Source organism: Carassius carassius, chromosome 47 (assembly GCF_963082965.1).
Source record: "Carassius carassius chromosome 47, fCarCar2.1, whole genome shotgun sequence".
Taxonomy (NCBI): Eukaryota; Metazoa; Chordata; class Actinopteri; order Cypriniformes; family Cyprinidae; genus Carassius; species Carassius carassius.
In genome coordinates, this window is record NC_081801.1 from 7,287,596 (window position 1) to 7,431,774 (window position 144,179).

The 144,179-nt window shown below is 38.0% G+C and overlaps 1 protein-coding gene across 2 annotated transcripts; it reads right to left on the bottom strand.

Moving 5' to 3' along the window:
- Positions 1 to 1,687: 1,687 nt before the first annotated feature.
- On the bottom strand, positions 1,688 to 89,978 carry LOC132130319 (splicing factor, suppressor of white-apricot homolog). Of its 2 annotated transcripts, none has more exons than XM_059542003.1 (18): positions 89,598 to 89,978; positions 87,745 to 87,908; positions 81,592 to 81,723; positions 77,861 to 77,940; positions 75,754 to 75,979; positions 74,960 to 75,072; positions 72,111 to 72,261; positions 66,662 to 66,935; positions 66,395 to 66,568; positions 66,175 to 66,268; positions 48,938 to 49,019; positions 48,354 to 48,590; positions 41,433 to 41,617; positions 24,663 to 24,967; positions 20,337 to 20,483; positions 11,406 to 11,564; positions 10,611 to 10,683; positions 1,688 to 2,353 (listed from the first exon to the last, which is right to left on the bottom strand). In XM_059542003.1, exons 1-18 carry the CDS (start codon positions 89,789 to 89,791, stop codon positions 2,288 to 2,290), a joined length of 2,856 nt encoding a protein of 951 aa, XP_059397986.1. In that variant the 5' UTR covers positions 89,792 to 89,978; the 3' UTR covers positions 1,688 to 2,287. The 2 variants fall into 2 exon arrangements, with proteins under 2 accessions (XP_059397986.1, XP_059397987.1); XM_059542004.1 differs by having other exon boundaries at positions 88,398 to 89,741.
- Between the last annotated feature and the right edge of the window lie 54,201 nt (positions 89,979 to 144,179).

Genomic DNA, 144,179 nt, shown 5'->3' on the forward strand with positions numbered 1-144,179 from the left:
ACAAAGCCCAAACATGGATATTTTAGGCAATATAGAAATCCTGGCCAGGACGTCTATATCTGACTCATAGCAAAAGGGAAATAAAACTCAAGAACAGGCCATGAAACATAGTCTATACCCAACCTAAGGTCATTTGACTTTAGATGATGCATGTACTTTTCCATTCTTTTTGTAATACACAAAAACTCAGACAGCTCGAGTGGGCGAAACCTTGAATGCAGCCTTTCGGAATCAAATCGATGTTATGAGCTGCATTTAATTGCATATAAATCCATTATTAAATGCTATACGAGGCAATCCAGTTATTGGAGGGAATATTGCGGCTATTAAAAGCCTGGAATGAGTGAATGTGTTTACTCGCCTTGGCTGAGCAGATTGCTGGTGTGCAGTAATGAACACAGACTCTAGGATGAGAAAGAAAAAAAGATGTCCTGGCCTGCAAGGAGCCTCATTCACGACCCATCTTCTGTGTACTGGCTCTGACAGCAGGTCAATGTCGATGCCAAAAACAACCCCCAGAGATGGTACCTTCGTTTTGAATCCAGCTAATACGGTTTCATTTAATTATTATAATTAGTTAATTGCCTATAAAGACTTGGCCTGAAAATTGGCCTTAACAACCAACAAATTCGCAATGAAATATTGTACGCAGCAAACAAAACTGCAACTCTAGCAAAGCCTTTTATTTCTAAGACTCAGTATGTAGTGAATTTGACAAAAGGACAAAAATAACAAACAGAATAATGGACAGAAGGCCATCAGGAATAGACATTCAGGTCTGTTTCAAAGTGAATGGCTCACTTAAAACAGGTTCAGTTCACAACAAAGCCTTCGTAAAGCTTGAAAAATAACTGAAAGCAAAAAAAAAAAAAAAAAACCTCTAAGATTCAAACAACTCCGCAATGAGAATTGTTACAACTCGAACATAAGTGTAATAAAAATGCAGGGTCTATTATTAAGTCTAGTTCAAAGCTGCCCTTTTCAAAAGCACATAACATTATGATTATTGTGATTGGTTCAATAACAAAACATTAAGCATCAATTTACAAACAAGAATTTATTTTTTGATATAATGCAAATCACAAATGACTTCAGTGAATTAAGTGCCTTGATTAAATTGTGCAGGTTTAGATGAACATACAGGACAGTGTACAATGAAACCCAGGGGGTCAATAAAAAAGCATGTCAGATGGACATTTTAAATGAATTTTTGGCAAAAAACACTTCCTTTGTGCCCTTTTCTAGGATAACCCCACTTAAATTGACTTAACATAATCTGAACATGGGAAAGCGTTAAGTTTCCCATGTCAAGAGTTTGTAGTGAGTATAAATATGGGTTTGGATGTGACTAACCTGTTCCAGGGATCTCAAACCAGTCCATTTTGCTCTCTTGCAGGACCAAATGAGAGTCCGTGCATTGCTTCTGCGGGCTGAATGGCCACAAGATTAAAGGCTAACTTAAAATGGACCATGATTCCCACTGTTCGCTCACACTCAAACCCTCTCGTGAACCTCACTCATATGGACCCTTCAGCAGAACATGGGGCTTTATCATGTAGAGTGCATGCTGGGATGCACTGACATTCGAAAGGCCAGAGCACGCAGGTGCAGGAAATGAAAAACAGACAGAGCAAGAGGCGAAGATGACAAGATTTCACTTGCGGAAAGTAAGGCAACCACACTCATGTTCCATAATTCAAACTTTATTGATGGTTTTCCAAAGTAGCTCCAAAATTAGGCCTGTACAAACTTAGAAATCAAAAACTGAAGGCCACATATTCAAAAAAAAAACCCAAAAAAAAAAAACCCGAGAATGCAGACCATTTCATGTCAAAAGGAGCTCAGAGACAGAGGAAAAAAGGAGACAGGAGAGAACTAACCAGCATTATCCTTCACAGAAGGATATAACATGTCCTTCTGGTAGACAACATTACAAAAGGAAAGAACATTTTCAGTTGCATCCAAGGAATTACACCTTTAATACTTTCTTCTTATTGGTCTACAGCTAAAACACACAGCAGGACTGAGGCTCCACCATCTGCTGTTGGTTTCGTTCTTTCTACACCTGCACCTTCGAAATAAAGCAGATCTCCATGCCTAATGCTAATCTGGAGGCAAAATACAAACATTTAACGGCAGATCCAAACAGGCACTCATAAAGGGATAAAAGGGCCCAGCATTGTGCAGCTTGTCAGGTGAACAGCGGTCCAGTAGTTAGCCAGAAGCCTGTTGCTGCCTTGCGAGATGTAGCTGGAGACTGATCCTGTCTGGATGTGGTGGAACTCTCTCAGGAGGCATTTGGCTGAAGGCCTTTGGAGGCAGCAAGCATTGCTCGCACTTTCGCCATGAGGTCCTACAAATGAGAAGAAATGTAGAAAAAGTTATATACTACAGTTTTCGTAAGGGAGCAGAGCTGGAGGAGATTGTGAGAGACTAATCATAGTATAAACACAACAGGAAAACCAAAACCATACGCTTGCAGACAACTTTAACCATTTGAAATTCAGATTGGCTTCTGGCCTTGTATGTATGAGAATCCAACGTGCTAAATATGCATAAGGATGTCTAGTGGCATCCTATAGAAGAGAAGGCCATCGGCAAATAGCTGGATTCCTGCTCTTCAAATGCCTCCCCTCATTCTATGTGGCTCAGGTTACCTTACCCAAGGCCAGTTGCATGCTAAGAGCCCATGGGGAGAATGTGTCACCAGAGAACTCACAGCTTGGCACTTGAATAAATATTTGCTTAATGAATATACACTTAATTGGTCACACTGATTTCATAGAAATGGAATTTGCATAAAGGACCCAAAAAAAAAAAAATCTTAATGAAATAGGGTGTTAGGTAGAAGTTAAGCTCTATAATATTGATTATATAAAAAAAAATCCAATAATATATAATATTACTTTAAAATACTAATAAAATGTGCCAATGTACATGTCAGTTAAGCTACAGTTAAGATACATTTCGGCCTGTTCCCTTATTATGTTGCCTTTCTTTGCCACCAGCATATACTATGGAAGTAAAATAATGACTTATGTCTTTGAAACAAAAAAGGATGCTGAATAGCACTAACTGAAAAATAATGCATTGCATTAACAGTACTTGCATTTTAATGCCTTGAATTTCCAGGGCTTGCATTGTTAGGTCCTGAAATTTTATATAGTTGTTCATTTAAGCTGTGAATATTTCAATTCAAAATATTTCACACACTTTTTCATAATTAAAAAATCAATAATTCATATTCACGTTCCAGAATTCACTTCCAAAATATTAAATCGGTTAAAAAATACGATGTATAATATTCGACAGGCAAATTTCGGTCCATTTTATTTCACTTTCCAAATTCGCTTCCACAAATTCAGTGGTTATAATTCGGCAGATAATTCGCCCTTTCACATCCGGGAGCTGCAGGAATAGCAGTAGAGCACAGAGGCATGATCACCATCTGCTGTCAGTCGCTCACCAGCAGGTGGTGCAAGCGGCTGTTAAATAAGGCCAAAGCAACAGGTGGATTAAGTAATACAGTTACAAAAACTGATCTGCAGAAATTAAGCAAGCGCTAAGTAGAAGTTTTGATTATCGGGGCATGTGGAAAAGCTGATTGTGCGTATGTTTATTTCATAATCTTTGCTGTTACCAAGTAAGCAGCATTCAAAGGAGATTATAATGGTGTTTTACCCAACGCTGAAGTACAGAACTAACATTACATCTAAGGAGGACATATATTGCTTTCGGTTGTTTAGTTTCCATAACTTTGTGTCATGGCTTGTGCGTCGCTGTGCTGTAATACTGGGGATCCCCTCACGTCACACTCCAGGATTCCCCAATGACGAGTAACGCTTCTCAATCAATTAATACTGTGATATAAGACCTCAGATCTCAGAATACACTTTATTGATGATTATGCAAACTATATACAGGCAAGCAAATGGGGTCAAAAAAAATCCAATGCGCTGCATTTTCTTTATAATTGATTTCCATTACCACTGATCTATAAAGTCGACACTCCCACAAAGTTATCAATACCATGATTAGTTTTAACAATATGCAACCAATTTATATTAACATAAAAAAATGAGTTAAAAACAATCTAGGTATATTAATTCTTAAAATTTAAACTAAAGAAATTATTGACGTGCTACCGCACCCAAGGGACCGTCTGACAATTCCACAGACTGGGTTAAAAGGTCAAATGTGTTTTAATTACAATTTTAAATAACACACTGTCAAATTCTTAATCTTGTATTTCTCATAGTGATTTTCTACAGATGAGATTTTGCCAATACCTCCCTTCATATATTTACAGTATACAATTATTTACATATTTAAGATCCCTGGAAAGGGTTTTCATGTTCCAACAGTTTTAGTACACTGCTAGATACAAGACTGACTTACTGACATTCCGGCAGCCATATCACCCTGGAGCCCAAGACCGGTTTCCCACTGAAGCTAAGCAGGGCTGAGCCTGGTCAGTACCTGGATGGGAGACCTCCTGAGAAAACTAGATTGCTGCTGGAAGAGGTGCTAGTGAGGCCAGTAGGGGGTGCTCACCCTGTGGTCTGTGTGGGTCCTAGCGCCCCAGTGTAGTGATGGGGACACTATACTGTCAACAAGCACAGTCCTTCGAATGTCCAATATCTCCCTTACATTACGTACAGTACAAACATTTCTTAAAAAAAAAAAACAAAAAAAAAAAAAACAAATTTACCCAAAAGGAATTTTTCATGTTTCTCAGGTTGTACTAGTATGTTGTTAGTTACGTAGTTCATGTAAATTGCTAATATCTGCCTTAGTGTATGTGCCATTCACAATTATTTAAAACAAAACAAAATCTGTAAGACCTTGGTTTTCGTTTTACAAAAAAAAAAAAAGTTAAATTTGGTGAAACTTTGTGGTTTGTGAGGCTCATCTGCTTAAATATACAGTAATATATTGTATTAATTAGATGCCGAATTTAATAATAATATCGAGGCAATAAAAGACGTTAATGTTTGTAACTGTCTGTATATAGTTTGCATCATCAGTAAGATGTGAGTTTTGTCTTTTAATCGCTGTCACTGTTAGTGCGCTGAGCCACGTAATGTGTTTTCTTTTCTTTAACAGATTTCTGAGGAAAACCGCGTGAAACCTTGTGCGTTCGTTCATATTTTACATCTGCTTAACTGTCTATATAGTTTGCATAATCATCAATAAAATATATTCTGAGATCTGAGGTCTTATTTCACAGTATTAATGATTGAGAAGCGTTACTCGTCATTGGGGAATCCTTGAGTGTGACGTGAAGGGATCACAGCGACGCACAAGCCATGACACAAAGTTACGGAAACTAAACAACCGAAAGCAATATATGTCTTCCTTAGATGTAATGTTAGTTCTGTAATTCAGCGTTGGGTAAAACACCATTATAATCTCTGAATGCTGCTTACTTGGTAACAGCAAAGATTTTGAAATCAACATACGCACAATCAGCTTTTCCACATGCCCCGATAATCAAAACTTCTACTTAGCGCTTGCTTAATTTCTGCAGATCAGTTTTTGTAACTGTATTACTTAATCCACCTGTTGCTTTGGCCTTATTTAACAGCCGCTTGCACCACCTGCTGGTGAGCGACTGACAGCAGATGGTGATCATGCCTCTGTGCTCTACTGCTATTCCTGCAGCTCCCGGATGTGAAAGGGCGAATTATCTGCCGAATTTTAACCACTGAATTTGTGGAAGCGAATTTGGAAAGTGAAATAAAATGGACCGAAATTTGCCTGTCGAACATTATACATCGTATTTTTTAACCGATTTAATATTTTGGAAGTGAATTCTGGAACGTGAATATGAATTATTGATTTTTTAATTATGAAAAAGTGTGTGAAATATTTTTAATTGAATTATTCACAGCTTAAACGAAAAACTATATTAAATTTCAGGACCTAAAGATGCAAGCACTGGAAATACAAGGCATTAAAATGCAAGTACTGTTAATGCAATGCATTATTATTTCAGATAGTGCTATTCAGCATGCTTTTTTGTTTCAAAGACATAAGTCATTATTTTACTTCCATAATATACTCAGTTCAAGGTTCTTTACTGCTTTCAAATTTGAAAGCAGCTCAACTTGGCATTACATATCAAATCAGTAAAATAATCTTTCGAAACAGGTGGCTGAATTGCACGGTTGTCATAGGAGCTAGGAGCAAGGTTTGCTCATTGACGTTTGCAGAATTCAAGTCACAGCTGCTTTCCACCCCCTCGTCCAGTCGAAGGAAATTTATTAACCCTGAATTTCCAATAAAACCCCTGCAGAATGAATCACTAAACAAACAAGTGGTCAAGAAAAGCACAAACACCACAGGCAAGGACCAGTGTGCCTCTAGAGAGAAGGGTCTGCTGGTGTACTTCATAAGGTGAAATCATCATGAAAGTCATTCTAGGGAAGTGAAACCACAAAATTACATGGATGGCATTAAATAGTGTACAGAGACTGTGACTAAAACAGACTAAATCAGGGTCTGGGTTGAGGAATCTTGCACATCACCTCCCACCAGGTTTGTGTGCCATCCAGAATAAACCTAATAATGGATGGATGGATAAAATTCCTATTCTTGTCAATTCACTTTCAAATTCCACATCAACTTTCTGTATTGTGTGACTAATTCAATTAAAATTCCCACACGTATAACACTCGAACACATGTACACTGCTAAAAGACGAAGAACCAATGAGAATGTCTCTCTGATCATAGTGTGTTGATCTAGTACATTAGAGTGGCAGCCCTAAGCTGGGATAAAGGGCTCTCTATGCTTCCAGCTGACCTGAGCAGATTACTGTAATGAAAGGAGGATATCTTCAGTGTGCTTAGAGTTCATTATGAGACCACAGCTGGCTGAAGTCTGAGGACATCTGAAAATGTGGCCACCTAACTCTACTCTTGTTCGATTGAACCCTAAGTGTTGCATTCTGACATCAAATGACCAAACAAGAGCTAGTCGTAATTGGGACTGAGGACTGCTTTTTGTAGTTGGCTGCTTTCCCTGTAGCTACTTGGATCCAGACCTTTGTACCCACATTTTCAGAGTTCACAGGATCACCCCACTTTCAGTTCGAGGAGGTTGCACTTCAATCATAGGCCCATGCCATTTAAAAGCAATTTTGAAATCTCACATCCAATATCACTGTGAACTCACCCCACGTTAAAAAAATAAATAAAATAAAATACATTCTGACACTGTCATTTAGTCATCTTCTTCATGGCCCTTTACTGCTGTCTGTTTTAGGCCAGCTTCAGAATGGTGTCCCAGGTGTGGTTTAGGGTCTTCCATTCAGCTTCCACTGTTCAGTGACAGGTGTTTTTTGGTCTTTCTCCCTTTCATTTTCCCTCTGGTGTCCAAAAAATATGGAGCCAGATTAGCCTCACAATTTACAGCACAAAAGCACAGCACAATTTACAAAACAATTCATAAAGACACCCGTTAAAAGCATAAATATTCCCATTTACATTTAAAATCACATTTATGAATGATGTTACATCGTCAAACCTGCATTTGCAAATAGTCATGCATGCGTCGACTGCTTTGAATTTATGTGCAGTATTTTTGAGACCTTCCTGACAGGTTAAGATACATACATATATATATATATATATATATATATATATTTTTTTTTTAGAGGATCTTCCATTCAGCCAATCGCTGTGAACTTTTAATCCACCAATCAAAATGCTCCTTACTAAACCAACTCAAGAAGCTCAACGCTGCACTTGAACTGTGAATTGTTCCGTGATCGGGTTGATGTAAAGACATTTTAATGGGTACCATCAGATAAAAAAAATTACTTTACAGATTCATTGAATCCGGTTTTCATCCTCTATGCTAAATCATTTACTGTGCAAATGCACAGTACAAGCGCAGCGTTTAGCTTCTTGATTCTTTAAAGTAAGGAGCGCTCTGATTGGTGGAGCAAAAGCTTACCTGACTGAATGTAACGTCCTCCCAAATAATATGTGTTTAATAATCTTAACCTGTCAGGAAGGTCTCAAAAATACCGCACACAAATGAAGCAGTCCACACGTGTGACGATTTGCAAATTTAGACTCAACGATCCATAAATACATGTAACATCATTTATAAATTCAAGATTTCATGTATACCATATGTGTGTAAACATTTTACATTTATTTAGTTAAGATGCATTTAATTGAGCATTTGGGGAAATATTTATGCTTTTATCTGTGTATTTATGAATTGTGTTTTGAATTTCCTAATCGTAATTAAATGTATTATTTTGAGGCTGATCTGGCTCCATACACAAGGCCAATCCAAGTGATGTCTTCTCGTCTACAATCACCTGATGGTGTTCATACTTTCTTGCTAGCACTGCATGAGTAGTTGTTGGTTAGAGATGGTTTTGGGCTAGGAGATTTCCAGGATTCTTCAAAGTTTCCTTGTGTGGAAAGCTCACAAGTTGGTAAGATTGCGCTTTAATTCATATGCACCCTGCACTTTTTGCATGATGCATTTAATAAAGTAAGACTTTTTCAGCTTGTACTGGATTCAGTGTAAGGTTGCTCCAACATTCAGAGCTCTAAGGTTAGGTAGGAAAGACGCATCTCCGATATGGTCTCATTTTAGTGTTGTTACTATAACGTGAGGACCTCCACATGTTGATCACATCAGTTAGTACAAGAGATTTCTTTTCACCCAAAGTCACAGTAGGGGGTACTCGAGAATGCTATGCTTTTCAGCTTCTTATCTTGCACACAACAGTAATGCTCTCATAACTTGCCAGGGTGTATTTTGCATCCCATAAACCCCTCCTAATCAAACCATCAGTCACCTACCACACTTTACACAAAGCCCAAGCTAAACAGTGGCAAATAAGAAGGGAACACCAACATTTTAAATATGGGGAGGACAGCACAGTGCACTAGAAAAGAAAAAGAGACTATTGGGTTCCTTAGGGAGAATCATAAACCAGCCTCCCTTGTTTGTCTGACAGGAAGATAGAAGGTTCGTAAAATCCCAGGGGAGTAGTGTTAAGATCGAGAACACGCTTCCCCAGCCTTTAATGTTACATTCCCCAGCCTTTATTATTTGCCAGTTGTAATAAACCCTGTCAGTCTCTACCGGAGCGCCTCATGAGAGCACTTCTTCCTCTATCAATAGTCGGGATGTGCATGTCTGCGCTGGAACACTCTCCTCTGGAAGATCCAATATAGTTGCAAGATGTAGAGCTATGGGCAAAGGATCAAACTGAGCCAAGCTGAAACCTGCTTCTCTACCGGCAGGATCTACGGGTGGTCCGTGTATCCCAGAGCTTTCGTTGCCTGGGCTAAAGGGGGTAACTTGGGACGAAGGAACTTCCTCACGCAACTGCAATGCAAGCATGCACAGGCCTGCAGAAGTTCCTGCCGGTAGTTATTTGTCAAGGTGAACCGTGCTTCTATTGATTCAAGCAGCAGTTGCTGGTTTTAATAAGAGCCAACACGTTTTTGCTAGATGTTGCCCCCTGGAAGTCCTGCCCCAGTTCTGAGGTGTCAGAATTGCTTTCATGCACCTGGAGAAAAGGGAAGTGAATAAGGTTTCCAAAAGATCTGAAATTATGTCAAGACTGTAGACCTTTTTAGTACAGAGGGGGCGAATAAAAAGGCTGTTATCCTGCTGACTTCTCTTTTTGTTGAAGACCAGATGGCTGCAAGTGAAACACAGAATGGTGTACACTGTTTATTTTCTTACATTATGCATTACTCACATCCTCTTCCCTCTGACACAACTGCATTTTTTTTTAAAATAAACATAGTAACTACCTTTCGTCTGCTGTAACAATAAGCAAATGGAAGGAAAGCAAGCGCACTCTGCATTTCATCTTCGCTGCACAAGGCCAGAGATTATAACAGAGCTGCAGGGACTGACAGCTGCATTGAATCAGCATCTCTTTCTTTCCGTTTAAAGTGAAAGTGAAGTGAAGTGAAAGTGACATTCAGCCAAGTTATCCATAAACATACATTACCCATAAACATACACACACCTACATACCCACCCCCGGCGACAGGGTCATGCAACCAAATCACTATATTTCTTAATTTCAGCACGTAAGGCTCGGCTAACACAAACCACTGAGACAGTCTGATTCTAAATTACATATATTAAAGCCTTATTAAGCATCTAAGGGTCTCATCAATTCTGCTACACAATTTTGGTCTGTTTTTCCCTTAGCCACTGAATTGAGACAGGAGAGGTAGGGAAAGTTTCGTGTTTTTTAGCTTCTTACAGTTTTTGCAAGGCAGCACTGTATTGATATTTCGGATGCATTCTGTTTAGAGGTTTATAGTGAAACTGCTTAATGTACAAAACACAATCAAATCTACAGTTGAAGACATCAGTCCAAGGGAGCATTTGCATGGAACATTGCATTAAAACGCCAAAGAATGGAAAAGAACACAGGGTGTCAAGATACTTTCTAGAGACATTTCTCTGCAAATATATATGTATATAATTGTGATTAAATGTAATTAAACGGCACAATGAAAATAATTAATTTACACATTTTAATCTAGTCAAAGTCCGAGTTTACACAAAAACTTTGTTGCTATATGGAAGTTAATTTCTTAATGGCATACCTGAGTGATTTTGCTTTGCACTGAAGAGACAATAGTGGAGGAAACTTGCTTGTCTTTCTCCTGAGAGCCATCCCTGTTTAATAAACGAAAGGAAAGAGAAAGTGAGACAGTGACAGAGAGACAGAGGCCTGCCAATTGGCATGGCTTGTGAAAAAACACCTTAATTCAGTATTCATGACGATTGGTGAGTGCGTAATCACCGCAGACATCTCATGCTAAAACTGAGCGACCAGAAGAAGGTCATTAAATATTAACCCAATGCCGGAAGAGACACAACAACTGCACAAATAAAAACAAAGTCTAGAGAGAGGCACACGATGGGAGGTAAAGAACAGTAACAAAAACATCTGAAGGCTGAGGGAGTTTAGAGCAACTTTGATGGAACTTGAAAAAGTTGTTTAAAAAAAGTTAGTCCCCCTTTGCAGTGTTGTGTTTTAGCAGGTTTTTAAATTAAAACCTCTATAAACTTTTTTTCTAAAATTTCTTGTACAGTTCATTCATATTATGCTGTCAAACCATTTTATCAAAATGTCATCATTGCTGAAGTTGTCAAATCATACCAAAAACCATTATAACTTCCAAATTAAAAAGCTACAGCGCAGACTGTCTTTGTGTCTCACAGGCAGTGCTCTTGGCAGAGCTTAAATTAATATTGCAACAAAGAAGGGAAAACTATGCTTGAAATCTATGATTCTGACTGAAGCAGACTGAACTTCAGACAGAGGGTGGGTGGCTCTCACGAGGTTCATGCTCACTGATCATTCAGTAATGGGACCAGAGCGAGATGCCCTTTACCTGGACCTCCCCAAGCTGGAGGCGGGGCTTGTGGCAGGGGAGGGGCTTGCAGAAACTCTGGCCATCGCTATGCCTCTTTCAGGGGATGCTGAGGGCGAACAGGAGGAACCCTTTAACTGGTGCGATGACTTTGAACCCTTCTTCTTTTCATGAGGTGATCTGAAAAAATACAAAAAAAAAAAAAGTTAATCAAATAGATAATAATCACTCTGTTGCATTATGTTTGGGTACAATAAACAATGCCATTCATTTTTATTTAAATCAAATCTGGTGTTATGCATCAGACAAACAAGATTTTAGAGGGGAACATTTTAGGTTATTAACAGCACGTTTATTTTTATTTTGTTAATTAATTTATTATTTTCTTCAATTACCTTATGCATTTATTAATTATTTATTTGAACCATTTTATGTTTACGATTTAAAAAATAAAATAAAATAATGTGCAGTACTTTGAATTACCACTGTGGATAAAATGTACTATATAAATACAATTTCCTTGACTTGTATCTCACACTAAGTTATTGCATAGATTTGGATTGCACACATATTGGGAGTATTGCACTTTTCTGATGCTTTTTTTATTTTATTTTGGATTTTTGGTCACTACATGTTTTAAGGTCACTACATGGTTTAAAGTCACTATGCTTTTGTTGCATTGGAAAAGTTCATTGACATTAACAAAATTCTTCCTTCTTTGCTCCATATGAGATGGAAAGTCATAAGGTTAGAACAGCAATATATAAATAATGCAAAATGTCACTTTTCATGAGCTATCATAGGAGTTGGAAAAGCCTGCATTCTTGCGGCTCTGTGGACAAAGCAGTGGAGTGAGAGTTACTGTTTGACAGGAGGTAATACTGTGAACACGTCCCTTCAGCAAGACCCCCGATCCAGCACTGCATCAGCGAGGGGACTGGAATAGACCATTCGCACATATATAAAAGTCTCAGCGCGTGCTCTATCTCCAGAGAAAAAGCACACACAGTCCATATCAAGGGGCCTTTATCTCCCAGACGGCCCTTTATGAATATTTTATTTGAATACCTTAGGCATGTCCTCTAGTTGGAAAAATAAATTTTTAAAGGAGCACCCAACTTCAGTTAATGGGCATAGTGACCTCTAATTACCTGTGGCACTGTAGCAAAATGACAAGACATGTTTGTAGAGTGGATCAAAGCAGTCCTAGGAGGTGAGGTTAAAAATGTGCTGCTGCAGATATGTCAAGAATTCCACTTGAGGCATAAACTATTGTGACTAATTGAATCAGTACAGTTGTGGCCAAAAGTTTTGGGAGTGACAAATTTTGTGTTTTGCAAACCTTGCTGCTTAAGCTGTTGTGTTCGTTTAAATTGTTTCTAGATTATGGTGTAGAGTGATCAGATGCATTTGAAATAATTGCTAAAATCTTCACTGGTCAAAAAAAGTTTGTTTTTTCAGAAAAGTTTTTTGATCGTGACACAAAATGACCAGCTAACTTTAACTGACTATAATCATATCAGGAGCACATGTGAAAGTGTGAATGAGTACTAGTCAGTCATTGTGTTCTTGTAAGCAATGGTTACCTCCTAAAAACGTGCAGCCATCATCGCTTTGCATCAAAATGGCCCCACATGCAAGAATCGCTACAAAGAATATTGCACCTGAAAGAAACATTTACAGGATCATCAAGAACTTCAAAGAGAGGTTCAATTGCAGTGAATAAGTTTGCAGGACGTGTCCAGCAGTGTCCAGCAAGCACCAGGACCGTCTTCTCCTGAGGACTACGCGAAGGAATCATGTCTCCAGCAGTGCAGAGCTTGCTCAGGAATGGCAGCAGGTTGGTGTGAGAGCATCTGCACGCACAGTGAGGCCAAGACTCTGCAAAGAAGCCACTTGTCTCCAAGAAAAACATTAAGGACAGACTGAAATTCTGCAAGAAGTACAAGGATTAGACAGCAGAAGACTGGTGCAAAGTTTTTTTTTTCTGATGAAGCTCCCTTCCGACTGTTTGGAACATCTGGAAAATCGATTGTTTGGTAGAAAAGGTGAAGAATACCATGAGTCCTGTGTTGTGCCAACAGTGAAGCATCCCGAGACCATCCATGTGTGGGGTTGCTTTTCAACCAAGGGAGTGGACTCTTTCATAATTCTACTCAAAAATACAGCCATTAATAAAGAATGGTATAAAAACTTCCTGTAAGGGCGATTTCTTCCAAAGATCCATGAGCAATTTGGTGATGATCTCTGCATGATGGAGCACCATGTCACAAAGCAAGAGTGATAAAGAAGTGGCTCGGAGATCATTACATTGAATTTTGGATCTGTGGCCAGAAAACTATCCCGGATCTCAGTCCCATAGAGAACCTGTGGTCAGTCCTCAAAAGGCGAGTTGACAAGCATAAGCCTACAAATTGTGATCAACTCAGAGAACTAATAAGGCATGAATGGATCGCCATCAGTCAGGATTTGGCCCAGAAGCTAATATCCAATAGGCCAGAGTGAATTGCAGAGGTTATGAAGAACGAGGGACAACACTGTAAATATTGACTCATTTTTTGCCAATTAAATCCTTTAAAACTTAGGATATACTTACCATTACTTTGTAGTTTACCATAGAAACATGTGGAAAAATTATCTACAAACACTGAAGCAGCAAACTTGGTAAAACACTAAATGTATGTCACTCCCAAAACCTTTGGCCACAACAGTACAGGAAAAATCAAGCTAAGTTAATGGAAAAAAGATAAACACATAAAAAGCCTCTCACCTACCCTATCTGATTGGCATGATTAAGATTATCTTATAGCTTATTGAACAGGACAGCAGTATTGAGTTAAACAGTGACTTCCGAATGTATTTTCCTCCATTAATTTTCTCAAAAGAGTTAAAAAATAAATTTAATAAAAGTTCTAAGCAATGAACAAAGCCAATCAGCTCTGAGATTAATCAAAACAGCAGAAACTTTGATTTTAAGCCAAAAATAAAAATCATAAAAAAGGCAAGGTTTAAAGCAGGGTTATTCAAATCTATTACTTTACTAATAATTATAAATGACAAATTTGATAAAAATGATAAATTTTATATACAGAAAAGCTGTGTCTGCTTGCGTGTATATATATATATATATATATATATATATATATATATATATATATATATATATATATATATATATATATATATATATATATATATATATATATATATATATATATATATATATATATATATATATGATTAAGAGTTTAAAAATGTAACAATTACAAATACTAAATCATTTTAAAGTATGATTTTCAAATGAATATACAAATACAAAGGATTACATCACAATTTTCTGAATAATGAATCTCTCTTCAGAATAATAGTGTAGTTATTTACAAAGAAGTATGCTATACAAATATTTATTTTTTAAAATATAAAGCAGTGACTCACTGTGACTTACAGAATGGTTTTTACAGAAGCATACCATCACTTAACCTCAGAGCTCATGGCTTTTCGGTATTGAAAGATTTACATATTTTGTTAAAACATATTTTCCTATGGAGAGAACAAATATTTTACTTCCGTAACAGATGCTAATATATATATATATATATACTTTTGCTATATTTCCAAGACAACAGCTGCTGCCTGGTCCAAGACAGGCACTCAATCTTCCTCTGTTCACATATAAGCGAGGTTCTGCATCTGAGACGCTTCTATCATCACTCTGACAAACCAAACCACACTAAAACCCTGTAAGTGATCTAACCATCTATCTCTCGCTCTCAATTTTTTCCTCGGTTCAAACCAGAAAGAGTCGAGGGTGTAAAGAAAGATACCAAACTTTTTTTTTCATTTGTAGGAGATGTGTAAAAAGCTTGCTTTTGCTTTCTGCAACCTCCTCTGCAGCAGAATATGGAGACGCATCTCAGCTAAGCTTTAAAGAGTACTGGAGAGAATGGGCCGCTCAGATAAAAACTAATGACATAAAAGGTGGGTGAGATCTGAGAAGTCACAATGACCACCTCTTTCTGTGGTACTTTAGCACCTTATAGGTGTTGGTAAGAAAATAATGGGAAGGTAGAGGAAATGAGAGAGAGTGAAGGGTGATGATAGCTGTGTCATGGATTGGAGTCTTACATGACTTCAATAGAAGGATTACAGTGAAGGAAAAAAATCATGCTTGGTACAGACTCTGGGGAAACACCAGGTAAACACTTTTTACCCACTGTGAACAGCAGCATGCATGCTGACAATCAGCTCCTTGTGATGATATACAGCCAGAGGGTTTAAAATGAGGCCATATCACAGCTGCTGTTAATACAAATACATGTTCATCCAGCTGTCGTTATATATATATATATATATATATATATATATATATATATATTAGGGGTGTAACGGTATGTGTATTCGTACTGGACCGTTTTGGTACAGGGCTTTCGGTACGGTGCATGTGTGTACCGAATGACCGAATGCAATATTTTGTGTGCGGAACATAGGTACATTTTCATGTTTCCAAACGAACATATTAAGTGGTGGAAGTCTCCGCGTTCAGCGCAAATCCTGCCCTGCAGCTGATTCTAAGGCCGGTGACACACTGGCTGCGTGACGGCTGCTTCGAGTTTTCTGTGTCTTTACACACCAGAATCAAGCCTGACGCGGCGCTGGCGTGCTGCTGCTACTGTAGGTGACATAGAGGGAGGCCTCCGAGGCGCCGACAGACCAGGGTCTTGTCATCACGACAACAGTGTCTATACTTCATGTTGAGCATAAATATAAAGCCTACTGATAAAGGACACCGTCAACAGTATTGACGGCAAAATTTGACTATGTTTGACAGGTGCAATATGCCAGTGTGTCACCCGCAAAGGTTTTCAAAAGGCATCACGTGGGTGTGAACATCACTACAACTAGGAAAAAAACGATTGTAATTCAAACGCAGCTCCCGTAGGCATTTAAACAGACCTTTGCTCTTAATTCCGATCAATCCAACGCAATAACGAAATCTGAGCAGGTCTAAAAACTGAAACTGTTGATGCTGCACTTTACACTTTGGAAAAGTTTTATATATTTTTTAAATATGAGCAGGCCTACAAGCTGGGATTGGTAATGCTGCACTGTAATCATAGTTATTTATATTTTTCCATTATATTTTATTATATGATATTGGTTTGAGACAGAGTATTTTATTTAGTGGAGAACTTTGCAGCAGTATTTTATTTCTTATTCTTTTTTTATTTTATATATATTTTATTAAAAAGTATTTTATAAAAGTGTAAACCAATTGTAAAAAAAAAGTTTATTCATCAATTAATCGAGTAATCGGATAAATGTGTTTTTGCTTAATTAAAGTGCAATATTAATTATGCAAGAGAAAATAGGACTCCTGGGTCTCTTGAAATTAACAACTAAGTTTCCTTTTTTAGAAAAAAAAATATTTTTACTTTTTAAATGCATAGAATGCAATGCATACATCAAAAATAAAAATTTAAGTCTGTACTTGAACTGTGAACAATGACAATAAAGTTGACAGATGAATTAAGAGCATTTAAGTGTCATTCAGTTGGGATTTTAAATAAAGCATTTTCTGAGATGCACATTAAACACATAAAACATTAATTTATCTTAATTATTGAAAATTAACAACTTTTTGGTAAACAAAGGGGATTTACTATTAAATATAAAAAAATGGAAGAAATGTTGTGTGGATTAAACCTTAAAAAAATAATGTTGGATTTTTTTCTTAGTAGTAGGCTATGTACATTCTGCTGAACAACAGTCTTTAACAGGACTTTTATTTTGACAGGTTTGCATACCTTTACAGTTCTGTGTACGTGATGTGACGCTAGTTTTACTCAAATCAAATGGTCAAATGCTCATGAAGTGACCGTCAGCGCAGTTCTGGATATGTTGTTCATGTGTTCACGTCTTATTTAGTGAGACAGCAGATGCTGAAATCACCGGAGCGTCAAGCACGCTTCAGTGTGTGTTAATAAAGGAAGGAACTTCAGCGCCATTCATTAACAGAGACACGCAGAACATGCAGGATTCATATTTAAATAGACTGTTCCGGCTTAATATTAACAGATATTAGTCCATATAGTGATTTGATGTAAGTGCAATGACCTATTTGATTAATTCATTTTGAAATTCCGTGCCATTCCGCGTTAAACTGTAAATTCCGTTTTTATGATTGGATTCCGCGATTCCCTCTGCGTTTTCTGCATCGCAGAAATCATAGGGCCCTAGTTGTGGTATGCCAGCTCTATCTTGCATTGGACACACGCCACGACGTTCTCTTTACGTTTGCCCACACCCACAAATCAAAACACTACTGACTTCTTGCAGTATGCGATCTCAGCGCAGCGCTTGTCTCCTTCCGCTTTGTGGGTGATGTAAACGACGTTGTGTCACATTAAAAAAATCATTGCGAAAGAACCTGACGTGAGATTTAAAATAAATTAAAAGAGGCTTAGAGGCAGAGGAATTTGCCTCGATCATTTTTTGTAATCGAGTTACTCGAGGAATCGTTTCAGCCCTAACCTGCAGTTTAATGTTTGCATTTCTTTCCCTTACTGTACCGAAAATGAACCGAACCGTGACTTTAAAACCGAGGTACGTACCGAACCGTGATTTTTGCGTACCGTTACACCCCTAATATATATATATATATATATATATATATATATATATATATATATATATATATATATATATATATATATATATATATATATATATATATATATATATATATATATATATATGCCCTTCACTAATACCCTTGGTCAATATGAGCAAAGAAGATTCTAACCTATCATTGAAGTAAAACAACTGAAAGTGGGGGGAAAATCTCATTATGAAATAAATGTTTTTATCTAGTTCACATTGGCACCCATTATTGCAACCTAATTATTTCCAAGATGACAGCTCGGAGTTTTTTTCTTATAAATATACGATTTCTAACAGACAGTCAGGTGTTGACTTTTTTATCTGTTGGTATTTGATAGAATCCACGATGCCATGTATCTGAACAAGATGTCCAGGACCTCTAGCACAAGTCAGGAGATGAATACAAAAAGGCTTCATCAATGCCTTTAGAATCACAGTGAATTCTATTATTAAGAAGTGGAAGGTATTTGGTACAACACAGACCTCCCTGGATCAGGACGTTTCTCCAAACTAGATGAAAGAGCCAGGTGGAAACTGGTCAGAGAAGGTACTCGAGAGGCCTACAACAACTCTGAACCAGTTGCAGGAATTTATGACAAAGAGTGGTCATTGTGCGCATCTGACAATATCAAAAATTCTCCACAAATGTAGCTTGTATGGGAGGGTTGAAGAAAAAAGCCACTCCTCAAGAAAGGCCACAACTGAGCTTTGCAAAAACAAACATTGAAGATTCAGGGGCAGATGAGACGAAAATGGAATTATTTGGCCTCAACACCAAACGATGTCTAACGGAAATCCAATACAGCTCTCCATCCAAGTAACAGCATTCCTCCAGTAAAACATGGAGGTGGTAATATCCTGTTATGGGGCTGTTTCTCTGCAGCAGGGACTGGAGCACTTGTAAGAATAAAAGGAACAATGAATGGGGCAAAATACAGTGAAATTCTTGAGGAAAATCTGCTGCCCTCTGCCAGAAAGTTGTCAATGGGAAGAAGGTTTGCCTCCCAACATGACAATGACCCAAAGCACACAGCAAAACTGAGCATGCAGTGGTTGCATGGCCTGATCAGAGCCCAGACTTAAACCCGAATGAAAATCTGTGGAATTACTCGAAGACTGCGGTCCACAAATGCTCACCATCAAATTTAACTGAACTCGAGCAGTTTTGCAAAGAAGAGTGGGCAAATATCAAAAGTCTAGATGTGCAAAGTTAGTAGATATACATCCCAACAGACTAAAGGCTGTAATTAAAGCAAAATGTAGATCAACAAAACACTGACACAAGGAGGTGATCCTTTTTCCAACTCAGTGATTCCGTTTTTTATTTTTATTTCTGACATGTTGGTGTTCTATCTTTCACTTGGCTGTTATAAGCTGCACAAAGTAAATACAGCTGAATAAAACAAGAACTGTGTCCATCTTCCTTTCAGGCCGCAAAGCAACAAAATGGGGAGTGATTCTTTTCTATTCCCACTGTATATAAAAAAATATTTTGGAAAGATTTTGTATATGTACACTACTGTTCAAAAGTTTGGGACTGATACTTGTTTTTTTAAATAATGTATTTCAATCTCCTATGCTAACAAAAGCTGCTTATATTCGACCAAAAACAGTAAAAACAGGAGTACTGTTAAATATTAGTACAATATAGGGCTGCACAATTAACCAAATTTCTAATTGCAATTACAATTGTGAATGCCACAATTACGCAATCGTTCAAAGCAGCAATTGATCGTTCAAAGTCCCACTTATGTTATTCTGTGTGCTTAAGATGTGTTTTTTAATTTCTACATGTTATCTTAAGGGTTTTCCCATTATTTTAATTTTAGTATAACATTATAATAGCATTCATATTTTTACATTTTTATCATTTAAAGAAGAAACCAAACTGATGTATAGTTAACACTTGAGGCTTAATACTATAGAAAAGAAAGTTTTTCAGCTTGTTTATTTTCATATAAAAATGCAGTTGCATCAAACAATGGTATAAACATCATTCAATGTAAATTGTGATGATCGTAATTAATCATCGCAATTACAGTTTCAAGGGAATAATCGACAATTATGATTTTTGTCAATCGTGCAGACCTAGTATAATCTAATGTAACGTTTCAATTTAATGCATCTTTGCTAAAGTATTAATTTCTTACTGAATAAAAAAAAAAATTAAACTTAAAACACAGTGTATAAAATACATTTAGAAAATAAATTTTGATTACAATATTTAGCTTTTTTTTGTCACAAAGCAAGAAAAATCCACAACAAGCCCTGATAGCCTAAGTGCCACCCCACCTTGATCTGGAGCGCTTCCTGCCAAGCACTGGGTTGCTGCCAAAGCGGTAGGTGCTTGGACCATAGCTCTCCTTCTCCCTCTCATCACGCTTTCTGTCTGAAGGGCGAGCTTGTCTGTCTCTGCGGCTGGGGGAACGAGACTCAGACCTGAGAGAGGAGAGAGAAAAAGAGATTGAAAAGAAAGAAGCATGGTCAACTTAGCACTAGAAATTAAACCCACAGGAGACTTCTTGATGCTGTTAAATTAACTGTCAGCTGATGATGGTCCTTTGCTCTTTGCTCTCCATTACCTCTTCAATACTTTTTTGACCGATAGAGAAAGTTCTAAAAAAGCAGTTGAGCTCTTGAACCTTGAGGAAAGGCAATTATTGTAAACAATTTAAAATGTTACTTTATGAAATAGTTTCTATTTAATAATAAAAAAATACCTAGAAGTGTGGATTACATTAATACCAGGAAAAAAAAATTATATTAGTTAATGCTTTGCGCTTTTATTGTTAAATTGATGATAATTAAACACGCTGCAACTTTTAATAATTTTTGGTGAATAAAAACAGAACAAAGTATCATGCCAGTATCTGGCATAAATCACTGAAATAGCTGTCATGAGGAATCATATTTTTTTTGATAGTCCTAGACTTATATGCCATACTCAGCAGACATTACTGTAAACATTGCAAAGACCTTGAAGAAATGTCATGGAGCTCAAAAATTTGGGCGAATCAGTGATCACTGTTCTCCAGTGCAGGCCGTCTGGGAATGACACTAGACCTGAGTGGATCTCAAACAGCGAATCATAAATGTCAAGAGTGACAGTAGTTACAGTTGTAAATGAAGCAGCAACTGGCACATTTATAGGTTTCTCTGACAGCAAGCACTGCAGTATATGACGGTGCAAATTTGACAAATAAAATTCTGAGTAAAAAAAACCAAACCTTGTGCTGCACAACTTTATTTTTTAAAATAATTTACACTTCATTGTAATAAGAGTTATGCGTTTAATTCAATACAGGCCACGACTACATTACACTTTTAATGTTCAATAACAGTACATATGAGCCTCAGTGAAGCCTGGAAATTGCTTGTAATGTAGACGAACATATTCCAGTAACAAAATGGATGGGCTGTTATTAAGAGTTGAAATGTAATCTTACATACGTGTATATACAGACACAAAAGGATAATGTGAATTAAAATCTCTTGTATGCACACACACACACACACACACACACACACACACACACACACTTCAAACAAGTAGAGAAGTGAAAAGGTGAGGGGTCAGGAACAGGCAGAGTTAGAAAAATATATATATTTATACAGACAGGAAGAAGAAAGAAAAATAGATATTAAATCTAATCAGTAATAATCTGCTGCAGGGCTGTCAAAGTTATTATTTGATGAACAGTAAAGTATTTTTTCCCCACCATAATACATTTGCATCCATTTATTAGAATTGTGTCCAGTGTAAATTTCATTTTTTCTTTCGGTCTTTTTTCTTCTACATTGGACAGATACTCTCATTAAAAGTAAATGTGTGGCTTGGTCCCTGGTGTTGAAGAGATGTCAGGTGTCAGGAGACAGCAAATAAAAATGAGTGAGTAGGTTTAAATTCTGACACCGGCATTATTAGCGGTAACAAAAATTACAGGCACAACACTGGTCATGTTTGATGTCAATGCAGGTGCTTTATAGTCACTTCTGGCCCTAGGATTACTAATTTAATGTTCACTGTCGGACTCACAGACTGAGATATGGGCTTGTTATTAATGAAGGCTATAATAAAAACCAACAGGCTCAGGATTATGGCGAAGTTTGATTAATACAACTTACTAATGTTCCTTTATAAAGTTACCTAGTTGTTTCTTGATCACAAAATCAGCATATTAGAATGATTTCTGAAGAACCGTGTTACAGTGAAGACATTTTAAAACATACTCAATTAGAAAACAGCGGTTTTAAATTGTAATATTACTGTAATATCGTAATATTACTGATTTCACTGCAACAACCTAGAAGGAGATTCAGTATGCAAATTATTTTGGTGAGATTTGAAATGTTAAATATTTGATCAATTTAAGTCAAGTCAAAGTTAAGTCAAAAGGTTTGAATTGAGTCTGTAGATTGAGTGCTTTGGCCTGAAGTGGCTGAAAATATAATACCTATAAGCTTATAAGTACAAACAGATCTAAAATCTAAAAACTCTAAATCCTGCTTCCTAGTATTTGAAAACTTGGCATGTACTTTACCTCTATTTTCTTTAGAATACATTACAAATACTTTATTAAATTCCTCTCAAAATCAGCTCGCTAAGAACAGCAATTACTAGGGGAGAGTACAAAAGGTGAAAGCTGAACACTTTAACATGCATTTCCTCTATTGAAGTGACAATACTCAGACACACTTGACCAGGATTCGGTCCAAACATGAGCTGACTTGCTGGAAAACAAACACTGGTGGTCTAAAGGCCCTCCTCCACTCGACAGCAATCAGGAAACAAGGTCAAAACCACAGGGGCACATGTCTGGCTAGAGAAACGTACGTGTCCATGTCTACTAAGGGCATGGTTGTGGAAGGGGAAGACAGACAGGGTGTGTGAACAAAGGTGTAGTGACACTTCAGGCACTCATTAACTCAGGTCACCTGAGAACTAATGGGAAAGGGCAACACTGGAAAGGCCATGATGGGGCTGTACCCGATGAGAAATTAACTTGGAGGTGAGACATCTGGATTAGACGAAGATGGGATTGGCATCTTAATGCAGACACTGCAGTCTGCGCAGCAGTGCAAAAAGCCTATGAAATAAGCGGATGAACTGCAGTTCAATAACAGAGGAATAAGAAAACCACCAGGGATAGATGGAGAACATGGCTAAAGCCAAGGCGGTATCTACAGAGTATCAGCCAAACTAGATTAGTAGTAGTATAAGAAGAGCTTCTGCCCAAAACTCATCTCAATCTTTCTCTTGCACAGACATAAGATTATTCTACAGTTTGTCAGATTTATATATATATATATATATATATATATATATATATATATATATATATATATATATATATATATATATATATATATATATATAATTTTTTTTTTTTGTTTTTTTTTTTTAGAGGAAGCAATTTTACTCCTCCCGATATTTCACCTAGACAGACTTTTTGCCCTTGTTTGGCAAGTTTGCCAAGGAGGGAGGGAGAGAGAGAGAGAGAAGAAAGAGGGGCCTTTTACATGCTGTAAGTGATTTAAATGCTGCCACCAAAATGATTTAATCTCCAGAAATTATATTAGGGCGTGTCAGGGTGGGCATGATGAGGGGACTGTAATTACTGGAACTTCAACAGCCGATAATGACAAATAATCCTTGACTTCCAATAAATAGGATAAATTAAAAAACAAGGGTGGCGGAGGGGTGAACAAAAGTTTAGAGGTGGGGTATTGCATCTTTGCCTCAATTTCTGGGAACAAAACGTTTGACAAGCTACCCTCCCCAGATGTACAGTAGGATAAAGTAAGTTAACCTTTGGACTACTGCTATTGATTTCTGCATATACTAATCATTAAAAGTATTTCTTCAACTAAGTCACTACTACCTGATTTTCCTATCTGAGCTGCAATTACAGGAATCAATTGGTGCACACAGACCCTAAATTTAAAGAGTTCAAAGAAATTGAATTGTCCAACCCTAATATTGTTCCAAACCTGTATGATTTTAGTTTTTCTGAGGAACCTAAAATATATATATATTTTTGTCCATATAATGAAAGTCAATGCTCGGTTATCAACATTTAAAAAAAAATATTTTGTGCAGAAGAAAAATGTCAAACAGACTTGAGGGAGGAGCAAGTGAGAAATTTTTTTGGTGAACTGTCCCTTTAAATGGAATGTTTCACATGCTCTTTCCAGCCTGCACTGAATGTTTACACTGTGTGTTCAATAAAAACTACTTACTGTTTGTGTTTCATTTGTGTAAGCACGTCTGTGGCACAGTTGAAGATCAGATCACATTTTGGCCAATTTATACGGAAATTCAAAGTAAACCCCAGGGTTCACATACTTTTACCTGCAACTGTATTTCTAAGTTTAAGAAGTGAAATGTTCAAATGATTAATTCCAACTTTTGAGCCCTAAAACCACTTTTTACATTTAACTCAAAAGGCCACTTAGATTAACACATTTTTGGATGGATAAAAAGGTGGAAAAGGCAGTTTTAAAACATAATTACATTTCAGTAAATGTAGCCCTAGGTACATGCCATTAGCAATTAACAAACTCTTTATAACAGCTTAAATCCTTGGTAGTTGTAACACATTTCCAGCAAGCCATTACCTGGATCTCCTGAAGGTGCGATAGGCACTGGGCAAAGAGTGCTTGGATTTGGATTTGGATCTGGAGCGGGACCTGGACCGAGACCTCCTCTTGTGTTTCTTCTTCCTCTTGTCTCGTTCCCGATCCCGATCCCTATCCCGTTCCCTTTCAGACACACGGGAGGAAGACGAGGAAGAAGTGGTCACATGAGATGCAGGGGCATTTGCACTCCTTGTTAGTGCACTTTCAAAGGGCTGGTAGTCAAATCCTGGTATACGAGACGTGTGTTTAGGGATGCCGCTCATGGGAAGGGTGGACACCAATAGCTGTAGAGACACAACAAAGGAACAGGGATTAGACACGTGAGACCTGAAGCACAACTCAGATGGGTACATGAAAGAAAACTGCCATTTTAATGAGCAAAATCCAATCGGGATGCTTACTTCAGACAAAATTACATCACATTTGAGATGAAAGTTGGTCCCGGTGGCTTTCGAAATTTGCGCATCTGCTCCAATCAATAGAGCCGCAACTGGCTTCGAATGGTCTCAAGGACCGTATCCAATTTAGAAAGGTTTTCGCCATCAGTGTTATGTCTCCTTGTGAAAGGAAGCACTGATACGATGTATGTGGACGGCACCCCAGAGCAGTGCCTTTGTCTTTTCTATCCCTGGTCCTAATAGCTCCTCTTCACTCCTTCCACCCCAGAAATAGCGGCAATAAAAAATGCTGGTTGTTTCGCAGCAAAATATGGGTCTGGCAGAAGTATAATTGGCCATTCTCTTCTGTCGTAATCACTTCAATACGTGTCTGTCTTGTTAAATGAGATCCCCTCTGCTGTTGGATTGCCATCAGAAATGATATTTCGTCAATCAACGTTGCAGCTCACGCCTTTGAAACCACATCTGCGGGCCTCAGTTCATCACACTCAATGAAATAAAAAGTCTATTTTATCATTAGACAGAAAATGCGACAGACTCAAAAGTCAGGCTCAAAATCTAAGGGCTATAGGTCATGTAATACAGCTCTGGAGAGCTTAAACTGAACCAGGACGCAATATCATCCTAAAGTATTTTTAACCTTGTCCCAATTAATCTAGAAAGTGTTTTTTTCTCTCTATCTATCATGGGAACGTCTCTTATGTAAAAGATAGTGCTGCTCAAGGCAAGAAAGGTGCTGTAGATGGAAGATAAGCAAATGTATTCAATTTGATAACTCTCTAGCTGGAGTTACATAATTGACGCAGGGTTGAGTTTGATTTTTCAGGGGCTTTGGGTTAACATTTGGCTAGATAAACCCCAAAGGAGAGTGTGGACGACTGTCCAGTCTCTCTCTTCTGTTTTCGAAAGATAGGAACAAAGTGCCCTCTAAAATATCAAGCCTGCTAGAGCCACATAATCGGGCATGTTTATAGTTTTAAATTTTCTGGAAGAGCATTGCTATGGGGTTTCTAGGGTGTTGCTTAAAGGTCCAAGTCAAACGAGGACAGCATCAAGTCTATGATGTTTTGGTTACAAGATATGGCTTGGGTGCCACCTTTAACATGAATTTACAGTTATATTATATAACATGCTTAAAATTTCTTAAAGTAATAGCACAGCATGCCACGATTTGAGCACATACTTCATAGTATAAACTGTGCATAAACCAATGTATGAGCAATAGTGATGCTTTTCCTTTTAAGTACTACTAAGTACACCCTTATGGAGAGGAGCTGAGAATGCCAGGTCAGCAAAGTTAAAGAGCTTAGTCATTTGCACATGTTAATAAGGAGAAAGTTTGCATCTAAATCCCCACAGCATAAAACCTGCTGCTGTTCCACTCTTGGAACTCTATTAAGAAGTCCAAGTGAAAGGTAGAGAGCGAGGAAAATTGAGTGTGAGTGAAAGGTGGGAGTGCTAGTAGGAGACAAACGGCAAGGTCTAACCTTTCACTTATTTCGCAAACATTTTTATTGGGTCCTTACACACACACGGCAAAGATTACAAATTGAGGATTGCATTTATCAGCTATTGATCTATAGGGGTTCTCCGATCACGATCGGCCGATCGTTAATGCGCATCTCGTCAGTAAAGCCATTTATCTAATCAGCGGTTAATTCCATCAGGTGCGTGATTTCACAGAGCAGCTGTTACTACACGGAGCCATCGTTAACTGAGAAGCTGCGCAAATCCACGTTCATTTTCAGCATTTATTTGCACATCTTCTCAGTTAACAACGGCTCTGTGTAGTAATAGCTAGGGCTGCTCCGATCACGATCGGCTGATCGTTAATGCGCATCTTGTCAGTAAAGCCGGTTCTCTAATCAGCGGTAAATTCCCTCAGGTGCGCGATTTCACATAGAGCAGCTGTTACTATGAGCTGCTCTATGTGAAATCACGCACCTGATGGAATTTACCGCTGATTAGAGAACCGGCTTTACTGACGAGATGCGCATTAACGATCGGCCGATCGTGATCGGAGAAGCCCATGTAACAGCTGCTCTATGTGAAATCTAGAGACACTGCCAGAAACGTAAGTTTTCACCACAGAAAGAGTTTGGACTGACAGTTTAGAGGAAAAAAGTCATGGTGGAGGTGCCTTAGGTGGAAGTGATTTACAGCCAGCAGCCTTTTCTTTGTATATATTCTTCACAGTATATATGCACTCCAGGTCACAAAGGGAGGGAAAGCATTAGAGGTGAGTCAGTAGATCAGTCTTCCTCAGCTTTTGACACGATCACCTCAATCTCCTCAGATTTTCCCCAAACACTGACTGCACAAGCCAGATTCAGTATGTTATGAGAGCCATTTAAATGCATGAGCAGCAGCACAACACTCTGGATAGTCAATGTCTCTCCTATAGCCAGAAAAAGCACAGACTGCCTTTTTCATTCAAATGATGACACCTGAGTCTTTGATCTTCACCACAGTTTACCTCACTCTCCTGGGATTCTGGGACACTGAGGTGCAACGACTCTGGCACAGCCTACGAGTCGAGACTCAGCACTGTGCTAATTAGCTTGGGTTTTTCTGGAATGAACCATTATTTATGATTCCCTTTAGCTTCTCTAAACGAAAGGCTATCGTTTCCCTAATTCTGAAGGAGCATCTGGAGAGCCTGGAGTTTAGGACAATCGTTCCAAAGGCACTTCAGGGAAACAGAAGTTGAATTTATTTATGATTTCTCTACACACACAATATGTCACATCTAATGGGAGTCTAAAAAGCTATTATCTTCGTAATTACAGAGGAATGGACTTCATATTAACTTGCCAAAAGAAAAAATGTGTTCCTCTAAAAAAACAAATACAACACCACACATTTGATCTCCAAATCATGGTCTGAAGCATTTTTCAAGCTCCATTAAAAGGAGCGCTGTAGTGGTTTTGGGGACCACAGGGAAGCTTTAATCTCACCCGACATTCGTATGGAACATTAGGACACTTTTCTCCCACAGGATCTCTGACTGAGTTCGAGGGGATTTTAGAGAGTCTGAAAGCTGCTCACTATATCTGTACACATGGTCGTTTACCTGCCGAATCGCCTTGGTGTCTGCTGAAAATGCAGAACTAACTAAGTGTTGTGGGGTGAAGAACGATTTGATTACTGAGAGTAAGAAGGGGAAAGTAGTAGTAACCAACTGAAAGAAAGCAGTAAAGCGAATGCATGATGCCGGATGGCAACTGAGGGATTATGGGGGGAAGAAAAATTGACGGAGGCTTGTTTAGAGTAAATTCTCTAAGACCATGCAAACAACGCAAGCTGGTCACAAATTTTCTGTCAATTATCTAAATCATCAAAATTATGTGAACCCTTTCAATTTAACTATTTCTTATCAATTTTGATCTGACCTTCAACAGTCTGTTGAAAAATTACACACAGAGACACATTTTCTTGTGTCTAATGAACATGGTGTGAAAAAACTCACACTGCAGGGAGGAAAAAGTATGTGAACACCTAGGCTAATGACTACTCATGTAATCTTGAGTTCAACTAACCTTGAGTTCAGTCAGTGAGGCGAGATTGGTGGTGTTGTTCAGCGCTACCCTAAAACTCTGGGTTTGCTAAATCACAAAAAGCATTGCCTGATGTGTACCAAACCTCAAGCAAAAGAATTCTTTGAACATCTGAGATTGAGAACTGTTGGTCTGCCGAAAACTGAAAGGGGTCTCTAAAAGCCTTGTAGGGACACTTATATAAAAGAAAAAAAAGAGCATAGCAGAGGAGGGGCCATCATGGATTTGGGCTGCTTTTATGACTCCGGGCCTGAATCCCTTGCTATCGTCAAAGGAAAAGAGAATTCCAAAGTTTTCAGGACCAGGGAGGGATTTACCTCTTATCGTAAAATAGGCAAAACATTTTTGGAAAACATGGAAATCGTTTGTAATTTTTTTTACACTATTGTTTGTTATATTTAATTGCTTTATCCATTATGGGGTTTTAGCTCATTTAATGTTGTAGGTAGCCCATAGCATAACAAAAATCCATTTCTCTTCATTGTGTTTTGGCCTCCCTGGACGAGCGAGCGTAGGAACATGCCTAGAATGCCTATGCATAAATCCGGCCCTGATCAGGACATAAGAGAACGCAAGGTCATCTGACTGTCAACTGAAGGACAGTCACACAAAGCACAAGAGTAAACCAACAACAGGAAGACTTCAACAGAAGAGTCCTGACCTCAAACTGATTGAGATGCTTTAGCACGACCTCAAGAGGTTCATTTATACAATATATTCTAAGAATTTTTTAAACCGTAAAGTCTGTTAAAGGAAAAAATGGTAATTACTTTTAAAGTTATTAAATCTAAGTGTTTGCATTTTTCCAACCCTGCACTGTAAAATGTTCAGTAAAGACATAGAATGTGTTTGTCTTTTAAATTGAATTCATGCAGAAATCAAGATAAATATAAAGGGTGCACATACTTTTCCCCCAGTAACTGTATGACATCAAGTCTTCATCCTATAAAAGCCTTTAATTAAAAAGTCTTAAAACTGATTACAAGCCACTAATCCCCATCAAATAGGAATATTTTCAATCTGTGGTTTAAATGGAAATGGCTGAATTTCAACCAGTCAAGATGGCCGAATTCAGTCCTCTCTTCTGCTTAGTACTGATGAATGAGCAGTGAGTGATGGAAGTGTTCACATTAATCAAGCCAACAATGAATAATCTAAAAACTGGCTATTCATTATGAACAATCCATGAATGTTTCAATGCTGGTGGAGCTCTCATCTTCAGAGGGGTAGAAAGAATGTTTTTAAGTCAAAAATAATTAGCTTGTTTTTACTGCAGTATGCCAATATGATGAATGGACATCTGTCAGGAGGTGCCTGGCAAAGTAACCGCAACACAAGGGGTTCTTACTAACGTTCTGGAAAGTTCCCACCAGGGAAGTGAACTATAAAAGAAACGCACTGATTTTTTAACTGTCTGGCAATCATAAAGGTAACTATTCTAACAATGGCTTTACTGAACAGCAAATTTGCTCGAAAAAAAATGACCTGCCAATTTATTGTGATTCAAAAACTGTAAAGTGCAATTACATTAAATTATAATGGAAGAAAACAAAATGATCAGCCATTCTTAATTGAGTCAAACAAACTAACATAAAATGAGTTTATAAAGGGACAGTTGGTGGTGATAATTATATTAATTCACTTATGTTGTTCCAAAAAATGTTTTATTTTTATTTATTTTTTTTATAAACAATCCCTCATATTCTGCCATTGGTCAGAAACAAACAGTTAGCCCCACCCCAAAATCACACAATTGGTTGACTCACAACCTTTACAATTTTCTTCATGTCAAATAGGCAGACTGTTCAACAACAGCTTCAGAAATCTCCATCCCAGTCATGATACACTCCAGTCGCTTCAGTGACACCACCAATCCCTGCATTCTCGTTTAACACGGACAAAAGAGAAGTGCAAAGGCACAGAGTCTCACCTCCGCACCCCTGCTTTTGTCACTAATCAGGAGCGTGTTCCCTCCTGTGAGCAGAATTTCTTGTCAAAGCAGTACCTGCTGGAAACACAGCTCTCATGAGATCTGCTTTTTAAAAGAGCAGCTCGCATACAAAGTGCCCAATCAATTAAATGGTAAATCACACATCAGAGGAAGAGAAATGCCACAGCCCTGGGGCAAGAGTGTGTGCAACTGGGAGCATGAACACGCTCCAGTACACATAAGCACACTTTGGGCACAGCAAACAGGTCCCGACAGCCATCATAAAAACTCTAACACACAAAAGAATGTAAAGGGAGACCTTAGTCTTCGCATCAGATGTCTGCTGCCCGTATACTCACGGTCTAATAAATACTGCTTAAATAACAGAGAAAAGTGCTTTATCCACTTGGCCACCAGGCTCTATTAAGAACAACAGACTCACATCAAGCACATGACTGGCTTTTTTAAAAAGAAAATGCAGCAATGCTGAAAATAAACTAAACTGGAATCTTAAAATAAAGACAGACAGGAAATACAAGAATAAGGGAGGTGGGAACTGGCCTGGCTTCTATTTCAGCCGTTGTGAGATCTGCAGTGGCTTTTGGGTAGTTCTTTGACTGTTTGCAGTTGACCTGAACAATGATCACAGTCCGAAGCAAAAACACGAAATCAAAAGTGAAGCACAAGGTGGTCATACAGTCACATCTGATATTCAAAAGAACGGCAATGAGTAGGTGTCCTGTGAGCTCCAGTATTCCTGTGTGTTCCACTTAATAATGAAAGGTCAATTTTAAGAAACAGGCTTAAAGTAAAAGACATAGCAATAAAGCAGTGAATCTAAGACGTTGCTGGAGAGTCGGCAGTCCACTGTGAACAATTTACAGTGCATTCAAACGAAAGACTGCAGAACGACCAGCTGGCACAAAGATTTTCCGCAGTCCGGAACATTTGCTAATTATTCTGAATACACTCAAGGTGAAAAATATGGCTTTAATGATTACATGCCGCCTGTTTATTTAGCACCCAGAATAATTCTCGACAACATGTCGAGTTAAAGTCTGAGATGCATCTTAATTTTCCTGGCTGGTGAACCATGAGGTGGAAATATACAAATAATTGCCATTTTGAAGATGCATACAGTTTTCCTGATAAACACATACAAAAGCAATGACAGCAAACACAAATGCAGACATTCCGATATTGCTGTCAGAACCCGCGTTTCCACTGAAACTACCCAGAACAATTGTACCAGGAACTTTTATTCCCATTTCAACATATTAATAGATTAATTTAATAAAGACCAAAGATGAAATTTTATGTACTTTTATGTATATTTCACTTTTTTTTCCATAACGCATCCATTAATATGCATCGGACTCAGTGTGCAAGGTCTCTGTGCATGACGAATTTTTCGGATCACAAATGCAAAAATTTTGGAATCAGTGTGCAATGACCTTTACTCATTGGAAATCTCACTTCAAACAGTCATGGTCACAATTCACTTTTATTCTATGGAAAAAAGCAGATTAAACATTGTACTATACTCTGAAAAATTAAGGTTCCAAAATGGGAGTTTTTGCAGCGATACCACTGAGTTCCCTAAAAAAAAGCTTTCACAGGTTTTCAGTATTTTTTGTGTAAAAACAATTTAATAATCTTTTTCCACTATAAAGAACCTTTTGTGCAATGGAAAGATTCTGTTGATGTTTAAAGTTCTTCACGAGAGTTTTATTTTTAAGAGTGTATAACTTGTTTCAAAACAGGTTTCAAAAAGACATGAGGGGGGGATACATGACTTTTCATTTATGGGTGAACTAACCCATTTAAGAACCTGTTTCTGTCTTCTGAATGACATTTGGGATTTGTGACAAATGGTCCACCAGTGAAAAAGCAATCTTTGTTGAGGTAAAAAATAATTTTCGCTGAGAGCTAATCCGTAGCCAATTTACTCCTTTTAGGTCAGGATAAAAGTTATAGTAGGCTCTTAAATCTTTGCCATGGATTTATGTATAAAATAATTAGAGTGAGCACAGACACAGTGGCAGGGAGCATCAACAGTTTCAGATCGCCTCATTTCCTCAGGGGCCATCGATTCCATTCCCCTTTTTAATTCTGTCTTGTGACTATGAGAAGGAAAAAAGGACAGCTCCAGCAAAATATTGCCTTAACCGAAAACAAGCCCTCCATTTGATGTTTTTTTTTTGTTCTCATCAGTCGTCGGCCTATAATAAAGATTGACTTCTCAAAAGCGTCACATAAAACAAAAACAAAAAAAGGCCAAGTTAGTTTTAAGTATGCGGCAAGGCAACTATAGTTATTTATAGGAAATATATAATATCAAACTCAAACCAACACAGCTATACAAGTGAACCATTAAGCCACAGGTTCAACAGTAATCACAGTGATTTAAACAAGATTTTCAAATAATCCATATGGATGTATGGCAACAGCCCGTTACGATTTACTTCAGATGAAATCTGGAGAGCTGTGATGAATGTTGGTCAAGTTCTAGTAAGAATAGCATTAAAACTAATCTGTCTGTGCCCATCAATCAATGCTAAGAGGGCGTTTGGCTGTGAGTGTTAAGTGGAGGACTACACTGTGAGAAAACTTTGTTTGAAGGAAAAATCTTGAAGGAGACAATGCACACGGATACTACAGAAAGTGAGTACAGGATAAGCTGTCCTGATACCATCTCACAGTGACAGACAGATCCATAAGCACAAATCCAATACGGTTTTGAGGTGTGCTTGATCGGCTGCTTTGTTTTGCCAGTAAACATGCCGATATCTTACAGTGGAACAGTGGTCAGAGGACACTTACTCCAGACCATGTCTTGGCAAGCTGGTCCTCCCGAAGCTGTACTGCTATTGGCAGAACATCCAATGGCAATGAAGCACAGAAAACCACTGCACTGATTTAGTGCTAATTGGGAGTATTTTGTTCTTGTCTGAAGGAACACACAAATCGACTGATTTTTGGACTACACCACACAGAAACTGTTGAATAGGATTATTATAACAATAATAATAAAAAATAATTCACTAAATCCCGCCAAAGATTTGGACAAACTGAGAAACAGTCGCATATTAACTGCACTTTGGCAGATGTTCTTCAACTAAGGTAACTGATTTTTAATTAATCGATTTTAATTTCCATTATGTAATATAGATGCTTTCTTAATATTATGAAATTAAACAATTAAAATAAAATACATTGGAATAAAGTAAATGAGATGCATGGCAAGCTCACTTTGTTTAAATTTTTTAACCCTCCGGATGTGCAAACTTACAAAAAGCAGGAAAAAAAATTGATTTTCTTGTCGCACAGAAGGTGCATTTCTATAATACTGCAAATAGCAGCGTTGAAAAATGCAGACACTGACAAAGGTGTTTTCTTTGTCTACCCCAAGTCTTCCGAGGCATGCCATGCTCTTTATGAAGATGCAAGCTGACTCACAGGTTCTGTCTTTAGTCTCATTTTAGATTTTGAACACAGAATTGTTAATATCGTAATTCTTTCATGATGACAGTGCTTGAAGATTCAAATTCGAGTTGCATGTCAAAAAAATTAGTTCAGTGAACTAATGAATGCATTCCTTCAGAAATGCCATTGAATCCTAGCTCCCATTTTCGAAAAGTGGTCCGTCATTTCAATTCAGCAGTACAGAAGCTGAAACATTATCTATCACTTCACTCAACCAGATGCAAAAACACAGTAGACTATGACAAAACCGATGACATTAGGAGAAAACAGTGTTTCAAATCACAGCTTGTCTGAAGCCGTGAACAAAATAACAATGATCATGAACAAACATGAATAAATACTGACTTCCATCACAACATTATGCTGGTCACAGTAAAACCAAAAATGCATGTCGAGCAGTGGTAGAGTTTCACGGAAACTTATGGTATGGCATACATACAACGACAACACTCCTGAACGATAAACCCACATTACCAAAACAAAGTGCATGATGCAATAATAAATAAAATTCACAGTGTTTAAAATATAACAGCATTAAATATAAAAAAAAATTATCTTATTTGTGCAGTTTTTACTGCATAAGTTGCTGGGAGCTAATCAAAAAGACGCGTGATAATTGAAGCAAGTTAGGATACAAGTATGTGGATGTGTTACAGCTTCCTCTTAAATCTCGTCTTTTTCTCCTTTTTTCACCTCTCCAATCCTATTCTGCTCACAGGGGATTGGCGATAAATGGATAGTGCGTGCTTTATAGCCATTTGCTGATTTTTGTAAAATATCTTCAGTTTGTGCTTGTCAAATAAAAGAGTTGTTTCAGTTTAATATGTTGTAGTTGAATTTTTGGTAGTAAATAATTTATAAATAATCAAACAACATTGGGCTTGTTTTTAAAGCTGCGGTTGGTTATATGTCTTGCGAGAGTTGGAAATAGTGCATGAATTGTCACTATTAGGAGCATCGACCTAGAAATGTTCAGGTCTGTTCTCCTAAAAATATCTGGCATGATGTTCTGATGACTCTGAATGCTAGGGTATGGAAACTGCAATGGGTGCCATATGCAAAAGCCTCCCCTGATGTCGAGCTTGAGGCACTCATGAAGGAAATGCATGTTTCACATGTCCTGATCTAATTTCCTCTCATTCTCCCATCCCACAATCAATAAATGTGTCTTTGGCTGCTTCGTTCTCAAATTTGCTGCTCTTAATGCTTTAAACTAATTGCAGAAAATGCTGAAACTGGACAACTGTATCCCTGAATCAGCTTTTATTGATTCAGATACACATATTTACACTAAATCCTACAAAAGCATTTGACAGACGACAGTCGCATAAACGGAGCTTTGACAGATGTTCTTTGTCTATTATTTCAACTTATCTAACTTATGTTTCTAATTAATCAATTTTCATTTCCGTTATATATTATACTTGCTTATTTTATGATGTAGTGTAATAAACTATTTTATTTTTCAATTCAAGATCCAAAAGGACCACAGAAACTGATAGCAGAAAAGTGTATGCAAGAGAGAGAAAGAATAATTAAGAGTACTGGAAAGTGATGTCAAGTCAAAAGGTTGCAGTTAAAACAGTAGTTTTTATTATTATAATTTAAAAATAAAATAAGTCATAATTATAGTAAATAATACGTTTACTACTAATACAGCTTATTTGTTTTAATGAATCATTATTTTCAATTAAGTATTATACTTGCCTTGATTTAATAATAATAAATAAAAAAAAGAATAAAGTAAAAAAAAAAAAAAAGAAATTGGAATTAGCTGGATAAGAAACTAAAACAATAAAAAAGGTGAATTTTCCATAAATACATAAAAAAAGACAAAACAATGAGATCAACAATTCAAGCAAAAGAGCTAAAAACCATTGAGAAATATGGAAAGAGAGACTTTGCTGGGCTTCGCTGCAAAGTGCCACCTGGCTGCACAGATGACTGTCCATATTTCCCATTTCAAGCTTGGCTTTTTCTGAGAGAGACCTGCCAAACAGCATTTAGCGTGACGGAAGGTTGTAGCTAAACATCAAACAATTAGCCGGGTCTTATTTCCACTTTAAAGTGCTCCTGTCTGTCACACCATATCTATCTATCTTTCTAAGCCCAGCAACAGCAGTGCAGTGCAGATCAAGGCTATTTTATTTTCTCCCTGTGATCTTGTGGCACAATCATGCACTCCAGCAAACGAGAGCTGAAATCCTACAAATACGAGCTCTGCGAGTAGCACTCTATGCTATCTTCAGAAGAAACGGAAAACTCTTATTGAACAAACAGGGCTGCAGTCACGGCCGGCTGTGATGGAACGAGATGACTATTGGTTCAACATGGCTAAAATGTACGACCACCCTGGCCTCTGTAGAGTTCTCTGTAAAACAGCTATTAAATGAATCTATAGACACTGAAGCAATCCTGGGTTTGGTAAAAGCTAGGAAACATGACCTGATGCATGCTGAATTGGCTAGATTTGATTTTTGTTGCCATAGCAATCAGTAAAGCGCCAAAGGCTGCATATCTGGATGGAGGGAGCTGCAAACAAAAAAAATGCTGTGCTGTTTTCTCACCTGCATAAAGATCTAGAAAGGAAATAAGGGTCTGAAAACTTGTTTATATTTTGCAGAATTTATCTTTTTTTTAATAATCTATTCAGTGGAATGCTTGAACTAATCAGTTTACAAGAAGCCTTATCACTACACTGGTTCTAGTTCACATTATCCAGATGCGACACATTTGTGGTTTTAGAAACTTTTTTTTTTTTTTATACAAAAACAAGAATTTATAAATTTTACAAACCATTTGCATATTTTTTTCCAATCAAACAAGCATTTTCAATTTTCAACCCAGTGCCTAGAATTTTCAGTTTCTGCTTTTCACTTTGGTGCATCACTAATTCTAAAAAAAGGCTAAGGAAGCTAAGATCAATGATGGCAGCTCCATCAGAGATCACAGCTGGCATTAAGCTTAAATTGACTGAAATCATTACCACTACTGAGTCACCGGAAAAAGACAGAAAAAGATAATGGCTAGGCAAGGCAAAGGAAACAGACAGAAAATACAGAAACAGAGTGTTCATATAGCTCTGTTGTTTGTGTTTCAACAGCCTAAAATAAGTAGTTTCAAACTGCATTGTTTAAAAACGTATGATGTGATGTGTGCACACATGCTGTTATTCTTGCTTCTGCCTGTAACCACGTGTAATGCGTGTAAGACTGCCGTCATTCAAATCATAAGAAAGTAGGGATGGGACGATAACCGGTTTTATCGATAACCGTGATAAAATGTGCTGAAGGTTAGTAATATCGTTTAAAAATGAATTATTATTAAAACCGTGTTTGATTATCGCGGTTTTAATAACTCGCTATTAAATCATGTCCAGCCAGCAACAGTCTGACGCAAGCGCAGCGCACAATGTTTTTTTGTTTTTTTTCGAAAAGGAATGGCAAAAGTCAGTGACTTTTCTATGCTTCTACACTTTTCATTGTAAGGAAGGAAATGCCACAGAATTTAATCTTTCTTTAAATTAAGTGCATAGAGTTGCTTGTTTTATTAGTTGTTTGTTGATTATTAAATATAAAACTTGCTGAAATGTTTTCAGTGTGAGCATCAACTATTTTTGAACACTTTCATCTCGTTTCAACAAAACCGTGATAATATTGATAATCGTGATAATTTTAGTCACTATAATCGTGATATTAAATTTTCATACCATCCCATCCCTATAAGAAAGTATTGCAGTAAACAATGCTTTTTGCTGCACCACGAAATAAACGATAGAACATAATATGAAACAATAGACTTAATTTTATCCATCCGATATGTATTGTCATATCACCTAGCCCTACCAAGAGCTATGCAAAGTTCCCAGCAAGAAATAATTTGCCTATTCACACTAAATGTGAAACTCTTGTGCAAGACCAAATAATAATCACAAGCCAATCAGAAGATAATTCATGTTTAACATGTGATGAACAATAGTTTGGACCAATGAGATTTCATAATGAGCTGGGCTACGAGAAATAAAAACCAAGCGATCAACAAAAACTTTTGGCCAGATTTACTAAACGGCAGATTAGCTAATGCTCAAACAAACAAAAAAAATAAATAAATAATTCTGAGAAAAACAAATAAATGATTGAGACTAAGATACCTCAGGAAAATCCTAATCAGAATTAAAATATTTACAAAATAAAAATGGCATTTTGTGTTGTTCTATATCCTGATTAGTCTGCAAAAAAACATGACATCGATTCAAACAGATTTGGACAAAAAATATGACTTTTGTTGCCTGTCAGAATTAAAAAATATCCTGTTAAACGCTGTGGACAGAGCTAGTTAGGACAAAAATGATATGCAAGAGAAAGATTTAGCGCACATCACTTGTGTAGCCACACTATTTTTGCTTCTTTCCTGAGGGTGAAAGACAGAACTGCCGTAAGCTGTTGGAAGTTGAATCTGAAATCAGGCCTTGGGTAAAGTAAGAAGTTGGAAACTAAATAAGGCATCCCTCTCAAGTAATTGGGTGTCCAAGAATAAGAAGCAGGAAGGACATCCATAATGGATTAGTTGGTTGGGAACGTACAGGAGTAGTGTTGTGTATATGTGAGCGAGAGACTCAGGTAAAAGCCCAGAGGAAGCAGTCCTGCATCCACCAGCTGCTTCTTCTGATTTCACGCTTCATTGGCCTCATTAATGTGGAGCTGAACCGCACACCAGTGGAGACAAATGGCGAGATTAGTCTCCACTACTCACCTATTTCTACTCTCTCTCGCTTTTCCTAATGGCGTCTCTCAATCTCACACTTCTGCCTTTCTCGCTCTCCCTCCATGAACACCATGGAGCAAAAATTCTGGAGAAGAAACAGTGTTTGCAGCCTGCGGAGTAGATCAGGGGAAATATGAGCTGCACACGGGCAGAGTTGGCCATTATAGTGAGAGTAGGAGGAAGATCATGGATACGATCTCAAAAACACCTGCTGAGAAACCACTCTAAGCAGACACCATACACAATATTAAGCCATAGAGAAATGTAGAAAACCTTTAAAAACCAAACTATGTCCTTAAAGGAATGGGTGTCTCTACAAACTCCTATGACTTTCTTCTGTAGATGAAAATATATATATAAAAAAAAGTGTTCATGCTGCTTACTATAAAAATATTGGCTAGGTAGCTATCAAGATGAAAAAAAGTACCATAAAAGTGGTCCATATGACTTGAAAATATGACTGAAAATCATGTTTTATGGTGCTATTATGGTGCTTTTGAAAAAAAAAAAGGAATTAAGTTAATTAAGTAAATGACAATTTTCAATTTTGGCTTCTGTTTAAAAGTTTTGGGTCTGTAAGATTTTTAATTAAAATTTTTGAAAAAGTCTGTTATGCTCATCAAGGTTGAATTTATTTGATCAAAAACGCAGTAAAAAAATATGACTGAAAATCATGTTTTATGGTGCTATTATGGTGCTTTTGAAAAAAAAAAGGAATTAAGTTAAGTAAATGACAATTTTCAATTTTGGCTTCTGTTTAAAAGTTTTGGGTCTGTAAGATTTTTAATTAAAATTTTTGAAAAAGTCTGTTATGCTCATCAAGGTTGCATTTATTTGATCAAAAACGCAGTAAAACAGTAATACTGTGCAATATTACACGTTTAAAAAGCTGTTATATTTGTACATTTGTTTTTGTGGAAACCATGATGCATTTACTTCTGAAGTAATTTAGTGCATTTAGTTCAAAATAACAGCATTTAATGGAAAGAGATTTTTATTTTATTTTCTTTGGTAACATTATAAATGTCTTTACTGTCACTTTTGACAATTCACCAATCAGTTTAATGCATAATTGCTAAATAAATGTATTAATAATTGTTTTATTAATTTGTAAAAAACAAAAACTAAATCTTAATGGTCCCAAAAATTTTAATTGTAGTGCATGAAATTGGTGAGGTATTAATTGGAGATATTTTGACATTTTCATTCAAAGATTCAGTGGATTTAGAAATCATCAGGGCTGCTTTGATGGCTATAAACACTGAAACAAGATAAACAAATCCAAATAAACTCACAAGTAGTGTTGCTTTCATCAACAAAAAATGACTGAATATCGTCGTCAATGAACCTTTATCATCTGATGAAAACGAGACGCAACGTAAATGCTGGTCATGTGACAATGACTATAATTAAATGTATAATGCAATATTGTTGACGAATAAAAACGAAACTAAATGTGGAGTAAAAAATAAAAACTATGCTAAAATGTCTCTTCATTTTCGTTGACCAAAATAAGATGAAACTATAGAATCGGAACAAAGATTTATAACATTTAAAGTAACAATAATATAATAAGATAACCTTGTTTGAAATGGATTTGGCTAAAATAATTTTGGGTTTGTCTATACTGCTAGGTACTTGTACTATATTGACTGGGTTAAATAGAATTGCATTAGTAAAAAGAGACTAAATGTCATCAGTTTTCGTCGACTAAAACTAGACAAAAATCGTCATGGATAATTCTGACTAAAATAAGACTAAATTGCTCAGACTTTTAGTTGACAAACTTGACTAGACAAAAAAAAAAAAAAAAAAACTATGATTGTGACTAAAAAGAATAAAAACTAAAATGACAGCTTCACACAAATACTAGAATAACACAGGCCGCCAAAAACACTTGTCTCAAGTACAACAACACTACTACTCAAGTACAAACAGACATTTTTCCTGGGAGACACCAGCTTTGTCAGCACAACTAATTAGGAACAACTCCTCTTATAAGTCTATAAAAATACAACTGGGATAGAATGAACAGCGTCTATGTGTTCGCATTTAATGTCATCTCATCTGTCAGCACACAAAGTCACACTTGACCCCAAGAGACTGCTGAAAAACTGTTGTCAGGAATAATTTTGTGGTAATGAGCATTTCCAAAAGATTTCTGATGGATCCATAAAATGTTGCTTTTCTTTAAAGGGGGACTTGACTAAAACCGCAAGGAAACCAGAGCAGCGTTTCTGAGTAGGAATCCTGACGTGATGCTGACCAATCAAATAAAAACACTCAAATCTATAACCATGATGGCACGGTGCATGATTCTGAAGAGCAGAGCAAAAATATAATTTTTTTGTCGGGGCAAGCATGTCAAGAAATGCAATGAAAGCGAAATGAAGAGTAGGCTATTTTCAAGCGTAATCACTATAGGTAGGAAGAAATTGTTATTTGTGGTTAAATTCAAAGTTCAATGTCAATATGGCAGATACAGTATATAATACACATCTGAACATCTTTCAAATCCTGTTCATACTAGTACTAGGAATTCAGAAAAGGCCTAGGTATATGTGGTAGTAGACGGACGATGCTGAAAAATGCACGCACACACAAACACACAAACCTCAGACGCAGCAGCAGTTTCCTCTGTATGCTTGACCTCAGCCTCTGGTCCTCGCAGAGTCTGCAGGAAGAGGGCAGCTTTCCTCTTGCGCTCAGCCTGTAGCTGCCTCTCTTTGGACTCTTTGGAGGCCTGGGCGAGCTTCTCTCTCGCTGCAGCTGCTAACCGGTCCTCCAGCTTCTGTTTGGCTGGAAGACAAAGGGCAGGAAAGGTCAGACACACAGACATTTGTCTTGATACACACCATATGCTCTGACAACTAAAAGCATAGGCAAGGGAGCTTGCATGCACAAGTGCATTCTGTTCCTGCTACTAAGCAAATGCAGAATGTTTCTAGACGAGGCTGCTCATGACCTGGTTTTGTAAGCCATCGCGCCTCATAAAAACTGTATAGAGCTTAAAAAGCTACAAGATAATGATGCATCGCATTTTAGTGTTTCACATCTACCGTGATAGAATTATCCCTTCTGACATTCACTCTCTGCTTAGGTGTTTAAGGCTGCCTGGTTATGGATTGTATAACGGTTGATGGTGTTTCAGTTTAGCTTGCTCAAGTAGGCAATGTACCCATGTATAATTTTCCAGGTTTTGTTCACAGGAACAGAAATAACAAAAGGAAAACGGGGGAAAAAACAAGTCATTATATTCTACAAGAACAAGAAGAGGGCCCTGTCAGTGTCCGCACTAAAAATAGGCCCCATGCCATGGACAATCATGTATAACTCTGGAACAAAAAAACAAATGGAGAGAACAGTGTTCTCTATTATGTCACTGCGAGTAAGATAATATTGTGTGTAAAGGCCTTTCCACACCGAGCGCTATGCGAAAAAGAGAGGAGAATTGCAGACAAACGATGCTTTCACATCGAGTGCAAAACGACTGTTCGCTTTCTGCTAATTCACACCTTCACGCTAGCTGGTGCCGACTGACGTATTTTTCCTCAGATAACAATCTTGTATATGATCCGCTGCTCAATATACAGCATTAAATTAAGATCAATAAAGTTTGGTTCTACACCAGAAACACAAATATCAAGAATATCCCATAATATAATTAGAAGTACAGTTAGCATCAAGCTACACTTGAAAATACATGTAATTATTAATGTATTCATTTAAGAGTCACTTTAAACCATCACCGAGTGCTTGCAATAACTTTCGATTGTTATCTATAGTTGATTTTGGATTATAATAGACAGACTCTTTATGTCATCAACATCCTTTGTTATAAAAAATACCATGAGCTTCATACAAAACACACACAGAAAATATATCATTATAATCGTATGTCTATTTGCTTTCATATGTAGAAAAATATTTCACTCGATTTCTAAAACAGTCAAAAAGTTCTCTATGTTCAGACACCAAGGACAACACCATCTCGACATTCATATTCTTTGTATGCTGGTTAGAAGTCCTCTACTTCTGTGTTTTTGCGCTTGTGCTCAGTATGGTCTTCTGAACTTTTAGCGCCACCGCGTAGACCTTTTGTGTAACAGCAGTTGCTCTGGTCACATAATGTAATGCTCAAATTTTATTGAATGGCCTGTGTTTTTGATTTGAAAAACTGAAAAGATTCATTGGATGGGTTCGAAAAAAGAAAAATTCCGATTTTCGGTGCGCGAATGTTCACAGTCTATGTGGAAGCATCCATAAGAATCTGCTATTTTATTCCAGCACGTCATCGCCAATGTTCCCTATAATTTTTTTACTGTGCTGAGCAAATAACATTTCTGAGGGCAAACCTTTAACGGTGAGCAATTTCATCAAAAATCTTATAATGTCACAAAAAAAAACATGTTTGGGCTATAGTTTGATAGAATATTAGTAAATTTTATTAACTGTTCAACAAATTGTACAGTATAGTAATAATAAATGTTCAATATTTTTAACCAAACATGTTTTATTCAACCAGATTGGATTAATAAGATATACAAACTGTTTTAACATATTTTAGTATAACAGTGCCATTGCTCTGTTGACTGGCCATGCAGGTCTGTGGAGATTTGGAACCTCTATCAAAACAGCATCTGAAAACAAAGATGCACCACAATAATAAAATATTAACTGCCTATTTTCTTTCAATGAGTACAGACCTTGTTACAGTAACTTAGCCTTTTAAATAAAGCGTAAAGCTTTAGTCAGATAATTAACCACAATACTTAAACATAACAATTTATAAAATATTACAATTAATGTAACTGCTTAAATTGACTCCACAAATTCAAATGAGTAGTTTTTACTTCTCCAGGTGTCGGGAAGGCTTACATATTTCGCCAGATGATTATACATTTCTTGAACAGATAACATCGACGTGTTCACTTTAATGGCAAGTAGTAAGTTATCGATCAATATCTTGATTTGTTCAGGGTTTGCCTTGCTCTTATTGGTGAGGTGGAAACGTTTTTCTCTAGATTCTCTTGACTCTCCGAGAAGCTGGTTAATCGCAGTTCAATGCTTTCACCCCATCAATGTGACATTTTTGTGTTAAGTGGCGTTTTAGGTAGCCACGTTTCCACTCGGTCCACGTTTTCCTGTTGGAAAACTCTCCTTAGATTTTAGCTTTGGAGCAAATTTTGCACACAATCCCATTAGCTCCGTAACTAAATATTTCAGACAATTTAACCGATTTATTAGGGCCATCGCTTGTATCTGATTGAACCATTTAATTTAGCCATTCTTGTTTGAAAGTCAAACAAACCTTTTATTAGGCTGTTGCAGAGAGGTTTCATCTTTTCGTTTTGCCATTGCCGAGTGGATGCATGTCGTCTGAACTTGTGCAGCGCGGGACCTTCAATTAGTCTGCGAGTCCGTGCAGCTTAAAGGGAACCTTGGTCATGGCGTCCGATATTCATTTAGCTTTTTCGCGCTCAGTGTGAAAAGGCCTTAATAGCAATACAGAAAGATGAGTTCGGAAGGAATACTGTTTGAGATGTCTCTCAATCAGCCAAGCTCCTTCCCACATGCATTTCGACAACTGCAATGTATTTGCACTGCCATGAATCAAAAACAATCTTGTAGCCTTGCTGTTCTGTTACGATTTAACTTAATCCTCAGTTAGTGCAAAGCATTGTGCCCTCGATTTAATAAGAAAGCTCAGAGACAAAACACACAGAAATGAAGAGCAGCAACTCAAACTATTCCAGGAAAAGAAAGGATTGTATTTACTTGTACAAATAATATAATATATATCTTTAACTGAATTAATTAGAACCAGTGCAGTCCAACCGTTGAGAGAATCTTTCAAATCAGTTTAGTGAGGGAGACCAACTAATCTATTGAAAAGTTCTGATATAATTGGTTCACAAATTCAACATTGACACTTTTCACATTACCTCTATCTCTATCTCTACCTCTATCTCATGAGATCTAAAGGCATGTTTCCAAATTTCAGGGAAAAATAACTGACATTTCAATCTGCGTCTCACATAATGCTATCTTCTGACATTCAGAAGACAAAAGTATTGTGGTTGTTTACTATTTCTAAAAAAAATTTACAAGTGAAATAAAATATAAATAGCAGATAACACTTTAGGTACTTAAATTACCAAAAAGAAATTGAAGCTAAACAGCCCAATATAAATATTTAAACCAATACAAAAGACAAAAATTCTTCTTTTTTTTTCCAAAATGGGTAACACTCTTACTAAATCTCAAACTAAAAGAAAAGATCTTTCAAAGTATTAAATAATATTATAGGAGTTTATAAATAATGGTACTGACAACTTTAACTTCCATAAAAAAAAAAAAAAAACATTAATAGGATGTATATAACACAAATCACTTTTTGTGGTCCACTGAAGAAATAATTCATACAGGTGAGTAAATGACCAGTTTTCTTCTATTCCACAAGGTTTCATCTAAAATGCCCCCAAATTATTATTATTATTTTTTTTTTAAATGATTAGCGATTTTTGCATGTTCATATAGTTGTTACAAGAATTCGATTAGTCTAAAATGCATTGAAGTTGCAAAAAAATCAAGTCATGTGTAAATCATTTGTTTTTTACATTACTGATCACTGCACTTTTCAAAGCTCCTGTGCGCATCCCTAGATAAAGGACTTCAATAATGTTGCAATACATGCCTGACAAGCCTTTTCAATGCAACACACAGCACTTAACACCTGTAATTTGCTTGTGGCATTTGTAAAAGCAATGACAAGTAATTTTCTGCATTTTCCTGCAAATTTCTTTCTCATGCATAATTTCTCATCTACACACTTCAGAAGTCAATATGCAATTGAGACAGCAAATAAAAGTTTGACGAAATACAATAAGGCTACCTTTTGAGGTTTCATTTTGAAACTACAATTTGCAATATAAACAGGTAAGCTCTGGTAAATACACAAGGGATGTAAATACTTTGCCTCTGCTTTCACAACCACAAGAAACAGCAGAGTGTCGACCCAATAAAACTTTCACTCACGATCATGCAAACTCACTCCATTCAGTAAATAAACTAAAGGTAATAGATGGACACATGAAAACAGACAGAGCATTTGCTGAATCGTGCATCTGTGATTCTTTAACAGCTCATCAATACAGATTATGTTCCTCCGGATGGGTCGATGGTCATAGAATCTAAGCTAGTTTGCCACTGAGTGAAGCCTTTTTGACTGCAGTGCCATTCATTTCACTTCCTCATGCAGTAAACTTCTTCTGGGCATCTGGTCTTATTAATGTAATTACCCCTCCGTTCCAGGTGCATTACTGCTCAGCGCTCAGCCGGAGTGTCTGCCGTGTGCATTCCAAAGTCAGTGATGAGATTTAACTAACTTATTTTTTAATGGGGAACAAGAAAACCAATGCAAAGCATGCATGTTATAACGAAAGGTGCATCTCTTGTTAAAAGAATAGTTCACCCAAAGTGAACATCTGTCATCATTTCCTCACCCTTGTGATGTTCCAAACTCTATGACTTTGTCTTCCTTGGAAAATGAAAAGTTGAACAATATCTTGGCTCTACTCTTTTGCATATAATGACAGTAAATGAGGACTAGGGCTGTCAAGCTCAAACATAAAAAAAAAATTAAAAAACTACCATAAAAGTGGTCCATGCAATATCTGTTTCCTTATACAATTAGTCTTTCCCCTGGGTGACAATGATGTTTGGTCATGGTGCAATGTCAAGTCAAGTTACCTTTATTTATATAGTGCTTTATACAATTAAGATTGTCAAAGCAACTATATAGTGTTAAACAAGAAAAAAAGTGTGACAATAATGCAAGAGGACAACAGTAAACAGTCAATTTTTCAAGTCATCGTTGATTCAGTGATGTCATCATCCAACTTAGTTCAGTCATCTTCAAATAGTGTCTGTGCAATTAATTCAACAATATGGCCAAAAATATTAAGCAATGGCAAACCACAGAAATCAATTATGTTTTACATCTAAAAACTGTCATTTTTTAATAGATGCCAACAGCAAAAGGAAGATTTTAGATTAATTTGAATCTCACAAAATATTAGACCATCATATTAAATAATACCTTGAGACGTGCCTTTCCAGTCATTTTGGAGACAGACCCTTCGGACTTTCATTATACTGAAATCAGCACCCAGTTCATCCATTTAAAATATAAATCCTTTTGTGTTACAAGAAAATCCTAGAAGTTTGGAAAGCCATGAGGGTGAATAAATGATGCAGAGCTTTCATTATTGGATAAACTATCCAAAATAGAGTAATGTATCATTATAGCGAAAACATGATATATACAACACAATTAAAAAGTTTAGGGTTGGTGTGTTTTTTTTTTAACAAAGTAATGTTGATATTTAAAAAATTACATTTTTAATCAGTGTCTTAAAAAGGGAAATAATTTTCTGCTCTCCACTGACTTCCATTGCACTCCCTCTTAAATACAGGGGACAGTTATTGCCACTAGTGAGCGTGGTCCATATGGACAGATATATTACATTAGATCACTGGCCCTCGCTGGAGTAATTTAATGTGCTGCCAGTCATGGTGATGTTACAACGATCAGATCAGCTCACTATTTTAAGTCTCTGAGGGTCAAAAGAACAATGAAGAAGTCCTAAAAGTGAGGCAAAATCCGGTAACTCTTGGCTTGATGTGATCTTGATAAACTATCATTTTTTTAACTTATCTTGTTAGAGTAAAAGATGTCTAGCTTCTCAGCTTCTGGCCAGTGAGAAATTACATTTGGGCTGTAACAATTATGGTGAGAAATCAGCACAAGTTATTTTCGTAATACTCCACAAACGCACTCATCTCTTCTGTTTGAACAATTTTTCAGAACATTACCCAAGAACAGCCTTGAAAACACTCAATTACAAAACTTGACTTCTCAACTCTACAGATAGTGATTCAAATCTAAAATTTGCTAATATGCTTGGCATTTATAAAGATGGACAATGAATAGAGTCTAGTAACAATGAAAAGAGTCTAGTGGCTTTAAAGGGACAGTTCAAAATGAACAACTGATTTAAATGTTCTTCCAAACCCCTTATTCATTGAGAAATACTCTGGCCATGCATTTCCATATAATGAAAGTGAGTGGAGACTTTGAAGCTCAAAAATATTCAAAATAGCACCATTACATTTAAATAATCCTTCTTTTCCTTAATCCATCCTATCGGTCTTCTTTCATATTTCATATCTCCTTCCTTGCATTCTTTTCTACTTTCCTTAGTTCCATTTATCTACCTTCCTTCCTACCTACCTTATTCCCTCGTTCCTTTCTTCTTGACCTCTGCAGATTTAAATCTTAGCTAATTTGTCATTTAAATCTATTACATAGCTTCAGATTTAGCACATTATTCAAATGAAACTTATTGAAGGATGCAATTCACAATTTCACATTTTTGAGTTCCACACAGTTTTGATCAAGCAGGTGAGAGTAAATGCTGTCAGAAAGTTTATTTCTGAAGGAAATAATTCTTTGGTGAAGATTTTGACGTACCTTGTTTGGCCTCTAGCTCTTCCTGGGACAGTACTGGTTTCTTCTCCTCGGCCAATGGAGGTTGAGGAGGCTCTCTGGCTGCTTCGACCAATCCGATCGCTAACTCTGCTCCCTCTTGCACCTCCCCCTTCATCCCATCCTCATCCGAGTCATCGTCCAGTCGCACACGATTCTTCTCCAGAGGCAGAAGGTCATTTTCTTTTGACTTTATTGCAAAGCAGATGGGTGCAAAGGACGCTGTAAAGTGAGCGATAATAGACACGTTTTATCTGGTGACTGTCGATAACCTTTCTCTCTTTCTCACTTAGCACAAATCTGCTGCATAGGTACAGTCATTATGGTCAAAGTTGTGATTATTACAGTCAAGCCCAATAGCTCATCGATATTTACATCAGCTGAGACACAGGGGTCAGCACACCATTTAGAAACACTAAGTGACACAACCTGAGCACAACAACAGCAATAAACGGATGGAGAGACATGGCATGGTGCTGCTACGTAGATGCATGAGGACATTGTGAAATGTTAGTATGGCTGACAAGGATGTTCTGAGGACTCTATCATGGAGTGCAGAGCTGTCTTACCTTTAATGAGCTTGCCCTCATTCTGCTGCTTGTCAGAAGAGCAGTTTGCTGTGCCGTCCCCCCCACTGTTGCAAAGCGAACCCTGTAAGGCCAAGAAGACAAGAACAGAGAGAGACAGGGAAGAGAGACACAAAGTTACTTTACTTTGCAGACACAGGTTAAGGATGAAAATCCTGAGCTCTCAGTTTTCAGACAAAGGCTCTCTCAAGAGCTTGACAGTATTTTTAAAGGACTTTCTTTGTACTGAATATGTGGTTATTCTGAGTCAGTAATTCCTCTATACTGTTCACAGGTGAAGAAAAGGAGGCACAGAGGGAAATGGAAGGAGTTCAGTCTATAAGCAGGACCTCAGAGAGAATCCATCTCATCCTTAAAAAGCCACATGTGCAATATTTTGATGTTTAAGTTCTTTCTATGTCCTCTTTCTTTCTTTTTTTCTCTCTCTCCTTTCTTACTGATTTCTTCAGCTTTCTTCCCTCCTACTTTTTCCCTTCCTTTCTTTTTTCCTTCCCACTGTCTTCCCCTTCCGTGCCTCCTTCCTTCATTAATTTTTACTTTCCTTCCATTTTACATTACTTCCTTCCATTTTTCCTTCCTTCCTTCTATTTTACATTCTTTCCTTCATTCCATTTTACATTCCTTTTTATTTATAGAAACAAATAAGCTTTGTTTGGAAACAAATTATCTTGCAATTATTTTTTATGCCACAGAAATTACTTCAATTTCAAACAAAGAAAAATTTAGAGAGCATTTCCCACTTGCTAGAAACGTTTCGGTCTGAGCTCTGTTAGGATGAGATGCAGGCTTTGAGTGTCACTCTGGGAGCTACACTGATGGACGAGTATAAATCTCAGGAACGTTCTGCAGTTGAGAAAATGGCAACAAGATCCTTCACGGTCATACAGCCTGAGAGCAATGCAGTCCTGATGCTCATTTATCAATCATCTGCCAGCAGATTACATGCTCATAAATGTCTAACTCCACCTTAATACATGTTGAAGACTGGACTCCATACTGTGGGGTGGTCATTAATGAGGTTCAGTGTTTCCACACTAATGTGATGTTTTCCTTATTTTGACCCAAATCTTTGCGTTTTATTCCTTTGTTTGAGTCAGTGGCCACTAATAATACAACAAATCACACACACTGATAATCCCACATAATATCACTGCCAGGGTTTTATAACAAGAAAGAAAAAAACAGAGGACGAAAGATAATGATTCTGAAAGTTTAGTGTCGCTAATGGAAGTTTTCAATATTTCACAGCTCTATTAAAGAAGTGTCTGTAGATCCTGGTTAAAATGAAGGGTCAGGAGGACATTAAACCCAGTTAGAAATCTCTGGCCCAAAGATGAAAGTCAAGATGAAGGAATTAAAGCAGGAGATTGGATCTGTGACCAGACACTCGATAAAAAACTGAAGAGAGACACTGTGGGGAGAGTGAATGTTGCAGTGTAGTGTATACTCTAACCTAGTGTTGAGAATTAAGAACCGGTTTTCATTCAGATTCACTGTCGAGTCTTATTCAGATTTTAAGAAATACTAGAAGTAAAAAAAAAAAATTGGTGTCCAGTTTATGAAAGAATGGAGCCCATTTGAATTAATTGGTAAAAAAAAAAAAAAGAAAAGAAAAAAGAAAACTGTTGTGAAACTGTTTACTCTGCTTTAAAACAGAGACCTTCAGTGTGTGTTGGTTTCTGATGAGTCCTCTGCTGTCTACACATCACCGAATTAATATCAAATGAACATTAAAAACAAGGGTTGTTTTATGGTCTCCCCCTGTGAGGGACATTACTTCTTCAGCCTTGGGTTTTCTTATACACATTCTCCCCTGTAGAGATGGTGCCATACAGAATGTCTTCATCTTCTCATATGAAGTGGTAATCCCTTAATCCTGTTCATGGATAAAGTCAGCAGAATGAGCATATTCACTATGGGAGAGTCAGCATGCTGTAATTTAGAGTGTGATGGTAGGTGTCATTCATCAAGGCTCATGAAGAGATGTGGTGCCATGGAAAATAAGATTCTGCAATCATCTCTAAGAAAAAATGATCCACCCATAATCAAATACACAGTGATTTTTTTTTTAAATCACACAATGTACATATCAGAATATTTTCATTTTTGAGTTCACATTTCAGCCCCAGTCCCCTGACACCACAGATTCCTTTTCACAGTGTAATAATTCAAAAGACATCTGTTTATATCTGTAGTTAGGTAACAAATGCAAAGGGAAGGCATTAAAAATAGAGTATATTATTCACTTGAGGTTTTTTTTTTTTTATAACTGATGTTTTTCTCTATTTTGTGGAGGACTGAAACCTAAAAATCTGAACAGAAAGCAGCTGAAGGTTGACATGAAATTCCATTATCTTAAAATAAAGTTGATGTTAAACAACAACGGAAACCGTTTTTACACAGTGATAAGTGATCTAAAGTGAAGTGAACTAAAAAAAATGAATAGCAATGAGAACAAATACTTTAAAGCAAGTAATTAAAAGTTTTAAGTTTAGTTTATTTACTTATCACTGCTATAAAAGAAAGAAGGTGATGCTTTAAAAAATGAGGCATTTAAATGTTAATTATGGTACACAACAAGCAAAAGATAAAATTGCTTAACATCCTTCTGTCACATTAGGTTACACACCACCATTCAAAGCAACATCGATTGCAAGAAAACTAAGATAAACTAAACAAATATTGTTGCTTGAACACTTATTATCATTTTTGAAGATGCTTCAACATTTCAGCTGACTGAATGACATTTTGATCTATATCATGAGCTGAAAAATCTGACCAAACATGATACAATTTTGTGTCAAACTGCATGTTGTAGGAATGTACACAGGCAAAAGCAAATGGTTGTGACCTGCATTAGGTGGTTATTGCATCTGTCTTGCATCAAAGATACAAAGAACGCTAGCGGTTCACTTAAGGCTGTTTCTGCAGAGAAAGAAGCAATGGAAAACGCTTTGGCACTTTGGGACTGATGCCTTGTAAGTGCTGTCGTCATCATGTACATCATCAATAACGGTTCACTTTAAATGAAACCAGAATGTTTTCCAAATCAAATCCAAGACTTTTCGAGCCGACTTCCTCAGTGAGGTTCCTCACGTCCCAAATCAAAGTAACTTTCACGCAAACCAAACTGACTAACAGTCAAACAGACTGAAAACTCAAGCGTATCTTATAATGAGAGTACAATGTTCACAAAACAGACTTTTTTTCTAAGCAGAGGCAAAACCACTTTTGTAACATGTAAGGATTCTCGAAAAAATTTCAGGTGGCAGAGAGCACAGAAACGGGCTACAAAAGTTTTTAGACAAAAAAAGTATGTTTCTTATTCCAAAAAGTCAGAAAAGTACATTCCAGATAAAAACTGCTTTGAAGAAACTGTTGACTCGTTTAATGATGCAGCCTCTGTTCTCTTAATTATTCAGTTTAAATTAGCTGTTGGAGGCCTTGTGTACAGCTTATTCTTTCAACTAATCCATCCATCAATGCACTGGCCTGAGGTTATCTGACGAATCACGTGAGAGCATTCCCCCTCCTGCTTACAGAAAAGTGGGGCACTACAACAATAGATATAAAAAAAAAATAAAAAAAAAAAACGAATTGGAATAACAAGCGATGGAATTGTGAAGGAAGAGAGGTGCAACCAAGATTCACTTCCCCAGAGAAAAATACAATGAAAGGTGGCAAACAAAGAACTCAGGGTTCCTGAAGTGCTCTTTGGCTCTTCCACCTCTTCAAAGGTGGACCGAATGAAGAGACACAGGCACAAATCAAGAACAATGGCTTTCAAGCTGTAAGCGCAGAGCTAACTGGACTATAAAGTTAGATAAAATGCATGTAGATATGATAAGGACGACAATAAAAAGAAAGACAGAGAGATAAGAGATAGAAAGAAAAACACAGACAACACATCCCTCAACTTGTATGTGAAACATAAAACATTTCTACAGCCATGCAATTACAAATGAAGTCTATGGAGCAAGGCATCTACAATGGAAGTCAATGGGGCAAAGCGTTCACAATAGACATCTATGAGGCAAGGCATTAACAATGGATGTCTACAGTACAAGGCATTTGCAGTTTAAATCTACAGGGTAAGGCATTTACAATGGAAGATATGGGACAAGACATTCAATGGAGGTCTATAGGCAAAAGGAGGCAGAAAAGCAAAGCTTTTATAGCAAACAATACTTTTATAGCTTTTATAGCAAACAATACTTTTATAGCATCTGTTAACCAACGTTAATTTCTAAATGTAATACATTTGTAACATTTCAAGTTGTCTAAATCAACATTTGACAACGTATTATGAATAAACATGGATTAGAAGAACGAGTGTATTTATAAATTAAGCCCGTTTCACACATACTCCGTCTGCAGTGCGTATGCGTTGCGTATTTTTTTACGCACCCATGTTAACGGATTCCAGCGTTCACATTGCACGCGGTTGCGGTCCGTCAATGCGTTCCAGGAGCAGTGCATCTGCAACAGTTCAGTGATCGTTTACGTACAGAGTCTATTTTTGCTGTGCTGCATGCACTGAATTAAAGGGACAGCGCATTGTTCGCGGTAAAAATTAACATGGATTGACACAGAAATGCAGTCATTTCACAATAAATGTATAATAATTAAAGCCTACTGTGTTTTGCTTGTAATAAAGATTTTAAAATGCAAAAGGCACGAGAGTCGACTGTTTCTGTCGGTGGTAAGTTTTAATTTTAAATGTTTGTGATATCCTAACAAGTAGGCTAATGTTGTGTTTAAATGTGTTGCAGCTTGTTTCAGCAACTTATTATAAAAACCTAGCAGTCAAATGCATGAGTAATATGTTGTTTATATTTGAATTTAAATATGTCTATGGAAGATTGTTACTGTACTGTGATGAAAGAGTATCACAACACTGAAAAGCTTTTTGATTTGTTTTTTTTTGCATGATTTGATATCAAAATAATGGACAAATGTTGTGTTTTGTGACTTAAACAGCAACGGTCAGTATCGGACTGCAAACGCGTCTTCTGTGAAAGCACAATGAGTCCAGCACCACATACGCAATGCACTCGGCCTACATACGCACTGCAGATGGATTATATGTGAAACAGGTGTTAACATTAAGTTTTTACAGCTTTTTTTTTTTAAGATTAAAGTTGTTGAGCTTTAAAGAATTAAAAAAAAAGAAGAGTGAAATCCATTTTGACCCACCTTTACAAACTGAAATATGAAACTAAATAATTTAAGAAAATAACCACTGAAACCCTTGGGCGCTCATACCGTAAGACTGTAATAATCAAGGCTTCGATTAAACACACTGGATAATTATCTTTACAATTAGGATAGACATAATAAAAGGAGGTTATGGAGTACAAAATGCTCGGATTGACTGAGAGACTAATTACAGATATGATCTATAATTGATGAAACAAATGCTCAAAGACAAAGACTCAGCTCACAGGCTTAAAACAGAGGTTGGAGTTTGCAAATATGCCTGCTTAATCACCACAGAAGTGAACAGGAAGAGCTGCTGTTTGTTCTTGCACTGCCACTAATGGCCTGCCAGTTGCAGTAATTACAGACTGTGCTTTTAAAGTAGGTACAGGAGAATATGGAAGTCTTGGGAGTAGACAGAAAACAGATACCATAGCACCTCAGTTGGTCCTTAAGTGAACTATGTGAGAGGTGAGACAGGAAAAGAGGAGAAGCAAGCATATTGCAAGAGAGTGTGAGTAGGGGTACATACAGAAAATGACAACATCCATGCAACTATACATTATGTGTTTGCATGGGAATACACATGAAAAGTCTTCACATTCTTTACAATTAAGGCCATGTCGACACTTACAAGAGTACGTTTTTTCTTCTTCCATTTAAAAAAAACAAACATCCACATAAAAACACAAACACATGCTATGAAGCACTGTCAAGAGCATGCCAAGCCAACAGGTGGTGATATAAATCTCAACCGTAAAGCCATTTTGGCCCATCAAAAGCCTGAAAAAGTTTCCAGTAGGCGGAGATAACAGTGTAGGCTCCAACATCACAAGCCCAAAACTCTGTTCACCCTGACAGGCGTTTTAAAAAATGTATTGTTTTATTGACCTGGTGCTGCATATAAGTGTGGACGAAGCCAAACTGCGTAGAAAAAGCTGCGGTTTTAAAGGAACACTCCGACTTTTTGGGACTTTAGCTTATTCACAGTATCCCCCAGAGTTAGATAAGTCCATACATACCGTTTTCATTTCTGTGCGTTCTGTAAGTGTTATTTGACGCACCCACCGCTAGCCTAGCTTAGCACAAAGACTGGATGTAAATGGATACTGGTAGCATAGTAATCCCAATAATTGACAAAATAATGCAAACATTTTCCTATTTACATGTTGTGATCTGTATAGTCACAGCGTGTACAAATAAGGCTATATGAGACAGAGAGCATGTTTAATCGTATAAATACTGGGAACTATATTCTCACTAGGCGTAGGAGCACAGCTAACTTTACTTGGGCGGAGTGGCTACTTGGGCGGAGTGATTAGCGCAGCACCCGAGACACGCCGTGGTGAGGAGAAGAGAGTTCGCTCAGAGTTGGAGTAATAGAGTCAGCAATTACTAGATAGTAGATTTATAGTGTACAATCATGGGTGTTTGCTGTATTGTAAAGAACTGCGACAATAAACAGGGGAGACCAGGTATTACTATGATGTTTCATAGAATTCCAACCACAAACGCTGACCTGATGAATCGATGGCTACTTGCTCTGGAAATAGATCCAAACACACCTGAAAACACCATCACGAAGTATTTCGTTTGCTCTGAACATTTTACTGTAGACGACTATTTTGAAAAAATGCAAGTTGCCACACGGACCATGAAACGTGTGCTAAAGGATACAGCCATCCCATCGATAATAAAGACAGGACAAATTGGATCACCTGTTGCTGCGGTAAGTGTTCCGTTATGTTTTGAGATGACTAACATTAGCCATACTGTAACAGTGCCATGCTAATGTAATATAACCTTAGTAGTGACACTATTACGTGAATAGGGGGTCCGTGTATCAGTGTATCCCCTTTATTGTTATTATTGTGACACACTGTATGCAATGGCTATACTACAATTTCATTGAACTATGAATGATCATTATAACAAAATCACTTACTTGGTGGACAGCGGACCATTAGGTTCACTCGGCATGGGGCGTTTCTTCCAGTTGATCTTGTCACAATGGGAAAAAAAAGACAACTGCCGGGTGTATTAGGGCAGAGAAATCTTCCGTGGTAGTGACGCAAATATTTTGATTGTCATCAAGCCTTGACATTGATGGCAATAACCGGTCCCATTCATTACAACAAAGGCACTCGGTTTCTGTCGGCATAGGTTGTCATGTTCCACATTTACACCACCAGTCCGTGTTCGTTCTGATTCTCCCTTCGTCTTACAGCTTCCAAAGTTTGTAACTCCTCGTCTGTGTATTCTGGCTCAAAACTATATGGTTCTGGATCTTGGTTTGATACACAGTAAAATTCCTCTGAGTCTGACAATTCCTCAAAGTCAGCCATGATCACGAGTCACGTCTAGCTAGTTAGTCACGTTTGTTTTGTTTACGGTCTCGTGTGCTGCGCTAATCACTCCGCCCAAGTAGCCACTCAACCCAAGTAACGTTAGCTGTGCTCCTACGCCTAGTGAGAATATAGTTCCCAGTATTTATACGATTAAAAATGCTCTCTGTCTCATATAGCCTTGTTATTTGTACACGCTGTGACTATACAGATCAAAACATGTAAATAGGAAAATGTTTGCATTATTTTGTCACTTATTGGGATTACTATGCTACCAGTATCCATTTACATCCAGTCTTTGTGCTAAGCTAGGCTAGCGGTGGGTGCGTCAAATAACACTTACAGAACGCACAGAAATGAAAAAGGTATGTATGGACTTATCTAACTCTGGGGGATACTGTGAATAAGCTAAAGTCCCAAAAAGTCGGAGTGTTCCTTTAAAAATACCCACGTTCTTTTGGACAGGGCCTAAATAAATTCAAGTTAACTTCTTTCAAAATGCTTTCAAGAAACATGTCTTAAAGGGTTAGTTCACCCCAAAATTTTATTTTGTCCATGTTCTACTCACCCTCGAAGCATCCTAGGTGTATGTGACTTTCTTCTTTCAGAAATATCCAATTGGAGTTATATTAAAAAATGGTCCTTGCTCTTCTAAGCCTTTCAATGGGGTAAGAGGGTACATGTTGTCAACAGTTCAGAAGGCATGAAATAAAGTGCACGCATCTGTAATAAAACGTCCCTCACACAGCTCCGGGGGGTGAATAAAGGCCCCATGTAGCGAATCTCCCATGTGAGAGATGTAGTCATTGAATGCATCTTGTGCCAAAGCAATGATAATTGATCCTCAGTTTAGCCCACAAAGACTTCTGTTGTGCTCACTGTGTGAAGAGTTTTGCAAAAGTGACCTAAGTGTTGAGAAAAGTGCCCTAGCGTCTGTAAAAAAAAAAAACTGTAAACAATAAAATCAAATAAAAAGTACATGAAATATTGATTTTGAAGTTGAAATTATTTTTACATAAAAAGAATGCACTGTGCTACGAGAGAGAGGAAACTAGCTATCTAGGAAACTGGCTGCCAGGGACAACATTCACATATATAAATCAGTAGCCATTCTACAAAAATATATCGGAATCAAGTATTCAAGAGAGCAGTGTAATAAGCAGAAGATATGCTCTATTGAATTCCAGAAGAAAGCTCTGTGCAGTTCAGAAATCCTTCTAATACATAAAAGTAGTCGCTCAAGAGTGGAGGATGGAAATGTAGTATTGTGAAGAGAAGAGCATTTTGATCAAATTTTTAATAACGTTATAATGTGAGGAAAACGAAATGGGTATATATATATATAGTTGTTGGTGGCAAAGATATGTAAGACAAATGAAATATCAACCCGCTCCTTCCCATTACGTGCAATAAGAAAGCTAAAAACATTATATTAAAAGATCAGTTATATGGAGGTCTGGAACTGCAGAGAAATGTTTCCACTTTTCATTAAAAGCAGCTAAAAGGCCGACCATTTCATTTAAATATGAGTGCTTGCCAAAACCTTTAAAAGAGCAGCATTTATGTCTTATGGAAAAAATTTTAAACTGCAAAAGCCTTGATTATAACAAAGGGAAATATTAACAAGGACTTCAGCAAAAATATACTCCCCACTCAGGTTGCTAGAAGAATGCCACAAAATAACAACTTAGTCAATTTCATTCAAATTAGCTTAGAGAATCATGATTGAAACATCAAATAATTAGACTATTGGTGAAAGCAGAGAAACAACGTCATGCTATCATCTGACATACTCACCAGACCCTGTTTTTCTTTGATAAATACATTAAGTGCCATCCTAGAGTTGTTTTAATGGAAAGACATATAAGGCTTGTCTGAGAAAGGTCTGATAAGGAGAAATAAAACAGGGCAATGGGCTCCGGAACAACCATTACCATGTTTAAAAAGACCTTATTAAACATAAGTACATGTTATCCAAAGAGAACACTTCAAGAACTGTGATAATGGCCAAAGCAGACAGTTTTAAATATGAGACTGGGTCGCAATTACAAAAATCGTGACTTTAAGAACCTTAAACCTAAAAAACAATTATAAGCACCCAAACCATCCAGGACAATACATTACCCTCTAAAAGTCAAGCAATAGCAGTCCCTGAGAGTCTACAGACACCATTCTGCCTTGTAAAAGCTTTTTACAACTCAAGTACCCTCAAATATTTCCAAAAAAAAAAAAAAAATTCTACTGAGTGGGGGGGGGGGGGACACATGTGGTTAAATATAGCTGATTTAAAGCAGTCAGACTTGAGATGGAGAAATCTGAAACAAATGTCACTCACTTTGAAGAGGATCCCAGAACATCAAGTTTAAATTCTGGCTGAGACTGACGAATTTACAGGGATGCTGAACTTTGCAAATCATGTCAAGCATCCTTGGTGAATGCTGAATAAGTGAGGAGTAATAAAGCAACGTCATGCAATGCAAAAAAAGATTTCTGGGATATCAGATTGTGATGGGCTTGACACTTCCTCTGTCCTTCCTCCGGATTTCTATCCTCACCATGCAAATAAAAGTCCTCCAAAATGACTTAAATGAAAAAGCACTGAAGTGTGCATGAATGCAGATGCACTGCAAACTCGCTTCATCTGACAATGCTTTGACATGGTTCAATTTTTCTAACAGTTTGCTCTGATGACGTGACAAAACACGCAATTTAAGATATTAAACTAAATAATCATGCAGAAAAAGCATAATTCATGAAGCAAAACGTTCTGCAACTCCAGCCTTAAATTGACAAATTTAACTGGCCATAAATATTACCGGCCATGAAACTGTATTTTGCCTAATCTTGTATTTCGCATAAAAGAAACTGGAGCATTAAGCCACATATTAAAAAATAAATAAAAATGTAGTAAAAGTGTAGTACTCTTAGCACTATTTGCTTGCATAAGCCACTTGATTTGATACTTTGCTTGATCTTATGTAATGATATTCAGACATTTTAAAACGGATTTAAAATTACAGTTGAAATTTACTCACCATTTTAAATACTTTTTTTGTGTTCCATGAAAGAAGCTCAAACATTTGGAATGACATGAGGGTGAGTAAATGCTGAGCAAATACTTTAAGCATTCAAGTGAGTCCAAAATGTCTTGGGAGCATAACTTGATCACTCTTTCAGATAATGCTTAGCAGCAGTCCAAAAGTGAGCTCAATGGATCTCCAGAATTTACTAACTACCCAGTTAATTTGGGGAATGCATGTCGAATTTTATGCACCCAAAGGCAAAGCCAAAGCTTTAAGAGTTTGGGAAGCAATCAGCACATCCGCTGCTGGAATGATTGCCACCCAGTTGGAAGTACATTCAAAATGAATAAACAACCAAAAATTGCACCACTTATCATTCAAAAAGTTCTGAACAACTGAGGGAATTAGCTAAAGCCATAGCCCAACTCTGTCTCTGGACACAATATTACTGGCAGGGAAAGCAAATAACATCAGATTATGCCGTGAGCACAGCGTTGTTGAGTTGATTGCGACAATTAGGGTTGGGCGAGATCTACAAATTTGGCAACGGACACGGTCTACAATGAAGAATCACAATGGACAATGACATCGGCGGGGGTACCCATCCCTACATACAATATGTGCAGAGCAGGGAATTTAGAACCGCTGGTGTAAAGAGAGATGACGGAGGACAATGGTGAATGATTTGCAGATCCTCAGTACCACTGACACACATATAATCTTGTAAAATGTGTGGAAAGTACCACCGCTTCATAGTATAAACAGTACATGCGATCGCGAATCTCAAAAATGAAAGAGAAACTAAAAAGCAATCTAGCATTCAAAAAGGGGGGGGGGGCGGGGTCACGATGCCGGCTAAACATCATGATATCTATTAGCCATTGGCGATGGACGATGGCATCGACTATCGGCCCAACCCTAGTGACAATGGAACATTTTGTCTAATTTTCCCTCTAAAAAACTCTCCTTCCTCTTTTTCCTCAATGTTATAAGCTCTTATTTCCTTTCATTCCTTCTTAATTCCAACCTCCATATTTAGAGAGCTGTAGGCTGCAGTTCTAACATCTCTTTGGACCAATTGACACACTCCTAAAAATAAAACTTCCTAAAGTGGGTTTTTGCAGAGATTCCATTGAAAAAACATTTTGGGATACACAAAGAACCTTCAGTGAACAGTTCTTTAAAAAAAAAAAAAACATTTTTATTAGTCTTGAAGATTAGTTTATTAATCCAAATAACTGTTTGCCACAATAAAGAACGTTTTGCTGTGTTGAAAAGGTTCTAAGTTTCTCGATTGTGCAATGGAACGCTTTAACATTGCATAAAAGGTTCTTTAGAGGGAAAACTCACAAAAATTGTCATTTTTTGGGGGGGGGGGGTTGGTCATAGTTCTGGCCAATATGAAAAGCCCCTTTTAGGATCTCATTTTTAATTTGATATCCCTAGCTAGCACAAACATTAAAAGACCTCTATCAATGAGTGAACTGGCCAAACCAGAAGCTCTACCCTAAAAAAACACATTGAGGCATCAAACAGACAGAGTTTGCAGGGATGACTATGCCATGGCAACTGGAAAAAGAACTGATTTCATCTGAGCTCCCAAAGACTCTGCTTAGCCCTGGATGAAAGCAGTGCAGCACACACAAAACCACACATTTCTGACTTAAATACACACCGACAGAGGCACACAGCCAAAGCTCACAGCCGGCGGTCTCATTAAGGAAAGGAGGATCTTCAGTCGAACTGTTAATAATCACAGACTGTGGAAAAACAGCAGCTACAGACTCAGTTCAATGTGTATAAACTTGTCTGATACCAAATCTTACAATACCATCATAAAATCTCAAACCTATGCAAATTAAATCTCACACTTTGATTGGCTGCTTTTTGTTACTTTCTACCCAACAAGAGGAGTTTAAGTCGGCCATTCTATACAATATATGCAAGTACGTCTTCATTTCCATGGATCCGCTTTTTTTCTATTTTATTATGTTATGCTTCATCTAGTGGTTTCTGAACATGTAACCTCATTATGTATGTACGCCCATTATATTCAAGGTATAGTGAATATCAATTTGGTCATGCTGAAGTTGCCTAGCAACCTTCCATGGGTGTCCAGTCAAGTAACTTAATAAATATCCATGAAAGACACATTTACTATAATAGGATTTTTTAATTCGCCAGCTGATTAACACATATTTAATGTCTTACATCACTGTTAAAGTCTTTAAAAAAAAAATTGTGTGCTCTTTACATTTATGCATTTGGCAGACACTTACCTATAGTGCCTTGTATTGCATTAAAGTTAAAATTTTTATAAAAAAATATCTTAATTTGTGTTCCAAAGATGAACGAAGGTCTTACTGGTTTGGAATGACGCGAGTGATTAATGACAATTTTCATTTTTGGGTGAACCATCAATATAAATGAAGCCACATTAACACAACTGAAAACAGTCTGATTATTTCAACTGTGAATTTCACTTCAACGTTTTCACTTTAACGTTAAACTGCACACATGCAATATCAATTTAAAGCTTAGATGGGACATTATCTATCATAGGCTTACAAAATTTGTATTAGCCTCCAGCATGCGTGGGAGAAATACACAAAGGCCACTCTGAGCACTTACAGGCAGATGTATTCATAAAAACCCTCTTATTCTCATTCAATTCATTGGAACGCTCCTTATATTCAATAACACACAGCTGCACAGTTAAGTCGATCTTGCCTCTCAATCCATTAAGGATGACCAGTGAGTTAATAAGCAGTAATGACAGGCAAAACAAATAGCATAATGGATTTACAGCACCACACACACCATTAGAGAGAGAATACACATGACAACAAATAAAGTTAAAAAGAAAAAAAAAATAAGCCACCCCAAAAAAGAAAAAAAAGGGAATTAATAGCCCTAATTATTCTTTTCCTTCTTGACATCTTTTTAAGTCACCATGACTAATTGACTGGTAAATATATCAAAATGTCATTTTCTAGCAGTCAGCGGTCAAGATTGGCGTCATTTGCTGTTTATAGTCTGAAACCAGTCACTAATAAACTTGGATTAGCCTGAATACACACAGCGATGTTAAAGCTGAAGCGTGCAAATGGCTTTACCAAATGGATTTCCAAAAATTATTTGGTAAATAATTTTCCATTAAGCAAACAAATAGTCCTGCCGTAAACATAAACCTTTGGCTGAGTGTATAATTTAGATGGTTGCACATGGAACAGGCAATTTAAATCTGAAATAATTATGAGGAAAATAATAAATTCTTAAACATTTTTGAATTCCAGCAAAAAAATTACAACTACTGTAATCATTAATCAACAACTAATCACCATTACGAAAAATTCTTGAGAATCCCATCAAATTTAGCAGGTACAGGGATAGGAGAGATGCTTACACACTTTAGCTTTAAAGATTAATCAATGATTAATTCAATGTTAATTTAATTGATTAAGCTTATCAAGATTTATTAGAGATTTTTTTTAAACAAGCTCAATTTAATATTAATTTGATTTCAATTATTAAGATCAGAATAAACAAACAAAAACAAAAAAAGTCAACTATGAAAATTCTTCAAAATTCAGTCAAATTAAACTGAGAAGCATCCTATATTATATTTGCTAAAAACAGCTTCCAAATCTCTCTATAGTGTTAAACTAGAGAAAGTATCATCATAAACTGCTTCTGACTGCATAAAACCTCTACTGCTTACTAATTGCCCTTATATTACGCTCTTTACTCTGTTCTGAATTGCCTTATTGAATTACCATTAAACTGAATGGCATTATTGTATTGTACTGCACTGTTTCTACATTACTAAAGAGGACCAAAAGGCACTAATCTGCCCACTGCACTGACTTGTAATTTGTCTACATTAAGATGGGTTTTTAGGTTTTGCATCCATATTACAATCATTTTATCCTACCGGTAAACAAAAAACTATCACTCACAAAAGTTACCATCTTGAACGGTTGCTAAAACACTCCATTTCTCTCAAAATTCATACACTGCATTTGTAATACTGATGATCCTGAATATTTTTACTGATGCAAGTCATGCAGCAATCTCGAATCAAGGCTCTCTCACTGAAAACATGCGAAATTTATGAACAGAAATATACGGGGGTGAATCAGTAATGCAGAATCTGCAGAACTGACCTTGGAGAAGAGCCACCAAGTATTAACAACCTTGAAAATTATGAAACCTGATTATTTAAGTTGATGAACATTAATTTCTCAAACAAAATGAGTAGTTAATGAGATTCTTAATATGCCATTGTTTTATCAGCATCTCATTAACATGCAAAACCATTTGTCAGTATCAAAAGACAATGTCCTATGCATACTCAGAAGCTGTTCACACAGGACAAGGCTGTTTCTGTAATAAATTTTTAGGCAAACTATTCTTTTAATGTACATTTTAATTTAGCTGGCATTTGATTTATTTGATCCTCAGGCCATCCAAACTGTAGATGTGTATTTTCTTTATCCAAACAGATTCTTACTGACTGTTTGGGCTTATAAATTTGAACATAGTCTGTCTGTTACTATACACATAGTTTGTTTCTCAGATGCAGAGACAAAAAAAGTGATATAGCCAAAACCACTGCATATAGTCGCTCTTTAGTGTATATGCATGTTGGTATAATAATACGATGCCGCAATTATAAATCAGGATTTAAAAAGTAAAGTGAGAGTGACTCCTTGTTAATGTAGTATCAATGGGTTGTGTTTAGTATTTACAAGTATTTATATTTGTTTTATGTATGACCAAAGAATATGGGTAAATTGGAACCGCTTTATTGGGCATTCAGTTGTTTTACAGTATGTGACAGTTCAGAGATTAGAACAGATCTGAAGTTCCAAAACTTGTCTGAACACAAACCCAATGCAATAATGTCATAAATATGCCAATTCATGTGTGACGTCACCTTAGGGCTGGACAATTAATCGAAAAATAATCAAAACCGAAATTCATAACCTCTAACCGACGTAATTCTCCCAAGTCGTTTATTTCGGTTTTTTAATCCTGTTAGCAGTTCCCCCTTAAAAGCATACTAGCGCGTGTGTAGTCACATGACTCTGCTCTCCAGTCAGTGGCATAAAAGCAAAACACGGAGGTGAACGCCGGTTCAACACATAGTGATGGCGTGTGAGCGGTGAGCCTTGCGTCTTCACTTTGTCAGTTGTATTTGTTTTATGGTTTGGACATTCAAGCGATTAGATGATCGGATGTGTATTCTTATATCGAGCTACCATGTTGTGGCACGAACACTAATATAAACAGTAGCTGTGAAGATCGCGTGCACAGAGGAACACAGAAACTAGTTGTCAGCGCTGTCCTGTGATTTATCAGTAAAGTAGCTTAGAATCTCAAAACTTATTATAGCATGTTTGTGTGCAGCGCACATGAAGCACAAGCGCGTGCATAGAGAGCAGCGGTCGGCGGTCGCGCTGCGGGTTCCTGGTTTGTGTCCGTTCTGGGACTGTTCTGTGTATTTTAACTGTAGAAAAGGCTGTTCCAAGTCGAAACTGCGATACAGAAAACTACATCAGTATATCATCATAAACAGCCGTTTTTGTCTTACTTGAACGTAAACAGATGAAAAAGAAAACACACATGTACAGTATTTTTGCTTAAAGAGACAACAGCCTAATAAACGCGCTGTCTGTCATTAATGTTAATCAAAGAACAAAAGAAAATCATTCACTGATCTTGACCGAATATATTTAATAACTTTACTTGATTAATCTTTATTTTATTTATAAAAAGAAAACTATGCAAACTTTTAATTACAGTTTCTGTACCTGAAATTTAGTTTAATTGTATTTAAGATATTTCTTATTGATTTGTTTGTTCCTTTCTTATTACTTGTCTTTAACACTTTAATATTTGAAATTGATATTAATCTAGTTGTTTTTGCTATGGTATTTTTTTTTTTAATCACAGGCAAAATTCCTCTTGCAGTGTTTTGTAGGCTGCTGATTTTTGCTCATGTTATTCAGCTGCAACAGAATGCTTTGTAAAAATGTTTGACACCTAAATGTTTGACTTAATTTTTTTTATATTGGATTTTTTATCTTATTGGAATCGAAACTAGGAATCGATACGAATCGGAATCGATAAAATTCAAACGAACAACCCTAGTAAGAAATGTTACGAACATAGATTAAAAAAAACTGCTGATAGTCAATCATATTTACAGTACAAACCTTGTCAGTGAACTATGAGGGCAAAAACAACAAAACCGGAACAAAATAATCATTCATTAATCGTAATCGAGGTAAAATGTTCAATTAATCGAGGTTTTGATTTTAGGCCAGAATCGTCCAGCCCTACGTCACCTGACGCTACGAGTCTTTAAAAAATCCTGTGGGAAACACTGCGGTGATCAAGTGATTATAATGCTACATTTCTCCAAATCTGTTCAGATAAAGAAACAAATACACCTTGTAACAAATTACAACATTTCAGCTAAATAAATTTTTTTGGGTGAACTATTCCTCTAAGAGACCTCAGACAACAGCATCTGCTTAATGAATATACATGATTGTTATTAGTAATGAATTTTAAAGAAACAAAAACAGTGTGTGAGAGGGGAAAGAAAGGAGATGGTAAAAAGAAAGACAAAGCATGAAACTACCTCCTGCATGCTCAGGCCTTCTTTCTGCATGAAGTAGTGCTTTTTGAACTCGTAATAGGAGTTGTACTGGTGCCAGGACTGCAGGAAGTCAAACCTTTAAGATGCACACATACACACAGAGAGAGGATTATAGGTATTACATATTACAGTGATCTAACAGGAGTGGTGAGAACTTCGTGTCTGAAGGGTGGCTGTAACGAGCCGAAGCCAAATTGCTTACCGCGGGTCATTCTTGGCACGCACACTGCTCTCGAATTTCACCCCATTTCTGGCCACATACTCGGCTAGTTTGTCAATGACAGGCTGGATGTCGGGAGGAGGAGGGATGATGGCTGCGACAGGGGCAGCAGCCGCTGGCACCGTCGGTGCAACGGTGGTTTGAGGAGGTCGAGAACTGATGGACGAAAAGAAAAAAAATAAAGCCAAATATAGGATTTTTGAAAAATGTCAAGTCCTGCAGAAAGCAAAGACAGTATATGTTGCACACCTTGAAGTTTGAGGGGCAGCAGGAGCGGAATGGGAGAGCGGAGCAGACACAGGAGCTGACACTGTGACCGGACCTGCAGCAGGGGCTGATGGGATTGTAGCCGCAGGATCCAACAAAGGTGTAGTGCCAGGCGGAGGAGGAGGACCAGATGCAGGAGGAGCCGGCATCATGCCAGTGGGCAGCGAGGTGTAATAAGAGCTGGCATCAATCCCAGGAGGCGGCGGGGCAAGGCAGTATGTTCCATCAGGCAGCATACAGTAGCCATAGTACATTGCTGCCACATTAGTTATATGAAATAAACAAACACACACACACACACACACACACACAGAGTTACTAAATCAAATGCACATCCAATGCATGAAACTGCATAATTTTTTATTCTCCATTAAGTTTTTTTAAATGTCATTATCTTTGTTGCCAAGAAAATACATAAAAAGATTGTGTGAAATACTGTGAAAAATTAACTGATTTCTATTTCAATATATTTTAAAATGTACAGCTTAAAGTGTTACATGATTCTTCAGAAATCACTCTTAAATATATTAAAAAAAATAAAACCCATTTGAAAAAAAGTTGTGCTGCTTAATTTTTGTGAAAAACATGAAAGATTTTTTTTCTCTGGGTTTGTTCATGAATATAAAGTTAGAAAGAGCTGAATTTATTAGAAACTGAAATATTTTATAACATTATACATCTTTACTGTCACTTTTGATCAGTTTAATGTATTTTTACGTAAGTATACAACCCCCACCCCCCAGTATTTAGTTTTAAATATCCAATATTTTTGCCGACATTTGTCGAGTTCTGCATTAAACATCATCAATAGCATTTCTGCTTTGGTTACACAGCTGGGAAAATACACTGAATAACTGTTGACGCAAATTAAGAAGTGAAATAATCTACATTTGGATCACTGTCTGCATAATTAAATTTCCTTTTCAAGTAGAAGATAAAAAGCCAGCGGAAGAGAAAAAAAATAAATAAATCGCATTCGTTTGTTCTGCTCCACCACAAATAATTAGGATCAAACTGTCCTCATGTTGAGATGGCAAGCATGTAAAGACATACAGTTCTTGAAAAACACTTAATAAAGCCTAATTACATTCAAGCGCTGCTCCTTCCCTTCAGTCAGCTGTTACAATGGCTAAAAGAAGCATAAAACAAAGCAGCTTACTAGGAAACCAAAGCAAACAGAGCTGTGAGTTCAAGCTCTGTTCTATGTCTGCAAATACAGACAATATCAGTTACATGCATTTGTTTTTATGTTTAGTTCACTCAAGAAAAAAAATCGGTCATCTTTACTCACTCTTATGTAGTTGTAAACCTGTATGAGGGTGAGTAAATGACAAAACTTTTTAGGTGAACTATTCCTTTAAGTGAGCACAGAGGTGTTCAGACTTCACAAAGGTAAAGAGATTAACTTGCAGCACTCTGACAATGATGGAAGTATGGAACACTACAAAAGAAACAAAGAAATTTAAAAGCTAGAGGAATTAATGCAATGCCCTCTCCTGGGTACTCCTGAAAATAGAGCTGTTCAGGACCTAGAAGAGACCAATATTCCTTCTCGTTTAGGCAAGTTTAGCATTCTGTCTGACTGCAGCCACACATCAAAGAGAGCTGAAAGAGGAAAGGAACGGAGGGGATCTGGACACATTAGCTTCATGACTGCCTGGGATGTGTGAATACACATGTGAGTATTGGGAGAAAAAGAAAGAGGAACTGAGTGCAAGAGGGCGAGATCCAAAAAGAAATAAGAAAAGGAAAGAACAAAAGAGAGAGAGCCACAAAGAGATTCTGGGAGAAAAGGAATAGAAAGAAGGAGAGAATGAAAGATGTGTGTGGCATATGCATCTCCACATTTTATGAGAGATGTGGCAGAACTAGGACTGTGACTCACATTTATGAAATTTTGAATAAAACTACATAAAGATCAACACTATGCAGCAATATTTCATCTATTTATTTATTTATATGGCAGTCTGTAATAAGTGGGATGATGCACAGCCACTCATTCCTGCAAAATAAACACCCTGAGCACAAAATAAACATTAATGTAAACAAATTGTAAAAAAATATTAAATAATATACATTTTTGGAAGTGGAAGTTACAGTTTCATCAAATACCTGCAATTAGTTCTAATAATGATGAACGGATGATAATGAAATCATTTAGACAGGCCTTATAACATCAGAGCACATCAAAACCATATAACAGAATGATATCCCTGCTCAATAAAACCCCCAGAAGAATTCATATATCTCATAAAAACATGGGTCCTACTCCTTACTCCACCTCCAGCTTAGCAGGCTTTATTTTCAATGATGGGATCTAATCGTTTATGAGGTCTCCCTGTGGAGATGAAGAGGCAGACAGCTGTGGAAGATCTGGAGACGAGCATGTACTGCTGGATTTGACTCGAGCGCTATTTAAGAAAGATTAGCCTGACGAATCAACAGACAACCCTCAATTCCTCAGAGAACACATCTCAAACATAAACAAATGTATGCTTAATCACGCAAATAAGTCTGAGTGTCTTCTCTTCAAGGAATTACATTACGAGACGTTCAACACACCTCACCTCAACACACCAGAGGTTAATGGACAAGAGCTGATGGAATGCCAAGTCATAAGAAATTAACCAATTTTAGTTCTAGAACAAATGTAAAATATTCTTTCCAAAAAATATTTAGCAGCATAACTGTTAAACACTGATAACATTCATTTATGAGCATCAAATCAGCATATAACAATGATACTGAAGGATCACATGACACTGAAGACTGGAATAATAGCTGCTGAAATTAACAAGAATAAATTACATTTTAAATAAATTCAGATAAGAAAGAGTTCATTTTAATTGTACGGTTATTATTTCTCAACATTACGGTTTCTACTATTTTTGATCCAATAAAAAAAAGGCACTTCTTACCGACTCCAAATGTTTTAAAGTAGAAATACTGTATATAAACAGTATGGTAATGATTAACTTCTTTCAAAACCCATTTCAGCGGATTCAATTAGAGAGTAATCAGTTTTGGACCAGTGAGTTTATCTTTGACTTGTGAGTGGTTTGATGCATTTAAAAGATCTGGCTCAGAAGAGTCATTTAACTGTAAGATCCCAACCCAGCCAAAACTATTTCTGCCACTGTACAGTAAACACTGTCAGTGCAGTTCAGTACGGTGTTCTATAATAATAATACATTAACTCAAATATAAAGTTACAGACACTGTTCTAACCACCATCATGACTCATAACATAAAAACAGACAACTCATGCTACTGGGATTGCAGTTTTGGCTGCAGTTAAGTCCAGTAACTGAGCAGCTCCATGGTCACACCTCCCCACTGTCAACATATTTAATAAATTGCATTAATCATGTGTGATGAACGGATGCGGATCGCTGAGGTCTACTGAACCCTGATGAAATGAGGTCGCAAGTGTTCTAGCGATGAGAAACGGACAGAACGCACTGCACTTTTCTGCAGAAGAGCAATGTTTTACTGGAGTAATGGGGAGGGCAAGGTTGGCATGGCATGTGGTGAGGTACTGGGGTGACTCAAGGCAATGAGCAGAGCATTCTGGGATGAATGAGCAGAACAGCGTGAGTGACGCAATAAATCTAGAGTGTGCTTAAGTTTTGGCTATAAATGAGGATATCCAAAAAGGCATGAGGTCAGCCAGCCGTGTGTCTCTCTCGAGCCCGCTGAGCGTACACTTACATGAGCCCCATGACATCTTGCTGCCAGTTAACCAAAGAAAACTGCTTTCATAAAGAATTGTTGTGCTTTCGATGTACTACATGGTTGGATCTCAGGCTTGGGTTGATAGTAACCAGTTTAAATTGTTCAAGAAGAAGACTTAATTAAAACTTGACTCGGGCAGAGAGGGAACAATGTTTAACCATACTTCAAATTTAGTGCCAAGTGTCCCTCGAAGACAAATACACAACAAACCTCAGATACAGACCAATGTCTTGGAAAAATAACCCTCACATTTGGACAGAGATTATAGGACGACTGTGGTTAAGCCTACAGAACCTCTTTGTCATGTTGTTAATCCTAGAAAATACACATTCGCAATCAAAGTAGCTTTTCTTTTGAGAAACTGGCCCACTGAAGTGCCTTCGGGCATTGTAATCATGTGGCACTTCCCTCAAGAAACCAGTAGAGTTCCTTCAGTGAGGCTAATTGAGACAAATCAGCAGTCCCAGCTTGAGAGTTTCACCAGCTGAGTGCTAAATTCTTCATTTCACCAGAGCACTTCTGGTTCACCACTGAATTCAAGCATACATTGAACATGTCTGTGATTGGTTATGGTGTTTAACAGCTGCAAAAATCAGTGAGAATCAGTTCAAGTGGTGAAAGAAAATTGCCTTTAATATTGTAAAGATGTTGAATTCGAAAAGACTAAAGATAAGGAGGGCACGATGAGCAGTCTGCCCACTTTAGTACTTAAATGAACTTTGCTCGCATTGAATGGTCAGCTTCATTGCCATGTTACCTCAAGGACCCCCTGAAAAATCAATCATCCTAAAAATAATTCAAGATGTTGATGATTTGCCACAGTCTTTAAAGAGCTGGCATTGTATTCCTCCCCCTCTTCCATTAAAAGGTTCTTCTCAAGAGGACATACGTCTTCGTTCATCAGCATGAGACATGCCAAGAACAACTGACCTCATCCAAAAAAGACCAACAGAACTCTATCAGGCTTCAGTTTCAGATCGTGTCAAGCTTTCTGGTGCATTTGAAGTCTCAGCACACTGCAAATGTCAAGCCCATTTATGTTCACCATGTGTTAAAACACAATTCTGTTCTTTCAGCAGAGCAGCCAAAAATGATCAACAGTGCACAGCGCAGGTGAAATATTTTAAAGCACGTCATAAAAACACATACAGAAATTTCCATGAATAAGTAAACCAAGTAAAAGGGAAAAAAAATTATTATTATTATTTCGGAACCAAGCCATGTTAATTATTGTCAAAGCTTTAATTATTATTGTTATTATGCACAGGGCTGCACAATATGCATGATATGCATGGTTTGGAATTTTTAACTGCTTTATTATTGTGATTATTATTATTAATGAATAGCATAATAGTAATAATAGTAATAATAATAATAATAATAATAATAAAAATAATAATAATAATAATGTGCAAAGAGCTGTAATTAAAAGAAATACAATCAATATCATGATATGCATACTACTTGAATTATTAAACTGCATTATTATTTTTATACTAATACTATTAATAATCATCATCATCATCATTATTATTTTATTAATAAATAAAAACAAACAAACAAACAATTTAAATCATCATAATCATTTTATATTTGATCAATTGTGCAGATTTGAGCCCTTCTAACTTCTATAATGTTGCTCCAGAACCTTCTTTTAAACCATACAGATCACATGTTGATTTGCCGTCATACTCACGGTCAGATGAATATTCTGTCTTCGTGGCTACTGCCGGCAACTGCTGCTCTTCCTCTGCTTTGGTCGTCATCGCTGCAGCACCGTTATTCTCTTGTTGGACTTTTCGAACGAGCGCTGCCAACGGGTGATCTGGATCAATGACCTGCAGAGGCTATAACACATGAAAACATAAGATCAATGGGCTGTGCAATAAGTGTGTGATACACACACAAAATGTGTGTAAAGCTGTTTAAAAAACAAAGAAAAGATTCATGTGCTTGTAAAAACACCACATGAAAGAAGTCAATTAATCAGGTTTTAAATCTAGATGGAGCTTTGAGTGGCCCCTTGGAAGCAATTCATTCCAGCACATGGTTTTGTAGTTTTTTCCAAATGGCTCTGTGGCAGATCCTTCCAAGCTTCACTCAGAGTGTTTGGCTGCGTTTAGGTCTTTCCCTTGTCCATGTGATCGGACAGAGCTCTAATTGTGTGTGAGGAAGCCAGTGTCTGACATATTGGGACGTCACTATGAACCAAAGATTACAAGTTTGCACTCATCTCTCCTCAGTACTTCCTGCCACTGGATGTCACTCCATGCTTTATAGACTTTTGCATGCCATCATTGCTTCTGCTTGTTGCCGTCCTGCAGGAACGGTTTCTTTCCCTCCCTGCGAGACCAGTTAGTTTTCGATGACGTGCTAAACATGCACTTAACTGGATTCCCTTCTGTCCCCCAAGGAGGTGACCTTTAATGTACCGTTCACCAGACACAGTTTTTCAGTCTTCCGGTGCATTTTCTGTCTAGTCTCTACAAATGTCTACATGGTATTATGACACCATGCCTTTAATATCCCATTTGCTGGCCTGTTTCTCACTAAATAAACTATTATTTTAGGATACAACATAAGAGTGAGGAAATTATGACGGAGTTTTCATTTATGCGTGACAAGCTTTTGCAGCTGAAGCTGAAGTACTGCTTTTCACCATCATAGGTGCAATATTTCAAGTAAGAGCTCTTCATCACATCAGCAGAAATCATTCATCAAGGGCTCATATTTCAATCTTATAAATGAATGAACTCTTTGGGCAAAAAGGTCTACTCTATGGGTATGAATCTGGTTTCATTCCTTACATTTCCATTCATAGAGACTAAAGAAAATGTATGAAAAAGGATAAAAGTATTCATTTGAAAATTTGTATAGGACCAAGCTCTAAATCACTAAAAGGAATAGAGCAAAAGTGTGTTGATCTTGTGTTTTTATGTATGCCTTACAAACCTAAACCTCTGCTTTTCTTTGACATACTGAACATTCATTGCAATCTCTGATTATTTAAATATGTCTAGGAAGTCATTTAGCTGGCTAATATAAGTCAGGTCTTGTGGAAACTGCAAAAATTATTTGTGATAGTCTTCAATAGTCTTCGAATTTTAAATGGGTTGAAAATTATAAACAAACGACCATATGCCATAATATTTATATATAAAATATATATATTTATATCAAACATATATAAATGTTTTTCTTTTTGTTTACACATTGGCTCAGATTACTTGAAATCGATATATATATATATATATATATATATATATATATATATATATATATATATATCTATATATATCTATCTCTATATCTATATATATCTATCTCTATATCTATCTCTATATCTATATATATCTATCTCTATATCTATCTCTATATCTATATATATATCTATATATATATCTATATATATATCTATATATATATCTATATATATATATATATCTATCTATCTATATATCTATCTATATATCTATATATATCTATCTATATATCTATCTCTATATCTATATATATCTATATCTATCTATATATATCTATATCTATCTATATCTCTATATATATATCTCTATATCTCTATATCTATATCTATATCTATATCTATAAAAAACTTAAAATCTTATCTTTTGTTTACACATTGGTTCAGATTACTTCTACATGCCCTGCAAACTTGATAAAATTGATTGTGTCATTAAGAATGCATGACTGGTTATTTGAGCTGCTATAAAGTTATCAGTCCATCATAACATGTGGGTGGCATAAATCCTGTTTTCTGGAATAACCAGAACACACAGGTTGACTAAGCCACAGAAAAACATGACACGCAGACGGATCTCAAGCGTAAGACCTGAGACGAATTGTAAACAGTAACTCTTCCTTTAGCATCAGAAAACTTAGTTTAATAATTTCTGACAATTCTGGCAGTATTTGACTGTAATAACCACAAGTTAGCTTCTTTAAATTAATAAGATGAATCTTGCAGAAAAAAAAACATTTATATAAAAAGGCGAGAGCTGAAGACATCTATTAAGAAGCCAAAACAGATAACATTAGTTTATTTTACAAGCTTTTATCTCTAATGTCTTTCTGTGACACTTCAAAAAAATGACAGAGCAACTCAGATTAAACATTCAGAATATTAGATGAAGAAATCAACGATATAAACATCTGATGATATCTTCATATTCTTATTTGAACAAATATATAAAAAGTGAATACTTTTGTGTCAGATGCTTTCATATTAGGCCAAGTTACTTAAGAGCAGTCTGACATTGATTTTGAAATGTATCGCTTTGGACACTTATCCATCTACTTTGAAAAGAATAGTAACAGTCCATTTAGTTGGTTGAACTGATTGCAACAAGATGTATGTTTAAGCACAATGTGCATAGCTGTAGGGTAAATTACATGTCATTGCTCTTTTAGTTTTTAACGCGTACGAAAAAAAAAAAAGTGATTCAGGGTTCACGGTACATAATCACAGCCTGAAAACCAAGTGTGTATTATTATTCCTAAGCAGCATGGGGTATATGTTTGAAGCCATACCTTCATTATTTCCTCCAGACGAGAGCTCCTCTTGGATGCAAACAAACTTGGGTGTAGGTAGTTTCCATCCCCATCATCATCATCATCGTCATTAGAATCGTCTGACTTTGATTCTGTTTCAAAAGGGGCAATTGATTGGATTGTTGACTGACTTCAGAAAGGTCTCATTTGTTCAGATTTCTTCCATTATTCTAAAAACAACTGATTCAATTTGACTTGTTAAATTATGATATATACCATTACTCCAGTCTTCAGTGTCACACAATCCTTCAGAAATCATTCTAATATGCTGATTTGGTGCTCAAAAACACGTCGTCTTATCAAAGTTGAAAACGGTTGTGCTTGCATAATATCTCTGAAGAAACTGTGATATTTTTTTCAGCATTTATTTTATTTTTTTTGTCTTTGGGGGCAGTCATGGAATAACCCAAAGGTCATGGGTTCGAGTCTCGGTACTGCCAGGAATTGTAGGTGGGGACCTACTCTTACAACTTCACTGAATGAATCTTTGCCAAATAAAAGTATTAATTTCATTTCATCTAGCAAACTTTATTATGAAAAGTGGATGTTCTATACCAGAGCAAAACCACATTTTAATGAAATATTACAATTTACAATAATCAAAGATCAATTGAAGTCAAACCGAACAGCATCCTATGATTTTCTAGAATAGCATTCACCCCAAAATAGAAAATAATTTGGTTTGAAGTGGTGCGCACAAATGAATTGTGGGGAAATAAAGGTGGCCGAAATTTCATGTCAAATTAATGAACTGTAACACGTGAAAAGATTACCCTGTTGCTTGTCCTGCTTGCCCTCTGATGCCGGTGTGTATCTCCCCTCCTTCATAGCTCGTAAAATATGTTTGTAGTAAGGGTTCAGGTAATGGTCGAACCGCAGGAAATCAAACTGGGAGTTCCCAGCCTGCTTTGCCTTCAGCACAATTTCAAATTGGGCCCCCTGCTTGCATACAAAGTTAGCGGTGCGCTCAATAATAGCGTGCGTCTTGGTGGTCGCAGGCTGAAAAAGATGGCAAAGAAACTGGGTAAACAAGACTGAAATTCTGTTTAAGCTTATAAGAGAATGGGCCATTTTAAAAATTAAAGATTAATTCGAAAACTTGTATAGGGAAAAATGGGTATAGGATATTTATCGTCAATGACTCCGGGTACAGGATTTTCTAGCAATTGCAGTTCACACACAAACAATTTATGTATGAGTGTGGGCTGGCGCCAGGGACCAGGGCCCAGGGACCAGGGACGTCATTTATTCATTTCCAGCTACACATGCAGATTTAAAATAGTCACACATCTTTCAAGCTGCAGACAAAATCATATTCATGTGCTGAGCTGATTTATGGCAATGCCTTATTTTAAATGACAAATGGCACCAATAGTGCTCCAAATGACACATATCCTTCATTAGAAGCAAGCATGAATATTGTATGAGAAGAACTTTTTGAAGGACTGAACCTTAGCTACAATGTCCATAATGACTTGCTAATTTGAAGATAAACAACCTAACATTTGTCTTCAAAATCGGATTCTTTTATTGCTTCAAGCTATGTGCTGTACAATAAGCAAGGTAATCAGAGCAGCTGAAGATTAATAATTCACAAGGCTCCTTCAAAGAACCTCTCAGACTAGAAACTAATTGGGGTTTCCAAGCCTGAGAAACTCAAGGTTTCAACTAATTCTCCAACCTTGAGACAAATATCACCCCCTCCACCACAAAAAAATAAAAAATAATAAAATAAAAAAATAAGCGCTGGTTGGGGTGCGTGGCTCACTGGATGGCCAAGTATTTATGTTGCTATGTTTCCAGTAGGCCAGTAGGGAAAGCACTGACTAAATCCTTGGTTTAAGAGCCTAAAGCTTTTAAAGCTTTTAGAGAAGCATAATTTGGTGGGATCAACGTGCTTTCAGCTACAAAAACTGTAAAAAATGATCAGCGATTGTTGTGTGGCTCCCAAACGAGGTATCCAGTGGAGAAAAATGCCCACGTCTGGTTTGTATAGATTGACATTTACATCCCACCTTGCGTACTCTGGTTACACAAAAGGAAGATCTTTTAAGCTCAATCAAAATCTTCTGAATAGAAAAAAAACTGAGAATAGAGTGTTTACTTGCCACACAGTCATAAATGGCCTCTTGCAGTGCAAACCAACAATCATTCGGATAAAGTTATGAGACATCCAACAACAGAAATGCAAATCAAATACACATTCAATCAAAATATGCAGGTAATGGTGATTACAAGTAGGGATGCACAATACTTTGGTTCCTTCTGTTATCTGCAAATATTATAGACTTTCATTTTACATAAAAAGGTTCACCCAAAAATAAATAAAAAATCTGTCATTATTAACTTACCCTCAAGCTGTTCCAAACCTTTATGAATTTCTTTCTTCTGCTGAACACAAAATATATGCCATTTTGAATGTTGAAAAAAAAAAAAAAAAAAAAATGACGACAAAATGTTTATTTTTGAGTGAACCGCCGCTTTAATTGATCTAGATCACCGATATTGGATATTTAATTGTGTGTGTGCTCATTTCCCAGATTCTTAATAGTCTTTTAACTCCCTTAAAGTTAATCTTTAAAAAATCTGCTATATTTAATCTTCCACAAATCTCCAAATGAATATCCATTTTCATGCTGTACATTATAATGCTGTGATGCCTAATTCACTTGTAGTATTAAAAAAAAAAGATTGATTTTTAGTGCATTGTTTTAATTTATTTAGACAAAATAGTACTGAATCCATAGAAGCCATTGGCCATTTATCCATTAAAAGGCCATAAAATGAAAATAATTACTGTTTTATGGGTATCGACCAGAATTTTACTACTGGTGCATCCCCAATTGAAACGGTGTAAGATATACTTCAAAATCTGCTCACCAGCTCTACATCCGAAGGGATGAGGAGGCCAGGGGGCGCCACGAACGGCTCCTCACTCTCTTCCTCCTGCTGCTCTTGATCTGAGAGAAGAGCAAAGGTGGGAAAAACAGAATGAGCAAACATTAACAGATCAGCAAGGCAAAAGAATCACAAAGAAGCAGAGTTTCTGGAGCAGGAAGAGAAACACACAAACACACACACACACAACAATGCAACTATGAAGCTTTTTAACTAAGGGCACTTTAAAAGAACCGAATGCACTTTAGCTTTCATTTTAGGTTACTAAAACTTTCTGGGAGACCACAAGCCCTGTCAGCTCTGTTTACTACTGCTGCCGCATCTATGCACCCTTTCACCCTCTGCCTCCATGAATTGGCCAAGACAGGGACAAGCTAATTAAAATTTGATGCTGAATACAGTGTGAAGGGAAATGGGGGCAGAAGATGGAAACACATTGCTGGTGCATTAATGTCCAATGATACTTGGCAAATAATCAAATCTAGTAGTTACAAAGTGCCACATTAGTTGCTCTATTAAATCAAACAGCACTTCTAAACCTATCCAGCAAATAGTAAGAAGTCACGTGAATTTTTTTTTTTATTTTTATTTTTTTTTTTTTACAAAAGACAACCTAGCAATCTAATCATCTCACATAGTCTCAGAAAGCTTTGAGTAAATGGCATATGGTCTGATCCTAACTACAGATTATTTTGGCCCACTTTGAGCCGCACTTAGACTTAATGAGATCATCAGAATGGCATCTAAATGACCAACCACAGTTTGTTTTGTTTATGCTTATACAACAACAAAAATAGAGTGCCAATAAAACATGGCATTTGGTGGTAATATAAAAATTAATTTACAACAAAATGTCACTTATTTTTTTGTCAAATAAATATGTCCACAACAGAACTGTATAAGCTAATTAAAATTTGATGCTGAATACAGTGTGAAGGGTAATGGGGGCAGAAGATGGAAACACATTGCTAGTGCAGAACTGTATAAATGAAAACAAATCATAACATCTTGGTAATATGATATTCCTTACTAGGGCTGTAGCTATCGAATATTTTAGTAATCGAGTATTCTACCAAAAATTCCATCGATTAATTGAGCAATCGGATAAAATGTGTTTTTGCCTAATTAAAGTGCAATATTAATTATGCAAGAGAAAATAAGACTCCTGGGTCTTCTGACGGTAATGGAGGGACCGCACGTTCAACATGGACGTTAATACGCACACATACGCACAAACACACACGAGACTGTTTGGTGATACAAGAGTTTATTGTAATTATTGATCACAGAGTGAATGAAATACCTGTAAACTATGTGTATCGTTCCCGTGTAGCGTTTGTCCCGTGATTTTTAGAGTCCTGGTAAGAAACAATGGCAGGAATTATTGGTTCCGCTTAGGGTGGGAATCTACCGTGTATTAATTGAGCGTGGGGGTTTCAGGGGCAACGTGGCAGAGTTGTTGCTGTTATTTCCTGTTTAATGTGAACGAATTAATAACATCAAAGTAGATTTATTAAGTAGAACATCATGCCAATATGTTTCTTTCAGACTCTGTATATTTAAGGTAACATGTGTAAAGTGTTTTCTGTGAGTTTGTCCCTCCACATGTGGTAATGGTGCTGGCCACCAGTATAAATGTGAATGTCTTTGTAATGGAAGGTAGTCTGTGTTTGTTTCTGCAGTGGAGAGTGTGGCCTGAGGGTTACAGGTATTTTATTCACTCTCTGATCAATAATTACAATAAACTCTTGTATCACCAAACAGTCTCGGTGTGTGTTTGTGCGTATTAACGTCCATGTTGAACGTGCAGTCCCTCCGTGACCGTCACAGGCCTCTTAAAATGAACTAAGTTTCCTTTTTTAGAAAAAAATATTTTTATTTTTTAAATGCATAGAATGCAATGCATACATCAAAAATAAACATTTAATTATTCCCCTTTGTTTCTCTGTCTGTACTTGTACTGTGAACAATGACAAGAAAGTTGACAGATGAATTAAGAGCATTTAAGTGCCATTCAGTTGGGGTTTTAAATAAAGCATTTTCTGAGATGCACATTAAACACATAAAACATTAATTTAATGTATCTTTTAATTTTTGAAAATTAACTTTTTGGTAAACAAAGGGGATTTGCTATTAAAAATAAAACATGGAAGAAATGTTGTGTGATTAAACCTTTAAAAAAAAAAAAGATTTTTTTTTTTTTTTTTAGTGGTAGGCTATGTACATTCTGCTGAACAATAGTCTTTAACTGGAATTTTGACGGGTTGACGTACCTTTACAGTTCTGTGTATGTGATATGACGCTAGTTTTACTCAAATCAAACGGTCAAATGCTCATGAATTGACTGTCAGAGCAGTTCTGGAGATGTTGCTCATGTGTTCACGTCCTAGTGAGACAGCAGACGCTGAAATCACCGCGAGCGTCACGCGCGCTTCAGTGTGTGTAAATAAAGGAAGTCGCGCTTCTGCTCCATTCATTAACATAGACACGCAGAACATGCAGGATTCATATTTAAATAGTCTGTTCTGGCTTAACATTTACAGATATTAGTCCATATCGTGATTTGATGTAAGTGCAATGACCTATTTTTGATTAATTCATTCAAAATTTGTCAAATTCTGTGCCATTCCACGGAATTTGCCTCGATCATTTTTTGTAATCGAGTTACTCGAGGAATCATTTCAGCCCTATTCCTTACTATTATTATTACTATTGCTACTTTGAGAAGTCCATTGAAGTAAACACAAGTAATATATTTCTGTCATAATTTCTTCAAGTTAAACCATACTGTTATTTTGGTGGTTTTTACAAAAGATCTTTGAGTTTCAGTGTGTATTTAACTGCAGGTTTCCTGACATTAAGTGGTGAAAAGCTTGTGAAGTAGGGCTGTAAAACTGATTACTAATGTCATTATTCTTGAAAGTTGTCTAAAGCCAGACAAATTAGATCACAGCTCACCACATCCAGAAAGTACTTTCCAATTTTGTGAGTAATGTCTAATGGTAAATGAAAGGACTTTGGGGCGTGACATATGAGGCTGATGATTGTGAATGCAATTCCTCTGATGCTAAGGGGGAAAGAAAGTTGACTGGCTTCCAGTTCAGCACCTACAAAATTTATGACTTCATCACATTCACAGTAAGAAAAACACAGCAATGCTACTAGTTGACTGTGTGTGTGTAATAAATCAGTGGATAAAGACTTTGTACCATAGGCAAAGTCTTTATATCTGCAGAGTGCTGGAGCAACCAGGTGTGAATGAGGAGTACAAAAGCATTGAGGGTGATTACTGTCTGTTTTATAAACTCATTTGCACTACATTTCTGCTTGAGACATGGTCTGAGGACTCAACTAATTTCAGGCTCCTGTATTTATAAAGCAATCAGCCATGGAGTGTGATGTTTTTGCTAAAACCCTGTAGTGGTGAACCGCTGGACCTTGCTGGTCATTAATAGTCTCTTCATATCCACTGCCTCACTCAGACTTTAAAAAACTTTGAGCTTTTCAGTGCCTTGAGGCTCAAAAATTATACTTATTTGACCTAAGGGAAATGGCCTCTTTTCATCCCAAGGCATTTTGAAGTTCGTAGGCTAAAGCACGCACAGAAACTTGTCTCAGAACCCAAATCTCCTCAAGCAGACTTACAAGCAGCATTTCAAAGTAAGTACGTGGGGTTTGAAGTTGTGTGGTTACTAGACTTTTAAAGATCCCACCTGCTTCTTTGTTGGCCTCATCTTCCTCAGTGGGCTGGGAGGGATCATAGTAGTCAGCGCTGTAACGGAAGGCCACTGCATTGTAGGTGCCTTCATCTGCCAAGGCTTCGCTCAGCCTTTTATACTCCTCCTCTGCAAACAGAAAAAAAAAGACTTACAGAAAAAAGCATAGCATAAAAAAAATAAAAACTTGTGCTCATCATCCTCCAACATTCTCTTTCTATTCTTCTCCACAATTTTACAGCGGATTCACAAATTAGCTGTTGGATTAATGGATTTATGTTAAGAAATATATTGGTTGATTTAAAACTGCTACAAACGAACACTTAAAAGGCTAATAAAAACTGATTAAACTAATTATTACTAAATTATTACTAAACTAGCATTTTTAAAAATATTTTTCTATCCTTAGGTGAGGTTTCTATTTTTGTTTTATATACACCGTTCAAAACTTTGGTCAGATTTTTTATGTTTTTGAAAGTCTCTTACACTTACCAAGGCTGCATTGATTTGATCAAACACACATACAATTGTTTTATTTATTATTTATATTTGAAATAACCATTTGTGTGTGTAATATATACACGTATTACGAACTAATTTTATCAAGTTCAAGTCTGCCTTTTGTTCTTCTTGATCAAGAGTGGTATTCTGCAAGATGTCTCGAAATGAAGGCCATACTTATCTAGTGTACTTACACACTGCATTGAAATGGATTTCCTCCTTTCATCGGGTCATCTTGCAAGTCTTTGGCTGTACATTGTAGGTTTTTCTCAGTTGCTCTGATTAAACATTTTATGATATTGTGCTTTTTCTTCCACACCCTCAAAGGTTTTCTGGTAAAAAACACTTTAAGCAAAGGAATAAGGCTGAGAACTGTGTCTCTAGGAACTTTCAATGTCTTGGAAATCTTCATATAGCTTTAACCTTTCTAAAGTAATACAATATTTATTCTCTTATTAATTAGCTTCTGTGAGATCTCTGTTTGACATTTTTGCTACTCAACTTCAACACATGCATGGGCTAACTGTATGTGTAACAGCTCAAGCTAACTCTGTTTTTAATAGTTTCTAAAGGCTTAATTGTGTTTTGAGACGGTTTTATTCCCCACCATGCAAATAAGTGATTTAAAAACAGCAATGTTGAATAGTGGTTGAATAATTATGACATAGCAGTAGTATTAGAAAAATCTTAGAACTCAAAAGTATTTCATTATATATTAACAATATCACTTTTAAAATGCCAGTGAACTGTTATAGATGCTATTTTTATTTTATCCTGGATCTTCAGAAAAGCTTGTATTTGTAAAGTACTGAAGTCTCTGAGGGGTTGAGTAATTTTGATTGCAACTGTGTATATGTATGTGTGTATATATATATAGGTATATATATTTATTTATTTATTCCTGGCTGAAAAGCCATCACTACAATACTTAGATTTCTCTTTCTTACATCTAGATTATCTATAACAATAGCAAATCTGTTATGGCATTTCATTTATTCACAACCCAATCCTGAAACAGCAGCTTGAACCTAATTATCTAAAACTGCAAATACGATCTAATTTCTCATCTTTAACAATCTCACTACAGAATCACAGCTACTAAAACTGCAATAGAGCACAAGGACAGTCCAATATTAAACAATCACAATGCTTTATTACAGTTTATAGGATGTTAATGTAGACAGATTGATAAAAGTTTAATGAGGATAGGTCTCCCCCTCAAGGGCGAATCCACATGATGACTACAGAGATAATGACTATGGCGTACTCATACTACCAGCAAAGGACATCATAATTCACTCCCACTTACTGCTCACCTCCGTTTAAAGATTGTTAAACCACAAATTGAGCAGAGGAGCTCATTTTTGACTTTTTGAACCTGTTGATGCGTATACAGAGTTATAATAATGTGCCATACTGAAAGTGCCCCATTTGATTCATAAGAATAGTTTAAAGACTAATGGTGCGTTCACACCAGACACAAATAGAGCATCTGGTGCGAGTGATTTCAAAGTTAAAGCTGCAGTCCGTAACTTTTAACGCTCTAGCGGTTAATAAACAGAAATGCTTGCGTCTTGCGGAAGAACATTGTAGCCGGAGCTACTTCTCTCTGTTTATGTCTATGAAGAATCACAAAGGTACCGGGTTACTGCGCCGCGGTACCCCCAAAGCAATCTAAAAAAGTCTGAATATAAACACTTATTATACAACCCGAATTCCGGAAAAGTTGGGACGTTTTTTAAATTTTAATAAAATGAAAACTAAAGGAATTTCAAATCCCATGAGCCAATATTTTATTCACAATAGAACATAGATAACGTAGCAAATGTTTAAACTGAGAAATTTTACACTTTTATCCACTTAGCTCATTTAATGCCTGCCTGCTACAGGTCTCAAAAAAGTTGGCAAGGGGGCAACAAATGGCTAAAAAAGCAAGCAGTTTTGAAAAGATTCAGCTGGGAGAACATCTAGTGATTAATTAAGTTAATTGATATCAGGTCTGTAACATGATTAGCTATAAAAGCTCTGTCTTAGAGAAGCAGAGTCTCTCAGAAGTAAAGATGGGCAGAGGCTCTCCAATCTGTGAAAGACTGCGTAAAAAAATTGTGGAAAACTTTAAAAACAATGTTCCTCAACGTCAAATTGCAAAGGCTTTGCAAATCTCATCATCTACAGTGCAAAAGATTCAGAGAAACTGGAGAAATCTCTGTGCGTAAGGGACAAGGCCGGAGACCTTTATTGGATGCCCGTGGTCTTCGGGCTCTCAGACGACACTGCATCACTCATCGGCATGATTGTGTCAATGACATTACTAAATGGGCCCAGGAATACTTTCAGAAACCACTGTCGGTAAACACAATCCGCCGTGCCATCAGCAGATGCCAACTAAAGCTCTATCATGCAAAAAGGAAGCCATATGTGAACATGGTCCAGAAGCGCTGTCGTGTCCTGTGGGCCAAGGCTCATTTAAAATGGACTATTTCAAAGTGGAATAGTGTTTTATGGTCAGATGAGTCCAAATTTGACATTCTTGTTGGAAATCACGGACGCCGTGTCCTCCGGGCTAAAGAGGAGGGAGACCTTCCAGCATGTTATCAGCGTTCAGTTCAAAAGCCAGCATCTCTGATGGTATGGGGGTGCATAAGTGCATACTGTATGGGCAGCTTGCATGTTTTGGAAGGCTCTGTGAATGCTGAAAGGTATATAAAGGTTTTAGAGCAACATATGCTTCCCTCCAAACAACGTCTATTTCAGGGAAGGCCTTGTTTATTTCAGCAGGACAATGCAAAACCACATACTGCAGCTATAACAACAGCATGGCTTCGTCGTAGAAGAGTCCGGGTGCTAACCTGGCCTGCCTGCAGTCCAGATCTTTCACCTATAGAGCACATCTGGCACATCATTAAACTAAAAATACGTCAAAGACGACCACGAACTCTTCAGCAGCTGGAAATCTATATAAGGCAAGAATGGGACCAAATTCCAACAGCAAAACACCAGCAACTCATAGCCTCAATGCCCAGACGTCTTCAAACTGTTTTGAAAAGAAAAGGAGATGCTACACCATGGTAAACATGCCCCGTCCCAACTATTTTGAGACCTGTAGCAGAAATCAAAATTGAAATGAGCTCATTTTGTGCATAAAATTGTAAACTTTCTCAGTTTAAACATTTGCTATGTTATCTATGTTCTATTGTGAATAAAATATTGGCTCATGTGATTTGAAAGTCTTTTAGTTTTCATTTTATTAAAATTTAAAAAACGTCCCAACTTTTCCGGAATTCGGGTTGTAGATGTACCCTAGTGATTCAGGACAGGCTAAAAACATTAATGGTGTACTCGCTTATTATATACAATTTGTAAATCTTGAACACAAAAAAAGTTACGGACCGCAGCTCTGATTGGTTGTTTCTTACCGGGAGCGGATGAATTTCTGCAAATGGCAATAGGACCACTGGGAGGAACCAGAGGAGCTTGATTTTTTCACAGATTATCTGTCTCATATTCTACTGTCAGGACATAATGACAGGTTTCACAAATATATTTTTACAAAAGTTACCTACTTCAGCTTTAAGTCAATGCAAAGATGCAAACAGACAACCTGCAGCACAAATGACGCGGTGCGAATTGAGCGTTTCGGCCGTTTTGAAGCGTGAAACACGCAAGTTGAAAAATCGGAACTTTGGCTAAATTTCGCGCCACATTAACCAATTAGGAGCTTGCCCTAAGCACTTAAAGCCTGACCGCACCAGTCTTAAGTCGATAACCATGAAAAGCAGTTTACTGAAGAGCTCTGGGTTGTCCACCTAAGCGAAACAAGCTAGATGAATTATTTCCAGCTGAAAAGGTCAGGTTTTATATTCCCGCAACTGCCACTATGAAAGGGTCTCTTCATGCTTTTCTACTTTGTCATATATATGCCTCCAAATGAAACAATCTCTCACAGGGACAAGACAGACATGTGGTGGTTTCTGAATAGGTTTTCTATGGTTAATAAAAGTTTATTAAAACCACTAGTGAAAATGCTTACATTTTGAATTTTTTTCTAACTGAATAAGTTAACAGAAAAGAAAGAAAAATTATAGTTTATAAGGTTGTGGTAGAAAAGCTTGAACTCGCTAATGAAAATGCTTTTATTTAGCATTTTTATTTCTAATTAAGCTAACACAAAGTAAAAATATATATATATATCTGGTCGGTATTGAAAAGCCAATGTTTTTTTTTTTTTTTTTATACAAAATGTAATATTCGCAAAGTAATTCTGTCATGTTTTCTGCCTTTTTTTCGCAAACCGTGACAAAGGCCAGTCTCACTTTTTTGCAAAATGCGATTAATCTGCTCAACCAATCACAGTGCACCATTCCACATATTCTAGACAGTAATGCCGGAGCTCTGAATACACCCGGCATCCTAGATTTCCTCATCTACTTTGTGATCGACAAACAAGGGCTGCATGATAAATCTCATGTGATTGCCATGCGCATCTCGTCAGTAAAGTCGGTTCTGTGATTAAAAGTAACGGTTATATCTCCATCACATGCTTTCAGATTATTATAATTATTCAGATGCATTTAATACACAGAGCTACGCTATATCACGTTCATTAGATGAATAGCACTCGATTACGAATGTGATATTGCATAGCTTGACAGTGTTAGTGTTTTTATCAATGCCATTTATGTTTTTGTTAATACAGCAGATAGCACTGGTCAACTAAATGAATGTAACATGGCAAAGATGAATGCACTTTTGGAAGCTGAATGTAAGGGAAATGTCATTTTGGAATTTCTGTGGTCTAATGTGATATTGTTGTTCATGTTCATGATGAAATTTTCTTTTATTGCTGTAATTAATTTATAGCATTAATAAGATGACCTATTGAATTCATTTTGGAAGCGATGACTGATGAGTGTATTTTTAGTCCAATGCTTGTATGTAAGATTAGTAATGACAAAGTTCAGTGGCTGTCATATGTGGATCAACTTACTATGTTGAGTATTTTCAATAGATTCAATATAAAAAATAACTTTCATATTGATTCAATGGATTTACTGCATTGAGAGAAAAAAAGTAACATGGATTTATTGCATTTTGGGAAAAAATTTAATTTTTATAATAAATCTTTGAAAAATAAAAACCTGGATTTTATTTATGTTATTATAACCTAAATATGCTATGTGGAAGTTTTGCCACCTTTTTTTTTTTTTGGTAAAGAACACAATTTTATTCAAATTAATCAAAATGGATTTATTGCATTTTGGAACCAAACTCTTCAATCATGCATGTATATATGTGTGTGCATAAAATATATAATATTTTATGTTTAAAAAAAATATAGAAGAAAAGTTAAATAATTTAATAAATATAATAATTGGAAATGTGAAGGAAAAAAATTATAAAGCTAGTAAATAATGTTGCAGCCAAACATATCCTAAACCAGCAAAAGACAAAACCCACTTGAGTCAAGACTACAAAATAAAAAAATTTTTTTTTTTTTTTTTTTTAACACCACAATCTAGGAATAAGGAAATGTGTAAAAAAAAAAAAAAAAAAAATATTTACCAGCATTGCACTTGAGATGACATGACCTTCACATGTTTAAATTATGAAGATTTACTGTTTAAATTATGAAGATTTACTGAGCTGTACCTTGCCTGGCCTCCTCTTCCATCAGATCCGTGTGCATGGCTAGGTACCTCTCCTCATCACACAGAGCCTCTATCCTGGCCTCCTCCTCGGACAGCTGGTAATCGTGATTCCACGAGCCTGCGTCATATTCCGAAAGATCATGTAAATGACCGCGGCCATCGTACCTGCAATACGAATCACATGGTTAAAGGCGAGAGGAAATTAACATCGGATTACATACAAGAAATACTCACCACACAGGAGAACCCTAAAAGTAAAACCAATTTATATTCACAACATATATGCTTTTCTTTCAAAATGCTATTTCGCTTACAAGATTAGCATGAGGAGGTGTGAGAACTGAACAATGCCTGGGTGGCAAAAAGCAGACGGCCTTTGTGGTGCCCTCCAGATGGTATACGTATCAAGAGGTGAGTGTACTTGCATGATATACTTACTACATCCATCTACTTCTTCACTAAAACCATAAAAAGACGCAACAGGCCTGAGTAAAGATCGAACAAAAAAAATTAAAATAAAAAAAAACGCAAACATCAACTCTCCTCTTACCTTAAATGGTTCAACAAACCATTCCAACTTTTTGAGACAACTGCCATCATTCCTACATTTACTGTAAAAGAAATACATCCACACAAGCCCGAGTAAATAAATACCTATCCGTAAGAACCCATATGGAGGAAATTTTCCTGCGCTCGCTCCTGTATTCCACTTCTCAGTTCCAGTTTCTTCGGCAAAATAGAGAAGTGGGCGATGAGGTGGCAATCGGGGCCTGTCGGGACCCCTTAGCCTTAATTGCTGAGGAAATAAGTTCTGTATTACGTGATAGAGAGACACACACATACACATTGGAAACAAGAAAACAGATCCATGCAGATTAAGGTGGCTCAATGCAACCCGCTGCATCTCAACACACTCCTGGCTCGTTACCAATTTTATTTTTTTTTAAAAAGGACTGCAGCTGAACTGGAAAAAGTGTGGAGTAAGAGAGAAAACACATGAGGAATGCAATATTCGACTGACTATATGTCAGAAGTGCTTCCTGCAAAAGAACAATGTTAGACTTGGGATCTACAGTAAGCACAAAGACAGAATTCATATAATGGGATTCAAATCATATATCACTTCATATGTGAGAACCACCTTAATGCACGGACTAATTTACAGTGAATTTGCTGTGGTTTGCATTTAAGCGAATAAATGCAACACAGATGTGACCACAGCAGATTCAGTACTAAGAAGCAGAGGCATTACGTGACAAGTACATTAGGCCCATATTATGACTCCTATTCACGTATTGTAACAATGTACAATAAATCTGTAATTTCTATTTATAGATCAGCCATATTTATATTGATTTAGATTTTAAGTGATATAAGCGAGGGCCAAGTGAGCAAGGACTCTGCTTTGCATTTCAAACATTCCTAACTTTACAAAAACAAAAATAATAATAAATAAATTAAATCTTAAAATCAGCCTAAACTGTTTTGCTGGTCTCCTAAATGGTTTTCGAGGGGCCTGGGCACAGGCTGGAAGACAAACGGAATACCAGCTTGGCCAGGCTGCGAGGCTAGCTTAAACCAGCTAAGAACAGCTAGCCATTTTAGGCTGATTTAAGCTTCTTCTTGAAACATTTGTCATTGCTGTCAATGCACCGAGCTTACAAATAATCACAATCCAAGCAAGTTATCTTAGATCGGTCAATGTCAGGTTTCTTTTATTCGCGTTTGGCCATGTAAACATAACACAATGCCATCAGCTCCTCGTGTGCTGCAAAACAACAAATACATCCGAGGTCCCTTTGGAAGACATTAAGTTGGTTAAGTAATGATTCCCATTAGGTTTGTTTAACCGACCTATCGATCATGATGTTCTTGTCCCCCATCCATGGGATAAGGTGTTTGCCCTGATCGTGGTAGATGGCCCTCTCATCGTCCCGGAACAGCTTGCAGGCGTAGCCGAACACCAACAGCTCCGCATACTTGCTGCTGTCGCTCTGCTCCTTAGTCGCTTTATTATGGTCCGTCTTGCTTCCCCCGCGCCGGTACATTCCAGAAAATATCCGCAAAACACACGAAACAAGCGAGAGACTGCTAGAAACGTGTAACCATTTCTTTAAAGGTGGGAAAAGTGAAATAAAATATGTGGGCTAGCAACCGCTGCAAAACATATCAACACACACTGAATCAAATATGGCGTTTTGAAGAACATTCCGTTTCAGAGTCGCAGATTCGTTGCATTGCGTTTCGTTAAACTGGAATTTGTTGCTGCTGTTTTAGTTTGTAAAAAAATATACTTATATATTATATGTGACCTTTTATAGTATATGAACATTTTTGATATACACTTAGACGGGAGAGATGGATAACATTATTATTATGTAAGACGAAAACGTCAAAGTGAAAGTGTAAATTAATTTCTGGAGGGCCTCTGAGCCTTGCAGAGTTTTGCTCCAACCCTGCTTCAACACGCATACAACGTAGCTTTCAAATAACCCTGAACGACTTCATTAGTTGGATTAGGTGTGTTTAATTAGGGTTCAATATAAACTATGCAGCGTTTCGACATTGACACCTCTGGTAGTGCATATTGTAATATATATATATATATATATATATATATATATATATATATATATATATATATATACACTGCTAGTGATAGTGCAGATTTGACTGTTAAACCTATGTCAAGTCAAGTCACCTTTATTTAAAGTATATAGCGCTTTAAACAAAAAAGATTGTGTCAAAGCAACTGAACAACATTAATTAGGAAAACAGTGTGTCAATAATGCAAAATGACAGTTAAAGGCAGTTCATCATTGAATTCAGTGATGTCATCATTCAGCTCAGTTCACTTTAAAAAAAGAAAAAAGTTGTGACATTTTGCCAAGTATGGTTGCCCATAGTCAGAATTGGTGCTCTGCATTTAACCCATCCAAGTGCACACACACAGCAGTGAGAAGTGAAAACACAGTGAACACTCACCCGGAGCAGTGGGCAGCTATATATCCAGCTATATTGCCCAGGGAGCAACTGAGGGTTCAGTCCCTTGATCAAGGGAACTTCAGCCATGGGTATTGAGGGTGGAAGAGAGCGCTGTTCATTCACTCTCTCCCACCTACAACTCCTGCCAGCACCGAGACTCAAACCTGCAACCTTCGGGTTACAAGTCCAACGCTCTAACCATTAGGCCATAGCTGCTCTCCATTTAAATAGCATCTGTGCAATCATTTGCAATCAAATCAACGATATCACTGTAAATGAAGTGTCCCCAACTAAGCAAGCCAGAGGCAAGGAACCAAAACTCCATCGGTGACAGAATGGAGAAAAAACCTTGGGAGAAACCAAGCTCAGTTGGGGGGCCAGTTCTCCTCTGACCAGATGAAACCAGCAGTTCAATTCCAGGCTGCAGCAAAGTCAGATTGTGCTGAAGAATAATCTGTTTCCTGTGGTCTTGTCCTGGTGGCCGTCTGAGACAAGGTCTTTACAGGGGATCTGTATCTGGGGCTCTAGTTGTCCTGGTCTCTGCTGTCTTTCAGGGCTGTAGAGGTTCTTTCTAGGTGATGATCCGCTATCTGGTCTTGATACGTACTGTATCCAGGTGACTGCAGTGACCCTCTGATCTGGATACAGACTGGATCTGGTGGCTACGGTGACCTCAGTATAAGAGAGAAACAGACTTATATTAGTGTAGATGACATTCTTCCAACGATGTATCAAGTACATCAGGTGTTATGGGAAGTGTTTCCGATTCCAGTTTACCTAATTTATGCAGCCTAAAAATCCTTAAATGGATTTTGATATTAGAAGCGTATTAGTGTGTTATGTGAAAGCCAGGTTAAAGAGATAGGTCTTTAATCTAGATTGCAAGAGTGTGTCTGCCTCCCGAACAATGTTAGGTATTCCAGAGTTTAGGCGCTAAATAGGAAAAGGATCTTGATTTCTGCAGTTGATTTTGATATTCTAGGTATTATCAAATTGATGTTTTGAGAACTCAGCGGACGTGGAGGACTATAATGTAACAAGAGCTCGTTCAAATACTGAGGTGCTAAACCATTCAGGGCTTTTTTTCAAGATTTTAAAATCTATACAATGTTTGATAATGAGCCAGTGCAGTGTTGACAGAACCGGGCTAATATGGACATACTTCCTGTTGCTAGTAACTCTAGCTGCAGCATTTTGGACTAGCTGGAGTTTGTTTATTAAACATGCAGAACAATCACCCAATAAAGCATCACAATAATCTAACCTTGATGTCATAAACGCATGGACTGACATTTCTGCATTTGACATTGGGAGCATAGGCCGTAATTTAGATATATTTTTGAGATGGAAAAATGCAGTTTACAAATGCTAGAAACATGGCTTTCTATGGAAAGATTGCTATCAAACAGCACACCTAGGTTCCTAACAGATGACGGAGAATTGACAGATCAGCCATTAAGTCTTAGACAGCATACTAGGTTATTACATGCAGAGTTTTTAGGTCCTATAATTTACACCTCTGTTTTTTCAGAATTTAGCAGTAAGAAATTACTCATCATCCAGTTTTTTATATCGACTATGCATTCCGTTAGTTTTTCATATTGGTATGTTTCGCCGGGCTGCGAAGAAATATAGAGCTGAGTATCATCAGCATAACAGTGAAAGCTAACACCGTGTTTCCTGATGATATCTCCCAAGGGTAACATGTAAAGCGTGAAGAGTAACGGCCCTAGTACTGAGCCTTTAACTGTAGAAAATTTTGGCAAATTCAACTGTTAATTTTATCAATGCATTGGCAGAGGGAGTAAATGTGGCTATTGTCAGGGATCTGCAAGAAATGGGACCCAAATGCAGAATGAGCAGACAAGGGTATTTTATTAACAAAACGTATACTGGAACAGCTGGGGGAATTTGCAGTGAAATGGTTCAAACAGATGGGCAGGGCAGACAACAATACGGGCAGGAGGGATGACCACAGAGACAGTCAGAGATGACCACGGGTTCAAGCACAGAGTAGGTAGCTCCAGAGGAAGGGCCAGGCAGACACCGGAAACCCGTAGTTTCAAGTGAAACTCAAATGTCACCAGTCTAGTCGCCAGGCAGAGACTCACGAGACTAGAGACTTGACACGTGAGAGAGGTGAGCTGCTTCCAGGCAGTGGGGTTCAGTGGCCAAGAAATCTGAGTGTGGGCAAGACAGGACAATACACAAAAACAAGCAAGACTCAAAATGACACGGACAATTGAAAACAAAGAGTGAACAAAAAGGCAAAATAAATAACCAAAACTATCCAAAGAAATAAATCAGTGTAAAAACAAAAAGCCAGGATCCAAAAGGAACTGCAATCTCAAAAAGAGTAAATGAAAACCTAAATCAAAAAGAAAAAACAAAAACTAGATTAGGATGTGCACAATCAAAAAACAAGAACTAAATAGAACTAGAAGGCCAAAAAGGAACCGAGGATATAGAATAACTAGACAAGAGATCAAGAACAACTTGAGCAAGATCAAAAGGATAAATTCTGGCCCAAGAAACAGGTAAACACCAAAATGAACCAGCAGAGACACAAGGAAAGGGAACCCAGTATGTAGAGCAGTACACATGAGGATCAGGTGAAAACAAATCAAGCCGACAAAGGCTTAAAAAGGGGGTGTGACCAGGGGTAACAAGGAGGTGGGACAAGAGGAGCACGTGGCAGACACGAACATAGACAAAACCATGTGCTTAGACAAAAAACAAACAAAGAAACATGGAACAGAGACAATATGGACAGGACTGTCAGGGCAGGATCCTGACAGCTGTAGTCATGGGTATCATCTGCATAATTGTGATAGGTGATTTGATTCTTTCTCATGATTTGACTTGAAGCATATACAGACTGAACAAGAGCGTTGCAAGAATTGAGCCTCGTGGGACTCTGCATGTCATGGACGTCCACTTATAAAACTAAACAAAACAGAGGTTTAGAATAAGCTGTAGACCCTGTTGTAAAACGGCGCTGATGGTTTCACTAAGGTGGTTAACTTACTTATTTTCCATAAATGCATTCTCTGGTTTCTCCAACATATTCATTCATCCACTGCAACTCGGCCCATGTATGAGTGTTTGTATGTTTGTTCAGATTAATTATTTGTTAGTGTTTAGTTAATAAAACCTTTGTGCACAAATTATATGAGTTTCTGGTTCTGTCACCATTTGGGAATAATGTCCCTTTTACGATACGATTTAGCTACTTGCTCTAATGCATTAGTACTGTAAGAAAATTATGTTCTGTGACTACGAAAATATCCTTTCTTAGAGTTGATATGAAATTACACTGAATGTTCGCTGGACAAACAGATAAGTTTATTGTAATATTAATTCTGCAACCGTTACTACTGGCAGCTGAGGTAAATAATTGTCATTAATTATAATTAATTGTAATTAATTGTAATTATTTATAAACATTTCCCTTTTGAGCTAATTTACTACTTTTGAGACAGGGCCTCTAGTGTCTGATAATGGATATAACTGAGATAGTATCATGTGAAGTGGTAATGTGATCTCAACATAAGGCAATTTTTGTGTTTTCAACAGGTCTCTTTACCCTCACATTGTGTGCCCCTCAGTATGTCTTTGTAAATGAGTCAAAGACGTGGGCAGAAGCTCAGAGATACTGTAGAGATAAATACACTGATCTGGCCACCATTGAAAATCAACAACAGACGCTCCAGTTGATTGACACAGTGAATGATTATTCAATTGATTTTGCCTGGATTGGACTCTATGATGATCTGAACAGTGAACACTGATTTCTTCAAGGTTGGAGAGAAAAAACTTCAGGAACTGGTATGACCATGGACCAGGCAATTCTGGAGCACAAAGTCTGTGTGTTTACATATATTATGGGATGTGGTATGCAGCAAGCTGCCCCAATAGATTTTATTTTATGATATGCTATGGTGCGCTGGTCTATTAAAATGCGTAAGATGGTGAGCAAAATTGCAAACAACTAAACCATCCTTTCTCTGAACTAAATGTACTATTCATATTTTTTAGGAAGAGAAAATGCTAGCGCAACTTATGTTGTCATTTACCAATACAAAAACTGGACTGAAGCTCAGAGGTACTGCAGATCTTGGTCAGATCAGAGTAACTCTTCATTTATTTATTGGAGCACATGGCAACCAGATACTGCAGGATCCTGCACTATAGTCGTATTCAGTGATTCTGGAAAATGGATGGATGAAAACTGCAACTATGCATTTCCTTTCATTTGCCACAGTGGTGAGTAGATCTTAAAAGCTGTTCACACCAAGGACAATAACTATAACAAAAGAAATAAAGATACACAGCACAACTATAAAAACTATAAAGTTCACAGCACAACTATAACAACAATAAGAAACGATATCGTTGGAATCACTTTTAGAATGATTTTTCCAGCTGATAGGCAATAAAAACTGTGACAATTAGCCAATCAGAATTCACTTTACTCTAAAAAGCTTGAGCATTTAAAGTGGTAGACAACTTAACTGCAACGTGCTACTAAAAATCTGAATTTTAACATGCATTGGTTTGGACACTAATACAGTTACCATTATAGTTTTCATTCTTGGTGTGAATGGCCCTTTAAAAGTTAATAGATCACCCAAAAATATTAATTCTGTCATCTACGGAAGTATAATAATGACAAATGTCTTTTAAACAAAAAAAGCATGATGAACTGAAAAAAATAATGAATTGCATAAACAGTGCTTGTGTGGCACCCGAGCGATTTGCTGTTTTTATTAATTTGGACTATAATTACAAAGATAGTGGATTCCTAGAAACCACTGGACATCTGACTGCTCCTAACACCAACAACGCCACCCTGGGAATTTCACCCAGGGAAATAATGGTCGAGGACACACAGGTTCATTCCCAGAATGATAGAGCAGAGCAGTGTTGTGCCAGTTCATACTTAAAAAGAACTAGCTCAAAGTTCAGTTCACACAGATTATAATGAACTAGTTCACGTTCATTTGTTAAATTTTTTTTAAGATAGGCCACTATCTTACTCAATAGAACCTCTTTAGAAAATAACATTATAACAAATATGAAACGCGCTTTTTTTAATGGCTACAACAGTATAGTATGCCTACATAGCCCACTCTCTATTTGTACAAATTTCTGCACATTAATTTAATTCTGAATTTTGCACACACAAGTTTAAAGGCATTTGTTCAAATCAAGTTCACGGATAATTGTGCGTGCATTTATTAGCCTAATCATTATGATACTAAAATCCTAACAAATAGGCTATGCTATGTACAAAAAATCAGATGAGCCCATAAAATGAACGGTTAAGCATTTTCCTCCCATAGAAAACCATAATAAGAACGCTTAATGTGGCTTAATGCAGATTAGAATGCAGACGTAATGTATATTATGTCGAAATAACGAGATATCGATACTAGGCTACTGTGTCCACCGTGGTCTCCTTTTTGATCAGCGGAAACGATTTTTGCTTGTTTGGGATCTGACTGTCCAGCGTATTTGAAAAAGTTAAGCAAACTTTCCTGTCTTTTTGACATTTTTCCCCAGCGTGAAACGATCGAGGCTAACAGCAATCTCAACTAGTACAACAAGCGCGCAAGTCATGTTTCACAAACATTGAACACTACACAAACAGTAATTTTTTTTTTCATTTAGGCAATTAATTTTAGTGACACAGGAGGTGCCGGATCTAATGTCGGAGGTGACGGAACATGTTCCGGCTCAAATTAAGCCCTGGTAAAACCTGACTTTTCAAATGAGCGTGAACGTGAACTGCGCGTGCTGTTCATTCCTGCCAGAGTGAGCGCCGCTCTCGTTCACGTTCATTGTATGAAAAGTGATTCGTTCAGTTCAGCGTTCGGCGAAAATATGAACGCGTTCAGTGAACGTCGTTCATTGAACGCGTTCATGCACAACACTAGAGCAGAGATGTGGATGTAAAGAAATTGAACAATGAATACAATGATACTTTATTTATAAATAGTATAAAAAAGGTTCCATACACACACAAGCCAAAAAAAAAAAAAGAGGAATGAATCTGGCTTCAAAATAATGACAAAAGTAAGGGGAAAATAAACCAATAATAAGATAATCAAGAACACATGTCAGATGGCCGGGACAGGGAGAAATAACAAACCCACCCAAATTCCACTTCATTGTGCACTTCAACCGTACACTCACTCCACAACACACGTGCATTCAGGTAACTGACGTCACAAGCCAAAAACTCCAGTTCCCTCTCAAGCTTTCATGAGACATCACGGAGACGTTTCCCGTTATGGAACTCCTTCCATTCCAACCAACCAATTCCAATAGGCCAGTCTAAATGACTGGCCAATTGTCGCAAAGTATGCAAATCGCATGCAAATACTGACTTGCTCTACCTGTTGCTTTGGTCTTCATCAACACTAGCTGCACCACCTGCTGGTGAGCGACTAACAGCCGATGGAGATCATGCATTGGTACTCTACAGCTAGTCCTGCAGTTCCCGGGGGTGCAATGCTGAATTTTCTGCCAAATTTGAACTACTGAATCAGTGGAAGTGAATTTGTAAATTGAAATAAAATGGACTGAAAATTGCCTGTCGAATAGTATACATCATATTTTTAAAAAGACTGAATATTTTGGAAGTGAACTCCAGAAGGTGAATATTAATTAATCAGTCTTTAATTCTGAAAATGTTTGTGAACTGTTTCGAACTGAAATACTGACAGCTTAAATAAACAACTATGTTAAATTTCAGCCTCTAAAAATGCAAGCCCTGAAAATAAAAGGCATTCAAATGCAATACTGTTTTCAGTAATTACAAATGAACATGCTTTTTTGTTTCAAAGACATTTGTCATTATTATACTTCCATAGTCATCCTTTATTCATCCTCATGTCATTTCAAATATGTATGCATTTTCAATTTTCATTTTTGGGTGAACATCTTTTTTTCACTGTCTTTGACATCATGAAATCTATCTCATATTGTCTCAGTGTGATCATACTGATTTCAAGAAAGTACAGACATACAGTTTAATGAGTCTAAAACTATATTGATAATCTGGGTTTCAAAGTGTACTCTAAACCTGCAAATAAACTAAGCTTTTGGAACTTACAAATGTAAAATAAATCCTAAGTGATGTTAAATATTTAATATTCAGCTTTTTTGACCATTGATTAAATAAGCTAATTTGTGACACTGATCATGTGAAATCCTTGGTACAAAATGCATATGCTTTTTGAATCATATGAATTCACATCAGAGTTCATGCAGTTTGATGGTTGATGTCATAAATGCAAAAGGAAGAAACAAAAACAAACACAATATATATATATATATATATATATATATATGTATATATATATATATGTAAATGTATATATATATATATATATATATATATATATATATATATATATATATATATATATATATAGTGTTTGTGTGTATATATTTTTTTTTTTGCTTTTTGTTTTTTTTGTCTCACCTATATATATATATATTTGTTCACCCAAAAAAAAAAAAATAAAATAAAAAATTATATATATATATATATATAAATAATAATAACACATTTCAGCTCCAGGAAGAATTTATCAATTGAGGACTTCCCAGCATCTTCAAAATGCATTTGCGAAACTATCCTAAAACCAGTCCATGAGAGGTAAGGACAGCATTCCAGCACAAGCAAATGGTTTTAGGTTTCATGTTTCATGACGCTATCACTGACCTGCAATGTTCTCTCATCACTCATGGTTTTATTATAGTAAAAGTGTAGTAACTGTTTTTTTTTTTTGGCATAGTGATTATCATTTGTATAACCAGTTTTACTACAAATACCATGTTTAAACTATGGTTATTGTAGCAAAACCCTGGTTAATTTGTTTTTAAAGGTTTTTGCTTTTTATTTATTTTTTTTGGTTGTAGAAGTTGTAAAACCATGGTTAATTTTCATAAGGGCTAAGATATTGTTAACCTAAATTATTGGTATTAATGATATGTTATATTATTGTCTGGTATATTTTAAAAGTTTAACGAATAAGACAATTTACAGTTAATGCAAATAATGCACAATTTACAGTTTTTGAAGTTGTTTCTCATTGATTGCTTAATAATGATTAATGTAGGTTGCTCATATTATTGCATTATTGCATATTGTTTCTTAGATTTAGGGGATCTGATCACCTGGGCACACATTTAAATTTTAGATTTAATAATCTATATGTTAAGATATTGTTGATCGATCAAATATAATGACAAATCAAAACATGGGCTGCAGGAAAGACTCATATGATTTAGTGTTGAGTTGTTAGTTATTTAGACTGTGTTGTTTTATGGTCTAAATGGTCATTGTACTCACAAGTTCAGAAAATTTTAGTAATTCTTATTCTAAAGGAATAAAGATATTGATCAAGTGCTGTGTAAAGCATTTGCTTCCTGTTGCTGAAAAATGAGGAAGATTTTATGTTTTTTTTGGTACATTTATTACAGCAAATGTTAACCATCAAGTTTATTGATGGCTGTTGTTTATAAAAATGTTCCCCCCCACATTTTGCAAACAGAATAAATATGAAGACAATCAGATAATTGAAAACAAAAGCAGCAAGATAAAAGACAAGGCTTCAACTCAAAAGGTAAACTGTTGACCATTTTTGAAAATATTTTAAATGTTTAATAAATGAGACAATTTACAGCTAATGCAAATAATGTAACATTTTCAGTTTTTCAAAACATTTTAACATTTTCATGTTGATTGCTAAATAACGATAGATTGTCTTCATATTATTCCATTTGTAAACAGTATAGATAAGCAGACGGTAAGATCATTTAAAACATTTTTCAATATATTTAAATGTTTAACAAATAACAATTTACAGTTAATGCAAATAATGATGAATGAACAGAGCTCTCTTCCACCCTCAATACCCATGGCTGAAATGCCCTAGAGCAAGGCACTGAACCCCCAGTTGCTCCCAGGTGTGTGTTCATGATGTGTTCACACCATTTTTTTTTTTTGATGATTCCCAATTATTTAGATTCACGATTTCTAATACAGCGTTACTTTTTTATTTCAACATATTAATTAGCTTTATTACATGACAGCATTAATTTAAGGGGTCAAGATCGTGTTATCTGCATGATCCTGCGCTCCATCAAGCCACTCCCATAATAGCCTTCATCCCTCAAATTAATGCATGACTCTACATTAGCTGTATAGCATGTGTAATGCTCTAATGCAATTATGGAGAAATTATTTTATGATGAATAAGTCTTTCAGTGAGTAAAACTGGCTGTGTCTATAGTATTAAAGACTACAAAAAAAAAGTTAAATTATCTTTAAATTCATTTTTTAATTATTGTTATTTTAAATTATTGTCCCTGGATCAGTAGGATTCTCTTGTAATAACGTATCGGTGGTAGCGGACATATTTAGTATAAATTCTGCTTAAAAAGATGCAATCTAATCCTGTTAACATGAAATAAGCCTGCTCTCGACCAGGTTTAAGTTTATGGATGTGTTGCTATGGCAGCAAGTCCGGAATGAGTTTTGACGAACCGAACAATCCAAGATCATGCCAAATCATCAACAATCAAATCCAGCTGAGTTAACGACATACGAAGAATGGGCCCCAGGCTGTTAATACAGCAGTTATGTGAACCAACAGGTTATAATGATATCAGATGTGTTTATAAAAATGATCCCTGCCACATTTTGTAAACATTAGCCTATTATATAAAGACAGTCTATTGATTATTTAAAACAAAAATAGTAAGATAAAAAATGAGGCTTCAACTCGAAAGATATTGTTAATCATTTTTAAAATGGCTTTTCCTCCTGGAATTTAAAGCAATAAAATAAATACAATTATTTGATTGATTTTACATGTGGATACTATATTTCACAGCTATGTTTCCATTGCTTCTGTTGTCGGGTAAGATACATATTTTCATAAAACATTTTATCATCAATTAAACTGACATTTAAAGTGTATGTTGTGGAATTTGTCTAGCTACTAAGATTACACTATTTATTATTATTATTATTTGTAGAATATAGATATTTAAATTGACACTTTAGTTTCTTTTAATTTTTTTTTTTTTTTTTTAATTGAAAAACTAAACTTAAGCTCTTTAATAGGGTTTCTCACCTTCACCTTGAGTGTCCCAAATGAGTATGTCTTTGTGAATGAGTCCATGTCTTGGACAGAAGCTCAGAGATACTGTAGAGATAAATACACTGATCTGGCCACCATTGAAAATCAACAACAGACGCTCAAGTTGATCGATACAGTGAATGATGATTCCATTGATTTGGCCTGGATTGGACTCTACGATGATCTAAATAACTGGAAATGGACTCTAGAGGACAGTGATTTCTTCAAGGTGGGAGAGAAATATTTTAGGAACTGGTATAACCCAGGACCAGACAATTATGGAGGACAAAGTCTGTGTGTGTATATGTACAATGGTATATGGTATACGACATACTGTTTCGATTATCGCGCTTTTATCTGCTATGATGGTAAGCAGGTTCATTAATAATATGCATAGGACACTGAAAAACAATTAATTTTATTTTAATTACAATTCAGAAATAATCAACTCTCACTAAAGTTCAAAACTGTATTTAAATGTTTCAGGAAGACAGAATGCCAGTGCTAGTTATGTGTTTGTCTACCAGTACGTAACCTGGACTGAAGCGCAGAGATACTGCAGAGAACATCACACAGACCTTATCAGTATCAGGAATGAGACTGAAAACCAGAAGATCCAGCATTTATTAAAGAATTATTATTATTATAATGTTTGGATTGGACTGCACAGAACCAGATCTTGGTCAGATCAGAGCAACTCTTCATTCAGTAACTGGGGGCTAGGACAGCCAGATAATTCTGGATCCTGCACTGTAATCTCATTCAGTGACTCTGGGAGATGGGCTAATGAATACTGCGATTATAGATTTCCTTTAATTTGCTATCAGTGGTGAGTGGATGTCTATGTAGTGGCCAGGACTGTAAAATTTTATTAAATGTTAACATTTTACACTTTTTTCACAGTGTTTTCTTTGACATCATCCCGTCAGTATCACTTTGTGAATGAGTCTAAGACCTGGACTGAAGCTCAGAGATACTGCAGAGAGAATTACACTGACGTTGCCACCATTGACAACATGGAGGAAATGAACAGACTGATTAACACAGTTAATGGGAGTTACAACGGTTCGGCCTGGATTGGAGAGTATGATGATGTGAACAGCTGGAGATGGTCACTGGAAGACAATGATTTCTATCAGGAAGGAGAGAGAGATTTCAGGAACTGGTATCACGAACCGGACAACTATGGTGGAACGGAATTGTGTGGTTACATGAATCATAATGGTAAATGGTATGATCTTTCATGTGACAACAGGCTGCAGTTCCTTTGCTATAGTGGTAAGGACATTTCATAATAATTATTATTATTATCATAAATTAATTAATTAATAAATGTTTAGTAATTTTTTTCTGTGCATATATATATATATATATATATATATATATATATATATATATATATATATATATATATATATATATATATATATATATATAATTTTTTGCATATTTCATATCTATAGGGAATACAACAGAAAGTTTTATCAGAATCAATGAGCGGAAAACCTGGTCAGAGGCTCGTAGATACTGCAGAGATCATTACACAGATCTGCTCAATGTGAGGAATCAGACTGAGAACCAGAGGATCTTTGAGACAACAGGTGGAGCATTCTGGATAGGACTGTACAGAAACAGGATTTGGTCCAATGGTCAGAATACCAGTTATGAAGACTGGAGACCAGCCGTTCCCTATTCACCAGACCAACCAGATAATGGGGATTATGTTTACGGCCAGTGGGGCTTGCAGCACTGTACTGCTGTATCATTCAGTCATTTAGGTCGATGGACTGATGAGAACTGCTTATCCAGCTTGACTTTTATCTGCTACGACAGTAAGTAGATTTTTGCCCTATTTTTATCACTTGTGTTTGTCTAATACCCCTTTTTGTAATGTCTTTTCAATGTATAGATTTCACTCATATTTATATTCATTATTATTATTATTATTATTATTATTATTATACATTTTAAAACCATTTACCACATATTTTAATTTGCATATTGCAAAAGCTGTTCTTCAGGTTGTTAACAGCAGGTGTTAATGTATGCATTTTCATAGTTAAATGATCCCGGTGCATCTCAAAAAATTTGAATTTCATGGAAGAGGTCTTAATTCAAAAAAGCAAACTTTATTATATTCTAGATTCATTGCACACAAACTGAAATATTTCAAGAGTTTTTTTAATTATTCTGATGGTTATGACTTATAGCTTAGGAAAATAAAATATTCAGTATCTCAAAAAATTGGAATATTCCATTTTGATCTTGATTAGTTTGATTAATTTTGAGTATAAATACTGGGTACCTCTTGGGCTAGTTTAGAACATGCAACCACAATTATGGGAAAGACTACTGACTTGACAGTTGTCCAGAAGACAATCATCAACACTCTCCAGGAAGGTAAGCCACAGAAGGTCATTGCTGAAAGGGCTGGCTGTTCACAAAGTGCTGTATCAAAATATTTTCATAGAAAGTTGATTGGAAGGAAAAGGTGTGGTAGGAAAAGGTGCACAAGCAACAGTGATGACCACAGCCTTGGAAAGATTGTCAGGAAATACAGAGTCAGCGCATCAAGAGTCACCACACTCAGACGTTTTCAAGAAAAGGGCTACAGCTGTCACATTCCTAGAACCAAGCCACTCCTGAACCAGAAAAAAAAAATCAGAAGCATTTCACCTGGGGTAAGGACAAAAAAGCGCTGGACTGTTGCTCAGTTGTCCACAATCCTCTTTTCAAATGAACGTAAATTTAGCATTTAATTTGGAAATCAAGGTTGGGAGTCTGGAGGAAGACTGAAGAGGCACAGAATCCAAAGTCCAGTGTGAAGTTCCTGAAGTCAGTGATGATTTGGGTTGCCATGATGTCTGCTGGTGTTGGTCCACTGTGTTTTATCAAGTCCAAAGTCAATGCAGCCGTCTACCAGGAGATTTTGGAGCACTTTATGCTTCCATTTGCTGACAAGCTTTATGGAGATGCCGGTTTCCTTTACCAGCAGGACTTTAGCACCTGCCCACAGTGCCAAAACCACTTTCAAGTAGTTTGCTGAACATGATATTACTGTGCTTGAATCTCACAGAGAATCTATGGGGTATTGTGAAGAGGAAGATAAGTCATATCTGACAAACAACACGGAGGAGCTGAAAGCCACTATCAAAGCAACCTGGGCTTCAATAACACCTCAGCAGTGCCAGCTGCTCTCCAACCAAGTATTGAATTCATAATTAAACCTTCTTTGGAGATACTGAACATTTCTGTTTTGTAAATCTTTTTTTGATTGTTCTTGGAGAAAATATTCTATTTTTTTTTTTTTGAGATACTGAATTTTCAAAATTTCGTAAGCTGTAAAACATAACCATCAAAATTAAAACAAAAAGCTCTTGAACTTCAGTTTTTGTGCCATGAATCTAATATAGAAAGTATGTTTTTGGTTTTGAATTACAAAAAATAAAGAACTTTTCCACGATATTCTAGTTTTTTTTAGATGCACCTGTATATTGCAGTTCTGCAGATAAAAATCTAATATATTTTCCCTGTTTATTATTTTCAATTTAAAGGAATCTGCACACAATCTTCATGCACCCGTCAGTATCATTTTGTGAATGAGTCTAAGACCTGGACTGAAGCTCAGAGATACTGCAGACAGAATTACACTGATCTGGCCACCATTGAGAACATGGAGGAAATGAACAGGCTCTTTAAAAGAGTACGCAGAACTTACTATGGCAAAGCTTGGATTGGTCTCTATGATGATATAAACAGCTGGAGATGGTCGCTGGATAACGTAATGTTTGATGGAGGATTTAAAAGCTGGTTTGTTCAGCAACAAAGCAACTCAGGTGGACAGAGTTTGTGTGTCTACATGTCATATTATCGGGGAATATGGAGTGAAGCTTCTTGCTACTATACACTTCCCTTTGTTTGCTATGATGGTGAGAACTGCTATTAATTTTTTTTTATGTAATAAGAACAGCATACAGTATTTATGATTCCCAGATATTGTCACATACGGGAACACAGGGGATGAAAGATCCAAGTGCAGTGTTAGATTTATTGGGTAATCCAAATCAGAGTCAAAAACAAGCCGGGGTCGTAACCAAACATCAATCCAAACAGAAACAAACAAACAAACAAACAGGAACAAGAACAGGAACTCAAAGACTAGGAACGCGAGGAAACTAGGTGACGGAAAGTAAGGACTCCATTCAGACAAACAGAAAAGGACTGGTTAATATAGGGAGATTAATGACTAACAAGTGAAGACACCTGAGTGCAATTAACAGGAGTGCAATTACTGTGCTGAAGGGACAACACTAGTGGGAATGTAGTGCCTACGGTGAGGTGCCTATGGGGAAGTGAGACCACTAGTGGACACCCAGGGAAACAGAGACCAGACAGCGGGACATTACCCCCTCCTCCATGGAGCAGCTACCAGATGCTCCACCCGAACCCAAAAAGAGACCAAGGAATACAGAGACCAGGAGGGAGGTGGAGCGGCGGAGGACCAGGGGGAGGGACGGAGGGCCAGGTAAAATGGGGAAACAGAGACAAGTGCAATTAACAAAAACAAGGAACCCAGGAGGGAGGTGGACCGGCGGAGGACCAGGGGGAGGGACGGAGGGCCAGGTATTACAGGGTAACAGAGACAGGATGTGCCAAAAAAACAAAAACAAAACAACAACAAAACACAAGTCCAGGGGAGAACAGAAAGTTCAGTGGCCCAGGGCCGAACCGACAGGGCAGGAATCCAGGGTGGAGCAAGGTGGAATTGGAGCCATGAGGTCGAGTCAGAAACCCACCAGGGCAGCGCAGAAGACCACCACATCCGTGCGGTCGAAACAGAAGCCCAACAGGGCGGCGCAGAAGACCACCACATCCATGCGGTCGAGACAGAAGCCCATTAGGGCGGCGCAGAAGACCACCACCACCGTGCGGTCGAGACAGAAGCCCACTAGGGCGGCGCAGAAGACCACCACATCCGTGTGGTCGAGACAGAAGCCCACCAGGGCGGCGCAGAAGACCACCACAACCGTGCGGTCGAGACAGAAGCCCACCAGGGCGGCGCAGAGGACCACCACATCAATGCGGTCGAGACAGAAGCCCACCAGGGTGGCGCAGAAGACCACCACAACCGTGCGGTCGAGACAGAAGCCCACCAGGGCCGCAAAGAAAGACCACCACAGCCGTGCGGTCGAGACAGGAGCCCACCAGGGCTGCACCGAGGACCACCACAGTGGGATCGATGATACATGAGAGCAGGTCTGGATAGGCAAGTCTGAAACAGAGAACATGAACAAGTTAAGGGTGGCCTCCGTGGCCACGACAGGATCAGTCGAGTGCTCAGAGAGCTCGGCTGAGACGTGGAGAGGCTCTGGTAGTTCAGCAGAGACGTGGAGAGGCTTTGGTAGTTCAGCAGAGACGTGGAGAAGCTCTGGTGGTTCCGCAGAGTTTAGACTGGATTTAGGAAGATCAATGGTGACTTGACTCTGCTCATGAGGATCATTGGTGTCTTGACTCTGCTCTTGAAGATCATTGGTGACCTGACTCTGCTCATGAAGATCATTGGTGACCTGACTCTGCTCATGAAGATCAATGGTGTCCTGACTCTGCTCATGAAGATCAATGGTGACTTGCCTTTGCCCATGAAGATCATTGGTGACTTGACTTTGCCCATGAAGATCATTGGTGACTTGACTCTGCCCATGAAGATCATTGGTGACCTGACTCTGCTCATGAAGATCACTGGTGACTTGCCTTTGCCCATGAAGATCACTGGTGACTTGCCTTTGCTCATGAAGATCACTGGTGACTTGCCTTTGCCCATGAAGATCCCCTCCTCCATGGAGCAGCTACCAGATGCTCCACCCGAACCCAAGAAGAGACCAAGGAATACAGTGACCAGGAGGGAGGTGGAGCGGCGGAGGACCAGGGGGAGGGACGGAGGGCCAGGTAAAATGGGGAAACAGAGACAAGTGCAATTAACAAAAACAAGGAACCCAGGAGGGAGGTGGACCAGCGGAGGACCAGGGGGAGGGACGGAGGGCCAGGTAATACAGGGTAACAGAGACAGGATGTGCCAAAAAAACAAAAACAAAACAACAACAAAACACAAGTCCAGGGGAGAACAGAAAGTTCAGTGGCCCAGGGCCGAACCGACAGGGCAGGAATCCAGGGTGGAGCAAGGTGGAATTGGAGCCATGAGGTCGAGTCAGAAACCCACCAGGGCGGCGCAGAAGACCACCACATCCGTGCGGTCGAAACAGAAGCCCAACAGGGCGGCGCAGAAGACCACCACATCCATGCGGTCGAGACAGAAGCCCATTAGGGCGGCGCAGAAGACCACCACCACCGTGCGGCTCGGTCCTTGAAGATCACCGGTGACTTGACTCGGTCCTTGAAGATCACCGGTGACTTGACTCGGTCCTTGAAGATCACCGGTGACTTGACTCGGTCCTTGAAGATCACCGGTGACTTGACTCAAGATGAGAAGATGAGAAGTATAAACATATACCATTCCGACACCCTATTGGTTTGTACACGATCCATCGCACCTGCACATGACACAAATCACATCACACTCCAGCAAGGACATAGTCAGTTTTGGGTTCGTTTATCAAAAAATATATTTCTTAAAAGTAGGGGTTGGGTATGGAACCGGTATGCACCGAACCGAATAAGAGGAAGCAGATTTCGGTGCCTTTTAAATGCCTGAGCGATCGATAGAAATGTTTGTCCTGGTTCTCCGAAATGTACACAAGAAGCACGGGCATCGCTAGGCTTTTTTAGTGGGGCTGTAGCATTTAGCTCCATAAACTGTACACAAATTTGCGATCGCCTCAGAGTCAGTCCCCTTAAGTTTCATATGAAACCGGCATCAGACCGGTCTCCTCTCATCTTTCAGCGCGCTCTTCAATCCGCAGACCGCGGCGGAGCAGCGCGAGCGGAAACAAACACAAACAGAGGACACAAGGTATGTGTTTATCGAAAGATTGTTAGAATTTCCGTATCTGTGCAGTTCTTTGTCATAAATACACTTTACAAAAGGTCATGAAGGAGCAGTCTGTTTCTCATCTACTGTAAAGTTTTCGCTGCGTTCACCGCTCATCACTAAACAGCTGTTTCCTCCAGCGAAAATCTAGCCCTTAACACATATGAACGAACACATACTTTAATTACACTTATTTAAATATACTTAATTTAATCGTACATACTTTATACATACACCAGCTACTGTGCAAAAGTCTTAGGCACGTTAGTATTTTCACTAAAAAATGTTGTTCGGCCAGTTATTTATATATTTTGCTGTAGTTTCAGTATAACATATCAGTTTACATTTCCAAACATTCATTTCGCCGTTGTCAGACTGCTTGTGCATTCAAAATTGCACTAGATTATTATTAAAATTAATGGCAAACTGATATATCCTACTGACACACTACAGCAAAAGATATAAATAACTGGCTTAAAACCCTTTTTTGGGGTGAAAATACTAATGTGCCTTAGACTTTTGCACAGTACTCTACTTTACAAACGACATTGTTGCTACTTTATAAAGAATGACCATACAGTAATTCACAGAACTGATTAAAGACAGTGACAGACAGCACTCATCTTAACTAAATATCAGAGTGAGTGACATAGATACAGTCGAAACATTATGTGTGGTTTTGTAATAAATAATGACCCAGATTGTGAAATACATTTATTAGCCTTAGATTAAGCAAAACTTGGGAAATAAGAGCATCCAAGGTGAAAGCTATGTATTTATTTTAAATATTTGTAATGTTCTTTAATGTTATCCATAGTTTTTTTGTGGGTCTTTTTTTTTAAGTATCGGTTCAGGCACCGTTTAGGCACCAGTACCGTTTTCGAAATGGCACTGGACCCTACTTAAAAGTTATTATTTCTCACTACTGCCTCATTTACCAAATGGGTGCTTTCTGTTCATTCTCCACAAATTAAGCTACTGTAGGTAGTTTGGTAGCGAGACGTTTTAATAAATTATCATTTGCGATTGAAAATTGACAATGTTGTGATAAGTAGGCTATACCAACTTGGTAACTCGTTACCCCCCCACCCCCCCCTACACACACACACACACTGGACATAGCAGATGACGTATGTAGGAATACAGGAAATACAGGAAGCTATCAATCAAGAAGGTATCAGGATGAAAGTGAAAGTGAAAGTGAAGTGACATTCAGCCAAGTATGGTGACCCATACTCAGAATTCGTGCTCTGCATTTAACCCATCCAAAGTGCACACACACAGAGCAGTGAACACACACACACACACACTGTGAACACACACCCAGAGCAGTGGGCAGCCATTTATGCTGCAGCGCCCGGGGAGCAGTTGGGGGTTCGATGCCTTGCTCAAGGGCACCTAAGTCGTGGTACTGAGGATTATGAGTTATTTTTCATTTTTAGTTTTTGATTAATCACTTGGATTAATCATTCATTTTGACAGCACTATAATGTTTATTGTATATAGACAACCATACAAGGGTAATTGTTTCTTAGCCTGCACCAATGTTTTTGTCCGTTGCCCTCGGAGATTCCTGCAGCTAAACTTGGATGTACATTTACATTCCATTAAAGGTAATTGATGACATGCCTCTGAAGTTTGACTTTTTGAACCATAACAATACTTATAGGCAACTATAGGGTGACCATATGAGCCATTTTCCCAGGACATGTCCTTGCCAGGATTTTTATATTGCCTAAAATATCCAGATTTTGGCTGTTTATGCTTTGCAGATCGATCATTGTATGGCATTCATAAGAGTTATAGAGAGCAGAGCAGACGGCTCCTTATGCATTCAAATCACTCTCTTGGTACTTCGGTGTCATACAATGATTGGTGCGCAGCGACGCTTCAAGTTGAATGAACGAACAAACACCTAACATGTACGTGTATTTGCATTACTCTGATAGTTCTCTTTTTCCAACAGAGTTTTGCTGTTGGAATTTGGTCCCATTCTTGCCTTATATAGATTTCCAGCTGCTGAAGAGTTCGTGGTCGTCTTTGACGTATTTTTCGTTTAATGATGCGCCAAATGTTCTCTATAGGTGAAAGATCTGGACTGCAGGCAGGCCAGGTTAGCACCCGGACTCTTCTACGACGAAGCCATGCTGTTGTTATAGCTGCAGTATGTGGTTTTGCATTGTCCTGCTGAAATAAACAAGGCCTTCCCTGAAATAGACGTTGTTTGGAGGGAAGCATATGTTGCTCTAAAACCTTTATATACCTTTCAGCATTCACAGAGCCTTCCAAAACATGCAAGCTGCCCATACCGTATGCACTTATGCACCCCCACACCATCAGAGATGCTGGCTTTTGAACTGAACGCTGATAACATGCTGGAAGGTCTCCCTCTTCTTTAGCCCGGAGGACACGGCGTCCGTGATTTCCAACAAGAATGTCAAATTTGGACTCGTCTGACCATAAAACACTATTCCACTTTGAAATAGTCCATTTTAAATGAGCCTTGGCCCACAGGACACGACGGCGCTTCTGGACCATGTTCACATATGGCTTCCTTTTTGCATGATAGAGCTTTAGTTGGCATCTGCTGATGGCACGGCGGATTGTGTTTACCGACAGTGGTTTCTGAAAGTATTCCTGGGCCCATTTAGTAATGTCATTGACACAATCATGCCGATGAGTGATGCAGTGTCGTCTGAGAGCCTGAAGACCACGGGCATCCAATAAAGGTCTCCGGCCTTGTCCCTTACGCACAGAGATTTCTCCAGTTTCTCTGAATCTTTTGATGATGTTATGCACTGTAGATGATGAGATTTGCAAAGCCTTTGCAATTTGACGTTGAGGAACATTGTTTTTAAAGTTTTCCACAATTTTTTTACGCAGTCTTTCACAGATTGGAGAGCCTCTGCCCATCTTTACTTCTGAGAGACTCTGCTTCTCTAAGACAAAACTTTTATAGCTAATCATGTTACAGACCTGATATCAATTAACTAGATGTTCTCCCAGCTGAATCTTTTCAAAACTGCTTGCTTTTTTAGCCATTTGTTGCCCCCGTGCCAACTTTTTTGATACCTGTAGCAGGCATTAAATTTTAAATGAGCTAATTAAGTGGATAAAAGTGTAAAATGTCTCAGTTTAAACATTTGCTACGTTATCTATGTTCTATTGTGAATAAAATATTGGCTCATGTGATTTGAAATTCCTTTAGTTTTCATTTTATTAAAATTTAAAAAACGTCCCAACTTTTCCGGAATTCGGGTTGTAACATACCTGCGTTTTATTGGTCACACTACTTTGGGTGTTTTAGGCAATATAGAAATCCTAGCAAGGACGCGTCCTGGGAAAATGGCTCATATGGTCACCCTAGGCAACTAGTCGTCATATCTCTAGTTCTTTAATGTATTTGCTTTATACTAAAGTGCGTTTATTTTCAATGGGCATATATGCGGCTGAAACAGGTAGCCTAAATTTTTCAACATGAACATTTTAATATAACATTATACTCATTATGGCCTATGGCTTTTAGAATAATGTTTTTTTTGAGGAGGTGGGGTAGTGCACAATAGGCCCCTGTGGCGCGGCCTAAGCTTTTGTTCTTAATGGCATTTTTTCCCTTACATTACTTTTACTTTTATACTTTAAGTAGTTTTTTAAACCAGTACTTTTACACTTTTACTTGAGTAAAAAGCTTGAGTTGATACTTCAACTTCTACAAAAGTCTTTTTAAACCCTAGTATCTATACTTCTACTCAACTTCAACTTCTACAAAAGTCTTTTTAAACCCTAGCATCTATACTTCTACTCAAGTAACTGTCTCTATATATATATTCCCCACAGGAAGAGTGAATGCTAGTACAAGCTATGTGTTTGTCTACCAGTACAAAACCTGGACTGAAGCGCAGAGTTACTGCAGAGAACATCATACAGACCTCATCAGTATCAGGAATGAGACTGAAAACTTCAAACTTCAATCATTATTTTCATATTATAACTCTTTTTGGATCGGACTGTACAGAACCAGATCTTGGTCAGATCAGAGAAACTCATCATTCAGTAACTGGAGAACAGGACAGCCAGATAATGCTGGAAAAAGTGAATATTGCACTGCAGTGTCATTTAGTGACTCTGGGAACTGGACAGATGAAAACTGCAACACTGCATTACCTTTCATTTGTTACAGTGGTGAGTAGATCATTTAGACCCCAACACAGTCTTGCCAGAAACAGTAACAGCATAGTAATTTTTAGCAATTCATACACTTAAATGTAATGATTGACACATGGTCCATTAACTCATAAACACAGTCTGTAAAGTGGTTTAAACAATTAAATGGTATTTTTAAGCATTAAAATGCACATTAATAAACATGCTGTTAAACAGTGCCCAACATCTGATGAAATGAAGTGCATGAACATTACTGAATTTAATGTTTAATTAAATTAAGCATTTAAATTTGTGTTAACTAATGTTTTGTTATCATTATGTAATGTACCGTTATCATTAATGTTCAATAAGTTAATTAGTAAACATTTACAAGCACATTATCTCATGTCATTACAAGGAATCTTTGTGTTGCAATTAATGCAACTTGCAAACTTTTATCTTTTTTACTTTTATTTTCTCCCTTTTTTTCCCACCTTGACAGCATTAGCATCATCCCGTCAGTATAACTTTGTGAATGAGTCTAAGACCTGGACTGAAGCTCAGAGATACTGCAGACAGAACTACACTGATCTGGCCACCATTGACAACATGGAGGAAATGAACAGACTGATTAACACAGTTAATGGGAGTTACAATGGTTCAGCCTGGATTGGACTGTATGATGATATGAACAGCTGGAGATGGTCACTGGAAGACAATGATTTCTATCAGGAAGGAGAGAGAGATTTCAGGAACTGGTATCATGAACCGAACAATGGAGTGAATGAAATGTGTGTTTGCATGGATTACAATGGAAACTGGTTTGATTCATCATGTGACAATTATTTCACATTTGTTTGCTATGATGGTAAGACATTACAAGTGAAAAGAATTCACTGTATGAAGTTAGACCATAATAAATTGAACTGATATACATCCATTATATTATATTTTATTTTAGGTAGAGGAAACAGCTCTCAGAAGTATGTTTGGATAAATGAGTATAGGACCTGGACTGATGCTCAGATATACTGCAGAGAGAAATACACAGACCTAGCCAGTGTGAGGAATGAAACAGAGCGTCAACAGATACTAAATGTTAAACTTTATGGTAATTATGTATGGATCGGTCTGTACAGAAACAGACTGTGGTCAGATCAAAGCAACTCTTCCTTCACATATTGGCTTCCGTCGACTCAAGAAGTCACTGCACAACCAGATAATGGTTATGTAGTGCCAGGACAGCGGGGATCTCAACACTGCACAGCTGTGTCTTTACAATACTTTGGCCAGTGGACAGACGAGAGCTGCTTTGCCAGTTTGCCTTTCTTTTGTTACAGTGGTGAGATAATATACCTTCTCTAATTAAATAAAAGAACATACAGTACATTGAATGAAAAAAGCAAATTCATTGTAATAAATTGTCAATCTGTTAAAAATGAAAGCCATTGTTATTTATGTAACTCAGTAACTTTTATATTAATGCTAGTTCTGTCTTCTGTTTGCTTTCTGCTGGATATGGTGAACATCATATTGACCCATGAATTCAGACAAGTATGGTATGTATGTATAAATGTGCTGTTTCATTCCAAAAAGTGTATATATCATATATCAATGCTTGTGCACGTTATGCACTTCTGACCATTTTTGTTTGTTTGTTTTTTACTGATTAGTGACAGGGCTTAGACTGGAAGTTACAAGTCTGGAGAACCTGTCAGCGTCTCAAATTGAAGAGCTGGTGATTATACAGGAAAGAAACATGTCATGTAAAACATAACAGCTTTACTTTTTGTTTTATAGTTGTACAATAACAACAACACCACAGAGAAAATAAATAAATACATTTGAGAAACAACAGAAGCAATCTTGTTAACAGATCTTGTCATGATATATTTAGATCAGAAATATTAGTTCACAGAGATAAAATCATGTTTCAGCTCCAGGAAGAATTGATCAGACAAGGACTTCCCAGCAACTTCACCATGCATTTGAGAAACTATCGTAAAACCAGTCCATGAGAGATAAGGACAGCATTCCAGCACGCAAAGAAAACAGTATAGGTTTCATATTTTATCAAACTACTACAGAACATCTGCATTTTGTTTTTTGCTATGCTTATTTTTAAACAAAAATTCTGAACTTCACATGATTTTACCTAAAAAAAATTTTTTTCAGATCTTATATTTCTAACAAGTATAAGATGTCTTCATTGCAGACTTTCACTTGTTAATATTTGTTTTAAATAATGATTAACATACAGTAAATTGATTGTACTCATATTATCGGAATGTAATGTTCCTTGTGACTATTTATTGAATAATCAAACATTTTGTATCATCAGATCTCAGCTGCAGTAATCATACTCTTACAGTAGGCTTATTTGTTTTTTTTAGTTTATTTTTTATTTTTTATTTATTTTTATTTTTTTTGCAATGATTTGTTAATTTGATCCAAGACATTGGGATAGGCTCCAGTATACCAGTGATCTGACAGGACAAACGGTTTGGAGAATGGACGGATGATTTGTGGATCTGTTTATAAACTTATGTGGTAATCAAAACATAATGTCAACTTTTTGGAGCTTAAGGAATAGAATTGTATTTGTCTACAGTATAGAGGAATGTTACAGTACAACAACATACAGTGGAACAAACAGATGAAGGAGAACATTGACATGGCTTAGAAATCATAAGACACACATTCACAATAAATGGGTTTGGAGGAAGAGTTACTGTACATGTGGGTGGCAGGAATAACATGATTTCCGTCTTGAGTTTCATTAAGTTGTTTAGAAATTTTGCATATCTCTTTTATAAACTATATGGTCATGGGGTATTTTATATTAGTACTATTTGCAGGTTTATCATAAACACATCAATAAATACTAACAAAAATCTGTTGGTCTCTTTCTTTAGTTCTGGATCTATAAAGACCACTGGGGTTGATCAAGAACAGTCAAGTTCAGTGGTTTTCAATCCTGGTCCTGAGGACCCACTGCTCTGCACATTTTCCCTCATCTGACACACTCAGCTAAGTTCATGGAGCTCTCACCTAATGAGCTGATGATCTGAATCATGTGTGTTAAATAAAGTACACATACAAAAAAATGTGCAGAGCAGTGGGTCTCCAGGACAAGGATTGAAAACCACTGGTTTAGTTAACAAAATAAAAATCTAAAACATCTAAACACCCTGTCATTAAAAATAATATCTTTGATTAGGATAATTTTATGATTGACGCACTGAACAACAAAACAGAGAGCTAGAAAAGATATTGTGGTGCAGACAAACAAAATTATATTCTATAAATTATTTCTGAATCTTTGTATGTGTGCAGAGGGGATATGGTATGTAACAAGCTTTTCCTTTGTTTTTTTTTTTTGTTTGTTTTTTATTTTAAACTCATTTTAATTTGTGTCAGGGTCCTGCCCTGATAGGCTTGTCTGTCTTGTCACTGTTTAATGTTTCTTTGTTTGGATTTGTTTGTGTTGGCCATGTGCTCCTCTTGTCCCACCTCCTTGTTTCATGTTTCCACGCCTCCTTATTTAGTTCTTGCTGCATCCAAAAACGAATACTTCCCTATATAGTAGGCAAAAAACAGTATGTGACAAAGTATGTCTGAATTCACAGAAGAGTAAGCAAAAAGTACTCGGACCTACTACTTCCGGCAAAATTCTGAAGTGTGCATAAGATGAGGCCATGGGAAAGCATTTGTGAATGGCACTAACACGCTGCAACTGACACTGATAGGTCCTGTGACAATGAGGACATGGCTAATGTAGTATGTCCAGATTACATTCATACTACACACATTCATACTAGGCAGTGCCAGGCCTACCCTAATAAGTGATATAATCAGTTGCATAGAGCCCCCGTTCATACAGTAATGCCCAGTAATGATAACTTTGATAAAGTTTGCTTGTGTTTGTCGTGTGCGTTAATGTTTGTAAAATAAGAAGTGGCATTATGCAGAAATAGACCAAGATAAGGGTAAGCGATGAATTTCGATAAGATGTTGAAAGGGAGGTTTGATTTGATTTAAGCTTTGTTAATAGGCTTTATTAATTTTGTTACTGTTAGGCTACTTTTGATATGAAACAAAGTTCTCAGATGTAAAGTTCTGTCCATTTTATTACAGTAGGCTATTCAAAAAAAATTGCAGTTTTGGCGCTGTTTAATGTGGAGTGGCTCAACAGAAGTGCATGTTACCTGATCATCTCCTCAACTTTATTACCGGTTACAGCATGAAATAAATAAGAATAAACATAATAAATTAGTTAATATTAAATATTAATATTAAATATAAAATTTTTACATATAGTATACATTATGTATTTTAGTACATATTTATGTCTTTTTTTATGAGTTTGGTATTGAACTTTGAACTAAATACTGCTGATACTGATAAGAAAAAAAAATTAGAAACAAAAATATAATCTTTATAAAAACATTCCTGTAATATTAGACTATATAATACTTTTGCTGTTACCTACTCTATGTCTTCTGTGTTTTCATTCACTCTGCTACAGAACATATATACATCAGAAAAGAGTTCAGATTAACACATGTGGATTTGCTGTGCATGAAGTTTGGGGGTATACATTTTAGGTTTGTTTCTTTAAGTATTTTCTTAAAATAGAAGTCTTTACTATAACTATCAATTTAACACATCCTTGCTGAATAAAAGTAATATAAGTAATTATGATGACTGGATGCCACTAATAGAAATAAACATGCACATGGATACAGTTTTGTTTTCCATTAAAAATAACTACAAATCCTTAAGCATTTAACCAGTCTTGAAAATGGCTGATATTCATTTGGGAGACACTATAGCTGGTGAGTCAGGGGAGTCATTTCAAGTTTTTGGGGGGGCATTTTTCATGGCAAAGTCAATTTAAATAGAAATACCTCTACGATCTTTAACAACATTATCCTACACTTATTTTCATGTTTCCTATAATTTTTTTCAAATTCCTTAAATATAGATGTAACCCAGATCATACATCCTGAATAGGATTTCTTAGTTATTAATTTAATAATTTTCTCCTATCTGCATATTGGTTCTCCTGGTTAAATATCGCGATGCTTTGTCATACTTTCGCGAGAGTCTCTGCGTCCAATCATGTGACGGCGTGAGGTCACGTGACCTGCCGCGGTTTACAGGAAGTAAAGTACGCAGGGGTAGGGAGCATGGCAGACGCAGTGGGACGCCGATGTGGGTAGAGCTGCAGGCCAGGTGATTTTGATGGCGAGCTAACCAAAGGAGCAGGCCTCAAGCCTGTGAGCCCATATAGAGACTGATTTTACACAGTCAGAAGACTCCTAGTAGGGGGCTCCTTGCAGCCCATGAACTTATTCCCCCACACCGCTCCTACTAATTGCCCAATGCAGCATACCTCATCCCTTTCACAAACTATTTCACTGTAAACCCTCTGGACCCTGATATCCATATCCAGTGTGGGTTTAATGAACTATGGGTGTGTGGGGATATTGTACAAATGGACTGATGATGACTTGAACTATGAACTGATATGGGTCGTAGTTATTAGATGATTGCCTGATCATGTTGACGTACATGAATTTATTGTTTTTCCCCCCATTTGTTTATGAATGGCCATTCAAATTTAATGTTTTAGTGTTTGTTTGTTTTGTTGTAGTTTAAAAATATATGTATTATATCCTATATGGTTTTCTTGATCTCAATTTGTCAACTCTCTCCCAGAGTCGTTTATTAGAATCTTCTGATCGATTAATCTGCTATATGGAAGTTTTATAATCTTCGCGAGTATTATTAGCACACATATGGTACAGTAATTTGACGAGCCAGCCAGGAGAGAGTTGTACAGAGCTGTATGATTTTGTTAATTTGCATATTGGTTTTTTTCTGACTTCTAGTTTTTTTCTCTTTTTCTATGGAAATGGATGTTTTGGCACAGTATGAGATTAAGATATCTAACTCGGTGTTGGTTAAATACGTAACGAATTTGGACACTGACAAAGAAGTTGTTGATTTTTTGGAACAGTATGGCGCTGTATCCAAATTTGAAGTCGTCCAATATCCTGATAGTGTTTTCCATAATTGTATGATTGTTGAGTTTGAGGAAATACATTGGTTGGGTTGTACAAAATCCTACCGTATGTATATATTTGTCAAACTGGAAAAGTGACATATGAGATCGAAGAGCTGTCAATCGCTTGTTCGAATTTGGAGACTGAAGTTAAAACGCAAAGTTATCTTAGCGACTTGAAGAATGTGGCTAAGCTTACAGGTCAGAATTACACCGATGTTCTTAAAAATGTGATGTCTCTGCTGGGGCAGTCTGTCAGCCAGCTCGAGCCGGGACCCTCACAATTGAAGACTTCTGATGGTGCCGTTGTGACATCTGGAGCCGATGTTCCAGAGCCAGTCCCTGAGGGGAAACAACATCAAGTCTGCTTCGATTCAGCTGCCACGTACACGCCACAACCTTCAAGGCCAGCTATGCCGGACATTAATCCACCACAGGTACAACGTTATGTGGTTGAGCACATTATGAAAAGTGATGACACTGCAATGCATGCTTCCGCTCAAAGACTCAGAACATTTTCGGGACGAATTCCAAGACCACAACATGAGATTGATTATGAAACTTGGTGCTCTGGCGTTACACTTCTGTTGAAAGATCCCGCTGTTTCAGATCTGCAGCGTACCAGGAAGATATTGGAAAGTTTGTTACCTCCAGCGGCAGATATGGTGAAACATCTTCGACCAGAAACGGCCCCTTCAAGCTATCTCCAAATCCTTGACTCTGCTTATGGAACCGTCCAAGATGGAGATGAACTCTATGCTAAGTTTATGGAGATGTTTCAGGACGCCGGCAAAAAGCCCTCAGGTTATTTACAGCGCTTGCAACTGGCACTGAACCTGGCTGTGAAGAGAGATGGAGTTTTACCAAAAGATGTTAATAGACACCTGTTAAATCAATTCTGTCGTGGCTGTTGGGACAATGCGCTCATTTCTGATCTCCGGCTGAAACAGCGTAAGTCTGATCCACCAACCTTCGCTGAGTTTCTGCTATTGCTCAGAACAGAGGAGGATCGAGATAGTGCTAAGGCCCAGCGCATGAAGCAACATCTTGGCGCTAGTAAGCCTCGAGCCAGTGCACATGCTCAATATGCCTATGTAGCAGAAGAGAAAAGCATTGATCGTCTAACTACTATCACCCAACAGCTTGCACAACAGTTAGCAGACATACAAAAACAGCTGAATGCCCTCACAGCTGCCCAGTCTGGCCAAAAGCAATCTGGGTCTGAGAAATTAAACCGCATCAGTAAGTCCACTCAGCCCTCAACCACTGTGCCACAGCTCTCTCATCGGGGGGCATCCTTAGGCCCTAAGCCAGGTTATTGTTATAATTGCGGTGAATATGGGCATATAAGGCCAAATTGTGACAATCAGTCTAATTCTTCACTTGCTGCATCCAAAAAGAAACAGTTCAGTGACAAGCAGAAAAAGTGGCAAAAAGCAAATCCTCACAGTGACCCGTCGTTAAACTAGATCGGGTTCTCGTTGAGGGACGAACGGGAACTGTAGAGAACAGACAAAGTTCCACCACGCAGCCACCGATAAGATGCACATGCAATTTGTCACATGCAGCCCCTGCTAGGACAAGCCCATTTCCACCTGGGTTGATTGGGGCAAGATGCACAGCTCAAGTAGAAATTGCTGGTCAAAATTTCCAATGCTTATTAGACACTGGGTCACACGTTACAACAATCCCCTTCTCAATGTACAATCAACACTTCTCACATCTTCCTGTGAAGTCATTGGATGATTTGTTGCAAGTAGAGGGAGCTGGAGGCCAAGATGTCCCATATGTGGGCTACATAGAGGTGACTATTACTTTTCCTAAAGAGTTCATTGGTACTGATATGGAGGTGTGTACCTTGGCACTTGTGGTTCCAGATGCTCAAAGTGGCTTCCAGTATCATGTCCTCATTGGAATGAACACCCTTGAGTCACTGTACAACAAGCATTTGGAGAGTGACAGTGTCAATGTTAAACTTATCAAGCATGGCTACAGAGCCGTGCTTCAGTTGCTCCAGTTACGGCACCAGCAGGCCCAAGGTTCAAGTGAAGGTGTTGTAAGATTGGCCAGTAAGTCACCTGTCAGTATTGCAGCAGGCCATACTTTGGTTGTCGAAGGTTCTGTTAACACCAGCATACCATTAGCTGGTGACTGGGCACTAGTAGAGCAGCCAACTACTCCCTTGCCTGGGGCTTTATGTGTGAAAAGTTGTCTTGTGTCCTTGTCAACCCAAGTACCCTATAAGGTCCCCGTGGTCATTTCAAATGAATCGGAACAATCTGTAACAATTCCATCACTTAGTATTATTGCTGAAGCTGCAACAGTGCCACAGATACTCTCCCATCATGTCATATTTGACTGTTCAAAGAACGCAGATAATTTAGATTTACATTTTGACTTTGGCGATTCTCCCATCCCTCCGGATTGGAGGGAGAGGGTCATCGAAAAACTCAGAGCTATGCAGGAAGTGTTTTCTCAACATGATTTGGACTTTGGTCGTACGGATCGAGTAAAGCATCATATCCGTCTTCATGATGAGACTTCATTCAAACACCGTGCACGTCCTATCCATCCAAATCATATTGAAGCAGTCCGCAATCATTTGCGGGATTTGTTAGCGACGGGAGTAATAAGAGAATCGGAGTCCCCATTTTCTTCACCGATTGTAGTCGTCCGGAAGAAGAATGGTGATGTTCGCCTTTGCATCGATTATCGTAAATTGAACCTGCAAACGATGAAAGATGCTTACGCGTTACCAAATTTAGAAGAATCCTTCTCTGCACTCACTGGTTCGTGTTGGTTTAGTGTACTTGATCTAAAGTCTGGATATTATCAGATCGACATGGAAGAGGATGATAAGGCTAAAACTGCATTTGTTACCCCTCTTGGGTTTTGGGAATTTAATAGGATGCCTCAAGGCGTGACAACTGCACCAAGTACCTTTCAACGCCTTATGGAGAAATGCATGGGTGATTTACATTTGAAAGAGGTTCTAGTCTTTCTGGATGATCTTATTGTCTTCTCTAATTCCCTAGAAGAGCATGAGAGTCGTCTACTGAGAGTGCTTCATCGACTCCGAGACTATGGATTGAAATTGTCGCCGGAGAAGTGTAAGTTTTTCCAATCTTCAGTGCGTTATCCTGGCCATGTGGTCTCTGAACAAGGAGTAGAAACGGATCCGGAGAAAATAAGTGCTTTAAAATCCTGGCCAGTTCCTCGAACATTAAAAGAACTGCGCTCGTTTCTTGGATTTGCGGGTTATTGCCACAGATTCATAAATGGCTATGCTGCCCTGGTCAAGCTTTTGAATGATTTGACGAAAGGTTACATCCCTGTTCGTCGTAATCACAGTAAACATCCCGCTGCTGTTAAGAGACTGGATGCAAAACAACTCTTCAATGAGAGATGGACAGCTCAATGTCAATCTGCTTTCGACACCTTAATTGACAAGTTGACAACTGCCCCGGTGCTCGGATGTGCTAATCCCAGTCAACCATACATCTTGCATACAGACGCCAGCACCATCGGCCTCGGAGCTGCACTATATCAGGAGCAGGAGGGAAAGCTTCGTGTTATAGCTTATGCAAGCCGTGGGTTGTCCTCTAGTGAAGCGAGGTATCCAGCCCATAAACTCGAATTTTTAGCTTTGAAATGGAGTGTTGTAACGGTTAGCACTCTGGACTCTGAATCCAGTGATCCGAGTTCAAATCTCGGTGGCAAATTACTGTACCATATGTGTGCTAATAATACTCGCGAAGATTATAAAACTTCCATATAGCAGATTAATCGTTCAGAAGATTCTAATAAACGACTCTGGGAGAGAGTTGACAAATTGAGATCAAGAAAACCATATAGGATATAGTACATATATTTTTAAACTACAACAAAACAAACAAACACTAAAACATTAAATTTGAATGGACATTCATAAACAAATGGGGGAAAAACAATAAATTCATGTACGTCATAATGTCAACATGATCAGGCAATCATCTAATAACTACGACCCATATCAGTTCATAGTTCAAGTCATCATCAGTCCATTTGTACAATATCCCCACACACCCATAATTCAGTAAACCCACACTGGATATGGATATCAGGGTCCAGAGGGTTTACAGTGAAATAGTTTGTGAAAGGGATGAGGTATGCTGCAGTGGGCAATGAGTAGGAGCGGTGTGGGGGAATAAGTTCATGGGCTGCAAGGAGCCCCCTACCGGCCTAGCAGGAGTAGCTTCAGACTGTGTAAAATCAGTCTCTATATGGGCTCACAGGCTTGAGGCCTGCTCCTTTGGTTAGCTCGCCATCAAAATCACCTGGCCTGCAGCTCTACCCACATCGGCGTCCCACTGCGTCTGCCATGCTCCCTACCCCTGCGTACTTTACTTCCTGTAAACCGCGGCAGGTCACGTGACCTCACGCCGTCACGTGATTGGACGCAGAGACTCTCGCGAAAGTATGACAAAGCATCGCGATATTTAACCAGGAGAACCAATATTCAGATAGGAGAAAATTATTAAATTAATAACTAAGAAATCCTATTCAGGATGTATGATCTGGGTTACATAGAACTATATGTTTGTATCATTCTGCTTTTCTGCATCTGTCCAAACACACTGCCAGTCTGTCATATTACTGGTGGGGATTTTTCTGTGACAAATACAGACAGCATTATGTCAATAAGCGTCTTTGTTGAAAGATTAATTAACCCAGTAAAAAAATATATAATTAGCTTCACAAACGATTTATTGAATAATTTACTCATCCAGTTTATTCCAAGACACAAATTCATTCAGAAGTATCTATTGCATGCATTTCTGGATATTTTGCAATTTTGATTCTGTTTTCATTCAATAAAAAACGTCTCATCAACTGTGAGGTGTCTGACTGGATGTTATTATCAGATCAGGAAAAACGTACTCGGTTACTAACGTAACCTCGGTTCTCTCTAGAAGAGGGAACGAGTACTGCGTCTTAGCTAAGACGCTACGGGAAAAGTCTCTTTTCACGAAATACTGAAGCAAAAAATTATCCTTAATTTTGGATTTTTGTAAAGCGCATTTGCAGCAGTACACAGTCATAGGCGAGATGGCTCGCTCGCTCATTGGCTGCTCTGCGGCAAGTGCACAGCCTATCGAGCGCAGGCTGATGCAATATCAGACCAATAAGGGCGCTTCGCGCCCTTCACGCCACTTCCCGCCGAAACGGGTGCAGCCCAACCCTATAAAAGGAGCTCGAAAATGCTGACTCACCTGATTTATTTCATCGCCGAAGCGAACAAGAGTAAATCGTATGCACGGCAGAGAACGCAGTACTCGTTCCCTCTTCTAGAGAGAACCGAGGTTATGTTAGTAACCGAGTACGTTCTCTTACGAGAGTTCTCTCGTACTGCGTCTTAGCTAAGACGCTACGGGAACCCCATGTAAAACGCTGTGCGCGCAGGGATCACACACCAATAAACCTGAAGCAACGCCCAGGTTTTACAGTGCACGTCACCCGAGGGACTCACAGAGACCCCAGGACAGGAGAGGGGGGGAGCCCTCCGTCCCATATCTAGCAGCACCCGTAGATGCGGCAATACAATCATCACACAGTCGAGGCAAGGCCTGACCAATGTGGCAATGCGAGTCTTACGCAATACTGCCCATATAACAGTCGGCAGCGCATAATGCTCACGAACTCAGAATTCCCATCAGGGCCCTGATTCGGCTATACCGACAGCAGCCTTGCTTGCAAGGCGGGAACCTCCAGGTTATAGAACCTGATAAATGTAGACGGCGAGGCCCAACCTGCCACCATACATATATCCTGCAAGGAGATCCCAGTAGACCACGCCCACGATGAGGCGACGCCCCTCGTGGAGTGTGCTCTGACACCCAGTGGGCACTGAAGGCCCCTGGAAGTGTAAGCTAACGCTATGGCGTCAACTATCCATCTGGATAGAGTCTGTCTCGAAACAGCCATCCCTTGGAACGTCCACTGAACGAGACAAATAGCTGCTCAGTCTGTCGAAAGACAGTGGAGCGAGACACATAAGCTCTTAAAACCCTAACAGGGCAAAGAAGACTCGAGTCTCCATCCTCTCCTGACACCGACAGGGCAGACAGGGCAATAACCTGAGCCCGAAATGGCGTGTTGAGGGACTTTGGCACGTAACCGTGCCTAGGTTTGAGTATGACCCTTGAGTCATTAGGCCCAAACTCCAAGCACGACTGGCTCACCGAGAGCGCGTGCAGGTCACCCACCCGCTTCACTGAAGCGAGAGCCAACAAGAATACCGTCTTGAATGACAGATGCTGGAGGCTAATCAATTGGATAGGCTCAAAAGGGGGACCCTTCATGGCCTCCAAAACCGTCGCGAGGTCCCATATAGGGACTGACGGAGGTCTGGGAGGATTCAGCCTCCTAGCTCCTCTAAGGAAGCGGATGACCAAATCGTTCCTTCCTATTGACTGACCGAGAAAACGCTGCGATGGCCGCCACATAAACTTTGAGCGTGGATGGGGCCCTGCCCTCATCCAACAGCTCCTGTAGGAAGGAGAGAACCTCCGTCACCTCACAACTAAGGGGTGAACATCCCCGAGCTGTACACCAGCTGGAGAACACCGACCACTTCGAGGCATACAACCGTCGTGTCGACGGAGCTCTAGCCTGAGTGATGGTATTTAGCACTCCCACTGAGAGATCAGCGGGTAACCGTTGAGCGCCCACACATGGAGGGACCACAACTCCGGTTGAGGGTGTCAAATCGAGCCCCTGGCCTGCGAGAGGAGGTCCCTCCTCAACGGCACTGGTCACGGGGCGATGTCTGCTAACCGCATCAAATCTGGGAACCATGGTTGGTTCTTCCAAAAAGGCGCTACAAGCAGTATTGAACATCTCGTTTCTCTCACCCGTTCTATCACCTGTGGAAGGAGGGAGACGGGAGGGAAAGCATAAAGCGGGCAGCACGGCCATCTCCGTGACAGCGCGCTTTCGTTCTTGGAAAAGAACGCGGCGCAGTGAGCGTTTTCGTGGGACGCGAAGAGGTCCACCTCTGCCCTGCCAAATCTCTCCCACACCAGCCGGACTGTTTGCGGGTGTAGAGACCACTCGCCCGTGGGAATGTTGTTTCTGGACAGCCTGTCTGGACCCAGATTCTGTAGCCCAGGCACATGAACTGCCCTCAGCGAGCGCAAGTTGCGCTGAGCCCAAACCAGGAGGCGTTCCATCAGCCTGTACAGGTTTCGGGACCCGAGACCGCCCTGGCGATTTATGTAGGACACCACAGACATGTTGTCCGAATGGACTAAGACGTGGCGGCCCTTGATTCGGGGACAAAAGCGCGTCAGCGCGTTCTCTACTGCCAGCATTTCCAGACAGTTGATATGTTGGAGCTTTTCCCGTTCTGACCACAGGCCAAAGGACGGTCTGCCCTCGAGCAGCGCTCCCCATCCTGAAGTGGAGGCGTCCGTCGACACCATCTTCACTTTCACAGTCGTTTGCTGTCCAGGGTTTCAGGGCTGTAACGCAGCCCTGATTGACCTTGAGATGCAGTCGACCAGATACCCACGCTCCGCGCGGTACCCGCGCTTTCAGCCAGAACTGCAGGGGGCGCATGCGGAGCAGGCCCAACTGCAGAACCGGAGATGCCGAGGCCATGAGACCCAGCATCTTCTGACATTCTCTGAGCGAAACAGTCGCGCCACAGCGGAGAGACCTCGCCGTGCGCTGAATGCCCAATGCGCGCTGTGGTGACAGCCATGCCGTCATGGAACGTGAGTCCAGAGCTAAACCCAAAAACAGTATCGTCTGACTGGGCTTCAGCGAACTCTTCGCCCAGTTGATACTGAGACCGAGTTTCTCGAGGTGATCGAGTAAAACGGCCCTGTGCTCCACGAGCTCCGCTCGTGATTGAGCCAGAATCAGCCAGTCGTCCAAATAGTTCAGCACTCGCATGCCTCTGAGTCTGAGAGGAGCGAGCGCTGCGTCCATGCACCTCGTAAACGTACGAGGAGCTACGGACAAGCCGAACGGCAGGACTGTAAACCGGTATGCCTGGCCCTCGAAGGCGAATCTCAAATATCGCCTGTGATTTGATGCTACCTGTATTTGAAAATACGCGTCCTTCAGATCTATTGACATGAACCAGTCTCTTCTGCGAATATGCGCGTGGAGCTTCCTGGTCGTAAGCATTCTGAAACTGCGTTTCACCAATGCCTTGTTCAGCTGTCTTAGATCCAGTATGGGCCTGAGACCCCAGTCTCTCTTGGGCACCAGAAAGTATCTGCTGTACAGCCCCCCCTCGCTTTGAGCTTGAGACACAGGCTCTACAGCCCCCTTTGCTTAACAGTTTTGATATTTCGGCCCGAAGTATGTGTGCTACTTCTGTTTTGACCGTGGTTTCGACGCGCGCTAAAAAGCGCGGAGGGCATCGAAAAAACTGTAGCGAGTAGCCTCTCTTTATAATGCCTAGCACCCAATCCGAAACCCCTGGAAGCGCTGACCATGCATCTGCATGAATGGCTAAGGGCTGGATGCGAAGCGCGCTCTGTTGACTGGGCAACGGTGGCGCTTCGGTGTGCTGTAACATGGGCGTTACGCCTGTGGCATTTGAGGCGGAGAGCGCGCTGATCACAGCGGCCAGATCGCTCCTCCTCGACCCCGTCCCGGCGCTTAACCGATTGAGGGAGGGCTGAACGGGTCCCATGGGACTCGTGATGTCTGCGAGTAACTGTGGGCTGCAAGTGTGCACATTTACTGCTTTCGACTCGCTGTCTGCCTGGGCAGAGCGTACGTGCACGGGTTTCGTTTTTACAGAAACCACGCGCCGTGTGTGACATAGTGTTTGTGGGCACTGAGGAGTGGGGACGTTTACTATGTGTTGCACGTGACCGATCTGAGTCTATCTTATAGGCGCGAGCCCTGTGTGCAGGGCTGTGCTTACATGTGGAGATGGGCACTGAGGAGTGGGCATCGTCACTACATTTATAGCACCATCGGCCGTGGCCGGACGAACGTGCACGGGTTTCGTTTTTACAGAAACCACATGACACGTGTGACATAGTGATTGTGGGCACTGAGGAGTGGGCACATTTACTATGAAGTGCGCGCGATCGACTTGAGTCGCTTTTATGGGCGCGAGCCCCTGTGTGAAGGGCTGTGCTTATATGTGGAGATGGGCACTGAGCAGTGGGCATCATCACTACATTTATAGCACCATCGGCCGTGGCCGGGACACCAGAAATTACACCTCTTTCGGGAAATATCTGGGTAGCCGTGATAACGGTTTTTGTGTGCAGGCAAGCGGGCAACCGTACAGGCTTGCGCATTGCAAAAGACGCTGAAACAGTCACAATCCCTGGAACTGAAACAGCGGCGCGCTTAGGTGAGAGTTCGGCCGCGGCGACTCGTACACCGGCGCTTTCCTAGGATGGCTTCGGGGCTCCCGGCCTCACCGTAATCCTCTGCCGCGGTCCCCGCGGCGCGGGGCGACGGCCGGTAGAGCGAGAACGGGGGTCTCGAGCTGCGTTGCTGAAGCTGTTGCGATAACGGCTTTTGTGTGCAGGCAAGCGGGCAACTGTGCAGGCTTGCGCATTGCAGAAAACGCTGAGACAGTCACACTTCCTGGAACTGAAACAGCGGCGCGCTTGGGTGAGAGCTCGGCCACAGCGGAACTCGTACACCGAAGCTTTAATGAAGCAGCCATCGTGTGTAGGGCAGACGCAGCCTGCTCAGCAGCAGAAAAGATTCGCGCGAGCAGAGGTGACGTCATGCAGCATGCTTTAGATGGCAACACCGCTTTCGTCCGCCGTCCAGCAGAGGGCGGACAAAGGTGCGTCGCTATCGCCTGTTCCACCGGCGGAAGTGACTGGTAGTTCCTGTTTTTAGCACCATCCAGTGTGGAGAATGCTAGTGAGACAGACGAACGAGTTCGTGCTGAATATGGAGCAGTCCAAGCCTTTGCCACCTCTTCGTGAAGCTCAGGAAGAAATGAGGCGGGCTTTGAGAAGTACGCTCATAAGAAAGGAAACTACCATCCAGCCGGGAACGAGAGGGGGGGGGGGGGGGGGGCGCTGGTGCAGACCACTCGAGGCCGAGACTCGTCACGGCCAGCGTGAGCACTCGCCTCGGCTCCTTCTCGATGTCAGCTCATTTGCTGGGCTTCTGAGCAGAAGGTGCGAGATCCTAGGAGCTCGCCCAGCCCTCACTGCCCGAAGCTAGCAGAGAGCGCGTGTCCTCTTCCCCCGATGCGGCCCTGAGATCGACCTCCTCGGACGACGCGGCGGCGAACAGCGGGCGCTGCCCATTGGGAAGCGATGCAGGGGAGGCCGGTGAAGCAGGGCGAAACCGGCGAACTCGGTTGAGCTGAAGACGGTTCCGGATTCCGCTGGAAGCGGCGCTTTTACGGTGCCTCAGCGCAGCGGAGAATGCAGGCTCAGAGAAAAAGGCCAAGCGAGTCCTCAGAGTCACCATGGCAACAGCTCGCAGTGAGGGCATCCGCCATCAGCGAGCGCGAGCGCTGCATGATCTTCACCCAGGCAGGAGACACAGATGACGTACCGGTCTCCCTCGCTGAGTGGGGCTCTGACGAGCCGCAGGAAGGCATCTTAAAAAAGGCGCAAGCTCTTTTACGAGTGTGTGTCGCAGGGCGAACACACACACACGCATAAAGAACAGTTGGATATAACAGAATTGAAAGGATATGTGCGCTGGAGAGCGCAGCAGGAACGGCAGTGGAAGGCGGCGAAGGCCAGCAGCTTCAGAAGTGGCGCGTCCCGCTGAGATGCCTATCAGACGGCGCTTGCTTCCTTCGTGATCCAGCGATGCGTGAGCTTCGCTGAAGAGATGATGAGATGAAAAATCAGGTGAGTCAGCCTTTTCCAGCTCCTTTTATAGGGTTGGGCCGCACCCGTTTCGGCGGGAAGTGGCGTGAAGGGCGCGAAGCAGGGGGGTCATCGTTTATTGTTTATTTGGAATGTATACATGTATTATATTGTTCCGTTTTTGAATGTATTTTTGTTATGTTGATCTTAATTTATTTTGAACATATTTAATTGTAGATGTTTATGTGTGTATATGATTTTTCTTTTTGTGTTCTTTCCTGTGATTGGGATGGTTTGACCCTTGGGTGTAAAAGGGCATACTTGGTCTCTTAGGAGTTAGTTCTGGTTGGGGCCTCTTTGAGGAGGGTTAACTTTAATGTCTCCAATGTTATTTTTGAGTCAATAAACTGTCTTTTGACTGCAAACAAGCGTCTCCCCGCCTTTGTTTTGGCCATGTCCCCAGACCCATTCACACTGGCTATGTGCATCTTGCCTGATGTAGGCAATTGCGTGGATGAAATGAAACACCCTCTTCATCGCAGTAACAAAACAAAACAAACAAAAAAACAATTAGTTTGAACGAGTTGGCATGGAACATTCACTAAACCTCTTTAACTATTTTTCATGTAGACTCACAACGAGTACATCTGATAGGGATGTTTTTTGATCCAAGTCTCATGATGTCAGGAGTTTTTAAAGAAACGATCCACCCCTTTTACTTTGCAAACCATTATAAATACTAAATTGGTCACATAATCTGAACCTGCCCTTCATTCTCGGACTAAATCTAAAATATCTTAAATTGTCTTCCGAAGATGAACGGAGGTCTTACGGGTTTGGAACGACATGAGGGTGAGTTATTAATGACATAATTTTAATATTTGGGTGAACTAACCCTTTAATATTTAATTTGAACTTCTAAAGAGTTAATTCGGAAAACAGACATCTTTTTATCTTTTTAGTGTGAAAGCACCCTTATTGACCAATATTGTCTAAAAAAACTAATGCAAAAATTTGACACTTTGTCCTTAGTTGTATCTTTGATATCGTCCCGCCAATATCACTTTCTGTCTGAGAATATGACCTGGACTGAAGTTCAGAGATACTGCAGAGAGAATTACACTGATCCGGCCACAACTGATAATATGGAGAAAATGAACAGACTGATTAACACAGTTAATGGGAGTTAAAACGGTTCAGCCTGGATTGGAGAGTATGATGATGTGAACAGATGGAGATGGTTAATCAGGAAGGAGAGAGAGATTCAGGAACTGGTATCATAAACCAGACAACTAAGGTGGAAAACAATTGTGTGTTTATAAGGATTATACCGGGAACTAGTTTTAATACACCCTGTGACACAGATTTTCTTACATTTGTTTGCTTTGATGGTGAGACATTGTAATCTAAATTCTAAATAATGTTTTTATTAATCCCTCCCATCAGTGACTATTAGAACAGATTGTTTGATTTTGATGATTGGATAAATGAGTATAGGACCTGGACTGATGCTCAGATATACTGCAGAGAGAAATACACAGACCTAGCCAGTGTGAGGAATGAAACAGAGCGTCAACAGATACTAAATGTTAAACTTTATGGTAGTTATGTATGGATCGGTCTGTACAGAAACAGACTGTGGTCAGATCAAAGCAACTCTTCCTTCAAATATTGGCCTCCGTCGACTCAAGAAGTCACTGCACAACCAGATAATGGTTATGTAGTGCCAGGACAGCGGGGATCTCAACACTGCACAGCTGTGTCTTTACAATACTTTGGCCAGTGGACAGACGAGAGCTGCTTTGCCAGTTTGCCTTTCTTCTGTTACAGTGGTGAGATAATATACCTTCTGTAATAAAATAAATAAATATAATGTTACACACAATGCCAGGAAATAGTAAAATAAATTATATTATTAATTTAATATGGTCAATAACTTGTATGCTCTGTCTTCTGTTTACTTTCTGGTGGACATGATGATCATCAAACTGACCCACTATTACAGATAAATATGGTAGGTTTGTGTAGATATTGTGATCTTTTCTGTTTTGTCAATTAAAATTAATTCCAAAATTCCAAGTACTGACTAAAGTATTTTCCAGTGATGGGACTTAGAGTGAAACTCACAAGTGTAGAATATTTATCACAGTCTCAGATTGAAGAGCTGGTGATTATACATGTAAAAAAAAAAGTCATATTGTGAAAAAATCATACACGTAAATAATGATTACAACTCAGAAATATCTCACAAACAGGAAAAACATGTTTCAGCTCCAGGAAGAATTTATCAGACAAAGACTTCCCAGCAACTTCACCATGCATTTGAGAAACTATCGTAAAACCAGTCCATGAGAGATAAGGACAGCATTCCAGCAAACAAGGAAAGTTGTTTTAATGTTTTATCAAACTATCACAGTACTGTACTTCACTGTTTGATAGTTTTGCAATACTATAATAAATATGATCTTCTGATCTCAATCTGATTTTTTTTGCTGTAATTGTTTAGAACTATGCCATAATGTGCTTTAATTTAAAAATAAAAATTGCAATGATTGTACATGAATTGTAAATAATCTAATAAACAATGTTTAAAACAAGTTGTTTTGTTTTTTTCTCTAATTATTGTATGTTTGTTATTGTTTGTTGAATACAAATATGTCTTGTCTGCATGTTTAAAAACAGCAATTCATACATTTTCCCTTAATTTACATTTAAATTAATTTAAATTAAGGGAAAAAAAAGTTTAAATAGGCATTTATCTTTTTTAAGTATGTTACATAAAAAAGCCTTCAAGCTTCTAACTTATATATATATAAAAAAATTCTTCCATTCACAATAAAAATTTTTTTAACAACAAAGTCTTTTGTGGGTCACTTTCTGTACAAACACTAACAGATGACAATTAAATATCCCACAAACAATATATCTGCATTGTTTTAGCTACAGGAATATATATCCAACATAATCATTATTCATATTGAAAATGTGTGCAGTACCAAGCTGAACTACTACAACACACACATACACACTGGCAAACACATTCTTTAAAAATCAAAAGAACAAAGAAAAACTAGTAGAACAATATCGGTTTCCCCTTTTCCTCATCCTATTCCTATTTCCTATTGATCAACTTATTAAGCATCAAATCAAATGCACTTTATCATGGCTGCCTTCAGGCGTCATCTTGAGCAATGGAGACACAATACAGACTGTATTTTACTTCAGCTGATTAATTTGACCCGCACTGCTGTTCTTTACCACTTATCTGGTGGAGGATCGACTTATTGTGAATGACTGAGATTTTCAAGAAGACTTTCAAGCTATGATGAAACAAGGAAACAAAAATGAAACAAATACACTGACAGAAAGATATACAGATAGCTTTTATATATCATCTGTTGCCATCAGTAAGGTATAATGAAGTACATGATGTGATGAAATACAGAAGAGAAACACATGACAAGCCATTTGTTGACATTATTTAGACTGACAAAGATTATTTGCACAATAGATTGGGCGACCCAAAGCAATGTCAAAACCCGACTGTGTCAGAAGAGAAATTAAAAAATGACAGACTTCAGTATGTTACACAGAAGGATGGCGACAAATACAAGGTTTTGAGAGAATATGACAGAGGCCCTGTAAAGGAACCATGGTGCCTCTGTGACAGCGTCTTAAAACTCGATTCCACAACACAAAGACCAGGCGTTGTATTGTTAAACCTCTAATCACATGGTCAAGGAGCCTTTTGTGCTGGTGAGATTCATAAAGTGCTGTCGAATTTAATTGTGGGGCAATATTTTTCTCAAATCTCAGAGGGCAAATCATATAATTATGTGGAAAAAACAAGCTATTTAACTGATAATTTACACTAGTTTGAACCACATGCATACAGTACACATAAAAAAAAAGTCTGCCAAAGTAGAAAGTTGTCAGTCTGAGAACTTTAATAACCTGCTTTATATAATGTGGGCCAAATATAACAACATTAACAGTACTGACCTTTTCTTATGGAGCCAAAATAGTCTCAATAAAGATAAATGCACACACTACATTCACATATGCACACATAGGATTCATACATGCACACACATAATTCATAAATACACACACAGGATACACAAATGCGCACAAAATTCACAAATGCACACACAAAATTTAAAAAGCACAGAAGATTCACAAATGCATACAAAATTCAGAAATGCACACAAAATTCAGAAATACACACACAATTCAGAAATGCAAACAACATTTACAAATGCACTCAAGATTCACAAATGCACAGGACAAGATTCAGAAATGTATTTCTGATGCACACACACATATATCTTGATTTACAAACTGCTTGCGGTCTGTGAACTTCACTGCATTTGTGTGTGAATTTTGAGACTCCCCTGACTTGGCTCGATACACAAATTCCTTTTTTTAAACAGGGAATGATCTGCAACCAATCAGATATCTCCCTTGTTTTAGCCAATCATAAGAATGCACCCCACGTGGGGGATTGTTTACTTATAAGCCAATCAGCATACGACTCACTTTCCTCAGCGAACGATTCACTTTCCTAACGCAGCGAACGACTCACTTTCCTCAGCGAACGACTCACTTACCTCACGCAGCCGGCGACCCACTTTGCGCAGCCGGACACCCACTTTGCGCAGCAGGAGATTCACTTTCCGCAGCCGGAGAGTCACTTTCCTCTCGCAGCGAACGACTTTCCTCATGCAGCGAACGATTCACTTTCCTCACGAGTCACGCAGCGAACGACTCACTTTCCTCACGCAGAGAGCAACTCACTTTCCTCAGCGAACGATTCACTTTCCTCACGCAGCGATCAACTCACTTTCCTAAGCTAACGACTCACTTTCCTCACGCAGCCGGAGACCCACTTTTCGCAGTCGGAGAGTCACTTTCCTCTTGCAGTGGACCACTGACTTTCTCTTCATGTAGGGACCGAATATTATAATTAAAGTGACTTCTATATTGCATCCAAAAGAATATTTAGATATATTTAAATATTCAAAAAGGTGTACATTTTTTTTTACTTTCATTAAAATATTTCAATAAAATGAAATAATTGCCTATTGCAAATTTATGAATCCATGATGGTTAACTTTTTTTCTGCAGTCACTGGGCTATATGTATTGAGACAGTTTTAAATTTATATTTTGTAAAAAATAATAAAAAATAAACCTGAATTGTAATCTAAACATTTGTATTTTCATACAATTTCATAAATAAGTAGTAGGGCTGGGACAACGCGTCGAGGTCATCGATGACGTCGACGCAAAAAATACGTCAACGCAAAATATGCGCATCGATTCGTCGACCTGTTTTTATTTCTCTAAAAAACGTATGCAAAACGTTTACCTTATGTGCGCTGAATATACGCGATGGCCGGATCAACATTCTGTCCAACGTTATATAACCAATCCAGGGGTTTTTCTGCATTGATCTTTTTTTTTGGCGGCTGTCAAAGCCTTATTTGATCGGTGAGTGATGTAGAATAGCATGACTGTGCTGCACCTGACAGGGCGCGTACGAGAGAGAGCCCCGGCTGTGCACGCGCACTCACAGTCTTCAAACAACACGAGCACTTCTTGCTCTCTCTCTCCCTCGTGCATATTAATCAAAATCATTAAACACGATAGAAAAAGGGCGAAACACCCAAGTTTCACGCGCGCTCGCGCACTCACAGTCTTCAAACTACACGAGCGCTGTCTTGCTCTCTCTCTCTCTCTCTCTCTCTCGTGCATATTAACCAAAATCATTAGACACGATAGAAAAAGGGCGGAACGCCAAAGTTTCACGTGGAGCATTCAGAGATTTTCTTCTTCTACATGACAGGCTGCTGGCTCCCACTGTTAATTTTTGTTTTTTATTTTTTGGAAAAGCACTCTCTGTATTAGCTTAAAGCCCTAAAGTTTACATTGGTTACTGTATTATTTCAATTGCTCTAAACAAGTATTTTGGGTGAACTTTTTTATTGAATGCTAGACATCAAGTTGTTGTTATTTTCATCTAAAAGAAGAACTTTTTTCAGTAAGCTAGGCCCTATGTGTTCAGTAAGCTTGTTTCAGTAAGCTATGTGTTTTCAAGGCTTCAATGTTTTATTGAATGCTATCCCTATACAAGTGCAAAGTAATGCATTCTTAGTCAGTCTTTTATTTTGTAATTTTAAGAGCAATAAGCATATATTGCAATGTTAAGGAATTCATGTTTTTTTCATTCAGATATGTAAATCAACATGTATAAATTGTTAGTAGTCAATTAATGGGGAGATAATCTAAATCGAATCGGTCTGAAAAAATTAATCGTTAGATTAATCGATGCAGCGAAAAAATAATCGCTAGATTAATCGTTTAAAAAATAATCGTTTATCCCAGCCCTAATAAGTAGGCTATAATATGCCGCACCACAGGCATATCGCGCTGTGTGAATGCGTTCATGTGATTGGCTTATAAGTAAACAATCCCCCACATGGGGTGCATTCTTGTGATTGGCTAAAAGACGGGAGATATCTGATTGGTTGCAGATCATTCCCTGTTTAAAAAAAGGCATTTGTGTGTCGAGCCAAGTCAGGGGAGTCTCAAAATTCACACACAAATGCAGTGAAGTTCACAGACCGCAAGGAGTTTGTAAATCAAGATATATGTGTGTGTGCATCAGAAATACATTTCTGAATCTTGTCCTGTGCATTTGTGAATCTTGAGTGCATTTGTAAATGTTGTTTGCATTTCTGAATTGTGTGTGTATTTCTGGATTTTGTGTGCATTTCTGAATTTTGTATGCATTTGTAAATTTTCTGTGCTTTTTAAATTTTGTGTGTGCATTTGTAAATTTTGTGCGCATTTGTGTATCCTGTGTTTGTATTTATGAATCATGTGTGTGCATTTATGAATCCTGTGTGTGCATATGTGAATGTAGTGTGTGCATTTATATTTATTGAGACTCTTTTGGCTCCATATTTTCTCTGATATTCATGGTAACAGGGTTGCTTGTGTAAAAAGTCATATTGACTGAGCCTCAGATAAAACCAAATGTGTTTTGCAATGCCATTCAATTAAATGGTTAATTATGTACCAATAATACTATAAAACATAAATAAAATTGTAAAAAAAAATAAAAATAAAGGATATAAAAAATATTTCAGGGCATTTTAATAAGGCAGGATTGAACAAATTAGAAACAATTACAATTAGAACAAACTCTGTTGTTATTGCTCCATTAGTGCAGTTTATTTTAATAAGTGTGAGGTGTTCGCACCAAACAGATTAACACACTTTTAAGAAAGAGTCTGTTTGCTTTCAAGTGTACTCTTGTGTGGTTTGACTGATATATGAAAGCACAAACAAAAACAAGACGTAGTCACACTTTTCAAATGCTGCTCTGTTTTTGGCACATAAAATGTTCTACACAAAGTGTCTATCCAAACATTAAATATGTACACTTTACATATGACACTAATCCATATACACTAATCTTCATTCTATTTAAAGACTCTCTTTACAATTTTTTTGGAACCCCTGACTCATCTCAAATCAAAAGTTACATATGGAGGCCACTGTCTGGCTGTATTACTGTACTTCTGCTTTACAGTCTCTGAGGTCCTCATTCCCTTTTCTCAGTCCCCCACTGATTGAATTTGACTTTCAAATATGTTAAGAACTAATGGAAACAAATGGGAGGGTAGGCAGCTCTGTGAATAATGATATTCATTTCCATAGGTTTTTGCTATGGCTGAATGCCAGCAGGAGCCAGCAGTATGACTTTTATGTTATTAAAGTAAGCAGGTGGATGTGGAAGGGCCAAATGGCCCTCATTACTGCACATATCTCAGGCTTCATCTACTTTACTTATGAAGTTACTCATGGTCGATCAACCTGACACAACACATCACGACTAGAGCCACAAGAAAACGTGCATTCGGGGGGTGATCTGTCTGAAATGCAACTACGCTGCTACAGTATATTGGATCATATACTAACAATTTTTCTATGCTAGTTAGCCTTAATAAGTAAAGAAACCCCTTAAGATTACCTGTAGCAAGAAAAAAAGCATGTCTTAAGCACGCATAATAACATAATTGGAATTTGAATGATCCATTGCTGCTTTAAACGATTACGTAATTGTGGCATCCATAATTCACGGTTAGAAATTCAATTAATTTTAATTCACATGACTCCAGTCCATAAAGTATCATCTAGTAAGAAACTCTAAGAAATCTGTCAAGACATTTTTAACTTCAAATTGTCTGTCGATGAAGAAACAAACTCATCTACATCTTGGATGGCCTGACTCCAGAGGGTGAATACATTTTCAGCAAATTTTCATTTTCGTCTTAGCTATTCCTTCAGAGGCTTTTGCCCCATTTTTGTGCTGAAATAATATTTGCTAAACTTGATTTTACCCTTTCTTCTGTCTTCTGCTTAATCCATTTCCTTTTTGCTCCTTTCCATTCCTTGGAAACCATATCTCTGTTTTCTTATCCTTTGTACCTCTTTCCTCCCCAACTTCTGTACAAATGTATGCTCAGAATGTGTGGTTCTCCTGTCTCACACTACGTACAGTTCCTGTGCTGCCCTCCAGGCAGGCTTTTTGTCATTGTGTGCTGCTGCCTCGCCTGTCTCTATCAGCCTGTCAGAGCTGTGGAGCAATGAATGAGTCCATCTCCACATACTGACCACACTGCCACCATTGGACCAGATTGGGCCAAATATCATTTTGTGATAGCGGGATGTCTATACTTCTCATAAGAAAGAATCTACTTTTTTTTTTGTTTTACTTTTTTTCAAATTGAATTAAAAAAAAAATCTATAATAAACTGTAGTATAACTTAAAAGCCTTCCCATTTTTTTTTTCTTTTTTTTTTTTGGAGCACTGAAAAGAACCACCATGAAGCACATTAGCTAGTAAAACAGAAATAGAAAGCTATTTGACATGCCTTGATGTTTATATTTTAGTTTCATAACCCTCACATTGTAAATGTAATACCATTGGACCAGACGGCGAGTGATCAAACTGAAATGACTCTCCATAAGGATTGAAAGGCCATAAATGGTCCCTCAGTTTGACTTCTGGGTGTATGGTGTTGCGTGTTTTATAAGACCTCTCCAGCTGGGTGAGTTTGTTTACCTGTGATTTCGTCCTGCTGGTGTGGAATCTCTATTAATGCTGTACTAAAGGTCAGAAAGAAAAGGCCAATCACTCCTAAAAAAAAAGTGTGCATTGATAACTTAAAGTTCATTTAGAGATTGTTTAAAAAAATATAAATCCAAATAGGCTTCTAAAGCATTTCCAGTGAATTGGTATTAGTCATTATATCCATAATAACAAACGCACTTTCGTCTTAAGGAATTTTCTAAAATGTATAACACACATTTATTTTCTAATAATACTGATTCTCATACAATCATGGGCGTGGTAGTGGGGGGAAAAGTGGACCTGACTACCCAGTGCCCCGTCTAGGGAGAGGGCCCTTTGAAATCCCATCAATTTTTTTTTTTTTTTTTTTTTTGTACATTTTTTTTTTTTTTGTAGCCTAATTCGAATTAATTGGGCCCTCCAATTGATGTCATTATTCATTTCAAAATATATTGATAACCCCAACTGAGAGAATGAACTCAGTGCCAGACACTCTGCACTTTTTTTTTTTTTCATTATGACAGGCTTAGCTTATTTGATTGGTTTCTGAGAGTACAGTTGCCTCGTGTTCTCCTATTCAAAAATAAATGTTTTTAATTTAAAACTTGCATCAGTATCATGGATCAAAATGTTAGTACACAAACAAACCCGATGTAGCCTAAGGTTTAAAGGTATTTGAGCACAAGTAGGCCAAATGCATCAATTCAGGTAGTGAATGAAAGAACCAGTCATTACTATAATCTGATTTGATTATAGATTTAAACACTATTTATACTTGTTTATATTCAAATAATTAAAAAAAAAAATTCATTCAAAATTGAATTTTTTAACCCGCATCGTACAATGGCATGTGTAGGGGGCCCACTGACATTGAGAGTATACAGGGCCCAGAATTTGGTGCTACGCCCCTGCATACAATTGGTGATGTTTACATATATAACAAAAACATGATCCATTTCTTTAAATGGACATACACTATACATTCATACATTGATACATTTCCCAACAATATTTGATTTATATAAATCCCAGGAGACCTATAAATTACCATCTTCTAATTTTCACTGGAAAAATATGTTAAACTTGAGGTTGCATGTTAAATGAATCATATGTGTCAACATCAGACTTTGCACAGCCAGTGATCCAAACTTACTGTTTGGTTTTGATATGTAAGGGAAATAACTAATGAAGTCTCCATGTGTTATCCATGATCAGCGATGTAGAAAATAACATTTAAGGTTTGTTCTAATGATTGGCATGCATTTTTTTTAAAAACTTCTGCAATATTGCAACTTCCTTCTGCTTGCACTGATGGTATATGCATGGACTGAATTTGTAATAGGTATATTATGTAAACTGATCAAGATGCAATTAAGACACGTTTGGGTCATCTGATGTATCTTGCTGTGTGTGTGTTTTATCTAATTAGTTATGTATACAATATATATAAAAAAGAAAACAGTATAATAGCATAAACCAAATAAAACAGTCCAAATGCATTTAAGATCTTTTTTTCATCCATGTGCAAAACAGTGGAATACAGAGTGGAAGGATGTTTGTGATTCAAAGATTTTGTTTTATTCAAAGCAAACATCCATTCAATAAGACATTTTAATCCTCACAAAAACATTCAACATGAGGATGGGAAAAGCTTCAAACTTTAATGTGTTCCTTGAATGGTCTGGTGATTTAATTTAAATTTACAATAGCAAAATAACACCCCCTTTCTAGAGCCAAAACAATTGTTTTCCTTAAAAAAAAAAAAAAAACACCTTACTGGTATTTTGGGTATTTTTTTATGCTTTATATTCATTATTGATGTTGGAACTTGATTAAAAAGAAATATTTGATAATCTCAGAGTCCATATTGGTTTTTCTGGCCATTTTTACCATTATTTATTTAAACAAAACATTTACACAAAACCATATAAATTGTCAGAGCTCCCGAGAAATTAGGAGGCATCTAATGTGTTCCTTTAAAAGCCTTTTGATTTTCTTTCTCATGGCAGTTTGAAAGAAAATCCCTCACTGATTCTCCTGAGGCTGATGTACAGATCGACATGCTCTCTGGGCTGCTACTGATCTCAAGTCTTTGATTGTACAGGTTAGCATATAAGCTCAGAAGATGAAGTTTTTAATGTAAAAGAAGAAGAAGAAGAAGAAGAAGAAGAAGAAGAAGAAGAAGAAGAAGAAGAAGAAGAAGAAGAAGACTGAATGACTTAAGTCCTCAAACAGTATTCTCAATGAGAACTTGAGCATCTCTTTACTCAAAGGAACATCTGTAAATGTTTTGATCACTCTGCCGACAAAGAGATCTTTTTCATCTTCTTCTTCATCTTTGCAATGGAACTTGTTTATTTTTTTCAAACAGGATATTTTAAATCAATGAGAAACTTAAGGAACTTCAGTTGAGATTGTGCATCTGCTGTGTAATGGTGTTTCTAATGGCTCAAATGTATCTAAGAAAAAAATGGTGGAAATGGTGTTTATCCATGATAGTTTAGGGGAAACACAGTTTTTCTCAGTCACTTTGGTACATTTTTGGTACACAGGTATTGCAGAGGGCCCCTTTTCACACCTGAACAGGAGGAGGCTATTTGCACCATGGTCGTAGAAAACAATGCCATAAGACTAAGGGAGATAAAGAGTCCCATTAATAGAGGACAACAACATCTTTGAAAACATCCAAACAGTCAGCATCTCAACCATTGATAGGGCACTGAAAAGACACCAAATGAAAATGAAGTGAAGGAGCTGTGCTACCAGTATGTACAGGTAAACATGCATGAGAATGCAGCAACTGTACCTCACAGTAAACAGTACAACATCGTACAGTGATATACAGTACAGTAAATGTGACCTTTACATTTGATATGGCTGTAGAAAAGATGCAATATGTGCTGCATACATTTGATGGAACTGTATCTTGGCCTAAATTAAAATGCATGGTAATTCATAAAACTAATTTTGTGTCTTCTGGATATGGCGTAAAATGGAACTGGAAACAAGTGAAGTACCGCACAGCTTCATCTACATGGATGAGGCTGGCTTCAACCTAACGAAACGTAGAAGGCTTGGTCGAAATAACATCGGCCACAGACAGTTGATGTGCAAGGCCAACGGGGTGGAAACATAATAATGGGCGCTGTTATCTCTTAGAATGGTTTGCTAACGCATATTCCCATTATTGGGACATACAATACAGAGTGTCTTGTCACCTTTTTAGACACTCTCTACAGGGATCTCATCCCTGAACTAGAGAGGGGTCAGATTGGAGATGACCTTCCAAAGTACTTGATCATTTGGGACAATGTCAGTTTCCATCGCTCCAACATCATCAGGCAATGGTTTGCAGCCCACACCAGGATTCTGATGGAGTTCCTCTCACCCTACTCTCCATTCCTTAATTTTTCTCGGCATGGAGATGGAAAGTATATGATTGCCAGCCACATACATAGATGACCCTTCTGGCTGCCATGGATGCAGCGTGTGATGACATCACAGCAGATGCCTGCAGAGGCTGGATAAAAGAGATAAAAGTTTCTTTCCATGCTGCATCGCAAGAGAAGATATTCGTTGTCATGTGGATGAGAATTTGTGGTCCAACAGACCGGAATGTCAGGAGGTGTAGGAAGACTGCACTGTAATTCCTACAGCACTGCATGTACAGTTTTCCCTAATGAGATTGTCACATTTCTACTTTTCTTTTTCTCTTTTTGCTATGCAGTGGTGTTTTTTCCTTCATGTATCACAAGGACATGGTCTGTCAACAAATTACAGTAAAAGCATAAATGTGAATCTTGTCCAGTCTCTTGCAATCAAACTCCCACATACACTAAGGTGTAACCTACAATTTACAATAATTGTTATCAAAACTGTAGCCATAGTTGAAGTGACATTCAGCCAAGTATGGTGACCCATACTCAGAATTTGTGCTCTGCATTTAACCCATCCGAAATGCACACACACAGAGCAGTGAACACACACACACACACACTGTGAGCACACACCCGGAGCAGTGGGCAGCCATTTATGCTGCGGCGCCCGGGGAGCAGTTGGGGGTTCGATGCCTTGCTCAAGGGCACCTAAGTCGTGATATTGAGGGTGGAGAGAGAACTGTACATGCACTCCCCCCACCCACAATTCCTGCCGGCCCGGGACTCGAACTCACAACCTTTCGATTGGGAGTCCGACTCTCTAACCATTAGACCACGACTTCCCTACATGTTCTGTTTACAGCAGAACATCCCTCCAGGGTACACTGTAATATTGACAACATGACTAAGCAATTTGACTGTCTTATCCGTACAAAATGAAACAAAGGACTGGTCATACTGATGGCACTGACATGTTCATTGACACAGATATACATATATATAATATCTGTGCAACAAATATGAATGTTAAAAGTCTAACCCTAACCCTAACCCTAACTCAGGCAGACAGACAGACAGATAGATAGATAGATAGATAGATAGATAGATAGATAGATAGATAGATAGATAGATAGATAGGGTACTTGTAATTTTCTGCCATGGACATTATTCGTTAGGTTAACAGACAATTCCTGATTATGTGTAAAAGAAAAAGATAAGAAAGGCAGAGAAAAGAACATCCCACCGAAGCAAAGGCAATTTTACGACTTTCATAACATGAATTTTGCTACTTCTGGACAAAACCTTATCAAACCAGCTAAGAAATAAATTTGAGTCGATTGAGTTAAATGTCCAAATTACATTAGTCTCTGGAGGCTGAGCTTGATTAGCTTTTTTTATCTTTCAATTGAACAAGGAACAAAATCTCATTAATACAGAAGGGGTGAAGAGCAGATGCCTCAGGGCTTTGCATTATAGCTAATATCTGATTTACACCACGCATAAGTATGGTCATTTAACCTTGGTGATTGGTGCCTCAAACTATAAGGTTATTGGTCTCTCTGTCTCTCTCAACCTTTATTGAATTCTGCCCTCGATGTAATGCTCCACTGTGTAATATTTTAGCATTAGGCTTTCTTTTTCTAATGTTGTTTAAAGGAAATTTGAGTTTGTCACTGCTACATGCCACAAGAGCATTGTAAGGGTAAAACGCGGTTACAATGTTGCTCCAGAAAACATATTTTAAATTAATTTGAGTATTCCAACATTGAATATACAAATTTATATTTATAAAATTTTTTTTTAAAGAAATTGAAGATACTTTAGAAAATAACAGTTTTTCCTCAATTTGGTACATTTCTTCAAACTCAGGTAACAGCTCTCAAAACAGTTACACAGCAAACTAAACACTTATGCTGGCGAAACCGTTAAGTATTCACTGCACTATGAAACACAGCATTTTATTCTAGTAATGCATTTATTAAAATTCAATATTAACATCAAAACTAAAAGTTTGTTCTCTGTTGATTTTATAACAAATTCAGCTGAAGATACAAAGAAATAAATGAAGATACATGTTTTTCATTAAGTTCTTTAATGAGTTCAGGTGTATAACAAGAAGTTGTCACCCCACACAAAAATATAATGCAAATAAGTACATATGTAAAAAAAAAAAAAAAATAATAATAATTATGTAATAAATGTACTGCATTCAATTAATCAGTCATTTTATGGTTCATGCCTCTCAATTACATCTGGCCAGAGAATTTCATGAACACAGAAAATATTTTCACGAGTCATGCATCGTGGGAAAAAACACCTTGAATGCTGTATCCATCCTTGACATGCTTGTGCCCCAATATCTCCACAGGCCTCTTCAATTGCTTGAAGACTTACTTTGTTGCAAGGGTTGCGATCATGTACTTTCCATCTCCAAGAGGAGAAGAATTCCTCAAATGGATTCAGAAAATGAGAATATGGTGGAAGAAACACCATCCTGAATTGTGGGTGATTCTCAAACCACTCTCGCACTAGTGCTGAATGGTGGAATTGGACATTGTCCCAAACAACTACAAAAATCCGCAACATATGCTCCTGATCACCCTGCGGAAAGAGGAATCCATTGAGGTTAAAGGTGCCATCTGTCATGACTGGCAAAAAAATCAATTCATACTCCACATTCCATACCAGATCGGGGCAGTATGCCTCAATAAAGTGAATTGGTCTACTCTAGAGTAACAAACGAGAAACGGCATAGTCTCTATGCTCC

Coding starts and splice junctions, on each gene's coding strand:
- LOC132130319 (XM_059542003.1), bottom strand. CDS start 89,791: ATGTACCGGCGCGGGGGAAGCAAGACGGACCATAATAAAGCGACTAAG. Junction 48,591..48,937: donor TGAGGGCAAGCTCATTAAAG/GTAAGACAGCTC, acceptor CTCACTTTACAG/CGTCCTTTGCACCCATCTGC. Junction 24,968..41,432: donor AAACTGCTGCTGCGTCTGAG/GTTTGTGTGTTT, acceptor GTGTCTCTACAG/CTATTGGTGTCCACCCTTCC.